The sequence below is a fragment of the Paroedura picta genome, chromosome 15, assembly GCF_049243985.1.
Source record: "Paroedura picta isolate Pp20150507F chromosome 15, Ppicta_v3.0, whole genome shotgun sequence".
NCBI lineage: Eukaryota > Metazoa > Chordata > Lepidosauria > Squamata > Gekkonidae > Paroedura > Paroedura picta.
In genome coordinates this window covers 13,984,537-14,126,701 of record NC_135383.1, presented here as the reverse complement: position 1 = coordinate 14,126,701, position 142,165 = coordinate 13,984,537, and the positions used below count along the sequence as shown (strand labels likewise).

At 48.8% G+C, this 142,165-nt stretch overlaps 2 protein-coding genes across 3 annotated transcripts in view; one reads left to right on the top strand and one right to left on the bottom strand.

Moving 5' to 3' along the window:
* MYBBP1A (MYB binding protein 1a) overlaps positions 1 to 37,522 on the top strand; it is a 42,286-nt gene extending 4,764 nt beyond the window's left edge. The window contains exons 7-27 of the mRNA XM_077311606.1: positions 320 to 487; positions 693 to 810; positions 1,046 to 1,335; positions 3,250 to 3,366; positions 4,588 to 4,713; positions 5,386 to 5,592; positions 6,808 to 6,916; positions 6,996 to 7,089; positions 7,183 to 7,337; positions 8,267 to 8,353; positions 9,268 to 9,453; positions 10,149 to 10,313; positions 12,594 to 12,751; positions 14,581 to 14,715; positions 15,601 to 15,718; positions 16,478 to 16,609; positions 17,183 to 17,251; positions 28,601 to 28,714; positions 35,341 to 35,442; positions 36,343 to 36,467; positions 37,005 to 37,522. Of these exons, the coding sequence (XP_077167721.1) occupies positions 320 to 487; positions 693 to 810; positions 1,046 to 1,335; positions 3,250 to 3,366; positions 4,588 to 4,713; positions 5,386 to 5,592; positions 6,808 to 6,916; positions 6,996 to 7,089; positions 7,183 to 7,337; positions 8,267 to 8,353; positions 9,268 to 9,453; positions 10,149 to 10,313; positions 12,594 to 12,751; positions 14,581 to 14,715; positions 15,601 to 15,718; positions 16,478 to 16,609; positions 17,183 to 17,251; positions 28,601 to 28,714; positions 35,341 to 35,442; positions 36,343 to 36,467; positions 37,005 to 37,413 (3,184 nt within the window). The 3' untranslated portion in view covers positions 37,414 to 37,522. The remainder of the gene's footprint in view (positions 1 to 319; positions 488 to 692; positions 811 to 1,045; positions 1,336 to 3,249; positions 3,367 to 4,587; positions 4,714 to 5,385; positions 5,593 to 6,807; positions 6,917 to 6,995; positions 7,090 to 7,182; positions 7,338 to 8,266; positions 8,354 to 9,267; positions 9,454 to 10,148; positions 10,314 to 12,593; positions 12,752 to 14,580; positions 14,716 to 15,600; positions 15,719 to 16,477; positions 16,610 to 17,182; positions 17,252 to 28,600; positions 28,715 to 35,340; positions 35,443 to 36,342; positions 36,468 to 37,004) is intronic.
* Positions 37,523 to 48,077: 10,555 nt separating this feature from the next.
* Positions 48,078 to 141,823, bottom strand: SPNS2 (SPNS lysolipid transporter 2, sphingosine-1-phosphate). 2 transcript variants are annotated; one of them, XM_077311682.1, is made up of 13 exons: positions 141,040 to 141,823; positions 104,936 to 105,001; positions 90,202 to 90,338; positions 76,063 to 76,214; positions 73,789 to 73,855; positions 70,051 to 70,193; positions 68,154 to 68,306; positions 67,457 to 67,646; positions 66,572 to 66,637; positions 62,760 to 62,858; positions 61,450 to 61,613; positions 50,585 to 50,632; positions 48,078 to 48,188 (listed from the first exon to the last, which is right to left on the bottom strand). In XM_077311682.1, exons 1-12 carry the CDS (start codon positions 141,716 to 141,718, stop codon positions 50,590 to 50,592), a joined length of 1,959 nt encoding a protein of 652 aa, XP_077167797.1. In that variant the 5' UTR covers positions 141,719 to 141,823; the 3' UTR covers positions 48,078 to 48,188; positions 50,585 to 50,589. The 2 variants fall into 2 exon arrangements, with proteins under 2 accessions (XP_077167797.1, XP_077167798.1); XM_077311683.1 differs by having other exon boundaries at positions 50,589 to 50,632.
* Positions 141,824 to 142,165: the final 342 nt, after the last annotated feature.

The following is a 142,165-nucleotide window of genomic DNA, read 5'->3' as shown; positions in this document are numbered from 1 at the left end:
CTTCTCCCTGGTCCTCACAACAAGCCTGTGAGGTGGGTTAGGCTGGGAGTGGGTGGGTGTCCTCCGTACCAGTTTCAGATTCCAGCTGCTGCATGACTTTTATTCTCATAACCTATCCCAAGAGTCTTGAAAAGAAGAAGAAGAAGGGATGAATAGGATTCCTTGAATAAGTAATTTGGACATTGACATTTCTCACGCTTCACGGATGTTAGAATTCGGCATGACTTCCGAGTGTTACTTGACCTTGAGCACTTTTTCTCAGGGGGCCCTGGATTTTTGAAACGTATTGTCATTTCAACCTCCTCCTCTTCCTTTCCAGGCTGCTGGAGGTTTTGAAAATGGCTGTGAAGTCAGAAAAGAAGGACAGAACTCTGCCAAGTGTTGGGCTGGACTTGATGAAAGTTGCCCTGAAGGAAGGGTCCTTTGAGCTGTTCTGGAAGGAGGTCGTTGAGAACGGGCTCCTCAAGGACAACAGCGGACCCTGCAGGTGGGTGGCAAAACTTGCCCAGGTTTTCTCTCGGATTGGGGCTTGCCTTTCAGCCACTTCTTTATCTTTTCCTCTTCTCGGACCTCATTCCAGGGGAGGTTCTGGAGGACTCAGTTACTGGCTTGGGGCAGTGCACAACATTTTAGAATTCGTTTTGGCCCTGTGTTGGGCCGCTTTCTGAGTCATGCGTCTTATCCTCCGCCAGTTACATGTGCTATCGGCTGCTGGGCAGCGCTTTCCCCCTCCTGTCTCTCGGCCAGCTGAAGATGATTCTTCGCGGGGAGGTCATGCGCCAGTACGGGACTCACGTGGTGTGCACTCAGGTAAGGGAAGGCGACAGAATAGGGGCTGCGTTGTGGTGGTGGACAGCGGCTTGATCAAACCCTGATTGGTTATGACCTCTGCACGCAAACTGGGGTTTGAGACCAAGGTTTGCAGTTGGTTTGTTCAGCCACAATTGCTGTTCATTGTGAGATCGCCCAACGCGGAAGGGGCACACTGCACGGGGCCTGCCTTTTGCTGCCTTATCTATTTCCTTTGCTTGCCTGTTTATTTCAGCTGCCCGACAGGTTCAAGTTTGCCCCCGAGATGGAAGCCTATGTCAGCGCATTTCTGGAGGGTTGCCCCGATGCCGAGAAGCAGCTGGCAGTGATGGTTGGCTTCTCCACCCTCACTAACCAAGGGCATCCTGTCGTGCCAACTTTCTGGAAAGTGGTGAGGCACCTGCTTCCCGCGGCCTTGCTGAAATACATCTGCTGGCTGAAGGACATGTTCCTGGACCCGGATTTAGACGCCTGTGTCGATTTCGCCACCAAGCGGCAGAAACAGAACGAGAAGCAAAGTCACGTGTAAGTTATGGGCCAGAGTTTAGATTAGCAAAAGAGTAAGTGAGCGGCAAAGAGGAACAAAACGGTTTTATTAAGAAGAAGAAGAGTTGGTTCTTATATGTTGCTTTTCTCTACCCGAAGGAGGCTCAAAGCAGCTTATAGTCACCTTCCCTTGCCTCTCCCCACAACAGATGCCCTGTGAGGGAGGTGAGGCTACTACACTACACCAAACTGGCTCTTGCTATGCAAAGAAACAATTTTGCATAGCAAGAGAGAAGAGAGGGACCTAACTTTAGCTATTCCTTTGTTTTCAATCTGTTCTGGAGGAAAGCAGGGAGAAAGTATACTCAAAGGGGCAGGAAGTCCCCAGTGAGGCAATCAGGACACGGGAGGAGATAAATTGAAAACCTCCCGAAATTTCCTAATCCAACTATGCTAAATACACATCTGCTGCAATGCCCCCTGCAGGACATTCTTCATATGCTCCTGATCCATCGTGCATGCTCCAGGTCTTGCATATTCCAACATAAGTTTCGTTGTGATGAAGGACTGGAGGGAAAGGCAGCAGGGCCCTCATTCAGCTGCCACTAGCTTTGTTTATTGAATGGGTGGATGAGTGACCTTGTAGCCCATTTCTCAGCCAGATTGCTTACCAATGAGGCTTGCAGAGAAAATCAACAACAATAAATACATGGGATAGCAAACTGGGGTGGCGATGTTTACTGCCTACTAACTACACCCCACGGAGGTGGGGGGGGAGCTATTTATAGAATCTCTAGCTATTGCCATATATATATAGGAGGTCGCATTTAGACTGAGGCTGTAATGGCCTGGCCAGGTGCTGGTATCAGGTTGCAGCGACCTACTCAGTCCTTTCAGACAACCACAGCCAAGGGAGGCGATGAGATGCAAAGTCATTTCTAGTTCACGGTTTCCAGTGCTCAGGCAAGCATGATAGCCCAGTCCAAGAAGTCAAGGTTTTCAGGCAGGGAGATGTCAGCATTTTGTATAGCTTACAGTGCATCCACACTCTACAAAGTCCTTTGAGAGGTTTTATAGTTAAGTGCCAGCTGCTGAGACTCAGTCCTGCAACAACTCATCGTCGCTCTCAGCAGGTAGCTAACATCTAGCCATCGGGCAAGCCCTTCTCCTTTTATCCTGCAGCTCTGCTCTAAGCCTTGACCTCAGAAGGGGGGGGTTGTGTGACTCAGTACAAGCTCTTCGATGTAAGTCTTGGCATGGTTGCGCCACCTCCTCATGTGCCAGCTTCTGCTGCCTCTGGTCTGGCTATGCTGGCCCCTTCCTACTGCGAGGAATCCTCAACCTTGCTGAGTCCTGGCTGACTCACAACAGAGGCCGTACCTTCAAGACAGCTACTGGCTTCGTCTCCTGCTGCCCTCTGCATCACGCCTTTCCCTCCAGCCATGCCCCTGGTTAAGTGTCCTTCCCCATCCTGCCTCAGAGCAAGAAGGGGAGGGGTTTAGCGGCACCCTCAGACCCACCTTGCATCTTCTTCCTCAAATTTCTTATGCAGCCCCGAGGGAGTCACACTTTAGGTTAGAAACCTAGTGATCAAATCTTCACGCCGATATATATAAAGCCCATTTTCCACTGTTGCAAGACATAAAAAAAAACAAGCTCCAGCCAGGTGCAAGACGGGCCTCTGCTTTGATGAAGTAATTAACCCCATTTGTAGACTACCTCTTGGACAGAAAAGAAAAGATTCCCAAGGCTGCCGTCACTTAGAACCCGTCGGAAACCGCAAAATGCACCGGAATGCAACCGGGTGAACCCAAACGAGCCAGCAACGCACAGAAAAAGCCGTATCCAAAACAAACCCCTCGCATTGCACGCTCAAATGCAAAATTTATTTCTTTCGAAAAAGCTAACCGTGCCAGTTTTTTTGTCCCCCTCCCCACCCTCCTGTTGTGGCAGAGAAAAGAGCGAGCACAGCATCACACGACTGAGGAAATGGGTCGTCGGCCGGCTAGCTGGAATAATTGAAAACCCACAAATAAAGAGGGAAGAAGAGTTTGTGATGGATGTTACCAGGTAAGAAAAGCAAGGGGTCAGTGGATCCACTGGTGACAATCTTGATTTCGGTCCTTGTGTACCATAGCCAAAATGGCTGTCCCCAGGAGGTGGAGTATCTGTACTCATGATTGAGGGAACAGTCGTGGCTGCCTGGCAACCATGACCCAGCATCCTTCTGGGGATGCAAATATGGCTTCAACTGGTGGCTGTGCTTTTTCGGACCTCTCTTCCTTTCCTGTGGACCATTTGCTCAGGGACTGCACTGTTCCCTGGCTTGTATTGCAAGGAAGCCTAGGCCCAATTCCTTTGGTGACACACTCCCTTAGATGCTGATTTTAGAGTAGGCCACAATTAGGCCTTGATTCACAAGCCCGCTTTGGGGTCTTTTGTACATCTCTGCTAGAGCTGTGTTGTTTGTGCAGGTTTCAGACAAAATGTAGGTTTACGTTGAAAGCGGGCAAAATGGCACGCAACTATCCTCACTGGGGATCCTTAGTGATCTGTAATCTTCTGGTAAGTTGGGAAGAGAATTTGACTTAAGTCCATGCCCGGTTTTGTGATTCGATGTAGATGAGTTTCAGCGTTTTTTCTGCATTTCCAAAATGGTTTCATGCTGACAGTGTCTGGTTACATTTAACAGCCTCCGAATTCGAGCAGCTTTCAGGGTTTATCTAACTCGTAAGAAGTGGGTTTTCATACTTCCTTTATCTTTGCAGAAGCATTTTACCTAATCGTAATGCTTTTTCGTTGTATTGCTGCACCGGTTTGATTTATGGTCAAGTCATTTCTTGGCAGATGCTTTCAAATGTGGTCGCTTTAATGCAGTCTAGGGATCTCTGTCCACACTCACCTCAATCTTTTCTTTTATTATTATTATATTATTAAAATTTATTTCCCACGACTCCCGAGACTGGCTTGTGCAGGTTTGTGCAGGTTTCAAGTTGTCTGTGCTAAAACCCCAATAAACCCCCATTAAAACAATATACAAGAACAAAAGAAATCATACAACAACAACAAAACGAGACCAAACATGGCGGTATTACTCAACCTCCCATCCCCCCAGTAAAACATCTAATAAAGGGAGTGGAAACCTATATTATTTGGTTCAAACAATGAGGACCAGAAACTTATTTTCAAATGGGACTTAATATGCTTGGAATGGCGTTTGCCATCATTTTTGAAGAGGATGTTTGGATGGCGGCTCGTGTGAAGATGTTGTGGTCTTTCTGATCCTTCCAGGTTTTGCTTCTTCCATGCTTTTTTTGAGACCAAGAAGCCAACCTCTGAAATCCCAGAGACCGAAGCTGTTCCATCGGTGCCTCTGAAGGAACCTTCTCGTGCGGCAGCTGCAAGCTCATTTTTCAGGTAACCAAGTCTCCTTGGCTGATTTCCTGCAGCTGAATCAGACCACAGGTGGCCTTGAGTTCCACGTAATGACAGCGTAAATGAAATTAAAACCCCCAAGTTTTCTGGGTGCTGTATAAGACCAACATTTGGGATTGGTCTAAATCAGCCCTTTTCAACCTGTAGACAAGGGGTAGTCAAACTGTGGCCCTCCAGATGACCATGGACTACAATTCGCATGAGCTCCTGCCAGCGTTAGCTGGCAGGGGCTCATGGGAATTGTAGTCCATGGACATCTGGAGGGCCGCAGTTTGACTACCCATGATGTAGACCGTGTAGGAACCTGTGAAATATTTGTCAGGCTTCAAGGAGCCCTGGAACGGGGCCGGGAGTGATGTCAGCTGGCCATACGTCCCTGCCATGCTGAAAGAGGACTGGGGAGGGGGGGAAAGAAAGGCGGAGATTTAAGGCAAGAGTTTGGCATCCAGGCTCCGCCCCCTTTCCCAGAAATGGCAGCCACACAAGAATGCCACTCCCAGGTCAACAGAAGCATCCCCTTCCCTGCTTTCCCGGCAATGCCACGAATAACCTGCCCTTAGATCCCGGGGCTGGGGCTTACCTTGTGAACCGTTTCCGAAATCTCATGTCCTTTCTGAAGCCGGGTTCTTTCCGCTGATGGGGGTTTCTTTGCAGCCTGCTCCAGCACATGAGCTCGATGCCTGCCCTGGGGGAGTCTGCCAAAGCCGAGGCAATGAGGAAGAAGCACCTCCACGGCTTGACGGCTAGTGGGGAACCCTGGATCTACGTCCTGGTCCGGTACGCCGACGTCCTCCTCTCTCAGCCCAAACACGTCAAGGTGGTGACACCGTTCGGTAACGAAGCAAAGGCTGCTTGGGACAGGTAAGAGTCATCCTTGAGGCCTCAGCCATGAAACACAGAGCGTGAAGGGCTAAAAGCAAGGATGCTGGGCCTCATCCCGGGAAATCCAAACCTCTGCTTGGCTTCAAAGTTCACGGCCTCTCCTACCTTGCAAGGTTGTTGCTCAGCACCATAGGCTGTGGGTCAGCGGAAGAGCTGCTGCTTGGCATGGAGAAGGTCCCAGTTTCAATCCTCACGGCAGCTCCAGTTAGGCCAGGTGGTAGGTGATGTGGAAGACCTCCTGCTGAGACTTTAGAGAGCTGCTGCCAGTCTGAGCAGACAATACCTCCCTGGACAGGCCAAGGGTCGGATCAGTAGAAGGCAGCTTCATGTGTGTTCATGTAGGCCTCTCAAACCTTCCCCCCCAGGGCTGTTGCGAGGGAAAGTTGGGGAGACGTAGAAAATCATAGCATACAGAAAATCTGCTGAGGACAGCACTAGGCTACAACCCTCTTCTGTTGCTGGACTTGTTTTGTATGGAGGAGTGCTTAACTGCACAGATCTCTGTTTGTGGGCACAGGTTTGCTGTCTCAAGAACTTCAACCGTATTGCACGAGACTAGCTCTGCCTTCCCGATTCTCGGCCATTTCAGAAAATGGTGCCAGCTCTTGGTTGGGACGTACCTGGAGATTTTGGGGTGGAGTCGAGAGTGGGTGGGGAGGGATCTAAGTGGAGTATAATGCTATGGGGTCCCTGCTCAGCCATGTTCTCCAGGGGAATTGATCTATTGAGACCAGCTGTAATTCCAGGAGATCTGCAGGTCCCACCTGGAGGCTGGCATCCCTAGCTTGACCCTTTAATCATGGAAGTGCCCTCACTAGTGGTTCTTTGATGGACGCTGCAGTTGAAGCTACAGGCAGAATAGGGCAAGACCACGACTCTCCACTTCTGTCTTTCACAGGAGAGCAGGGGAAATGTATTTGTATCCTAGCGGATTTCATTGATGGCCTCCCCTGGGTGCCAGGTTTTGTGAATACCAAGAGTCAGGCTGCTTTAGCCCCTGCCTCTTTGTAGGAAATGGACAAAAACCGTTCTCCTGGTTCTTGTGAGGGGGACCTCTATTTGTGGCTTTTTCGATCTGGTTTGGGTTGTGTTGCTTGGTTTTGGTGGAATCGTCATTTTTAGCTTATCAACTGCTTTGAGTTCTGTCATTGGAGAGTTTATGGCTTGTAAGGTGTGCGCAATTTCCTGCTGCAGGATGTTGCAGACGGTGGAAGACCTGCGGAAGACAGAGAAAAAAAACCCTGCCCTGAAGACGTCCGCTTTCCAGCATCTCCTGCTATTGGTGGGCATCCACCTTTTCAAGGTAAGGGCCGACATAATGTTGAGTGAGTGACTGAGTCTTTCCTTGTCCTGTTTTAATCCTGCATCTCTCACCTCATCAGTCGCCGACAGAGTGCATGGATCTTCTGAACGACCTTCAGAGTTGCGCCAAGAGGGCCTTTGGGGAGAAGCCGAAGAAGAAGGCGGCCGCTGCTGGTGAGTTCCTATCCTGAGGTGACTTCTAGTCCAGGTTGGTCACGTGGAAGCACCAGGAGAATTCAGGTTGCCTGTTTTTTTTGTCTTGCATAGGTGCCAAAGAAGAGCCCTCATGGGTGGAGGTGACAGTGGAAGTCCTTCTCTCCCTTTTAGCCCAGTCCAGCGGGCTGATCCGGAAGGTCTGCAAAAGCGTGTTTGGGCTCATCGCTCAGCACATGACCAAGGGGGCCCTTCAGCTCGTCCTGGATGTGAGTCGGGGGTCCTGAGTGTTGCTTGTGCCACTGTGAGGCCTCTTGCATAGTTCTGGATTCCTTTTTGTTTATCTGAAACCCTGGAGTTTCTTAATGGCCCTGGAAAGGTTTTCCAAATGGGTGGGAGTTAATTTTAAAATATATTTTTAAATGGTGTTAAATGTTTATCAGATGATAAGGCCATATATGGTCATGTTGAACTGCCCCCCCCCCCCAAAATGGCCAATGACGGGCCTGGAAGGGGTGGGAAGGGGAGGGACCCCTGGGTGGGCATATCTACAGCTCTGCTTCTCAACCACATTCTGAACGATTGCGCCACTTCTGGGGTTTCTCAACACCTGAAGAAGGTCTCAGGGTTTTCTTAGTGGTGAAAAAAGTTGAAAAAGGCTGTCCCACACCCATCTCTGAGCACAAGCTATAAACACAAGGAAAACATAAGAAAAATTAAAACTAAAAATCCGTAACATCATCGATAGCTCTGGTGATCAGCAAATTATTGCTTTGCATGTGGTCACCACTGCTTAGGTTGGTTTGTCGCAGGCTTTGGGACAAAATTTATAGGCCTATATTATATTCGAGTGAAATTAGGGTGTCTGTTGTGGGGAGTTAAAGGGAAGGCAATTGTAAACCTCCTTCAGGTAGTGAAAAGTGGGTTAAAAAAAACCCTAGCTCTTCTTCCTCTTCCTTCTCTTCTTCTGAATACTACTGACAAGAAAAGCTCCTTGTTTCTGGTGATTCACATGTGTGCTGTGCCAGGTAGGAGAGAGTGTGGTTCTGCTGTATTCAGCCCTTGTCCTCCTGGCTGCCTTTTTCAAATATGTCCAGAATTACTCTGTGTTGAGGGTTATGTTGAGATTTTTCTGGAAGGAAATAACCAAGGGAAGCCCGAGGGATCATCAGATGATATTTATTGAATTCTCTCCTAGGTTTTTGACCCGCAGCAAGATCAGGATGAAGAAAGTGCCATTGTGGTAGTGGAAGAAACGCACAAAAAGAAAATGCAGAAAGACGTGGTTAGTCCGGTTGAGTTGTGAATATTTGTGCCCCAGATTTGGGTGCTCTTTCCAAAATGACGCAATGACCCTCTGTTTTGTTTCTCAACCATTTTATCATTTAACTTAGATTGTTATTATTTATCGTATGGTGTCTTGTAGCGTAGCCAGGAAATCTCAGGATTCTCTGGCGGCCAGGCAAGGGGTGTTAGGACACGGTTTGCTATTGCCTACCTCTACATTATGACCCCTAGTGTTCCTTGGAGGAATTGACATCCAAATCCTTGGAGGTCTCCCATCCAAATACCAGCCAGAGTAGGCCCTGCTTAGCTTCTGAGATCTGATCGGATCAGCCTTGCCTGGGCTATTCATACCAGGGCTTACTTAGGATAAGGATGCCATGGTTTGGTGTGTTGTCTGTACCGGCAAACTGCAGTTCCCCTGACTCTGTAGGCAGGCATGCTGGGCAAACTGAAAACCAAATGCCAGGTCTAAGCCATGATTTTTACATACGCCTTGAAAACTTTTACCATAATCTCTGATGGGCAGGATGTGTCAATCAAAGCATCATTTGACATAAGGCAGGAGTTGCAATCCACCTATGGCTTGATTGCCAGCTGGTCACAAACCATGGTTTGTTAAAGGATTGTTAGGTAATCTCACTTAACCTTGGTTTGGCATGTTTTCTCAGTAGGGCCTAGGTGTCCAGAAAGTTCAGTGCCTCAACACGCATGATGCCTCCATAGGAAATCTTTTAAAAATCAACTGTTTCTTGGGCTGGTGTGTCTTAGTGGGAGCTCACAGTAATAGGAGACTCTCAAGGAGCCCAACTTCCTCACCCCTTTCTGTGCTTTCTTAGTGTATACTCTTTGGGGTATAACACAAAAGAGCTCTGGGTTGTAGTTGGCTAAAAGAAATCTTTCTTCTGGGGGCAGAGAGGAGACGGGGCCGCTGGAGAGAGTTCTGAGTCCTCTTGCGAAGACGATTCGGAAGAGGATGATGACGAGAGCGACGATGAAGCAGAGAACGGGAAGACGGACAGCGAAGACGAGAAAGATGAAGAGATGGATGAGAACTTCCGCCATCAGCTGATGAACGTTCTGCAGGCTGGGAATGCGCTGGTAGGTGCTCATGGGAGTTGAGGGGTCTGAGGAAGACTCTGCGTTTTCCGTCGGCGGAAGAAAAGGTACCCTTGGATGGGTTCTCCTCCTGCTTAGACAAGGACTTCCAGGTCGTATGGGAGGTGGGCTTCCATGTGCAGCTTCATAGCAAGTTCATCCACCAGGCTGCGATTCTCTCTCCAATGCTATTCAACATCTCTGTGCCGTCTTGCACAGCTGGTCCAAAGATACCGGCTGGACTGTCATCAGTATGCTGAGGACACCCAGCTCTATCAGTTGGATGGCTAACTGGATAGTGCCCCTGTTGATGTATGCAAATGTATCCCTGGGGAGTAACTAGATTTTGTGGAGAGCGAAGTTGAGATGCAAGTCAGACATGACGGGCTGGTGTTTCAGACAAAGGAGTCAAACAACCAACCCCTCTCCCGCTCACTCCAATTGTGACCATTCTGGAAGAGTGTTTTTAATGTTCAGCCTGGAAGGCCTGTGAGGAGAGCATTTGCCGGGATTTGGCAGTAGCGAAGAATCTCTCCATCAGCTATCGGTCAGATTAGCATTGGGAGATGTGGGTGCTCAGAAGGAAAGTACCAGACGCGAAGTTTAGAATCTGGGCAGGCCGATGTGAGCGAAGGTAGTTTCTTTAGGCTAGATTCAGACTGTAACAGCATCTTCTCTGGGCCTTTTTAAAACGCCAGGGCGGAGACGACAGCGACGAGGACGTCGACGACGAGACCATGATGTCCCTGGACGAGAACCTGTCGGCTCTGTTTGCTGAGCAGCAGAAGCGCATTCAGGCCAAGAAAGATGAGCGGGAGAAGATGCGGAAGGAGAAGATTTTACGCAGGGATTTCAAGATTAAGGTGAGGGGGGCAGAGTGAACAGGGTTCTTACGTATGGAGCCACTGGAGGGGGCTGTCTTGAAAGTGCGATGAAGTACCAGTTGGCCCTGTTTTGAAAATGATAAATTAGCCTTTTAATGTTAAGATTTCTGTTTAATGAAAATTTGTTTTTGAATCAGGAGCATTTTTAAGGGGGGGCGGGAGGAGCTAGTGGCTGCTGGCACCTCCCGCATTGGTAGCCAGTTTGGGGTAGTGCAGGGGTAGTCAACCTGTGGTCCTCCAGAAGTTCATGGACTACAATTCCCATGAGCCCCTGCCAGCATTTGTGGGGGCTGATGGAAATTGTAGTCCATGAACTTCTGGAGGACCACAGGTTGACTACCCCTGGTGTAGTGGTTAAGAGAGGCGGACTCTAATCTAGAGAACTGGGTTTATCCCCTCCTTTTCCTCCCCATGAAGCCTGCTGGGTGGCCATAAAGAATGGGCGGGATAAAAATCCAAATAAATAAATAAATCTGCATTACAAGGTACCTGTTGTGTGGAAATGAAATGAAGGAGATGGTGAGACAGTGAAAAAGTTGAGAAAGGCTGGAAGGTCGTTTGGCCGAAACATGTATGGCCAGGGTCACAGCAGGTCTATATATATTTGACGTAATTGCATGCTTTTATTCTGTTTTGAGGTTATTACATTGGGCCTGTAAGTGCTTTTGATTCAACTGTAATCATTGCATGTATTTTCCTAGATTTGATAACACTGTTCTATATTAAGACCTAGCATGACTGGGCCCTTAGCTTTTGAATTCTTTAACCTTTTGGTTCTTAATTCAGTTTGTCTCTCCCTGTTTTCTTGGATTTTTGTTAAATCAGACCAACAGACCAATTGAAAGTTGGGGCTTGGGGGTTTAAATTATAATGCTCTGCCCCATAGGGGAATTGACCTAGGGAGCTGGTATGGGACAGGTTTTCTGCACAGACCTCTCTTGCTCCCAGCACGGTACTAAGGGCATTTTAATCTGAACGGTTCTGTTCTGAGTGGCCGGATCTCACTGGAGGACCAGACTCCGCACAAGATTATTTTAACTGCTGGCCTCTAGGGGTCAGTGAATGCTCATGCAATAGCGAGAGAAGCCTTGCTAACTATTTACTGGCAGGTAAGCTGTCATTTGCTGGATGAACTTGCCTTAACGCCCACTGCCCACCGGTAAACAGGATCATGGTTCTCTCACTTAAAAACAAAAACTGCATCACCACAGTTTCGGTGCATGAGAAGCTGTGAAGGGTCATTGAAGAGTAAAATGTGGACAGTAAGAATTTTCGTCACACCAGCTTGGTTTGGTGGTTAAGAGAGACGGCCTCGAATCTGGAGAACCGGGTTCGATTTCTCCACTCCTCCACATGCAGCTAGCTGGGTGACCTTGGGCCAGTTCGGTTCGGTCCTCTCAGGGCTCTCTCAGCCCCACCTACTTCACAGGGTGTCTGTTGCGGGGAGAGGAAAGGGAAGGCGATTATAAGAAGAGTTGGTTTTATACCCTGCTTTTTGCTGCACGAAGGAGTCTTAAAACAGCTGACAATAGCCTTCCCGTGAGAATTGTGCATCTCTATCCTTTGATTTCTATCTGTTCGCTTTTATCCAGGCAGTGTCCCCGCAAGGAGTGTTAGGCTTGTTGTTGTTAGTTGTGAAGTCGTGTCCGACCCATCGCGACCCCATGGACAATGATCCTCCAAGCCTTCCTGTCCTCTACCATTCCCCGGAGTCCATTTAAGTAAACAACGACTGCTTCAGTGACTCCATCCATCCACCTCATTCTCTGTCGCCCCCTTCTTCTTTTGCCCTCGATCGCTCCCAGCATTAGGCTCTTCTCCAGGGAGTCCTTCCTTCTCATGAGGTGGCCAAAGTATTTGAGCTTAATCTTCAGGATCTGTGCTTCTAAAGAGCAGTCAGGGCTGATCTCCTCTAGGACTGACCGGTTTGTTCGCCTTGCAGTCCAAGCGTTAGGCTAAGATGGAATAACTCGCTGTACAGTCAGTCAGTGAGTTTCAGTAGCCAAGCAAGGGAATTGAATCTGGATCTCCTCTCCCCTTTTCTTATATCCACCGGCTGCTTTCAGTTTTGTAACAAGCTGCGATCCAGGCCGTGCAGAAGCCCCATCCCTCCGGATATCTCCTGCAAGATTCCCCCTGGCCATGATTCATATGTGCATGCCCTTGTGAGGGGCACATGAGTAGCCCCTCTCCATTTCCCTCATGCCTGTCACTCACAGGCATGGGCTTGTATGTCTGCATTCCGTCTTCTTTTGGCAGGTTCTGGATCTCGTGGAGGTGTTTCTGACCAAGCAGGCAGAGAATCCCCTTGTTTTCCATATCATCGACCCGCTGCTCTTGGTGATTGAGCAGAGCATGAGCTCGGAGGCCAGCAAACAGGAGCAAGATTATCTCCGCAAGACGGCCGACATCTTCACGTGAGTTTCAGGGATGCTTCAAATTGTGGGTTTCTACCTGCTTTCTTCCTCACTGGGGACCCAAAACGGCTTGCGTGGTTCTCTCCATTTTATCTTCAGAGCAACCCTTTGAGTTGGGTTCGGCTGACAGAGCATGCAGGGAGAACTCCATCAGATAAACCAAGAAATAGAGGGCATGGGACGAGGAGTGGCGTTGGGGCCCCTTGTGGGGGTGACACATTTTCAAAAGTCTAATCTAGATCTCCTAAATAGCACTCGGTAATCGTTCACCCCTGCTTTGGGGCATTTCTGAAGTGACTCAGGCGCAAAGCACCTCATGATCAGCCATGCTTCTTTGGGCGCGCCAGAGATTTATTTTAAGGACTTGCGCTACATTTTTTTGCCAGAGGTGTAAAGGGAGCTGGGAGACGCACCACCTCGTGTTCACCTGCTCGCTGATGTGGTTTCTGTTAGCGCAGCGTTGGAAGGATTTCTCCTATGGATGGACCATACCAAGAAACAGAGAGCGCGCTGTGCTCCCTGATTTTGTTGCTGGAAGAAAGTGCCGGTGATCTGACCTGGATAGCCCAGGCTAGAATGATCCCGTCAGATCTCGAAAACTAAGCAGAGTCACTCCTGGCTAGCCTGTGGATGGGAGATCTCCCAGGAAAGCCTGGGTCTCGCTGCTGAAGATCTCTTGTCTTGAAAACCCTGTGGCAGGAGTAGCTGAACGGTGGCTACCCAGATGTCCATGGACTACAATTCCCATGAGCCCCTGCCAGAAGATCTCTTGCCTTGAAAACCCTGTGGCCGGAGTGGCCAAACGGTGGCTCCCCAGATGTCCATGGACTACAATTCCCATGAGCCCCTGCCAGCAATGGCAGGGGCTCATGGGAATTGTAGTCCATGGACATCTGGGGAGCCTCAGTTCGGCCACCCTTAACCCCTCCCTAAGTCAGCTGTGACCCGACTAACAAGCAAAAAAAGTTCACAAATCATTCATGCATTTCCGCTGCTTCTGCTAGCCGTGTGGAGGGTAAGAGTCATAATTCTTCCCCTCAAATTGCTCTTCGTACATTTCTCTGGCTTCTGAAAATTCACCGGACATTTGCACATACATACTTCCAGGTCACATGGCCTGGAAACTTGCTTTGCATTGTTTTTCCAGCTCTGCTCTATGAGTTGCTGCCACTGCTTACAAGCTGCGGTTTTCCCACAGAATCCAGGGCACAGGCTGGTTCTGGGACGCCCTCCGGATGAGTCTGAGCATCACCAAAGGCTTCAGCTGCTGGGGTGGTTTGGAGGGTGGAGACATGCAGTCCCCACTGAAGAAGAAGAGCTGGGTTTTACACCCTACTTTTCACTGCCCAAAGCGGCAGACCCCTGCCTTCCCTTCCTCTCCCAACAACAGATACCCTGTGAGGTAAAGAGGGCCAATAGAGCTCTGAGAGAACTGTGACTGGCCTAAGGCCCTCCCAACTGGCTGCATGTGGAGGAGGAGGAGCAGAGAATCAAACCAGGTCCTGTCATTCCCTGTCATGTAAGAAGATCATAGTCTGACGAAGGGTGCTTGCACTCGAAAGCTCACGCCTTGAATAAATCCTTGTTGGTCTTAAAGGTGCTACCGGACTCTGATTTTATTCAGGTTCTCCAGATTAGATGCCACCTCTCTGCCTTGACATCAGGCGGGCTCCCTGTGCCTTGTTGGGTCACGTGACCCAACGTTGGGGTGGCGGTGGGGAGCAGCCTGTTATTTTCAGCCTTTCGGGAAAGGTCTTCTGCACCCAGGTTTTGGCTGTTGTCGTTTTGTTTATTTGACAACCTTGTGGGGTGCTTGCTTCGCCTTTCAGGAATCACTTGTGCCGCTCCAAGCAGTACTGCAAAAACGTGGCCCCCATCCGTGAGGAGCTGCACACCCTTCTGGAGAGCCTGGTAAAGCGCGCTTGCCGGCAGAACGACTCCTCGGTGGCCCTCTACTGCTTCAGGTGGGTCATTACGGCAGCTGAGCCCAGGATTCTCTACACCAGGGGAGGTCAACCTGTGGTCCTCCAGATGTCCATGGACTACAATTCCCAGGAGCCCCTGCCAGCAAACGCTGGCAGGGGCTCGTGGGAATTGTAGTCCATGGACATCTGGAGGACCACAGGTTGACTATCCCTGCTCTAAACACCCTTTAATCACTTAGCACTGTGGCAAAAGACTCCTGCACTTGTGTGAACAAATCCTGTTGGTTGGCATCCCATGGTTTCCAGCTCCCTTTTAAGACCACCAGCCCTGGTTCCTAGTCCTCTTGATTTCAGAGGAAGTCTTCCGGCACCATGTGTTGTAGACTTTGGCTTGGTGTGGGCAACAGTGCCATGGGTGGGGAGGGAGAGGGGGCACAAGTTTGAGTTTTTAAATGAATTAAATGAAGTCCAAAGCCATCTCTTCCTAATAGCTAAATTATTGGGGGGGGGGCAGGTTTCTTCAAGATGGTCCTCTCTGTTTGGTTTCCAGATAGGGAGCCCAGCAGTTTGTGGATGTCAGCTGTAGGCCTGGCAGGATGGACGAGCTGTATTTTGGACTCCAGCTCCAGGGAGTTACTGGGAGACCTCACTCATTTCATTGAGGCTTATTTCCCAAGTCTGTATCCTTCAGGATTGCAGTTCCCTGTGGCCTAAGAACTCTCCCTCTTTCTCAACGACTTCAGAAAATTTCTCCAATCTCCTCCTAGGCACACAGTTTTCCCATCAGCACAACAAGAGAACTTGCAGTGGCTACGTTTTCTTTGCAGCCCGTATGATGAAGCACCTCACATCCGGAGTGAGGCATGCTTGACTCTGAGCTGCAACCCCTTTTGAGGCTTTGATGCCTTCTTGTCTCTTTTGCAGCGCATCTTTGTACATCTTCCGAGTGCTGAGGGGGAATCTAGCCGGCGAAGCGGCTGCTGAAAGCGAGGAGCAGGAGAAGCAGCCAAAAAACAGGAGGAAGAGCACGCAAACACCTCCGGTGAGAAGATCCCATTTTGATTAATTTGCTTAATTGATATGCCGTGAAAGTTGATAATATTTCTGGGTGCTGCTGAAGTGTGTCTGGCCCAAAGTCACCCAGGGAGCACCGTAGCTGAGCGGAGATGAGCTTGGACTTCCCAGGTCCAGCATGCTCAGATTGGATGTGATCAGTGCAAAGGTGGCCTGATCCAGCCATAAAATGTAATAAAAAAATAAAAAACAAAAAACAGTACTTAAGGTTGAAATTCTGGAGTTGCAAAATTCAGCGCTGTAGGCCACGTTGTGAGCTTGGTGTATTGGTTAAAAACGGCAGCCTCTAATTTGGAGAGCCGGGTTTGAGTCCCTGGTCCTCCACATGCAGCCAGTTGGGCGACCTTGGAATAGTCAGAGTTCTGTTAGAGCTGTTCTGGCAGAGCGGTTCTCTCAGAGCTCCCTCAGCCCCACCTCCCTCAGAGGGTGTGTGGAGAGGAAATGAAGGGAGTCGTAAGCGTTTTTGAGAATGTAATGAAAAGGGTTTAAAGGGTTTTTGAGAATGTAATGAAAAGGGTTTAAAGGGTTTAAAAAAACAACTCTTCTTCTTACGTTCACTGGTTTACATTGCAAGCTTTCCTGGGCGTGGACTATTTCTCTGCAGCATGGAGACCTCTCCTCCCCCCCCCCCCCCTCCATGGGCTGTTCTAAATAAATCTGCTGAGTCTTGAAAATGTCAACATGACTTGCCTAATATACGTATTCCCTTTATGCCTTCCTTTCGTAGGCCTCCGTTATAGGGAGCCTGGACCTAGAGCGCGTGACAACTGCCTACAGGGATGCTCTGAACTTGTTCCTGACCAAGCGCAACAGCCCGCTCACTGGATCCATGTTCCTCGATCTCTTCGAACGTCACCCGGTAGGTGGAAGTGAAGAGCCTTTCTTTGCAGGCATGACAAGGAAACGCCCCCCCCCCTTTGAGTGTTCATTTAAAGCAGCCTTTTTCAACCTTCCACACACAGAGGAAGCCCTGAAATATTGCCCAGGCTTCGAGGAACCCCAGAAGTGGCGCCATGCCCGCTTGAGAAGTGGGCGTGGAAGTAAGATGCGGGAGCCAGCCAATCAATCGATCCGATCATTTCCTGTTTCCATTGCAGAGAAATAGTCTGAGCCCGTAAAGCGTCAGGGGAAGGAGGCTCCGGGGACGTCTAGTTACGTCAGCGGCATCCAAATATCTGGGAAAGGCTGTGGAACCCCTGGGGAACTCCTGCTATATGCCAGGGCTCTCCGGAACAGTGGTTGGGAATCCCGGGCTTTAGATATTGTGTGGGGATTATAGTTTCCGTTTTGAAATGACTGCTTGGTGGACCAACACCTTGCATTAACGCCATTCAGGAGCTTCATACAGGCTGGGTCGGGTGAGAAGATGCAAAGACATTTTTGGATTTGGCGCAAGCTTCCAGTAACCATCGGCTTTGGCTTTGCTTTGTAGATCATGTGCAAGCAACTCATCCAGACTGTTGCGAAGTCCATCACTGCAGGGGCCAGGCAACACCAGCAGGTAAGCTGTGGGCGCCAGCTAGCTAAAGGATCACGTGTTTTACTTGTTGGATTGAAATTCTCCGCTTGGTGCTTCTGTGGGAGTGACACTGGTGGGTGGGAAGGGCTGTCCAGTCTCCGCCGACTTACAGTCTCCTCATAGGGTCTTCAAGGCAAGAGACGAACAGAGAGGGGGGTTGCCATTGCCTGCTTCTCCAGAGGAACCTTGGACTTCCCTGGTGGCCTCTCACCCAAAGACTAACCAGGGTCGAGCCTGCTTAGCTTCTGAGATCGGGTGAGGTCAGGGCTAGCCTGGGCCGCCCTAGGGGAGTGCTGTAGCCCACAAGGTCTCTTTTATTATCAGTAGAAGTGACGTGATGTTTTGCGTCGTTTTAGTAACATTAGTGGTAGAAGTAATTAAATTCCTTCCTTCCTTCCTTCCTTCCTTCCTTCCTTCCTTCCTTCCTTCCTTCCTTCCTTCCTTCCTTCCTTCCTTCCTTCCTTCCTTCCTTCCTTCCTTCCTTCCTTCCTTCCTTCCTTCCTTCCTTCCTTCCTCCTGAGTCCTATTCTCCTTCCTTCCTTCCTTCCTTCCTTCCTTCCTTCCTTCCTTCCTTCCTTCCTTCCTTCCTTCCTTCCTTCCTTCCTTCCTTCCTTCCTTCCTTCCTTCCTTCCTTCCTTCCTTCCTTCCTCCCTCCCTCCCTCCCTCCCTCCCTCCCTAAAAAATCTTCTCAGACGTCATTGCCTCCGAGCCTTCTCTCAGTTTCTGCCTCTTTTTTTGTGCCACAAATTGACGGCTTTCGGATTTGACCCCCCCACCCCACCCTTGCCTGCCTGTTAGCGGGACGGATGTTTTCCCCCACGCAGTATGTAATGACTAATTTCAAATAAATATCGGATGGCGAAGGGAAGTCCTTGACGGAGCTGCCAGCGGGTCATGTCAAAAGTTCTGGCGATTTCGGTGCTTAAGATATGAAGAGGAATGCACTTAGGGTATCAAGTGATCTTAAACAATGTGGAAAGATCTGTGACATGGCTCCTGTTTGGTTTGCGTTTTCCCCGAGGAGCTTCTGGCTTTCTGCCGGCATTAGCCTGACCTTGTCCTTAAGCATAGAACTCTGCTTTCCAGATTCCAGAAGGAAAACATACATGGTGGCGCTGAATTCCCCTCGTCCCCCACCAGCGTACTTTGATCTTATTGCTGTGGCAGGCACCTTGGGGAAGTTGACCTTCAAAATGGCTTCCTTGAGTCATCTTTCCTCCAGTAGAGGGAAATCATCATATTTTCTGAGCACATGCGAGGAGTTGGAGTTGTGGGGATGTATGGATGGGGTAGGGGTTTCCATCTGTGCTTTATTTATTTATTTATATTTAATTTAGACTTTTATTTCCCGCCACTCCTGAGACTGGCTTCTGGCGGGTTAAAATCATCCACAATTTAAAACCCCAGTAAAACCCCGTTAAAATTAAAACAGGACACAAATTTACAGCACATAAATAAGAGAACAGGGAGATAAAAATCCATTACATCCCCCCCTCCCAAACATCTTCCAATAGGAAAATGGCAAAAGGCGAGCCATAACCCCTGCATTAGATGACCCCGGCGTACCTCTGCTTTAGCACCAAGGGGTAGAATTTAATTTAACCTTTTGCATCTTTAGCTGCCTTCCAGAGTCTCTTGAGCTGTAGGTGAGATCACAGTTTAGTCATTTTATTTGTAATGTTCAGTAATAGGTCTGATGATCTTGGCAGTTCCTTTTCCCCTGTAATGGCTCGGGTTTCTCTCCCCCTCCTTTGTTAGGAAAACAACGGGCCATAGCCGATATGAGATATTGCCCATGATACCTCCTTGTGCAGATGTGTATTTGTCAGCTAATGAGCACTTGTGGTATGTGGGGGGCATGCTGGGGCATGATTCCAGCCGCAAGCCTGCTCTTTTCCATTCCATCTGCAAAGCTTTGAAAAGATACAGGAAAAAAATCTTTTTTTTTTGGGAGGGGGGGGAGGGCGTTTTGGAATTTCATGGCCCTCAAGGCTCCTCAGCCCATCAAGAAAAAATACATGTGGGGAGGTGCTCTTGGAAGGAAAAGATGTGAAAGCTGTTGCAGCACACTAGCAGTTAGACCTGTCTGCTGAGCAGTGGAGAAATACCCAGTTCAGATCTCATTGTATTCTACCTAAGAAGGGACCTGCTGAACTGGACCCCAAATTCCCACCTAGTCTAATGTCCTGTTAAGTAGAAGCTTTCAGGAAGTCCACCAACAGGGTGCAAAGTCAGCAGCTCCTCCCTTATCTCTGTGCCCTGAGCATCTGGCCCCTCAAGGTACATTGCTTCTGAACCTGGAGGTTCCATTTCACTGTCATTGATAGTTTTGGCTGTGCTTCTGCACGCTCTCTCTTGCTCGGTGCTTCTCGTCTGCCACGTAAAGGCTGCAGTGTTGGTGGCCTACCTCGCAGAGCCGTTGTAGGAATTTGCTGAAAGGACAAATGTGCCGCACAGGGATAAGGTGATGGAGGCCGGCGCATTGTGATTAATCGTTGGTTTCTCCCAAGCATCTTAACAACTCTGGGTGGGCGAGGTGCTATGAGGGTAAAAAGGATGTACTGTTGAGAAAGGTTCAGCCCTATGTCCCTACAGGACTCTTTATGGAGAGTTGGGAAATATATGAAATCAAACTCCCAATGGGGAAGGTTCGGCTCAACTCAATGCTTTGTGTGCTTCATCTCGCTGTCATCTTTACAAGAGACCTGCAAGGTAGGCCAGTGTTATCCTGTACTGCAGCCTGGGAAAAGGAGACCGTGGGCGAAAGAGATTTGCTTAAAGCCAGGCAGAATTTGCAACGAGGACTTGGTGATTCACAACTTGGTCTTCAGCGTAGCATCCCGTCCATATAATAGCTCTGCGAAGCAGTTGTTTTACACATGGAGAATTGAACCGGGGGGGGATGTGCATCCTGTCCGAGGCTGGGCATTGAACCCAAAGGCTTTGTGGAGACGTCAAAAAGCCAGAACATTTCCAAGGGGCAGAAATGAGATAAAGTTCAGCTGGTATTTTTAGACCGTTGGCGGGACTCTGTGACCCTGAGAGTCTTTGTGTGTGTGTGTGTATTTTTAAATAAGCTGAAAATTAATTACTTTCTCACATACACCTTTCCTATGGCTAAAAGGCAGCAGAGGTTTTTTTTAAAAGCAAAGCTTTCTCCCTCTCCTCCCAGTAAAATACAGGCTTCTGCTCACGTTGGCGATAAAAGTAAATGACTCATTTTTGCTCAAGGATCTGACGTTGAGCACCTCCTCCAAGTGTTTTCCAGCAGGTGGTAAAAGGAGAATTCATTATAAAACACTTACCATAGGGTTTGTTTTTGTTAATTCGCTGGGCGAATTTTTAAAATCCACATCCTTTGAATTGCTCTTGGAACAGTGTGAGATAGGGGGGTATGCATTCGGCTAATCCAAGCCTTAAAAATACACCCCCGGAAAAAAAACCTTATTGCCATTTTCCAGGTATTAATTCGGCAGGATATTTGTTTTGCTCTCTTTCGGCTCCCTGAAATGGCTGAGCTGGAAAAGTCCCGAAAATAGTCCGGATTTTTCTGGGACTACCAGATTTTCACAGTTGAAAATGCATTTAAAGGGCTCTCAGTCCCTTGATAGACCCGTTGCCTGATCTATCAGGTGGTTGAAGGCACCTTCAGAGGTTCATGGGATTTCAAATAATATAGAACAGGGGTAGTCAACCTGTGGTCCTCCAGATGTTCATGGACTACAATTCCCATGAGCCCCTGCCAGCAATGCTGGCAGGGGCTCATGGGAATTGTAGTCCATGAACATCTGGAGGACCACAGGTTGACTACCCCCGATATAGAAGACCCTTGGGATACACTGCGACTCCAGTGACTCCCTGGCCCCTGCCAAACCAAACATCATAGAATCATAGAGTTGGAAGGGGCCATCCAGGCCATCTAGTCCAACCCCCTGCTCAACGCAGGATCAGCCCTAACTGTAGACTCCCTAATTGTAGACTCATATTTTAGCCAGAACGGGCCTCTTGTGGCACAGAGTGGTAAGGCAGCCGACATGCAGTCTGAAGCTCTGCCCATGAGGCTGGGAGTTCGATCCCAGCAGCCGGCTCAAGTTTGACTCAGCCTTCCATCCTTCCGAGGTCGGTAAAATGAGTACCCAGCTTGCTGGGGGGTAAACGGTGATGACTGGGGAAGGCACTGGCAAACCACCCTGTACTGAGTCTGCCAAGAAAACGCTAGAGGGCGTCACCCCAAGGGTCAGACATGACCTGGTGCTTGCACAGGGGATACCTTTACCTTTACCTTTTTATTTTAGACAATTGATTTGCTTTCCATTTTTTTTAACCTTTTATTTTCTGAGATTTAAGCCAAATGGAGGAATGGGAAGGCGCTTCACCTTGCAAAATGGAGAATGCCCTGGCCTGTTGCCAGAAAAGCTCTTAAGACCTTTTTAACTGCAGAGCTGAGTGATCTCTCTTTGTTGATTCTCGGGCCAACGTGTTGCGTTTCAGCTATTTCCCTGGGCCCGCTTGTTCCTACCCTTTCACTCCGGCTATGTTGACGCACGAAAGCCAGCGTGGCATGGAGGTTGGGGGCGTCAAACGTACGGCCCCGCGGGTCGGAGCTGGCCTGTCCAGGGCTCCTATCCGGCCAACAAGCAACTGGTTGTTTCCTCTATTGTCAAACGACAGAGGCTCTGCCGTATGTCTCTGTGCTAATGAGTGGCAGAAAGGGGAGGGCAGGCATCAGGGAGAGACAGGAAATACTGTGCAGGTGACAAAGCTCTAAGCATGTTTGCACTGTGAATGAATGAATGAATGAATGAATGAATGAATGAATGAATGAATGAATGAATATTTACCCTGGGACTAGGATCTGGTTGACTCAGGTGTGGATCTCCGCTCTGAATGATAAAATGGAGGCAGGAAGAACAGTGTTGTAAGCTGCTCAGGGTCGTTTCCCTCCTTGCAGGGGCTCATGGGAATTGTAGTCAAGGGACATCTGGAGGGCCACAGTTCAGGCACCCCTGTTCCAGGGTACAGTATTTAGGAACGGGATCCGTGATCCCTCTTACTGCCCATTCAGGTGTTAGTGTCCTGATCTGTACACCCACGTTGCCCTTCAGACGCCCATCTGTCTTTTCCGTTCTTCTTGCCGATGCTTTAGAGAGATGAAAGGGATCCAGTCAGGGTGGCCCAATGTGGTTGTCGGGCAGTAGAGTCCGGACAGACAAAAGAAGGATTGATTTGCACGATACCTCTTTAACTTATTCTCTGTCTCAGGTGTCAGTGGTGGCCGCTGCCTTTAATAGCTTTGAAAATACATCAGATTCATGCCATGATAGACCCATCGTTGGTGAACTGGGTGCCAGATGGAGCCTCCGTGTTCAGAGGCAGCATACCTTAGAATCCTAGATGCCGAGGATAAAGGAGGGGAGGGCGCCTGCATTTGTGCCTTTCCCAAAGAGCAGTGCACTCCAGTCTGGAGAACTGAGTTTGATTCCCCTGTCCTTCTCTGCATGCAGCCCTACATGGGCTAGTCACCGTCCGCTTAGAGCTGTTCTTGCGGATCAGTTCTCTCAGAGCTCTCTCAGCCCCGCCTACCTATCTCACAGGACAGAAGAAGGGAAGGGAAAGGTGTTCGTAAGCTGTTTAATACCTTCAGGTATTAAAAAAGCCCAGCCGTTCTTCTGGCTTCCTGGAGACATCTGGCTGGCCGCTGTTGGCAGTGGGAGACAAACCTTTGCTTGGATCCTGCAGAGCTTAACATTTCTGACCAATGCTTTCCAATCAAGCTTTCAGTCTATTCTGTGGACCGTTGAGTGTACAGCATCATGTCCCTGGCACAGAACTTGCCATCAGGGAAGGAAGGGGTGGGCAGCAAGCAATTGGAACAAAACTGCTTTGGAACATCCAGGATGGCCACACTGCACCCTGCTGACAGATTTAAGGCCCATTTGCGGGAAATCCGAGCCTCTCCGGGTTTGTTAGGGATGAGGCCTGCGAGATCCTGCGTTTCCCTTCTTATCTCCATTGCCACAGGTTGCCGGGGATAACAAGGGCTCCCCGTCTGGAGCAAAATGGATGAATTGCTCACCAGGGCGTAGCTAACCTGTCTCTCAACAGCCGACTCTCTTAGTCGAAATGCACAGGGGCAGTCCGGGAGGACTTGTAAGGTTGAGTAATTTCCCTAACACGTTTGAATTATATTTGCCATTTGATGCGTAGAGAGCGGAGGCTTTTAAAGAGATACGTGCTCGACAGGAATCCCTACCCGGTGCGTTTTTGCATCCGTCAAGCGTAGCCCGAGGGGGAAGTGTATTTGCTCAGTTGCAAGGTCATCCGAAGGGTTGTAATTTTGATGTAGCGTTAAGGCCGGTTGCTAAGAGATCTCCTGGCATTCCTCTGTTTGCTCTCTGATTTATCACGTTTTGTGCCCGCTCTTTTAAGATCCGAGCTGCGAATTGTAGGGCTAACCCAATTTATCCTTGTGAAAAATCTTGTGAGGTAAGGTAGGCTGAGGGGAGCAGGAAACCTTAGAATCTTAGAGTTGGAAGGGACCTCCAGGGTCATCTAGTCCAACCCCCTGGAGAATGCAGGAAATTCACAGCAACCTGCCCAACACAGTGGCCCCAATTCCATGCCCAGATGATGCAGCAGCTTGGAGCATGGTTCCCTGTAGGGTGGAGAAGGATGACACATCGACTTCTCCGAAACTTTCATGGCAAAGCAGTGATTTGTTCACAGGTTATGAGTGTCTCCATCGATGGGCCATTGGGGACAGGGAGCTATGGCTGAGCGGTATAGCCCCTGCCAGCATGGTGTGAGGGTTAAGAGTGGTGGACTCTAGTCTGGAGAACTGGGTTTGATTTCTCCTCCTCCACATGCAGCCAGCTGGGTGACCTTGGACCAGGGGCAGTTCTCTCCGAGTTCTCTCAGTGTCACCTCCCTCACAGGGTGCCTGTTGTGGGGGGAGGAAGGGAAGGAGATTGTAAGCCACTTTGAGATTCCTTACAGCAGAGAGAAGTGGGGTATAACACCCTCCCACCACCACCTTCTCCTCTGCAAGTTAAAAGGACCTCAGGGAGCTCACGTCAGCGATGCCTCCTTTCTGCTTGAGAGATTGGGCAGCCGCTGCAGTCAGAGGAAAGAACGCTCAGCAGGTTGTTTAAACTCGGTAGAAGAAGAGGAAGAGTTGGTTCTTATATGCCGCTTTTTTCTACCCGAAGGAGTCTCAAAGCAGCTTACAGTCGCCTTCCCTTTCCTCTCCCCACAACAGGCACCCTGTGAGGTGGGTGAGGCTGAGAGAGCCCTGATATTACTACTCAGTCAGAACAGATTTATCAGTGCTATGCGAGCCCAAGGTCACCCAGCTGGCTGCATCTGGGGGAGCGGCAAATCAAACCCAGCTCACCAGATGACAAGTCTGCACTCCTAACCACGACACCAAGCTGGTAATCGGTAGCTCCTTTTGTCTCCCAAGCCCCACGAGGCCCTGCTTGGAAAAAAGAAACATTTTAAGGAAGAGTGGGGAGGGTTATTTAATGGAAGGTTTGGGCTTTGAGCAGCCAGCCCAAGAAATTCCTCTTAGAAAACCTCCTCAACTTCAACGGGGCAGTCAGGGACACCTTTCCCCGCGCAGAATATGTGTTGGGATTATTACCAAGGTGCTCCTAAACTGCTGTGCTTTAGCAGAAAGATCTTGAGGATGGGGAGCAGGCTCTGGGGTCTGCCAGCCTCTCCATTATTTTTATGATAAATCGTGGCTGTTGCCATCCGCTGACTTAAGGGTCACGCGCACCCTCCGAGGCATTGGTGGTGCCTGAGACCATGTCAGCCAGAGGAGTGTGTGTGTGTGTGTGTGTGTGTGTGTGCTGTGTGTGAAGGCGTTTCTCACAGTGTTTCTCACTTGTCAAAGGAGTGGTAAAATGTGAAGCTTTAAGTGGCTCTTAAGAGTGCCTCGTGTGGTGATTTAGCCCGCCGCCGTGTACGATCCCAACCCCTCCGCCTTCGTGTGTCTCGCTGACAGGTGCCTAAGCCAGCTTGGTGTGCAGCGGTTCAGAGCAGCGGCCTCTAATCTGGAGAACTGGGTTTGATTTCTCCTTCCTGCAGCCAGCTTGGGTGGCCTTGGGCCAGTCACAGTTCTCTCAGTGCTCTTTCAGCCCCATCTGCCTCACAGGGTGTCTGTCGTGGGGAGAAGGAGGGAAGGTGATTGTGAGCCGCTTTGAAACACCTGGTGACCTTGGGCCAGTCACAGTTCTCTCAGAGCTCTCTCAACCTCACCTGCCTCACAGGGTGCCTATGGTGGGGAGAGGAAGAGAAGGTGCTTGCAAGCTGTTTTGAGACTCCTCCCCTTGTTGGGAAGGGCTATTTGGGGGTTCAGAAAGAGGTTTGCCCAAGTCCAATTTAAGGACACTTTCCTTGGCGGAAACCCCATCAAATAACACAAAACACGAGACCTTCTTCTGAGTATCTCTGCTTAGGGGCTGCTCTCTTATTGAGTTCGGGGTGCGGATGAAATTTACCCAGGGGTCTTCTTCTGTTACACAATAGCAGTGGTACCCATCTCCACCCTCTGAGACGGATTACAGGCTCCATCATTCATTTCTGTTTTATTAATTACATTAGTATACTGCCCAACCCTAAGACACAGCATTGTTACCCATTGTCTTTGTACAGAGTGGAACGTAGGAAAAGGCGGAGGGCAAAGTTCAGCTAATTTCTCCTCCTTACGATTATTGTTTCTGCCTGTTTCCAGCCATACGGGAGACCCCCCTGCACTGTCAGCAGCTTGCACGTCCTGTAAATTGGCTCCTTTGTTGCCTGTCTATATAAAATGACTTGCCGCTGTCCTGCTCAGAAGGTGGACAGATTAATTGTCTGGTTTCTTGGTGCCAGGCTCTATAAACCACAAGGTAATGAGGCTCGCCTCTGGCTGTTGAAATAAATTTCCAGCACGGCCCAAGATGTCTTTTTTACTCAACTCCCCTCCCCACACACATAACATTGTACATTATGTGCATCGATACCTAGTAGGTATGCACAGAACATACAGAAGTATGTAAAATCTGCCTCCAGGAAGTCTGCAAGAAGGGAACGGATTGCGCTAATTGAGAATGCAGCGCAGAGAGGAAACGTTTAACGAATAAGCACCCTTTCCCAGCACCATTAACAACTGATGATGACAGACCAGGGAGAGGTGTAAGTGCAGTATAAGTTCGGTGGCAGAGCATCTCCTTGGCTCGCAAATGGTCCCAGGCTCAGTCGCCAGCATCTCCAGATAAAGGATCAGGTTGATGTGAAAGTCCCCGGAGAGCAGCTTGTCTTTAACAAGGACTAGAATACGGCAGATCATAAGACTCAGTGGCTACCAGCTGGGTTAGGAATGGAACTTCCATATTCCAGTGCAGTGTACTCTTGAATTCCAGTTGCTGGGGGGAGGGGGAATGACAGAAGGATTGCCTGTATACACTACTTGTGCACTTCTTGGAAGAGGAGGTTGAGAAGGGGACATTATTGCTGTCTTTAAGTATTTGAAAGGTTGTCACTTAGAGGAGGGCAGGGAAAGGCTCCAGTTAGTCCCACAGTAATGGGTTTTAATTATGTGTAGAACGGTACCGGCTAGATATCAGAAAAAAGATTTTCATAGAGTAGTTCAGCAGTGAAATGGGCTGCCTAAGGTGGTGGTGAGCTCCCCCTCCCTGACAGTCTTCAAGCATCAATTGGATGGATTCTTACCCTGGATGATTGAGGCTGATCCTGCATTGAGCAGGGGGTGGGACTCGACGGCCTGTCTGGCCCCTTCCAACTCTAAGATTCTATCATTTACTTGGCCACTGTGGGGAACCCTTGGCCTACACTGGGTGGACTCTTGTTATATTTTTATATCCGTATGTAAGTACAGTTTGGTATGGACTTGTTAAAGTCTTCTTTGGGACTGTTAGTCGAACAAGTCAATCGCTTGACTGTTTTGGGTTTTTTTTTTACTTGGTTACATGCTTCATTGGACTGATACCAATTTCTGTACCAAATTGGACTGATACCAATTTGGGGGGGGGGGGGATTCATTTGAAGTTAGTAGAAAATCAGAATATTGTTTGATATGGCTGTTAATGTGAATCTTAATCTTTGCCAAAAAAAAACTCCCTTAATTTAGAGAAGGGAGTTTCTTTTGGCAAAGATTAAGATTCACATTAACAGCCATATCAAACAATATTCTGAGTTTCTACTAACTTCAAATGAATCCCCCCTCCCTATTTTTCAGGTTTAGATTGTTGGCAGCAATTTCAGCATTCCCTTTTGCTCCCTCCTGCTTGGGATTGGGGAGAGGGGAGCAAAGGGACACCTGATCGATATTGCTGAATATGACCGAATAAAAGCCCAGAAAATTCGGCTTTTGTTCAGGCCAGCTATATTGGCATCTGAAACAGATTAGAGAATCTTTGTTCAGTTTAGAAATACTGAAAAAATACAGTAGTGGTATTTTGGGGGTACTTTTTCAATTCAGGTGCAGTGAATGCACATGCCTGTAGTAGAGGAAGCCTTCAATTCAGACCAAAGAAGGGTTAGATCTTCTAGTGAGAGGAGAATTTCCGTATTCAGTCAAACAGGGAGTCAGCTCTGAAGAGTGCAGAGAGTCTTAGTCTGGAGTGGTTAGAATCAGCTACAAACTCTTGATATTTCAAGAGAAATGGTTTGGGTACTGGAAAGAGTATACCAGCCTTCAGAAAACCAGTGAGAGAAAAAGAAAGCATACTAGAGAGTTTGGAAAAACACTGGGGGAAAAGCCTGTTGACATAAAGATTAAAATAACTGTAAATAGCTTAAGAAACTCTCATTACCCTGAAACATAAGAACTGATGTCTATGCTTGAACGGGTTTTGCCTCGCAGGTATCTATAATGAGTTGCCTCAGAAAATGTTCAACACCTGACCTTTCCTCACTACGTTAAATAAAACGTTTTATTATTTTTGAATTTCAAAACGCCTTGAGTGCCACTTAAGTTGTCAAGTTGAAGGGACTCCTGATCTATCCTGCAGGTTTCTGGGCTGAGCCAGCAGCCAAAATATCGTACTGTGACAGGGTGGGATGGCCGGAGCGCTTCAGCAAAGAAGAAAACTCATGATTGGGGTGGCTTAGTCAGTAAAAGGACAGAGAAATTGAGTCAAAATCTTGCCTTTGGAGGAGGGATTTCATAGCCCACTTCCTAGAAAAGGCATCAGCAAGCAACGTGGTGCTCGGTTGATTTATCCTTTCAGAATATTAAACTAACCTATTAACTTGTTGGCTGTTTTTTTATGTGTGTATGATCTCTCTGGTATTTCAGCGGTCTTTTTCCTTTTGCTCTTCCAGGCGCAGGCCTGCATGCTTCTGCAGAAAGCACTACAGACCCGGCAGTTCAGACTTTCAATTTCAGATGAGGAATGGGAGGAGCTGATTAGAGAGAGCACCAATCAAGTCACAGAGGTGAGCTCTTCCACTGAAGCAGATTTTTTCCAATCCGGGTACTTTTCTCCACTAAAGCCTGCCTGTGTTCTCAAGTTGTACGGAAATTTACGATCAGTCCCATCTCGTTTAGCGTCGATTTGCAGCAACACGAGGGTCCCAAAGAATCCTGGCTGGCCCCTAGGCCTGGGGCAGCCAGACTGTGGTTCCCCCAATGTCCACAGACTACAATAGCTACGAGCCCCTGCCAGCATGATGGGAAAAGGTGTTTGTAAGCCTCTTTGAGATTCCTTTGGATAGTGAAAAGCAGAGTATAAAAATCAGCTCCTTTTCTGGCAATTAGAAGCCTCAGTCTTCCCCATCATTAGTTCCTGCCAGGGTTGATGGGAATTGTAGTTCTCTTGGCTTCTTGGCCATCTTTCCCTTGTTGCCAGTCGCTTTCCAACCTTGGTAAGAGTTTTGGCTCCAAAGTGGGTTGAGGGGCGGGCAATGAGGGCTGATTCAAAGGGTCTCCACTCAAAAATGAAGTGAGGGTTTGTGTTGTTATTCCTCCCTTTCCCACAGCTGAGTAATCATCAGCTTTACTAAATTTCCATTAGGCCTCCCTCGGTATACAACTCATTGTGACAAAAGTGATACACTTCTTTGCGTGCATACAAGCGGCCCATGGCTTCAGGAGCAGATGTGCTGTGTCAGTCTGGTAACCCATTTTATACTGCATGGGTTTCTTGTGTGGCGAGGAGTCAACAGACTGGGAGAAATCTGACAATTCCCTGAAATAGCATCTCCAGCGTGCTGTAGGGCCCTGTGCGCTTATGTAAGGGCGCCTGACCTTGTTTGTATCCAGAGTTGCTACCGAAAGGGGTCGGATGTCTTACAAGCCCTTGGCCCTGCTCAGAATAGCAGATGATCTGAATGGGCCATGGGGTATCTCATCTGTCTTTGCATGCAGCTTGGCAAACATTATTCTGCCTCTGAGAACTTCAGCAGGGGGGGAAATATTTCTAGGTGTCCCTTTTCCTGATCGGGAGAGGTTTGAAGAGACATCAAGAGCAGGTGACGTTCCCGGGACAGGAAGACATGCTGAGAGCTCCCCCTATCACTGCTTCTCTTGGGTGCAGGAAGGGGTGTGGTAGAGGCTGTGGCTCAAAGGCAGTGCATCTACCTAGCATGCAGAAGGTCCTGGGTTCAATCCCCAGCATTTCCAGTACAAGACAGCCAGCAGTGTGGAAGACTTCCGCCTGTGAACCTTGGCCCTGGAGCAGTGGAACACTCCACCAGAGGAGATCAGGGACCTCTAGGATGTTAAACAATTCCGGAGGGCCTGCAAGATGGAGCTATTCCTCCAGGCTTTCTGGAGCTATTCCCGCTAGAAAAGACCATAATAGACAGCCCATCCACCAAAAAAAAAAAAAAAAATCCCTCCAAAGTTCTGGCCAACCCTTTGAAAGGCTCGAAATATCAAAAGGAGGAAGTTTTTCAAAATTTTAATGCCTGAATTGTACCGTTGTTTTTGTGTCTGTGTCTGTTGTCAGCTGCCCTGAGCCGATTAGAGAAGGGTGGGGCACAAATAAACATTTATGATGCAAGATGATGGTGCTTCATATGAAAGTGGGGAAGCCACAGTGGGCTACACTGCTGTCCAGCAAGGGAAGGAGGAGGGCAAGAAGATGCCAGGCGTTCTTCTGTCATGCTTCAGCTCAAGAAATTAACTCTGTGCATGAAAATTTGGTTCTGGCGAACCTGCAGAGGCTAGTTTTTGGCTGAAAAGAAGGACGAATCTGTAACACGCACATGCATTCAACAGGGCCAGGAATCCATCAGGGCAGCATCCATCCTGCCTGCTCCAGCCCTCGCCACTGTTGAGCTTGTGACTCCTTCCCGGTGAAATCTCACTCCTCTCAAACCTACTGGCCTCTTCTCTCGGGCACTTTGGGTTGTTTTGCTGCTTGGCTTCCACGGAACCCAGGAGCTTGAGGGGCATGTCCAGTTCAATCTGCCGCTGGTTCTGTTTTAAACAGAGCTGGCTGTCAGCAGCGTAGGAGGCGAGGAGGACTAGTTCCTGCGTTGTTATCCTGTTTTTTCAATCAAGAATAGCCTCCTTTCCACACACAGACACCTTTTCAAGGTCCCTGCAAATGCCAGTTGAAATGTAATAGAAACATGTGGGGTCAGAGAGTCTCAGCAAGGTCTGCATCTGCTTCTCCCTCTGGCTTGTCAGCTGGGAAGAGAGGGATTCTCTGATGGAGGTGAATCCAGGTGTAGAAGAAGAAGAAGAGTTGGTTCTTATATGCCACTTTTCCCTACCCGAAGGAGTCTCAAAGTGGCTTACAATCGCCTTCCCTTTCCTCTCCCCACAAGAGACACCCTCTGAGGGAGGTGAGGCTGAGAGAACCCTGATATTACTGCCCGGTCAGAACAGCTTTATCAGAGCTGTGGCGAGCCCAAGGTCCCCTAGCTGGCTGCATGTGGTGGGGATTGGGGAATCAAACCCGGCTCTCCAGATTAGAAGTCTGCACTCCTAACCACTACACCAAGCTGGCTGTGCTGAAGGGCATGCCTGGCTGCTTCTTGCCCTCCTGCTGATGCCCGTTGGAGCTTGGCAGGGGAGGACTCCAAGCCAGGGATGGCCTCAGCTGTAGTGAAGAGGTACCTGATTGCTGCCTTCCATCTATAGCTTAATACATCACAGTGTGATTTTCTAGCCGGGTGTGAAATAGCAAGCCCATTGTCCTGTTTTGGCCAGACTCTTTAGCCTAACCGAGGGCTTGAGTGCTCTGGGGGACAGCGTGGTAAGAGCGGCAGATTCTAATTGGTAGAGCCAGGTTTGATTCCCCCCTCTTCCTCTGCATCAAGTCCAGTGGGTGACCTTGGGCTTGTCACAGTTCTCTTAGAGCTCTCAACCTCACCTAACTCACTTGGTGTCTGTTGTGGGGAGAAGAAGGGAAGACGATTGTAAGCTGCTTTGGGACATATGGGCCCTGCTGGGTGCCCTTGGGCCAGTCTCAGTTCTTGCAAAACTCACTTAGCCCCGCCTCCCTCAGAAGTTGTGGGGAGAGGAACAGAAGCTGATTCTAAGCCGCTTTGAGACTCCTTAAAAGAAGAAAAAGCAGGGCATAAAAAACCCTACTTTTCTTCTGTTCTTAGAGCTTGATGGCTCCTCCCCTCATCCTGGCATTTGTTGTGGCTGTGCGATTGCGACTGTGTACTTGCTTGTGGACAGAGTGTAGTCACAATCATTGAGATATTGTGGTGAATTCTTGGGTGAAGGGCTTTTCTCCTCACTGCTTTTGGGCTGTTTTTCCTGGTAGGGATCCAGCTTTAAATCTTAGGAAGAATTTTTTTTTAGACAAACGTTCATGAACTCAGATGCAAGCTAGCCAGGATGCGAAAGTACATCTGGAGGCAGCTCCATGCATGGATATTTGTACGCTGCAGCTCCGTGTTGCCAAACCTGGGACTTACCCCGTCCGATAAAAGCATCCGTGTTTTATTAGATCTGATAAGCTGTCAGATTTCTTCTGGCAAATGAGACGAGGGGGTGCTGTCTTTATAAATAACAGCGTTTGTCGAAGAACAAGCCCACGCTGATGGATTTTACTATGACATTCCTGGAAGGCCTGCCAGTTCAGCATTGGAGACGGTACTGGGTACCACGCGTTGCTTGGCGAAGCTGTTTCCATGGCAACACTAGGGCACACCTGGAAACACACTAGGCAGTACAGAGAGGCGGGGCAGCCGAACCAGTTGCTGACATCTGGGAGAGGGATTCCCCCCATGAGTATCTGTGGTGGTTCTTTGGGGATGGGGAGAGGGGGAGGCAGACCGAAGGAATGCGGCTTGGCAGGGGTTCCTCTTGAACGCTGAGCAATCTCATGGGAGACAGGCTGAGCTTTAGCTATGCATGAGGTCGGATCTCTGGGAGAAAGGGGCCTCCTGAACAAGGCAGGCAGGCTGGGCAAGGAATGTCAAGTTTATCACTAGCGCAAGCCTGCTGGGAATTTCGGTTTCAGAGGAATTCTTTGCTTGCCCCAGATTAGTTTGCTGTTGGTTCTCGTCCTGACCTGGATAGCTCGATCCCATCAGTCCTCGGAAGCTAAGCAAGATCGGTCCTGGTTGGTATTTGAATGGGAGACCCCCAAGGATCACCAAGGTTGCAGGGCCAGGCCTCTGAACGGCTCTCGCCTTGGAAATCCTATGGGGTCGTCGTTAGTCAGTTGTGACTTGTTGGCAAAAAAAGATTCTAGTTGGGTAATGAGGATTTTCTTCTCATATCATGGAGTAATTAATTAATTATTTATTTGCTTGTTTGTTTATTACGGGGTAGTCAAACTGCGGCCCTCCAGATGTCCGTGGACTACAATTCTCATGAGCCCCTGCCAGCATATTTATATATGCTGCCCTCCCCTGAGGCTCAGGGTGGTTTACGTGGAACTGGAATAAAAACAGTACAGATAACATGAACAGTAGTGAAAGAGAGATGGAACAGTAGTGAAAGGCAGACAACAGGAGAACAGTAACATAATGGAACAAACGTGGTGAGAATGTAAATTATGGGGTGGTTTTTGCAAAGTTTTTAATACTTCAGCCCTGTGAAACGGGGGTGGGGTAGGATCACAGTACAGTCATTTATAGAATATGTCCTGATAATTGCTAATTTGGTCAGGGATTAGGGTAGGGTTACTTTGTCCATTGGCGGTAGAGCCAGGAAATAGAGGGCGCCCCAGTCTTTCACAGGGAGTTGATTCCCCAGAGAACAATCCTGCTATTTAAGAGCAGCCAAGACCCAGCTGGAGATGGTACGGCCGGTTCCATAGCTCGGGGGATGGCAGACTTGCAATGACGTGGCTGTCTTTTCCCTACTCACCTCATGCTTTATTTCCTCCCCATTTTGCCTGGAAAATAACCTGTCCCAGACCTCACTGCCAGAAGAGAGTTCCAAGAATGGTTTTGATCAGGAGGAATTATCCTCTTGAAGCAACTGGGATGGATACTGAACCCATGGATAAATATTTAATAATTTAAATGTTTTAATAATATATGTTTAATAATATTGTGAAGGAAGGAACGCACCCACCCACCCAGCCTGCACTGGGATGTGTCGGGCAGTGGGCAATTAACTTGCAAGAAAGTAGTTGTAAGTTCCTGCATTGTGCAGGGGGTTGGACTAGATGACCTTTGAGATCCCTTCCAATTCTATGAAAGAGAAGAGCTGGGTTTTTTTAATACCCTGCTTTTCACTATCCAAGGGAGTCCCAAAGCTGGTTACAAACACCGTTCCCCTCCTCTCCCCACAATACACACCCCGTAAGATAGGGGAATCTGAGAGAGTTCTAAGAGAATGGCGCTCTGAGAACAGCTCTAAGAGAACTGTGATTAGCCCAAGGTCACCCAGCTGGCTGCACATGGAGGAGTGGGGAATCATACCTGGTTCTCCAGATTAGAGGTCACTGTGCTTTAACCTCTTCACCATGTTTATACCCACAGAGAGGGGTGGGGTATAAGTTTAACAATAAATAAAGAATAAATAAAGATTTAGAGTTGGTGCTGAGAGATTCAATTATTCTGCCGTGGAGAGGCTCAAACTATGCTAGCTTTCTTCTCATCTCCCACTAAAGCTCTCTGCTGGATCAGACCAAAGACCTGTGCAGCGTCCTGTCTCACTCAGCAGAAAACTAGATGCTCCAGATAGGACATGATGTCCACAGACCTCTCTTGCCATTGACCCCATTCCCCTCAGCAATTAGCCTTCTGAGGTACACTGCCTCTATACATGGAGGTTCTTTACTTAGTATGGGCAGCAGAGGGCCCAGCTGGGTTAGAGGTTTGCAAAGCAATAATTTTTAAAGAGCCAAGAATGACTGAAAGGAATATCATAGCAAAACAGAACAAACCAACCCAAAAAAAAACTTTGAAAAGAAAATGGAAGGGAGACTTACCCGTCGCCACCCAGAGGAGAATGAGGAGAGGACCTGCCTGCAGTCTGAAGGTGGTACAGTCCAGGAAGAGTGGCATTTGTGCAATTCCATTTTGCTTAGCTTTGCATTCTGCTGGAGGTATAAACTACGCAAAAAGAACGTGTTTTCCACTGTGATCGGGTAATAACAGTCCTTAATGCTTTCTTTCACATGTGCAAATCAATAAGCAGTAGATGTGCCTGTGTGAACCAGCCTGTGACCCAGTAATTGTCCGAACACGATGCCTAGGCACCTTTGGGGAGGGCGAACCTCTTCTGCGCTGTGAAAAGCAGACTAAATAGTTAAAGGTTCTCAGAGGTTGTCCATCAGCAAGAGGACCAAGCAAGCCGTCCACCCTCGCCTTCTGGGATTCTGTGGTGTAAAAGTACAACCCTGTCTCCATGATTTTGTCATCTCTCACTTGAAAACTGGGTTTGTCCTTTCCTGGTTGTGATGGAGCTTTACTGAATGTGGAGCTGGACTTTCTGAGCCTGCTTTGTCCAAACTTGGGAGGCGCACTTGGGGCCCCTTCCTAGAAGAAGAAGAGTTGGTTTTTATATGCCGCTTTTCCCTACCCGAAGGAGGCTCAAAGCGCTTACAGTCGCCTTCCCATTCCTCTTCCCATTCCTCTTCCCATTCCTTATAGAGGAGAGAACCTCCTTGGACTTGACGTTTGCTCTCCTTTTGCAGACTTTGAAGATGGTGAGCGAATTCAAAGTCAAAGTAGACCAGGAGAAGGTTCTCAAAGGCCTGGAGCTCCTGAACTTTCTCCTGAGAACTGTGACTCAGCAGGTATGTGAATAACTCTTCCTCCCTGGCTCTTTGCCCTTCACATACACTTCTTGTGGCGGTACTTTTGAACAATAATGTCAGGCAATTCCAGATGGCTGTGGCAGTCCAGAAGTCTCTGAGTGGTGCATTTAATGCAGGTTATTTTGGAAAACGCCATATTTACCTGAAAGTTAGAGCATCAATGTAAGACAGTCCTTTTTTTAAAAAAGAGAGATTTTACCCAATTTCTTTTTGATACTGTTTGCAAATTAAAACAAGGTAGAAATACACACAGGGGGACATGAATGAACAAGGAAAAAGCTGTGTGGCTCAATAAATCCTGTATGTTTCTGAAAAATTTGTTTCAACTGTGGTAATATAGCATATTTCAACAGGAGATCAACATTAAACTGAGCAACAACAAAAAAAGTATCTTCTCTTCAGCATCTTTCTCACCATCAAACACAACCAAATCTAGTGTCCTAGGTATAATCTAGTTTCGTTCAACTTCCTCAGTTGAATGTTAGTTGCATGCAACCAATACTTTCAGGTAGAGCTCAGTCTCTTGAGTAACAGAAAAAAGACAGTTGAAACAGTCCTCAGATTTATTGGGCCACAATGCTCTCCCTCCTTGTTGGCAGATTAAAACAGCCTGCTCTTTTTCATCAAGGCACATTTGATGAAGGCAAAATTTTAGTCTTATAGGTAAGTAGGGCAACCCTGTTCAACTGAGGACCCTGTGCAGATATTCCTAGGCTGAACGTGTGTAGAGGTGAGCAGAATATTTATAATTCCATATAATTCCCTAAAACCCCCTAAACCAGCATCAACTCCCAAAGTACCAAGATGGCAAGGTCCCTCCTACCTCCCGTTCGTTCCCCCTTGGGTTACTGAATTCCGATTCCTCTGCCCCATTTCTAGAAGCTGAATGTGGACCTCACAGACTTGCGGGGTGTGCTGCAAGCGCTAAGTCAGCATGAGGGGTTTGGGAAATCCACACGACTCGGAAACATCTACTGGAACGTCATGGCGCTCCTGGGCTTCACGTGAGTGCTCCCGGTCTAGGATAATGCTCTCCAGCTTGCGTTATCAAGTGTGCCATTCTCCTCCCTCCTCCTCAGCGCTAATGGGGTTGGGGGCACGGTTGCCAGATCCAGGTTGGGAGACCCCTGGAGATTTAGGAACGGAGCTTGGGGAGGAGAGGGGAACTGCAATCTACCATAGAGTCCACCCTCCAAAGCATCCATTTACTCCTGGGGAACCGATCTCTGTAAACTGAAGACGGGCTGTAGTTCCCGAGGATCCCCAGGTCCCACCAGGAGGCTGGCATCCCTCTCTCCAACTCCTGTTTTCTGCCATAGCAGAAGGAGGATAGGGGAACATAGAACAATTATTCTCCTTGTTTGCTTCCAGACATCTAGCACTTGGCTCCTTATGGGAGCTGGCCTCATCAAGCAGAAGTTTTGTCCTGTCCATGAATGCCTGTTTTGCTTTATCATCCTTCCGTAGCTCGAAGGAAAGCTCTTCAGCTCGGCCTCTGTGTTGACATAGACCGTATGTACATTTCCCCCCTTGACTTACAGCCGGCCGGCCAAGGAGAAGGTGTCAGCCCAGCCGAAGAACCCAACCGAAGCAGAACCCGTGAAGCGGAAGAAAAAGGGCTTCCTGCCAGCGTCCAAGAAGCGGAGCAATCGCAAGAAGGTTCCTAAGCAGCCTGGGGAGAACGGTGCGGAAAGGAGCAAGGAGGCCGTCGCAGATGGCCCGGAGGCCGTTCCTGCCAAGAAGAGGAAGAAGAGAAAGAACAAAAGAAAGAGAGGAGGAGGAGGAGGAGAGAGCCAGAATCAAGCCCCCGAGCAGCAGGGCTCTGTGGCCAAAAAAACAAAGTTACCCCCAGGCACTGCCAAAGAGACTGGCTCCAAGCCTGGCGATTTGAAGAAGAAAAAGAAGAAAGCAAAAAAAGGCCAAAAGCTGGTTCACGTAGATGGAAACTGATTCATTTCCGGGGGAGGGATTGAGGGAGTGACTTTTATAAATGTATAGAGAGTTAACCTTTTGCATCCTTGTATTATTTTAATAAATCATCTGCATTGCTGAGAATGCACGCCCAAGCTGACCGAGTTTTGCCTTGACGCCCCACTTCCCAGTTATAACTGGGAGGTCACATCAAGCCTTCAGGGAATCAAAAAGTGTCCTGATCACTTATCACCGGGCCCCCCAATTATTCAGGAAGTGGGTTTCTCAGAAACGGTGCCTTGCTTTCTAAGCGTTACTTTGAAGTGCCTCTGATAAAGGTAAAGGTATCCCCTGTGCAAGCACTGGGTCATGCCTGACCCTTGGAGTGATGCCCTGCAGCATTTTCTTGGCAGACTCAATACGGGGTGGTTTGCCAGTGCCTTCCCCATTCATTACCGTTTACCCCCCAGCAAGCTGGGTACTCATTTTACCGACCTCGGAAGGATGGAAGGCTGAGTCAACCTTGAGCCGGCTGCTGGGATTGAACTCCCAGCCCCATTGTCAGAGCTTCGGACAGCATGTCAGCTGCTTTACCATTCTGTGCCACAGGAGGCCCTGTGCCTCTAATAGTGGCCACCATTTTAAAAGAGGCATTCTGCCTTTCTCCTTCATCACGGGAAGGAGCACATCTTCTAACAAAACAGTTCTAAAAACCATCTTTTGCTCATGTGCACATTTGAGAGACCCTCACATGATGTTAAATTTTCCTTCAGTGGAGTGGCAACTCAAGTTAGAACCATGAAAACCTTGCATTGAAAAAAAAAAAAAGACTTGTGTTACCTTCTACCTGCCCTTCTGGAGAGAAAAAAAAGGCTGACTTCCCTTTACAATGAATTGCAAATCAATTAGCATCCTGACCAAAAATGATTTGTGCACTATAAAAAAGCTGCCCATTAATCATATCTGAAGAGAATACAGGCATTTTTAAAATGTTTGCCCTTTTAACACGGTGGTATATTAATCTTGTTCATGTCACTCTTATCAGGCTGCAAGTAAACTAGACTAATTGCATCTTTTTCTGTGGTTTTAAATTCTTACAGGATTGAGCAGACCAATGCTTCAAATCCTCTCTCGGCCGTGCTACTCACTGGGTGACCTGGGTATTGTTTCATTTATTTATTTGTATCCCGCCTGATCTCCCCATGCAGCTAACAGTAGAGCAGCTAGCTTGTGAGATCACAAAACAGACCAGCCTAGTCAGGGAGATCAAAACACAGATTAAAATGTACAAATCACAAACTAAAATGCACTCAAGTTTTACAAAAATTTCCAGAACTGGGGGGGAAAACACATGAATTAAACGTATCTAAATTTGTGGAAGGAATTCATCTTCAGGCTTCCTCTCTGATAACTCATAGGGTGTTTGTGAGGACAAAATGGGGGAGAGGAGACCCGTAGATTGCTACTCTGAAGATAAAGTCTAGGAGAAAATGTAATAGACGTTTTTTAGGGGCTGTTTCCCTACAGATCATTGTTATAGTTTCTGTGTGGAACACACACACCTAAACATAAGAAGCCGTATAGCTAGATAAGGTTTTCTCTCTCTAAATAACAATTTAGGGTATGGAATAGCTCTTGTTGTGGTCCTTTTTTCTCCCTTCGGGAACTTTGATATTGGAAGAACCAAGCAAGTAGGCTATGTAAGCTGGTGGCATGCAGCCAGCTGGTTGACCTTGGGCCAGTCACAGTCCTGTTAGAGCTGTTTTCAGCCGTCCTGTCAGAGCTTTCTCAGCGTCCCTTACCCCCACAGGGTGCTTGTTGTGGGGAGAGGAAAGGAAGGCAGTTATATGCCATTTTGGGACCTCTTCAGACAGTGAAAAGTGGGGTACAAAACTCAGTTCTTTGTCTTCTTTCCAGAAAAACCTGGAACTTCTAAGTTTATCGAGCAGGGCTGGTTCTTAGTTCAAAGATGCTTCCCGGCTGCCAAACTGGTCTGTAAGGCAGCGGAATGTGCAGTTGGGAGAAACTTCCTAATGGTTTTTTTAAAAGGGCCAAATTCACACCTTTCCCCAGCCACAGAATTCACTGGGTCGCCTTGGGTTAGTCGCGCCCTCTCAGCCTAACCTGCTCATAAGGTTGTCATGAGGACAAAACGGGGAGAGCCACGCATGCCGCATCCTATGGAAAAACGGGATACAAACGAAACCTGGCTTGAAGCCACGACTCACGTTCCTCAAAGCCTTCCCTGATTGGTTGCCCAGGTGGCCTGCTTGGTTGCCTAGGTTACTGGCTGTTGTAGGGCTTCTGCTGTACAGTTTGCAGCCTTTTTGCTGCCGCTACGGAGATTGTCCTGCAAATGGATGCAATTACTGGGGGAGCCGGTAGTAGGATTGCTGGCTCTGGATTGGGGAATAGCCACCCTTAAACAAACAAACTAGTGGAAGGATACAACCAGGGAGGTTGGAGAGATACATAGACGTGAATAGTTTCCGTAGAGACCAACAAGCATTTTAGGGTCAGTTCTTCCTTTCTCAGACAGGAGAAATGGAGATCTCCAAGTCATTTTTGTCCTGTCCCGAAGGTGGGAGAGGTGCTGTAAAGAGTGCTTGAAAAGGATGCAGAGATATATATTGTAATCGGCTTGATTAGGGCAGGGGCGAAACGTTTGCGGGTAGAAAATGAGCTTCCATAGTGAGAGAAGAATCCTATGTCCCTATTCAGCCCTGGCGGAGGGGAGGGGGAGAGATTTCCATTGTTCTGAACTGGTGAATTATCTTGAGTGCAGCAATCTTGTTTTGCGATTAACCCCTGCCGTTTTTCTTGTTTGGAGACTGCCACTCTTAGGTCAGTGACGGAATGACCCGGAAGATTAACCTGTTCTCCTGCAAGCTTCTGAGTACTGCAGATTTTAAACGCTGGATTTATGTTCCCATTTATATCTTTTGTGTAGGGACTGACCTGTACGTCTGGGGTTGTTATGTCCAGTTATTGTGTTGCCGGAGTGGAAATGGGGCCAGAGCTGGCAGCTTGGTTTGTTGCAGACCCCCGGTCCCAGAGTCTTTGTCCATCTTTGGAAGGATCTTGTGGGTGAGAAATGGTCTAAGAACAGTAGAATGAATGCCTATGCAAATATTGGCTTGATTTATAATAATTATTACAAAGGCTGTTAATTGCTTGAAGTGTGTACGGGTGAATCAAGACGGTCATTTCTTCTCAATTGATAATTCTACAAGACACACAGAAACATTAAAATGATAGCCTAGTACCAGACCAAATTAACATGCATTGGAAACAGCTTTTACAACGAACAATTCGCCCTATAAAGTTTTACTTTAGTGAATTGAAGTAAAAGACTGAACAAAAACATTTGTAGTTTTATTATGTATCAAGCCATTATTTGCATAGGCATTCATTTGGGTGTTCGTAGATCTCTGCAAACCCTTATTCTAACGGAGAAAGGGTTTAAGGCCCACCCTCTGAGGCAGCCATTTCCTCCAAAGGAACTGAGGCCTGGAGATCTCCTGGCCTTGCCTCGAGTTTGCAGCCCTAGCTGGTGGGAGTGCTGCCAATGCATCACTTTTTACTCCAGAGAACATGTCAGCCATTGCACCTGTTCATAGTGCAGAGGACTGTGGGAAATTCTCTAGGGAATGGTCACAATATAATAGAGTGTAATATCTGACAGGCCTAGCTCGGCTCGTGCATCAACTTGAACGCACAGGGCTTTGTGGTCTTTCCCTCCCTGTCATGGCAGTGCCAGTATACCAGCTTGGGGAGTGGCTAAGAGCGGCAGCTTCTAATCTGGTGAGTCTGTTTGATTCCCCGCTCCTCCACATACAGCCTGCTAGGTGACCTTGGGCTCCTCACAGCCCTGATAGTGCTGTTCTCACAGAGCAATCTTGCCAGAGCTCACTCAGCCTCCCGTATCTGATACGGTGTCTGTTGCAGGGAGAGGAAGGGAAGGGGATTGGAAGCCGCTTTGAGACGCCTGCGGGCAGTGGAATGCATAGTATAAAAAAACCCAAATCATCTTCTTTTCCCGCCGCTTCTCTGTCTTTCAGCCTTTCTTGTCCTGGAAAGAGCGCAGCGAGGATGTTAGCTGTTCCCTGCCTTCCCCTCCTTTCCCCCTTTTCAAATTTGCTCTCTTAATTATTCTTTAATGATACCGTCAGAGCTCTTCCCCCCTCTGTGCGGGCCTTGAAGGAAACAGCTGCTCATCTATTGTGTGGTGTGGAGAAAGTCCCTGTCGGGGAGCATTCACAATACCGGTGGTGAAGTTTTTAGTTAAAGGAAGCCAATCTCTGTTTGGCACTGAAGGGCTGCCGAAGCACACATCCGTTAGCTCAAGCGGCCGGCCCCTGTTGAGGCACGGCGCGGTGATGGTGTCTTCATCTCTCTGGGGGCTTGGGCCAGAGGCCTTTTGACATGTCTCATATGCATCTCACTAACCTTTTTGGGCCTCCTTCAGGAACGAAAGCGTAATAATATAAAATGGTTGACGCCAAAAAGTCCATTGTCGGTATCCCGGAGATTTCATTCTAGGGAATTCTGGGTATTTGGGCCAGGCTAACCCATCTGGCTAGTTCATTTTGAAGGACCAAGCTAATCACCAGGTGTAGCATGCCTTCGTGTTGTGCCTAGCTCTCGTCTAAAGCTGCCTTGTACCAAATCAGGCCATTGGTCCATCTATTTCTGTTGAGAGTTTGAAACTGGACACAATTTCTTTCTTGACGTATCGGAAAGGTGTCAGTTTGAAGAGGGCAGGGACCTACTGCCAGCTAGGGTCAGGTCCCGCGCTAATGGGGTTAAACTACGTGTAAAACAGTGCCAGCTAGATAGCAGGGGGGAATTTTTTTACAGCTAGAGTAGTTCAGCAGTGGAACTGGCTGCCTAAGTTGATGGTGAGCTCCCCATCATTGGTGGTCTTTAAGCAGTGGCTGGACAGATACTTATCAGATCCTGAATTGAGCAGAGGTTTGGACAAGATGGCCTGTATGACCCCTTCCAACTCCAGAATTCTGTGATTTTCTACTCTGTGGGGAAGTGGCTGTCTGGGGTCTCGGGCAGTCAAAGATCCTTCGGATATAATTCCTAGACACTCCCACTTGTCAAACAGAGATAGTAGTTATGTGAGGGGGCGGCTCACTGCAAGATCTTTGGAAAGAAGTCAGTGGTGGCTGAAAGAAAGCCTGTGAATATGCTTAATGCTAGATCACTTGGAATGGGTGTAAATGTTTGCAGGGATGTATGTATGCGTGAGAGAACCTCTCCAACGAGGGGTGGTGTTCACACACTCAATTCTAAGTCAGTCTGGTATTGGTGGTCACAGGGGGAGGGTTCTCTCCATTCCATATTGGTCGCTTGGTTGGGCTGAATGTGTCATTAGACTCTAAAACAACCTTTCTTGACTTTTTTTACCACCGAGAACCCTCTGAAACAATCTTCAGGCTTCGGGAAGCCCTAGAAATGGCACGATCGTGCAGAATACGGTCGGGAAGCTCTGTACATGCCCACCCGGGGCTCCTCCCTTTCCCACCCCCCAAGTCTATCAGGGGCCTTTTTGGGAGGTGGGGGCAGGTCAACATGACCATATATGATCCTATCACCTGATAGATGTTTAATAGATTTAAAAAAAAATAGTATGTTAAAAAATTAACTCCCACCTATTCGGGAAACCCTTCCAAGGGCTGTCAGGAAACCCCAGGGTTTCACAAAACCTTGGTTGAGAAAGGTGGGTCTAAAACCACGTAGGTCTGCATTTGCATTTCTTCTCTTGAGGAATCCTTCCCTCCGCCCCACACCCAAGTGCACCAAGGCCGTCTTTTCTACGTTTTGCAGATGGGTTGCTGTCGCATGCCGAATTTGTGCTCGACATCAGGGCTTGCTTGGCTGGGGGATCTTGTCTACTAGACTGGCATAAAACTGACAAAGCCCGTGCCTTTGCAAGGAGATATTGCCATTCTGCACGTTTCAGCATCGTGGGACATGCAATGCATAGCCATTTCACAGTCCCCTTCTCCCGCATTGTATTCATTTATTCAGCAGCAGCCCGGTCAGGGCTGATTTAAAAGCTGATGTTCCTTTGATTGAAGTTACTCCAGCAGGCATTTCTTTCTTTCTCCTGTGGCATGTATGTAGTGCAGGCAGGAGAGCCTAAGAACGTGTGGCAGCCAGGAATGAGACGTTTGGAAGGGGTTTGCCATTGCTTGCCTCTGTATCATAGCCCTAGTGCTCCTTGGAGGTCTCCCAACCAAATACTAGTCAGGGTCAACCCTCCTTAGCTTCCAAGATCTGTGACAATGTACCTTGCTTCATCCCTACCCTCTACTTCTAAGCTAAGTTACATTCCACAAAAGCTTTCTTATTTTTATTGCTTCTGACACCCTTTAATTTAGCAATCATATATTATGCCACAAATTCCTTTTAGGGGGCCTCAGAGAAACCAGCTGTTCCAGGCGTTCTGTGGAGGACCGTTTATTTGGGTGAGGTGGTGAAGAATTACCTCCTCAGTTTGGTGCCGTGATTATGAGCAGCAGCCTCTAATGGGGGTTTGAGTCCCCATTCCTCCATGTGCTGCCAGCTGGGTGAACTTGGGTCACTCACAGTTCTCTCAGAGCTCTCTCATCCTACCTACCTCACAAAGGTAGTGCCTGAGCCACTGGGGAGGGTGGTATATAAGAAATAAAAATAATAGTGGGGAGACAAGGGCTAGGCAATTGTAAACTGCTTTGAGACCCCAGGTAGTAAAAAGCGGGATACAAAAACCAGCTCTTCTTTTTGCCACCTTTTGAGTCCAGACGCTCCTTTAAGACCAGCCAAGTTTTACTCAAGGTATAAGCTTTTGTGTCCATGCACATTTCTCCAGATGCGTTTTGTATACCTCTTAAAGATTTTGTATCTGGAGAAGCACGCATGGACACGAAACCTTATACCTTGAATATATCTCGGTTGGTCTTCAAGGTGCCACAGGACTCAGAGGTTGTTCTGCTGTTTCAGACCAACATAGCTACCTGCCTCAATCTTTCTTCCCACCTTGTACAATTTAATTGCGTCTCTATTACTGGCAGATTTAGTGGGTGGGTTGGAGGATTACGGCTGCAGCGACCTAACTCCGAACGGCGTCCCACCGTAATGGGAAACCTTTAATCTTCGTAACTCGCCAGTATCCGGCATTTTGTCCTGTCCTCCTAATGAGAAACTAGCACGATCGTGCCTTCTTCGGGTGTCTTCCTTCCTTCTCCAGAGACACAGCAGATGGGACTGTGCCATGAACGAAAACAAATCAACCCCGGGGAGTCTGATTGTTCAAAGAGGACTTGTTAGGGCACCAGGCGCATGCGACCAGGAACAGCGCAGCAGCTGGGACGCTCTGAAAAGCTAATCTCTCGAAAGGGATTTAAAGATCCTATTTTCTCACTTTAGGAAATAAGATAAACCGGATTGCTTAAGGTCTGTCGGGAGCCTAGCTTTGAGACGTATCAATTCTCAACAGGTTGGGATTGCCCTGCTCTGGGAATAGAGCAGGAACGAAAAACCTTGGACGGCTCTTAGCGTCAGCGTTACGGCCTGGTGAGACAGAGGCCTGTGGCTTGCATTTTGATGGTTCCAAGAGTGCTTGGCTAACAGGCTTCAGCCCTGTGTCCAAGTTGGACAGAGTGGGCATATCATGTTATGAAATACAGCAGCAGCTGGCCAAGGGATGTTAAATCATGCACTTTTGCAGGTGAAAAAACCAGTTTGTGGAAGGCTTACTTAGGGCAGCAGATGTGGAATAGAAGAAGCTTCATTGTTGTCCATGTCTGCAGCCCAACACACTGAAACCTTTTTGGCTGCTGCCAGTAGAAGAGTAGAGATGTAGTGAGCAGGAGCCGGTAGGATTTGTGCAGGTCAACTTCTGAGCAAGGGTGACGCTTAGCAAGTTGACTTTTGCTGGTGCATTGTCAGATTCTTCCACGCCGGACCCTAAAAGGCTGTCCTCCCATCACCCCGAAACTTGCCCTTTCAGACATACAGCTCTAACGCTCTTCCCCTCAGATTTAGAGACCAAAGAACAAAAGAATGGCCCATGTGTTGCAATTTTCGTCAGATTCCTTGTAGAACTTGCAGGAAGGGCCTGCAGAAAGGCAGCTCCAAAGTTTTATTTCCAAGCCAGCATCTCTCTCAAACGTGATGCCTCGTCTGTGTTTGCCAGTGATGTGACCGATAAAAAATACACTGGCCAGGTGAGAATTGTGTTTAAATACTTTTTTATTTCTTAATTTACATAAACATGTCTATGTTCTTAATATATATGCATATATTGGACTTATTTTTTTTTCTTATAGCTCTGAGGTTCACCATCTGTTTCATTGTTCTTAAAAAATAAAATAGCCATTTGAATATTTATATATATATTCTTCTGAAAGAAATCAGAAAACGATTTGAGTCCTGCCTTGTATAACAAGAAAACATACATTAACGCTCCCCCTTCCTTCACGTTGTCCAAGTGACTCCAGGCTCATGGAAACTGCAGAGCAAATGACAAATCCAGTAATTATGGGTGGGGGGAGATTAGGAAACTGGGGGGGGGGGTTATCTTCCCAAGTTGTGGAGATACCATTTGATATGCATGTTTATACTTATAATCATTCATTCTTCTGATGTTCTTTTTGGCTGAGGTTCAGATATGAACACCGATATTCTCCAATTCCTTACTGTGTTTCTGCCTGCAGGTGGGACCTGGGGATCCCCCAATTTTACAACTCTCCTCCAGGCAACAGAGACCAGTCCCCCTGGAGAAAACGGCTGCTTTGGAGGGTGGACTCCATAGCATTCTCCTCCCCTGAAGTCCCTCTGTGCCCCAAATCCCACCCACTCCTGACTCCACCCCCAAAGTCGCCAGGTCTTTCCCAACCCAGAGCTGGCAATCCTAGTTTCTGCCCAGTTTTTAAAGATGGCCCATCTGAATTTTTTTCCCTTTTTTGTCTCATAAAGCTCAGAGATGTACTAGCAACTTCCCATCCCCTCCAACATGGGACGGCTGACAAAATTATCCTACTTTAGATATAATTTTGCATTTCTGGGTGGCCGTTTCCCTTGCAACGGTAGCACCAACAAAAGTTGAACAGGAAGGACCTCCGAACGATGCTTCGGTTAACTTGGAGGAGTTTGGCACTGATCTCTATCTTTATTAGCCATGCTGGTCCAACCTGGTGTGTCTAGATCAGCAGTGATGCGGCCCAGGACTCGGTTCTCCGTGCCTCAGGGAGATTGGCCTGCTGTGCGATTCAGCCTACCAGTTGCTTGAGAATATCAGCAGGACCGGCTGCTCCCAGGAACAACTGAGCAAAGTTGAACAGACTAAGATGTCTTTTGTAAAGAGCCAGACCCTTGGTCTGTCTGCGTCAGGATGGCCAGCTCTCCTAAATCTCCAACAGATCTCCATGCCTGCTGTCTGAGATTTTCTCAGAAGTGACTGAACCCAGGCCCTTCTGCGTGCAAATCATGAGTCTGAAATCCACAGCCCCTCGTGCAGAGGAAGGCATAGGTAAGCGCATGAAACCTGAATGTGAGAGAGAGCAGGACTCTGTAAGGACCTGTCTCCCGAGGTGAATGAAACAAAATCCATCTGAACTCCCACTCAGTATAATTTGATACTGTTAGCCTTTGTAATCCTCATCACTTAGCTGAATGAACTGCTGGAGGTCAGGGGACAACCTACGGAGATTTTCCTTCAGGTGGAAGTTTGTGGCTTGTGGCCTTCCTCTCTTTGTGTGTGTCCTTCCAAGGAAAAGGAACTGCAGCAGGGAACCAAACGGTGAAAACTGAAAGACGGAAGGATTCCTAGTGGGTCTCAGACCAGCTGCCCCTCACCAAAATTTCCGAGTGCGTGGCTCACGCCTCGTGTTTGCAACCAGCAACCGGTAATCTTACTCCTGTACTGTCAGCTTTGTCAGCAAATTTCAAATGGAAATACAAAAAGGTTAAGGCCCCCGTTCCTCTCTGCTGGTAAAAACGTAGCAGCTTTTTTTTGTAATCCTTTGCATTGAGTAGAATAAGATGGAGGATGCTGCTTTTGGGAAATGGCCCCTCCAGCTAGAACTCTTCCTGTCTTGGAGGACCAATGGCACTTAGCATGGAGAATCGCCCATGCTGTTTGAGTGATTAGCGTTTCCCTTCAAGCCTTCCCACCCACCCCATCCCCAGTATAGCTGAATTTACTCCAGGATTTCCTACTGGAAATTTTACATTAAACTCCTGCTGGTCCAAGGTAGCTCCAGCAGTAGACAGTAAATGCAAATACACCCTTACTTGAACAAAGAAAAAGCCTATCGGGTCCCCTCTCTTTAACCTTCTGCAAAGAGAGATTATCGTATGAGATGGCTGAATAAGAAATATGGACTGGGGCTTGATCCTGGGCCAAGGCTTGTTTCTCCAGTTGGAAATGGGCTTGCTTCTCCAGTTGGCTGGAAATGGGGCTCCTAGCAAAGGCATCCGGGTTTTAAATGGGGTGGAGATTTGCCCCAATCACCAAGGCAAGGAATGCCATTGGCTGAAAGGCCAGCTGTACCACAATCTTCAAGGTGACCCCTGCTGGCGGGGGAGAGACCGTTCCGGCCAGAAGGATCCCTTTGGGCAGCGTGTAAGGACAATCCTTACAGATGCAGATTAGGTGTGTCCACATGCTCTTGCCGTAGCCGCAGCCATCGTGTTCTGCATCTGAATTTTCCTTTGGCTGGGGGGGGGGGGGGGATAGACTGCCATGCAGGTGGTCGTTTCGATGTTGCGGGCAGCTGGAGATCACAAAAGGTCTCCTTCATCGTCCGACACGGCAGCTGCAAGTAAGCAAATAAAGGAGGCGGTTAGCCTGGCAGGAGAGAAACAGAGCTATGCACAGAAAGAGGCTGGGCTCCATCAGCTTTTGTACTGAGACACGGGCTTGGACCATTTAAGGGGATGTGGCCAGGATCCAGTGGGCTAGGAAAGAGGTTCTTGTTCAAAGAAAAGGGTCACTTGGGTCTTGATGACTGACTGAATTGTGCCTCTAAGGTATGGGCTCAGGGATATGTTTAGATTGTGTTATTTGATAAGCCAAATCGCTCGTTGTTCGTAGTTAGCGTCGGCTGCTGCTGATGAAAGCATCTGTAGTGCCAGTTTTTGGCTTTTGGCTCTGTTCTTTTTAATCGGTTGATTGATGCAACGAAGTTGAAATGGAATATTCTTAGCCCCGAGAATACAGTATTGCCCTCTTTTTCAGACTCGAAGAAAAATGTAGAGATGCCTCCAGCTTAACAAGAAAATACTGTAATAGTTGCAGTGTAATGGATATTGTTGGGGAAATTTAATGAAGACAAGGGCCAGTATTAATAATAATAATAAGAGTTGGTTTTTATGTGTCGGTTTTCTCTACCAGAAGGAGTCTCAAAGCAGCTTACAATTGCCTTCCTTTTCCTCTTCCCACAACAGGCACCCTGTGTGGTAGGTGGGGCTGGGAGAGCCCTGATGTTACTGCTCTGTGAGAACAGTACTATCAGGGCTGTGACTAGCCCAAGGTCACCCAGCTGGCTTTATATGGAAGAGGAGCAGGGAATCAAACCTGGTTTGCCAGATTAGAAGCTGCCACTCGTAACCACTACACCAAGCTGGCTCTCAGGGCACATTGTAATCAAAGAGGCTGAGAGCATATTGATATTGTTGGGGAAATATCATCATAAAGCCATTCATAGGTCATTGGAAACACAATAAATGCTGAGTGAAAACAGAATCATCCATGGCTCATAGCCTCATTGATAAAAATGTGCCCTGATTCGAAATGGCTGCTCTTGATTAATCAACTTTTTGGTTATATGATCTACAAAGTCGAGCTTTCAATGCAGGTCGCTGTTCACTCACTGCTTAATTTTCAACTCTGTGCTATCGACGGATTTAGCGGCTCGAAAGTGCATGCTCAAAACAAAGCTTGATGCTTCTGCAAGCCCAAGTCTTCCGTAACCCTCTACCATCCCTCCCTAGTGGAAAAATATCGTTCAGGGAAAAAAGAAGGATCTGAAAATGCAACGTCTGAGAGCAAAAACGGGATCAACATTATTTTGATCCAGCTTCAGTGTCAAAGGGTGAGCTATGACCGCCTCATTTTTGGGTCTCCCACAAAGCCAGCTGTCAATTGTCTTGAAAGGTGGGTTTCCCCAGTCCATTGTGGTTGGTTTGCTGGAATCGAGCTCCAGTGCTGTTTCAGCCACGGCAAACGTGTGTTTGTATCAGTGGCTTTTAACCTCCCTGATGAAACGGGGACCACAGTCCCTGAATGCAGACTACAAATATTTGCAGAGGAAATTTAAAACACACACAATGGTTCGCTTGAAATCAGGGCTATCTAAACTTGAGACCTTTTGACACTACACACTGTAGAGAATTGTTTGGTTTGGCTTATCAGCTGCAAACATAACTGCCAGGGAACGTTTCCTTTATCTGGCCCCTTCTGCCCTGAGATGCGTTGCTCTTAACTGGATATTGCTCACTCAGGGCATGCTCACTCTGTGTGATCGTCCAGTGCCACATCAACTAAAATGGCACACTTTCCAGCAGAATGTAAATAGGATATGGCCTTAGACTAGCTTTTCTGAACTTATTTTACCATTGAGAAACCCCTGAAACATTCTTCAGGCTTTGAGAAGTGGTGCAATCATGCAGACTATAGTTGAGAAGCATAGATGTGTACATGTCCTCCCTTTCCTATTTCCTCCATGTCATCCCTTCATTGGCCATTTTGGGAGGGAGATGGGTGGGTCAGCATGACCCTTTATGGTCATATCACCTAATAAATGTTTGATGCATTTAAAAAAAATTAAAATTAATTAACTCCCACCCATTCGGGAAACCCTTCCAGGGCCATCAAGAAACCTTAGCTTTTCATGAAACCCTGGTTGAGGAAGCCTGCCTTAGACACAGTCAGACCTTTGTCTCATCTCAAGTGTGACTCATGGCAGCATTCAGGAGTCTTAAGCAGACAAGAAAAAGGTTATCAATGCTTGAGATTCTTTAGCTGGGGATGCCAGAGATTTCTAAGATATTTTCCCCTCTCTGCTATGCAGGCAGCCGGGACACTGCCCTCTACTTCCCATCAACACCTGCAAGGTATTTTTTGAACTGGAGGAAAGAGGATGAGGAAGGAAGAGAAGGTGGAGGAACAGATAGACCAATGGGAGTATCATAGACGCATAGGTTTACTCACTTGCCTTAGACTTTCACAGAAGCTGGAGGCATCATGAGTTGATTTACCCTAGGGAGGAAGGAAAAAAGGGAAATGTCAGTTGTAGAAATGCATTCCCCACCCCACAAGTTATACGAAGCATATATCCACATGTCCACCCTCCTGGAATGAGAACCATTGTTAGCATGCCTCTTGTGCCAACCAGTTTCTCTGGAGGGCCAACAACAGGGCAAAGAGGCTGAGGCCTTCATAAGAACATCAGAATAGCCCTGCTGCATCAGACCAGTGGTCCATCCAGTCCACTGCTCTGTCCAACACCAGTGCCTCTAGAAGTCCAACAACAGGGCACAGAGGCTGAAGCCTTCCCCTGATATTGCCTCCTGGCACTGAGATTCAGAGATGCAATGCTTCTGAATATGGAGGTTCCCCTCCGTCACCTTGGCTAGTAGCCATTGATCGATTTGTCCTCCATGGATCTATCTCCTCCTCTGTGCCTGATGGAACTCAAACAGTTCTGCAGGGCCTGCAAAAGGGAGCTCCTCTGCCAGGCATTTGGTTGAGGTCGATCCGAATGACCGGACCCCCCCAAGCCTCCCTCCGACTATCATTACAGACCCGCCCAAACCACTGGGCCTCAGTACGAGTTAAGCAAGGTATTCTCCTAGTATTCTCCTGTCCTACACTGTTTATTACTATCACTATGTTGTTGTCGTTGTTATTGTTGTTACCACATCACTGTAAACTGAGTTAATTGTATCGTTCCCATTTCATATAAACCGCCCTGAGCCATTGGGGAGGGCGGTCTATAAATAATTAAAATAAATAAATAAATAATAAAAATATTTTATGACAACGAATGTCAAGGCACCCCAGCTCTTGTTCCTCAGCTCACACAACTGAGATTCTTGCAAGTGAAGATACTGTTGTGTGCTCTCTGCTAAAGCCATTAAAATTCTGCCCCAAGGAAAAATGGGTTCTGGGACTTGCTGAAACTGTACGACGAGTACACATTTGCATTGCTCTTATTTTGCATGATTCATTCGTGGCTTTAGAAAAAATAGAAGAAGACGAAAGAGTTGTTTTTTATACCTGCTTTTCACTGCCTGGAGGAGTCTCAAAGCGGCTTACAATTGCCCTCCCTTCCTCTCCCCACAACAGACACCCTGTGAGGGAGGTCAGGCTGAGAGAGCCCTGATATTACTGAAGAAGAAGAGTTGGTTCTTATATGCTGCTTGTCTCTACCCGAAGGAGTCTCAAAGTGGCTTACAGTTGCCTTCCCTTTCCTCTCCCCACAATAGACACACTGCGAGGCAGGGGAAGCTGAGAGAACTCTGAGAGAACTGTGACTGATGCAAGATCACCCAGCTGGCTGCACGTGGAAGAAGAGTGAGGAATCAAAGAATTCTGCACATTAGATTCCATCTCTCTTTAACGCTGCACCGAATAGAAACTTGAGGAGGAGGAGAAAATCTTTCTTCAGCTTCCCAACAGAGAAAGGAACAGCTCTAATATTCTACCCTCCCTTTTTTTTAACAGGGATAATAAAATTAAAATGCCAGTTGCAGTAGCTTACAAATCTATTGCGTCATTTCTCTTTGTCCCGCACAGCATTTACTGCTTGCAAGGACGCTCGGCATTTCTCCCCAATTTGATGACCTGAAAGCCCTTCCATAAAGCCTTGGGAACTGCTGTAATTAAAGGCGATATGCAGCAGGGCTTATTTTATTCCTGCCTGCATGCTTCCCAATGAATCACTAAGCGTTTTATACGTATGTGAAAGATCTAATCGGCTGCTGTGCCAGCTCTCTCGGAGAAGGCGAAAGGTGTGCTGGCTCATAACCCCTCCGCCCCCAGCTTCTCTTCCTCCGGGAAACCTCTGGTTTCATCAGCGTGCTGCAATCTTGTCTCGTGTTGTAAAATGCTCCGCTTGAAATTAACATAGAATCATAGAATCAGAGTTGGAAGGGTCCACACAGGCCATCTAGTCCAACCCCCTGCTCAACGCAGGATCAGCCCAGAGCATCCTAAAGCATCCAAGAAAAGTGTGTATCCAGCCTTTGCTTGAAGACTGCCAGTGAGGGGGAGCTCACCACCTCCTTAGGCAGCCTATTCCACTGCTGAACTACTCTGACTGTGCTCTTTGATGGGGCCCCTGTGGCTGTTTCAGGGCCCAAATATGGCCCCTGCCTAGGAATGAACAAAGACCAGAATCTGTGCTGGCTCCGTGCTTTAAGCACAAATTAAAGTTCGTGCAAGGAAACTTGTGGAAAGTCTCATCTCTTATTCTGGTTAGACCTTGTAGAACAGCAGGGACAGAGTTTCCGGATTAAGGCTCTGTTTCGTGTTCTTCATCAGATAAGGTCTTGTACGGCTGGTTGTTCCACAAAAGGAATAATAATTCCCAATAATGCGCAGCCTAAGGAGTCTAACTTGCCACAGTGTCCTTTTTTGTGATGTCAGCACCTTGGAGAGCTCCTGGACCATGCTCCCAAATTCCCTGTCCGTAGTGCAGTCGTTTCTGGCAACCCTACCCCTGCCCCACAGAGAATCTGTCCTGTTGTTTGCTTGTTTTGAAAAGGCCTTTGGTAGCTGTGCTCGTGGCCCACATTTTCACGATCCGTTTCTTGGTGCCTCATGCTGCTGCATGCTCATGCTACTGAATCCACAAGCCTACAATTGCAAGCAGGAGCATGGGAGGGAAATGTAACCTTTCCCCATTCACTCCTATGGGGTAGATGGCAGAGATGTTAACAGATTCTTGGATTCTATGTAACAACCTTAAGAGAACTGTGACTAGCTCACCCAGCTGGCTGCATGTGGAAGAGCAGGGAATCAAAGAGAGCCAGCTTGGTGCAGTGGTTACGAGTGCCGACTTCTAATCTGGCTAGCTGGGTTTAATTCTGCACTCCCTCACATGCATCCAGCTGGGTGACCTTGGTCACAGCACTGATAAAGCTGTTCTGACTGAGCAGTGATATCAGGGCTCTCTCAGCCTCACCCACCTCACAGGGTGTCTGTTGTGGGGAGAGGAAAGGGAAGGCAAATGTAAGCCACTGAGTCTCCTTCAGGTAGAGAAAAGCAGCATATAAGAACCAACTCTCATTATTATTTTTGGATGCAAATCTTTCTCTTTTGTTTCGGCACGGGAGCTACCCCAAAAAAAGGTTTGCAGCACATCAGCTCTAGCAAAAGCTATAAAGCAGACATCTGCAACGTTCTGCGGTCAAAGAGGCCAGCTACATCAAATATTTGGAGGAAGAGATTGACGGAGCGTCAGTATGAGAAAAGCCCGTTGCCATAACGGAAACGATTTAACCTACAAGAGCAAGTCCCATCGCAAAATTTGTGGCAGGGGATGAGCTTTCACGAGTAATGGTAGGTGCTTTTGTGAGTCCCTGCTCACTTCTTCAGCTATAGCCCATCCGTCCTGCTGTTGTCATTCAGCCCCTGAAATCGCTCCACATTCTGAGTTCTAAAGACAACTGGACTCACCATCTAGCTGCGTCTCAAGAAGTGAGCAGGGATTCACAAAAACTCCTCCCCTGCCACAAATTTTGTTAGCCTTTAAGGTACTGGTGGCCTCTCGCAGTTTTCTGCTGCTACAGATAGACTAGCATGGCTCCCTATATTTAAACATTTACTGAGAGAGTTGACAGGTTGACTAATAAGTTTCTGCAGCGCGGACACTGGCAGGTTGTAAGTCTTTTATTAGAAAGCTGCACACTGTAAGTCATAGATATACCCAGGAGCACCCAGCGGGATTACTTTCCTGTAGTGGCAGAAATCTGTGCCTTGCTTGTACTTGGGCTATTGGCAGCTGTTCACTTCTTAATCATTTTGCTTCCTGTACAACATCTCCCAGAAGCCCGTTGGCCCCATAAACATGTTGTGACTGCCATTTCCTTAGCGCACTGGCAGTTCTAGCATCCTGCCTCAATGCTCCAAGGTGCTTTAAGGATTTCATTTTCTTTTTTCTGTTTTAAGAGCTCTCTTGGCTTCCCTAGGGAGCCACGTTCGGCTCCAGAGCTGTAGGTGGCAGACCCCTGCTCTAAAAAGTGAACGGGAGGTGAATGCAATGATTCCTTGAGGGGCCTGCAAACATACTGCATTGTCACGAGGGCCAGCACTTTGCTCTTTCCCAGCTGAGAAAGGAGAAACCCTGAAAACTCATCCCACATCTTGGGAGAAAGAGGAAGGATTTCACAGAAGAGCAAATATTTGTAAGGCTTGTTTTGAAAAGGCCCCCACCTAAAAGAGTGATTTGCACCCAATGTTGTTCTCTCTTGCCCCGGAGGGATGGACCAGAACCAATGGGATTAAATTAATTCAAAAGAAATTCCGTCTAAACATCAGGAAGAAGTTCCTGACAGTCAGAGCGGTTTCTCAGTGGAACAGGCTTCCTCGGGAGGTGGTGGGTTCTCCATCTTTGGAAATGTTTAAACAGAGGCTGGAGAGCCATCTGACGGAGAGGCTGATTCTGTGAAGGTTCAAGGGGGGGTGGCAGGTGACAGTGGATGAGCGATAGGGTTGTGAGTGTTCTGCATAGTGCAGGGGGTTGGACTAGATGACCCATGAGGTCCCTTCCAACTCTAGGATTCTGTATCCCATGCCACGTGTATTAACCATGCGTTCTCAGGCCTGTACCCTGCCTGTTTCTCATTATGAAAGACCTTCTTGACTTCACTGCTGTGAAAGCCCACTGAGCTCTCATGTAGATAAGGCCTTTGCTATAGTTGTGCTGTGACTAGCTTCTCTTCCCGGGTTATCAGTACCCCTGAGAACAATTGTCTCCTGTGAGGTGAATACTAACAGCTAGGCACCAGCCTCTTCCCCACCCTCTAATGCCTGTGCCCGGGCACAGGAGTCTAATCAGAATACAGAGCCTTCTGTCAATCATTCTCTTTCCCCATTTGAAGCACAGCAGATCCAGGTTTATCACATTGAAGGCAGCCGACAGATGGGCCCAAAAGAGTGCGTTGGGGGCCTGGGCGGGTTGCTTTATGATACGTTCCACCCCATAAATTTAAGATTAAACCCATTAATCCTAAGCAAGGCAGGGTCGCAAAGGGTCAGGGGTTGTGGGTATTGCTAGTGAATTAATCCGGGTGTGGTGTTATGTGACGTGTGTATAAACGGGGAATTGGAATCTTTCTTGTGGGTAAATTTCATAATTAGAAGAAGAGTTGGTTCTTATATGCCGCTTTGCTCTACCCGACGGAGTCTCAAAGCAGCTTACAGTCGCCTTCCCTTTCCTCTCCCCACAACAGAGACCCTGTGAGGGAGGTGTCTAGGAATATTAATCAAGCTGGCCCTCCGTGTGAGTGCAGACGGAGTGAGTGCAAAGAGGAAGGATGTCGGAAGAGACACAGAAATTAAAATAGACGGCTCTCTACAGAAGAGCATTTCACCGCCACCCTTTCTCTACCCTGCCCCACCCCTCCATTTCTGCATCTGCCCGAAAGATAAGGATAAATAAGGGAACTAAACTAATTTATAAGGGAGGGGGAGGATGAGAAAACTCTTTAAAGGCACGATAGAAAAAGGACAATTTTAAAAAATTAGCTCGATACGTTTTTACTTTTCCTGCCCTGTATCAGGGCTATTGTACCACCCTTTTCAAAAGAAGCAAATTGTCTGTGTGACAAAACGGAAGACAAAGATCTTGAAGGCAAGGTTCAAGCAGATACAGGAACATATTCCCCTGCATCACACCCTGGAGAGATGCTGTTCCTCAGAGTAAGCACTGCTGAACTAAGTGGTCCAGGAATCCGACTCTGTATAAGGCCACCTCCTACGCTTTTGGGTGCAGAGAAGGGCCATTTCGGATCCTTATTTCCACTCGTCTGCTGGCCCCTGCAGAGGTGCTCTCAGAAGGAGCCCCCCGCTGTGCCGGAACAGGTGGGAAGCGACTGCATCAGCCATCTGATTGCAGCGGCGAGAAACCAGCTCGGGGGAAAGGTCTGTTTGTTCCCAGGGCAAGCATCTGCACAGGAGTGATTGCGGCCGATTAATATTCCTAGACAAGTCAGACGGCGTGAGTGCAAAGGGGAAGGATGTCAGAAGGGAGACAGAAATAAAAATAGACAGGTCTCTGCTGAAAAGTCTTTCACCACCACCCCTTCTCTGCCCCGCCCCACCCCTCCATTTCTGCATCTGCCCGAAGGAAGCTAGCTGGGGGGAGGGGGGAGCAGTTACCGATGGTTCATAAGAAGCAAGTTATAATTGGGACAGAGTGCAAAATATTGGGGGAAATGCCAAGAGCCTTTGCTCAAAGACCTTTGTCCCTAATGCTGGTTTTGAAGGGGATGGCACATCTGTTGCCTCCCTGATGGATGCCATTTGGGGAAAGAGTAGCAAAGGTGGGGGCAGGTAAGGGAGGCTGGAGGCATGTGTATGTGTGTGTGGGGGGGGGGGATGTATTTCAGAGCTCTGTTGCCAAATGTGTAAGTTCCGTTTTGCTTTTGAAATCCTTCCTCGGCCCGTTAATTCGGTATGCTTCCGTACTTTCAGCATTTCCCCCTTTTCAAAAGCAGGTTGCTAGCCTTCGAGATTGAAGGGCTGTATTTGGGAAGGAGAAGTATCTGCCATTGTCGCTCCTGCTATAGTCCTATACCTGTTACTGTCGCTCCATTCTCCCAAGATATAAGGACAGGCTGACTCACATCGCTGCAATATCTGAAGAAGTGAGCGCAGTAACCCATGAAATCTGCCCTGCCACAAATTTTGTTAGTCTTTAAAGTGGCTCCGGATTGTTGCCCTTTACTATCCCTGCCCTCCAGTTCTCCTACTAGTACAGTCAAGGATCCATCCCTACAAAAACTAACACATTCAAGAAAAACCTTAAACTACATGTTAAGGGCTCAGAATCATCCATGCAGATGGAGTGGGTTTATAACTAAAGAAACTCTGGTTATTTACTCTGCTTGAGTGATTTGATCTGCTGCTGGACCTCTTTCCGGGCAGAGTCAGAAATGTCCCCCCACACACCAGGGACACACGTCACTTCTCCTCCCTGAAAACTGTTCTGCCAGGAATTCTATGAAGAAACCCTCCAAGTGGCACAATTCCTGATTGCGGAGGCTTTCGAGACGCAATCCAGCAACCACGTTCATGACTAACACCAAACCGGGCTTGGAATTGACAATTTTGGTGTCTGCAGAAATGGCACGTTGAGAAATCCATGCAGGACTTGGAAGGACAAGCCCAGAAGGATGAGTCTTCCAGGGCACCAAACCCCCCTGCCTGCTGCTTCCAGCCTCCCTAAACTGCTGCCTTAAATCATCTCCTCTCTTCATTCAGATGAGAGAGTCCAGAGTGTGTTAATGCAGGGGCTCGTCTCTTGCCTTGAAGACTCCCTGATCCTGGAGGCACCAGTTGTGTGTCTTCAGGGCACACAATTATTATTTAGCCAGCCAGCGTGGTGTAGTGGTGAAGAGCGGCAGCTTCTAATCTGGCGAGTCTCCACATGCAGCCAGCTGGGTGACCCTGGGCATGTCACAGTCCTGATAGTGCTGTTCTGACCGAGCAGTAATATCAGGGCTCTCTCAGCCTCACCTACTTCGCAGGGTGTCTGTTGTGTGGAGAGGAAGGGAAGATGATTGTAAGCTGCCTTGAGACACCTCCGGGCAGTGAAAAGCAGGGTATAAAAACCAACTCCTCTTCTTCTTCTTAAATGAGGAGGCCCTAAAAGCAGTTACAAGGGTCTAGCCGTGATATGAATTGAACTTGCAGTGCTGGGAATGATTCATTTTCTTTTTCTCTTTTAAAAATGCGACAGAAAAAGAAGAAAGAAGAAAGAAGAAGAACTGTTATTTTTGTGCCCCGCATTTCACTGCCCAAAGAAGTCTCAAAGTGGCTTACAATTGCCTTCCCTTCTTCTCCCTATAACAGGCACCCTGGGAGGGAGGTGGGGCTGAGAGAGCCCTGACTGGCCCGAGGTCACCCAGCTGGCTGCATGTGGAAGAGGAGTGGGGAATCAAACCATGTTCTCCAGATTACAGGCCACCACTCTTAACCCCAACACCCTGCTGACTGTCTTAGTAATAGTTGTGTGTCCTGAAGATGCCTCCGGGATCCTGGGGTTTTCAAGGCAGAGGTGACTTGTCATGGCCGTCCTCCACTCAGCAGCCCGGGCCTTCTTTGGTGGTCTCTTATGCAAGCACTGACAGTGCCTGACCCTGCTTAGGTTTCCAGCTCTGACAAGGGCAGGCTAGTCGGGGCTAATTAGCCTTCTCCGTGCTATTTTCCCAATCGGAAATGACTGTTCTAAGCCCCCGGAGAAAAGGATAAAAAGGCAGGCACAATCGGGCTGAAAGCAGCAGGGGGGAGGGGTCGTTTCTGATTGGGGAAATGGCACAGGGGCAAAGCCGCCGCCCCCACCCATCCGCACCATCCAAATCAGCCGCTGGCACGATTAACGGCAGAGCCAAATTACACTTCTGGGACTCACATTGCAGAATCTCAGCTCTGCATGGATGGGTGTTTTATTAGGTTCCTGCCCTCCTCCCTAAAAACAGCCTTGAAAAACCATCCTCTTTTGCAAGAAAAAAAGCGACTCGGGCATGCATCGGAGATCCTGTTCCGCCAGGCCTACCGTTGAGGCCAGGAAATAGCACCAACCAGACGCCGGCCTCCTAGCCCGAGACCCGATCCACTGGTGAATCCCTCCAGGCTCTGCCTAGCCCCTCAGAAAGGTTTACAGTATCAAGAAGAGGCCGTTTTTAAAGTGTTTCATTACTTAAATATTTGGATGATTGTTTTTTGTTTGTTTGTATGATTGTTTTAATTGTTGATTGTTGTTGTACGATTGTTGTTACCCGCTGTGAGCTGACCGGGGAAGGGTGGGACACGAATAAAAATTTATTATTATTGTTGTTGTTAATTATAAAGTTGAGCAAGTATGCACACCACGGGGCAAAGGTAAGAGGGATAAGATGTGGTGAGGAGCCCGCCTAATGCTAGCAAAACCCGAATAAATTGGGCAGATTGGCTTCATATTGCGCGATTTTTGCAGATCACAGAAGCCGGTTTTTATTGGCACAGAATCTGTCTGCTTTAAACATGGAATCTACACTCCTGGGTAAAGGAAGAGGCCTGGAAGTTGCCTTCCTGAATAACAGTTGGGACCGCGAGGATTAGAACCCTAAATTCGTAAATCCATTAAAAACAAAATTGTAGGGTATTGAAAAAAACGTATTGCATAATGTAAGGACGGTGCCACAAAAGAGCACGCGAGACCACATGTTTTGGAACAGCTGTCCGCAAAAATCTGCCGGCTTCAAAACTTTTTTTTCCTTTTGGATGGAAAGAATTCATATTTCCTCTTGGCGCTTGAAAATATTTATAAATATGGCAGACTCCTTCTCCATTCCCACCTCCTGGCCTGTGAGTAGAAAGGAGAAAACAAACGACCACAACCAAACCCTATAAATTTCTTGCGGCCACCATGCAACAATATCTTCTGAGTTATTGGCATTGCCACCAGGGAGGTGATCGAAATCAGTTCCGGAACTGAAAAGCACGTTGCCCATAGCTTTATTTTTATTCTCTTGATTTTGCCAAGTTTCAGAAAGAACTTTCTCCCATGGCGTGACTGTGCATCTATGTGCTATTATGCATGTTCCCAGGGAGACGTACTTCTAGATCAGTGCGAAAACTGGGAAAGGGGCATAATGTTGCACAAACATTTTCATCCTCCACAAAATAAGCTCAGCCTTGGGGGTAATTTTTTGTACCCCCTTTGTGAACGGCTATGGAGGAGGGGGCCCAGGAGATGAATGAGGCATCCCTAATGCAGAGACAACCAAACCTATGATCCCTGGTTTTAGGGTTTACATGTACCACTCGTCTCCAGACTACAGAGATCAGCTCCCCAGGAGAAAACGGATCCTTTGGTGCAGTGGTCCCCAACCTTTTTATCACCGGGGACCACTCAACGCCAGGGACCACTCACCGGGGACCACTCAATGCCTTTTACTGAGGCCCGGTGGGGGGGGGGGTAGTTTACTCCTCTACTCTCAACCACTGCCCTAGCGCTCTCTGATCGCTATGGTAATGTTTAAAGGTAAAAGGTAAAGGTATCCCCTGTGCAAGCACTGGGTCATGTCTGACCCTTAGGGTGATGCCCTCTAGCGTTTTCATGGCAGACTCAATACGGGGTAGTTTGCCAGTGCCTTCCCCAGTCATCACCGTTTACTCATTTTACCGACCTCGGAAGGATGGAAGGCTGAGTCAACCTTGAGCCGGCTGCTGGGATCAAACTCCCAGCCTCATGGGCAAAGCTTTCAGACGGCTGCCTTACCACTCTGCGCCACAAGAGGCTCTTGGTAATGTTTAAACATCCCTTCAAAATAAGATACAGACACGCCACAACAATGAAGTGTGTTGTAAAGGGCCGGGGGGGGGGGGGGAGAAGGCGTCCTTCGGGGCCCACCTCCAATTAGTCGAAGGACCACATGTGGTCCGCGGCCCACAGGTTGGGGATCGCTACTTTGGTGGATGGGCTCTCTGGGATTGGGCCCCACTGAGGACTCCGTCATCCTGAAGCTCCACCCCACATCTCCAGCAATTTTCCTGCCTATATCCGGGCACCTAACCCCCGCATCCTCCCCCAGCGGCCAAGGCAATCTATCTGAGACTAACGGTAGTTAACAAAGAGACCCGAGATCCTGGCTCGCTGGACCAAACTAAACCACAGTCAGCAGAGCAGGCTGCTTTCAGACGACTGCATCGACCCCTCACGAAACCATGGTTTCTGCCAACCAGACAGACACTTTCTCGCACAGAGAGCCTCGAACAGGATGTCTCGAGAGCACAGCCGTCAATCTCCCCCCCACACACACACACGCACACACCCGCCCTTTCATTACCCTGGCGCGGATACTCACTGTTGTTCGGCTTTGGCACGGTCGCTGAGGAAGAAGAGGGCCGTGGCGAGGAAAAACATCCCCCCCAGGACGACGACAAAAGGGCACAGCATGAGCGCGTAGCCTAAGCTGAGGAATTCCCAGAGCGGGGACTCTTTTGTGCTCTGGCGTATCAGGTCGGAGATCTGGAGAGGAAGCAGAGGGGGCGGGAGAGGGGTTAGTTTATTTCCAGGGGCTCCGGCTGCGGCGGGAGCGCAATTTATTCCGTGTGACAAGGTAAAAGCGATGACTTCCTGGCCGAGATGCCTGGGGAACTCTGCAGCAGAAAATAAACCTTATGAAGAAAAGAGATGCTCCAGATAACCCAGCTTCCCTTCTTATTTATTTATTTCATTCATACCCTGTCCTTCCCTGAAGGTTCAAGGTGCCTTACTGAAGGTTAAAACACATCAATAAAAATTAAATGCCAGGTTTTAACAATGTTAAAAGTTAATGAGATCAGCAGGGTGTAGTGGTTAAGAATAGCGGCTTCTAATCTGGTGAGCCGGGTTTGATTCCCTGCTCCTCCACATTCAGCCACCTGGGTGACCTTGGGCTTGTCACAGTCCTGATGGTGCTGTTCTCGCAGAGCAGTTCTCTCTGAGCTCTCTCAGCTTCACCGACCTCACAGGGTGTCTTGTTGTTGGGAGAGGAGGAGAAGGCGAATGTAAGCCACTTTGAGACTCCTTCGGGTAGAGAAAACCAGCTATAATAATAATGATGATGAAAAAGCCAACAATTAAATGGAAAATTACTCAGTTGGTATCTCACTACCTCCTTCCACAAATGAAAATGTGGGAGGGATAGTTGGACGGGTTGTAGACAGAGAGGCAAGCAACTATAAGGGTATTTTGTACTTTTTACTGGAGGAGTTTCAAAGTGACTGGCCCAAGGTCACCCAGCAGGCCTCCTGTGTCTCAAAGTGGCTTACGATCATTTTCCCTTCCTCTCCCCACAGCAGGCACCCAGTGAGAAAGGTGAGGCTGAGGGAGCTCTGAGAGAACTGTGACTGGCCCAAGGCCACCCATCTGGCTGCACACGGAGCAGTGGGGAATCAAATGTGGTTATCCAGCTTAGAGCCTGCCACTGTTTAACCATGATACCAGGCCGGCTCTCAAAAGACATTCAGGGGCGGTTGGCCATTGCCCTCCATGGGGAGCTACCTCGGTCTTCCCTGGTGGTTTCCCACCCAAATATGAACCGAGGCTGAGGCTGCTTCGTTCCAAAGCTCTGATGAGAACAAGGCAATAAACAACACCAACAACACGTTAAACAAAACAGCAGGTCCTTACAAAGCCAATCAGGTAGGGACTCCCGGCATCTCCCAGAAGGTGCGACGTGAAGCTCTGCAAGGCCACAGCCGTCGCCCGGCGTGTCGGGATGACCACATACTAAGGAGAAGAAAAAGGACTTTGAGATAAGAAGCTTAACTGTATTCCAGGATCTCTTAACCTGGGAGAAGAGGGGGCAATCTCCCCCCCCCCTCCGATAGTTAGCTGCGTTAAGAGGCAATTGCAAGCCCAGAATCCTATGGCTTCTCAAAATGTATGCAGGTCACAATCTATTTGGAGCAAATGCCTGGAGCAAATTTCACCAATTCTGCCCCCAAAGGGGCAACCACAGGTAGTTCCTGTGAGGGTGATCCAGCACATTCTGTGCCGCCTTAGCTTGATCCTTGGTACGTTTATGCTCCGAAAAACCTGTTAAGTTTCTAACGTACTGCTGGACTCGAAGCCAGGTCTCCTCCAAGAGTATTTTGGAGCCCTATTGCAGGAGTAGCTGGAGTTCCACACCCACTTCTGGGTCCTGGTCAGCCCCCCCCCCCCCCCCGATGCTGCTGCTGGGGGCTTTGGCTGGGGGGTTGCTTAGCAGGCTAATCTTCATGGGGATGGTCTCCTGAAGGCAAATCGTTGGACCGCTTTTGGAAGAGCAGTTTGGGAAATTCCAAATAACCATCAGCTCTGCTTTTGCGGGACCAGGATGGTCCAAAAGGTTTGTCACTCGCTCGGGGGGGGGGGATGTCACCCTGCACGATTTACGCAGTCGCTAGGAAGGAGCAGGGGGAGAAATTGATGACGGTTTGTTGAAAACCACCCCTTGCCTGTCCAATTAGGAACAGAGCCTCCGCCTACGGAACAGCACGGTTTTGGACGGCCGCACAAAGCCTCAGAAGTTAATTTCTCAAAGCATCCGTAATGACAGTGTAATGGTTGCCCGGCGAGATTTAGTACACTTGCTTCTCTTTGCTCATTCCAACGCTCTATTACGGAAGGGGAATAATCGTGGGCCCTGGCTGTTTCAAAAGCTTCTTTGTCCATTACCCTTATTCAAAAGTTGCTAATTGAAAGCCGATACAATTAAAGTAAGTGGTTCTCCTCTTTGCATCCCATTCTTTTATGAGGGTTTTTTCTCTCTCTCTGGTTAATAATGAAAGTTGAAAAGCACTGCCCCAGGGAAGGATAGTTAAAGGAAAAGGCTATGTGGGGTGCAGAAGTCCCTTTCCTTGATCATTCAAATCCTTGGCCTAAACTCTCTATGTATGGGCGAGGGTTGCCAACTTCCAGGTAGTGGCTGGAGAACCCCTCCTGGCAACACTGAACAGTTCGCTTGGAGAAAATGATAATTTTGCAAGATAAACATCCAGAGCATTACAGCCCTTTGAAGTGCCTCCTCCCCAAGCCCCACCGTCCTCAGGCTCGACCCCCGGGTAGTTCCCCACCCAAAGCTGTAAACCCTAGTTTGGGTTCTCAATATTCGCAATACCACATATTTTAAATGTTTTGGACACAACTTGAGCGTTAATTCTTTTTAAAGACACCTTCCGCCCCCAGGATTCCCAGAATCTTGTATAAATTATAAACCTGGAATCAGTAATTTAAAATAATGTATCCACAGTGTGAAAAGAGTGATTTTTTTCCTTTCCTTCCCCACAATCCTATAACTTGGATGGGAGCACCCACTGCAAACAACTGGCAATAGATTTAGAACATTCACTGTGTAACTTAACATATGGAATTTGCTGCCACATTTACGTAGATGGCCTTAAAGAAGAGCTGATACATTAATGATATTCTCATCAATGGCTACAAGTGCTCATCGGTTTAATGGAACCCCCATTGTCAGACACAGTATATCCTTGACTATTAGTTGCAGGAGAGGCTTTGGCTTTTGTGTTCTCCCTGAAGGCCAGGGATGGCCAAACTGTGCCTCTCCAGTTGTCCATGGACTACAATGCCCATGAGCCTCTGGAAGCACATGCTGGCTGGGGCTCATGGGAACTGTAGTCTATGGACATCCGGAGAGCCATAGTTTGGTCATCACTGGGACATCAGTTTAGTCACAGTTGGAACCAGGATGCACAACTCGTGGTTTGGTTTATGGGTTGGATCCATTTGGGTTTGGGGACATGTTCTTATTTTCTTAAGAAAAAAAATAGCCAAGATGAAAGAGGGAAATGATAGTTAACAGACGATACCACATTTTGTGCACCAGAGACCAAATTCCATACAGGTGTAGCAAGCCCTCAACTGTTTCTATGTAACTAATAGTAATACAAGAACAAGAACAAGGGATGGGAGACTCCCAACTCCGTTGCTTTTTTAAATACCAAGAAAATAGAAAGAACGCTTAGTAAAAACTACAGCTAATTTCCAACTTTGCAGACGAAGCCAAATTACAGGCCCTCGCTGGCATTTATAGTACTAAAATAGAACCCAAACAAAAAACCCATGCCCACAGGGCTGCCTTTAAATGTCCCCAGCCAGAGCTGGGAGTTGGTTGGCTAAGTCAGCCAGCTCTTGGAAACAGGAAAGGAGAAATTGCCTCCCTCGCTTCCTCCAGGTGGCAGGACACCACTGTCCTCTCTTCCCACCACGAAAATCCGGTGGAGCTATTCGTAGCATCACAAAGCAGTGTGGGTGGTTTAGTGTGCTGGACTAGGCAGAGTCCCATGACCAAAACTGCTGATCTGCTATGAAGCAGTTGCCAACTCTGAGGCACGCCTACCTCGCAGGGTGGTGGTGAGGATAAAATGGGAACTATCTGTGAACACTGAACCACCCTGAACCTTTTTGTCCAAAAGGGTAAGAGTAAAAATGGACATATTGATAGGAGGAACTCCCCTAAAACAGCACTGCAGGTTCCTGGCAGTGGCTAGAATCGCCAGGAGCACCACCATGGGCAAAAAAACAAAACAGCAGTTTTCTACCAGCGGTTACACGGACTCCTCCTTAACCCCCAACTTTTTGCTTGTTTATTTAGACCAGGGGTGGCCAAACTTTGGCTCCCCAGATGTCCATGAGTGCTGGCAGGCGCTCATGGGTAATGTAGTCCATGGACATCTGGAGAGCTAAAGTTTGGCCACCCTTGATTTGGACATTCTATCCCGCTTCTCTCCTTTCATTTTATCCCCAGGACAGCAACCTCGTGAGTAAGGATAGGCCTAGAGCAGGGGTAGTCAAACTGCGGCCCTCCAGATGTCCATGGACTACAATTCCCAGGAGCCCCTGCCAGCGAATGCTGGCAGGGGCTCCTGGGAATTGTAGTCCATGGACATCTGGATGGCCGCAGTTTGACTACCCCTGGCCTAGAGAGTCACTGGGCCAAGGACAATGCGCAAGCGTCCGTGGCAGATTGAGGGATTCAAAAACCCAGTTCTCTCGGATCCTAGTTTGACACAGGACCGGAGTCCCTAAGATGCTACTGGACTCAAATCCAGGGTCCGCAGACCACAAAGACACGCTGGCTCTCTTGATGACAGCTGTGGGACAGCAGCTAGAACGAGGCTCCTCCTCCCTTTCCAGTCCTTCACCTACCTCAATCCTGATTCTAAGGGGCAGCTGTGTTGCTCTGAAGCAACGGGACAATCTTTGAGTCCAGTGGCACCTTTAAGGCCAAGGAAGTTTTAATCCCGCATGCGCCTGAAAACTTGTATCCAGAATTAAACTTGGTTGGTCTTAAAGGTGCCACCGGACTCAAACTGGGTTCTACCTGAAACCTGTTAGCGGAATTCTCTTCGAATCACGGTTTCATACTGTGCCAGACCCAGTAGTGTGAGCAGGGAATACAGGTAGCTCTGAACTACAGCCGCCCTGATTCAACTCACCATCAGGATGTCGGCGGTAATGGCCCAGTTGGAGAACAGGAGGGTTTCACCGATGAAAATACAGACCTGTCAGGAAAGCAAACCAAAAAAAAATTCCTTATCAGCCATGCAATGCAAATGTTGATGTTTGGGTCAAACTGCAATCAACACTGAGGTTCAGCAACTGGAATCAACAAAGGGAAGAAGCTAGATTGGGCCGCAATATTCAGGAAGGGTTTTTTTGATGGAAGGGTTTACTGAATGGTTGGAAGTTAATAAATTTTTAATATTTTTAAAACTTGTTTATTGGGTCATATGACTAGATACGGTCATGTCAACCTGCCCTCCCCCCCCCCTATGGCCAAAGATGGGCTTGGAGGGGGTGAGAAGGGGAAGGGCCCTGCAAGGCAGGGCAGTATAGAAATGTAATAATAAACAAATAAATACATTAAAATGTTGTTGTTCTTGCTAGGCTTTGTGTTCCTTCTCGGGTACGTGCTAGGAGTTTGGAACTGGGAAAGCTAGATAAATTAGACAGGCTCGTTCAGTGAGATGAGCTGTATAAGTTAGGGAGCCTCTTGTGGCGCAGAGTGGTAAGGCAGCCGTCTGAAAGCTCTGCCCATGAAGCTGGGAGTTCAATCCCAGCAGCCGGCTCAAGGTTGACTCAGCCTTCCATCCTTCCGAGGTCGATAAAATGAGTACCCAGCTTGCTGGGGAGTAAACGGTAATGACTGGGGAAGGCACTGGCAAACCACCCCTATTGAGTCTGCCAAGAAAACGCTGGAGGGCGTCACCCCAAGAGTCAGACATGACTCGGTGCTTGCACAGGGGATACCTTTACCTTTACTTTTATAAGTTAGGATCCCATTGCAAAAATGCGCTTCAGTCTTTCCTGTCAATACATACGTAGGCTCCCACAATGCTGCTCTTGGCGGCGACAAAGATGAGACAGGTGAAGATCGCTGACCCCAGCATCCCCACGGCACACACCAAAGGGTCCGCTCGCTGTGTTTTCAGCCGACACCACTTGGTCGCCCCGGCCCCGGTGATGACCCCCAGGAAGCCGGTGAAGCAGGTGATGGCGCCGAAAATCAAACTGAGGACAGAAAACGTTCCAAAAAACATAATTGTATAGATGGATAGTAAGGTGGAAGACAGGTGAAAGTTTTAAGAGGCAATGGAAGGATGAGTCAAGGGTGCAAAATGTGGCGTTTACTGACAGAACCCTGAACATGCAATGGACAAAATAATTTCCAGGGCAATCGAGGGACCATTGGTGCACTTTGCAAGGAAATTGGACCCTCTTTCAAAATTAAGATAAATCATCATGCGCCTCGGGTTAAAAAAAAAAGAACCCACTGTAGAGCTGCCACAGTATGCAAATGCATTTAAATTTAATCAGCAGAGGTGACTTGACTGCATCTCAGGGAAGGTCCCTCCTCTGCCATTTACTTGTCTGTTTTTGACCAATGACTCAATGCCTTGTCGTTGACCATGAAAGCCGACTCCACTGAAAAGCATCCTTTTGGTTCACCTGTGCAGGGAGCTGCCGTACATTGCTACAAAACGGTGGGATGAATTCCAAACAACCAGCCAGGCTCACCTGTCCTTGGTGCCACAGGGCTGCGACGTGCAGGTCTCTGCTGTCTTCTGGACCACCTGTGCTCTGTGGAGGTAGAGGGGGATCCACATTCCCAGAGCCCCTGTGGCGAAGGAGACGGCGGAGGTAGCCAGCGAGGAGAACACGTAGCTGCGACTGGGGAGACAAAAGGGCTCGTGTGGGCCTGCGTGGGAGAAGAGGCTGCAAATCATCTCAAACGTGCCACTTCACCAAAGAATCCCGAGAATTCTCATTCTGTGCGGCTGCTCGGAATTCTTTGTCAGATTCCGTCACAGTTCCCAGAATTCCCTGGGAAGAAAGGCTACTAAGATAGCTGTAGTCTGTGGGTGCAGGTGATCCCAAAGTCACCTGTGTCAGGACTGCCACACTGCAGAGACAGGTACAGCACCTAGCACATGGCTAGTGTTGAGTCCATGCTGAATGGCAGCTTTCATCATGGCTACCATGGGAGACATGTGGGCAATCTAATGCGATAACCAAAGAGGATGGATTGGGGAGGGGGCACATGATAGCCCTTTGCTTGACTGTACATCACAGGAAAGACCAATGGTTCTAAGGAAGGAAAGAAAGTAACAGATTCCCAGAAAATGAGTAGGAGCAATACTTGAGGTAAAAAGGTAAAGGTATCCCCTGTGCAAGCATCGAGTCATGTCTGACCCTTGGGGTGACACCCTCTAGCATTTTCATGGCAGACTCAATACGGGGTGGTTAGCCAGTGCCTTCTCCAGTCATTACTGTTTACCCCCCCAGCAAGCTGGGTACTCATTTTACCGACCTCGGAAGGATGGAAGGCTGAGTCAACCTTGAGCCGGCTGCTGGGATTGAACTCCCAGCCTCATGGTCAGAGCTTCAGATAGCATGTTGCTGCCTTACCACTCTGCGCCACAAGAGGCACAATATTTGAGGATTCTTGTCTCAAATGCATTCCCCACTACTAGGACTACATTACAAAGGGCTAAGTTGTCATGAGCCTATGTGGCTTAGAACTTGAGCTAATGAACTAGATGCTAACACATGGAATTATATATATACACACACTTGAACATTTTCGTTCTCTGGAATTATACATGCCAGGGGTCCCCAATGTGGGGGCCGCCAACATTTTTTCGGTTGCTGGCCACGTGGTTTTAGGACTTGTGCAAGGCCATGTATGGCTTTTCCCAGCTGGGCTTCTGACTGACTACTGGCAATCTAATTGGCTCTGCAAGATTATGCTGTGAAACTAAAATTAAGCTACTGCCACTGTTGTGTAGCTGGCTCCGCCCCCTTTGGCAGCCATATTGTGGCAGCCATTTTGTTGCTGTGCCCACCATTCCGTCTCGGTATTCCAAAGGGGGCCACAGGCGCAAAAATATACACAAGGGAAGATCTTTGTTCTCTTTCCGCTTGCAGATGAGAGAAAGCTGTTTTGAAATGATACAGGGGTGGCGTATGAGAATCTCTGAAAATATATGACAGAATTGTAGGCAAGGCTTGGCATTGTCCAAAGCAAACAGGCTATGCTGAAAGGCTACGATGACGAAAAACACTGGGAATCCTGTCGGCTTCCGATATTCTGTTACACTGAGAAGGAGATGGTAGGCAGAATAGCCATCTTATGACTGGGGAAGGCACTGGCAAACCACCCCGTAGAGTCTGCCATGAAAACGCTAGAGGGCGTCACCCCAAGGGTCAGACATGACCCATTGCTTGCACAGGGGAGACCTTTACCTAATGTGTTTTAATGCATGGGGGATTTTAAGGGTTCTGTGTTTTTGCCATTTTATTATAAACCGCCGCGAGTCTTTGAGAGCAGCGGTATATAAATCAAGGAATAACTACATAAAAATAAATGTGCTACAGACGGAACTGTATATGAGCCCTGATGATGTTGCCTTACTTTCTTATCAGGGCCTTCATGTCTCTCAGCCAGGAGGTCCGTGCCTTCAGCTGCGCTCCCAGTTGTTCAGCATTGCCTCGCTTCGCGGCAGGAACAAATATCAAGATGAGAGTCCCCGTGATCATTCCCAAAAGCGGAGAGACCTGAACAAGAAACAAAAAGCTACCCGTGAGTACTGTTTAGCTATGCCTTTTTAAAAACACAGGATGTAATTAGGCTATGTCTTCCTAACAGCCCCCCCATGAAGCCTCCCTCCCTCCCAACAAAACTGAAAATAACAAAGGTGAATAAATTCACCCATTCGTTCACTATTTTCATTCTTCTATGACGACGGCTGCTCAGATTTCCTGTTCCTATTCAGGGCAACATAACCGGCTTATGGGAAGCTGAATCATGTAGCAGCCCACTTGGAAATTTAGCCCCCCCCCAGTCGCCTCTCTGCACCCATCCAAGCCCCTACCTAGCACCCAGTGCATTCCTGGACGCACCGGGCTTTACTTCTAGTTGTTTAATATTTGCCTTTCCCCCATTCTATGTGACAACATTACAGGGATTTATTTTTGCTATTTCGATTTGTTATACATTGCTGTGCTTCCTTCTAATTTGCTCCGGTCCCTCCACGCAGCAACATTTTATTTACCTTCATTTGATAAAAGATGGATTTAATGCAGATGGGGTGGCCAAACCGTGGACTAAATCCCCATGAGCCCCTAATAGAACGTGCTGGCAGGGGTTATGGGAATTGTAGTTTACGGACATCTGGAGAGCCAGTTTGGCCACCCCATGGAAATGCTTGCTCTTCATGCCTTCTTCAGCCTCTCTAATTCTATTTTTGGTTATCCTGTTCTGGAGATCATAGAATCATAGAATCATAGAGTTGGAAGGGGCCATACTGGCCATCTAGTCCAACCCCCTGCTCTACGCAGGATCAGCCCTAACCATCCTAAAGCATCCAAGAAAAGTGTGCATCCAACCTTTTCTTGAAGACTGCCAGTGACCATGAAGAGTAGAGTAACACATAGAAGAGTAACACATTTTTCTGAAAAAGTGTGTTTCCTGGAAACTCTATGCCATAGATTCAAGTCCAGGCTTGGACACAGATTCCCACTCATGCATATTTCCCGTGGCCTGGCTTACGACTGCAGTTCCCTACGACGAGTTTCAGTTCTGCCCCACTGATGAGACTTTAAAGTGAACTGTCAGCCGCGTGAAGCACTCAGGCTGATCAATCAGTTAGCAGGCAGATGGTTCACAGGCAAATTAATTCATTACATTTAATTAATTCACATATTATAAATTTGCATATTACACATTTGCTAATTAGGCACTTAAAAGACATTTTGCAATGCGCAGATGAAATAGATTTTCCTGTTGCTGATTTGCATGCGCAGAATATGGAGATCCTGAAAGAAGGGGAAGCTGATTTAAAAGATTATCGCTCATCGTCAGGTGCTGTCTTTTCCATTCCGTTTCGTGGGGAGCAGGCCAGAATCAACATTTCTCCCCAATACACTAACGCGTCCTTAACGCTGGCAACTGGCGCAGAGGTTACAGCATTGAACAAGGATCTCGGAGATCTAGGTTCAGGCCCCCATTTTGTCACCGAAGCTTGGCTAGATGGCCCTGGAACAGCCACACACTCCTAGCCGAACCTAAGACACTGGGTTGTGTAAGGGAAAAAAGGGAGGAAATGCAATTCCACCCCAGTTCATGAGAAGATGGTTATACAGAAACGTCATGGCCTGAATCTCTCATGGGCAGATGGAGGGAGGAGAAAGCCAATATATCACGGACGGTGTTTACCCAGCATTAATAACCGGGCCGCTTTGACAACCGCAAACGGCCTCGCCATAAGATCCTGAAAAGACAGCAATGGGGAAAGGACGGGGCATTGTTCTCTGCTGGCACAATTCCAGGCAGGGTCAAAGTTCAGGAAACAGTTCTGCTGGCCCGTTTCCTGTGGGCGACTTTGGCCAAGGGCATCTTTTTATCCATGTACTGTGTGCTATTCTTCCCTGCACATTCCTGTCCCCCCCCCCAAAATCCCCCAAGGAAATAGAACAGAAGGAAAAAAAATGTCTGGTTGCAGGGAAATAAGTGTTCAGGGAGACAAAGCATAATTCCATCCTACCGCCAAACCTCCTGAAAACAGGAAAGCAATTCCGGCTCTGTTTATTGACAGCCAACGAAACGAAGAGACAGCAGAGTTAATACTTGGCTGGAATCTTTGCCTTCCTGCCCTGACAATAATCGACTAGGAACTGGAAATGTCCTGAACTTCATACAGAGTGAGCGGTTCAGCGAGGTTATGCCGTGTGCTATTTTGCACAGAATCAGTGTTCCTGATTTACAGCTTATTATTATAAGTATCCGTCCGGCCGCTGGAACGCAATGCTGCACCGTTAAGAGTTTCTGCATGTCTTTCTTTTTGCAACTGGGAAAGTGCCTGCCATTAATCACTAACCTTAACATTTTTATTGCCCCAATGTTTTTGCAAATGACAACTGAGCCCATAGGACTGATTGGCTTTTCTAGCAAATATCATACTGCATATCTGGACTTAAGATGCTATTTACCAATTTGCTACTAATTTACTTTCTCCTTGTATCTGTACTTTAATGATCCCTGTCCCATTGTCTGAGGAAGACTGCATGCACTTGAAAGCCCACGCCTTGAATAAATCTTTGTTAAAGGGGCCACTGGACTCAAATTTTGTTACTCATGTCCTTTAGTGCTAGGAAACAGGTAGAACACTTGCCAGAGCATCCTCTGGTCCTATAACGCTTTCAGACAACCATTTCTTCAGTGACAAGTATTCCTCTTATAATAGCTCTCAAAAGGAGCTACCATCCCGGCACAGATTGTCTTTGAAACAAATGCCTAAAGCTTCAATGCCGGACAAAAATCTGGAAGGCCTTGAAGAAATGGTTGTCTGAAAGTGTTTACAGAACCCGGGGACACTCTGGCAAGTCTTCCAGCTGTTTACTAGCATGAAGACATTCTAATGGTGCCACCTTGTGTTCTGTTTTCTTTCCCATCGGCGTAACTCCCGCCTGTAGGCTGGCAACTAGATTGATGCAATGATTATATTCGTGTGCAACAGTCAAATGTAGGTGGGGATGGGGTTGGACATGTCAGTCCTGACGACGCAGGAGGAGATGGTGAAGCCTGGTGACATCACTTCCTTGGAGTGGCCTGGTTACGCCCAGTGGGAGAGTCCGGGTGGCATCACTTCCAGTGAGATGGCACTTCTGAGGGTGTAGCAAGGAGGCTTGGTCAGCTGACATCACCTCTGGGCTTCCTCGAAGCCGGAAAATTCTTTCAAGAGTTCCTCCACAGTCAGAAGGCTGAAAAAGGCTGCCCTAGAGCTCTGTAGCCAATATCAGTACTGCACTGGAGTGCTGATTCAGCAGGTATAGCTACTTTGCATGGGCTTAAATTGAGCTCCTGTACCAGCCCCACGTTTAACCATGCTTGCCTTGTTTCTATCATGTTTAAAATCGGGCCTTGGTCCTTATCCCTGGCATGCTAGCTTTCTACAAACAAGGTGGGCTTTTCACCTTTTTGCAAGGCAGCGTTCCAACGGGCGATCCCTTCCTCCTCCCCGCTCTGCGTTGCGAAGCGCTGAAGCCCGTAAAAGCTTTATCGCTTACGGAAAATATAAATCGGGCCTTAGTCAGAGATGCAGATCTTTAATAAGATGTTTAAACAGGCCTGTTAAAATTGGCTGCCTCTCACCCGCAACGCCCAGTGCCAGTCGCCAGCTACTTGCTTGACGCTTGATCCGGTGATATATCCTAAACCGCTGGAAAAAACAAAACAAAACAAAAACAAGCACGTTAGAGGAAGATAAAAGCATTATTCCATTAACTTATTCAATGTTCTTTGCCTGCCTGGTTCCCCGGTAGATCCAGAGAGAGTTAGCAGCACTTTCTAAAATGCATAAAGCAGAAAAAAAGATTAGAAGACTGGGGATTTAACTGCTCTGGAGCTGCAGAACCAGCCAGTGGCTTAAATTGTGCCTTCTGAAAAGCGCCTTCTGAAAACGTTCAGCTTTTGTGACCCTCATGAGGGAGGGAATGTGAAGAGATGCTGAACAGTGTGATTGTTGTGAGCCCATCGCCAGCTGCAAAAAACCACAGGAACACTGTGATCGATGTCAGATAAAGAGGCAAACATCCTAGAAATCTGTTCTCTTAATAATTAAAATCCAACACCCTTCGAGCTCAGAAGGTTAAGACGACATTCTGGCAGGCGTTCAACCGGGACTGTAGATGTTCTGCCAAGTTTAATGGTTATTCTTTCTCGCCACCGAATACTAGGAGCCATAGTTTTGTGCGGGAAGGGGTAGGGATCTCTTAACAGAGTATTCTCAGCACCTGCGTCTCCCAAGATCAGCTGAAATCCCCGCGCTCCTTGGCCAGGTTCGCCAGGTAACCTTGCGCCAGTCGCTCCGTCTCACCCTAGCCTACTCCACAAGGTGGTTGTGACAATAAAATGCAGGGGCAGGGAAACCGCAAGCCCAACTGAAGAGTTCCTTGGAGGAAGGGAGAGATTAAAAAGTGACGCAGGGTGGAAAGAGGGTCTGAAGGCTCAAGGGGCTATAATTTCAGGGAATTCTGCTTTTGTTTTGAAACACGCAGGAAACTGTTCAATTTCCCGGAGAATTCTTCAGGAAAAAGCTGCCTTTATCAGTATAAGCTCTGGGAGGCTTTTTTTTTTTCCCTGAAGAGCTAAAGGAATGCTTTCAACTCTTTGTTTCAAGGCTGGGCATGACTACTCTGGGATCGCGTGGCCGACCATCCCGTTGCACAGATGTTTTGTCACCCGGCTGATTACTGGAAGGGTTTCCCTCGGTGGAAAATGGAGACTCATAACACTGGCTTGCTCCGCAGGAAACAGCCCTGCCGCTTGGAATTTGGAGCTGAGCCTTGCGGTGCCCACCCCGTCTGCAACCTTACCCTGCTGGGGTCAAGCATTGTAAAGGCTGTGCATTCCTCCTGTCTACAGAATCAGAGCCTGCATCAAGCTGAGGAAGGAAACGTATCGAGCGGAAAGAAAACAGCAGTCCGGAAGTTCGGCGGAACACCTGCTTTGCAGGCAGAAAGCTCCAGAAAGCTGTATTCAGATCTCGTTGCCACTCCGCTGTCTGACCCACAGTTATCAAGATCTAAAAGATCTAAGGTGCTACTGGACACAAATCTAGCTGTACTACTGCAGACCAAACTGGCTGCCCTCTGTGACATCACAGCAGTTAAGCCAATAGCTGCAAGAGGAACACTGTGTCGACCCAACCCCAATATCATCCACTACCTATTGAATAAAGCAGGGGTAGTCAAACTGCGGCCCTCCAGATGTCCATGGACTACAATTCCCAGGAGCCCCTGCCAGCATTTGCTGGCAGGGGCTCCTGAGAATTGTAGTCCATGGACATCTGGAGGGCCACAGTTTGACTACCCCTGGAATAAAAGGACCATCCTGAATGCTGCAATTGTATTTCGAAGAATTCCCTATGCCTTGATTATGAGCAGAGTAACTAGTGTTTCCCTAGGCTCTTGATTTACACCAGCCTGAAAACAGTGCTGAAATTTCAACCATGTTCTAATCTGTCTTAAAGGCAGAGTGGGGTGGGCAGTTCAAGGCAGCAGATTTGGGAAATCATTAAGGGTGGCACAGTGGGACAGAGAAAGTTGACCTCCAGCCAGGATACCATCCAATGGGAACTTTCTCCAGTGCAACTTAAGGACGCAGTTCATCTTCATGGGGTTCGCATGGAAGACCTTGTGCTCCATGTCAATTGGTGGAAAATGCAGGCAACCTGCATTGTATAATGCCAAGCATTGCGCCATCCCAGATACCACAGGAGCAGACAAGCACATCATCCACTACAACCCCCAAGGAATCATGAATTCACGTCTGGGAACAGAAATCAATACTCCGGGGTATTTAGGCCTCTCCACTGTAGTCAGTAACTTCAGGGCACAGGAGGAAAGAGACAAAATACAAACCTACCTGCCAAGGGGGATTGCAAAATAGAAGACAGAGAGCATCAGCGTCCGGGTGTTTTTGTTGAAGAGATCTCCGATGATGGTGGGGGCGATGGTAGAGTAGCTGGCTTCGCCAATGCCGACCAAACCTCGCGAGAGGACAAAGAGCCAGAAATACTACGGGGAAGACAGAGGAAAGGGCAACAAAAGTTGGTAAAGTGGCACTGTTATCACCACAGGCATTTTGTCGAATTATCTTGGTCACCTTCCCTCGGAGCATTCAATTAAAGTGGGGTCGTAACGGTTAGGAGGCGGAACTATATTAATCAGGAAGTCTCAGTTTGAATCTCACCTGTGCCACAAAGTCCCTTAGTGGTTTCAGGTACTCCACAGCTCCCCCTCTGTGTCTAACACCAGGGTGATAACCTGCCTTACAGGGCTGTTGTAAGGATTGCAGCGAGATAACTTTCATAAGGCATGCTGGAGAGGGGAAATTATTTATTTTTCTTTCTGCAGTGTGGTAAGAGGCAGATGCAGGGGAGGAAGCGGATGCAAGGAAGGCTCAGTTGTCCTCCTGAGATAATGTGATTTATTAGGGGCTTGAGTGTTTGAACGGCCACATCCCCCCATGCACCCTCCTCTGTAGGCAAAACTACATGTTACAGTTTTTAAAGAGTTATGGTTAGACCCAGCTCAGGTTTCCCACAGCTTCAAGGCAATTCTTGAGAAACGCCTTATTTTTAAGAAAGAATGAATGAATGGCACCACAGGAGAAGGAAGGTCCCCTGCTTTCCCCCCCACAAGCAGGGTTTTTTTGGTGAAACCGAGAGGGGGGAGATATTATGCTAATTTTGTTGCTCTACAAGAAGCATCCGTGTAGGTGGAGTATAAAAATATGTAAAAGAAACCCCCTTGGTCATGGATATGAAGGAACGCCATAGAACAGGGGTAGTCAAACTGCGGCCCTCCAGATGTCCATGGACTACAATTCCCAGAAGCCCCTGCCAGCATTCGCTGGCAGGGGCTCCTGGGAATTGTAGTCCATGGACATCTGGAGGGCCGCAGTTTGATTACCCCTGCTCTAGCCCTATCCTTACTCACGAGGTTGCTGTCCTGGGGATAAAATGAGGGGAAAGGAGAGAAGCGGGGTAAAATGTCTAAATGCTGGCAGGGGCTCATGGGTATTGTAGTCCATGGACATCTGCAGGGCCGCAGTTGGACTACCCCTGCCATAGAATCATAGAATCATAGAGCTGAAAGGGACCTCATGGGTCATCTAGTCCAACCCAACCTTGCCTGTGGCTCTGTGAGTTTCACAGCTCTGGCATTCTTTGGGCCTATTTATATGCAACGCAGGTCAGCACGCTTGCGAAAGCTCCAGGTCCCCGCCCGTTCCCTTTAAAAGCCAGCCTCCAACCCGCCATTTTGCCAGGTACTTTCAAAGCAGAGCGGATGTGCCATCCCAGCACCTCTACTGTCACCTTTTCTCCGTTGAGTGCTAGAAACTCCACCTCGCTATCCACTTTGGGAACTGCAGCGTGCCCTACAATTACAGGTATAATTACCCTCTACCGCATTCCCTGTCCTATTGAAGACAGATGTGTGTGGGTCGAACCCTAAAGGGCAAACTCATGACTCAGGGCCATTTAATTAGTGTCCGTGGCCCAGCGCTAAACCACGCCGGGAATACTGCAGAGATCAGCTGAGGCCCGGGAAAGCCGCATTTTAGAGAAGCGGTAATTTTCACAAAAGGGCACGCATGCTGAATGAATTAGCTGGGCAGGGAAGAAATTGCCAAGGGGGATAAACAGGAGAGGCAAGTTTTTAATTTCCTACGACACAGCGATGCGCACGCTCAAGTGGGGGAAGCACAGTCCAATACGCGCAGGGTATGCGTCTTTGTTTATTTAGTTTGTATGTGGATTTATATCCTGCACGTCATGATGCTCCCGAGAGTGAGCTTGATCGCATCAGATCTCGGAAGCTAAGCAAGGTCGGCCCTGGTTATTATAGGCTCAGGAGACGTCCAAGGAATACTGGGGTCATGGCATGGAGGCGGGCAACGGCAAACCACCTCTGAACGTCTCTTGTCTTGAAAACCCCGCAGCAGCCTTTCTCAACTTTCTTTTTGCCATTGAGAACCCCCTGAAACACGCTTCAGGCTTCGAGACACCCCAGAAGTGGCGCAATCGTGCGGAATATGCATAGCTGTGGACACGCCCACCTGGGGCTCCTCCCCTTCCCGCCCCCTCCAGGCCCCTCATTGGCCATTTGCGGCGGGGACGGTGGGTCGATACGATCGTACATGACCGTATATGGTCATATCACCCGATAAATGTTTGATCAAATGTTAAAAAAATGAACTCCCACCCCTTTGGGAAACCCTTCCAGGGCCGTCAAGAAGCCCTGGTTGAAGAAGTCTGACCTACGGGGTCACCATGAGTCAGGCCCCGCGCCTTGACGGCACTTTTCAACACCACCGACATCTGAAATGCAAAGCCCGTTCATGCCGTGAGCGAAAAACCTGCAGCGTCTGCTTCCAACCTCTGTCTTCTGCTGAAAAGGAAGAAGCTTGGCTGGTGTGTGCGTATTCAGTGGGGAAAAAAAAGATTTGAAGAGTGACAAGGGCAGAAATGTCACCCCTTCCCCTCAAGCGTTGCATTTCCCAAGTTTAATTTTACATGAAAATAAGACCTGTCAACGGGCTGAAATGCGAGCTGAGGCTTCGGAGTCCCCTGGCAGAGAGAAGCGTTTTGTTCCAAGAAGGTGCAGCTTTCAGGAATGCTCTTAGGTGATGCTTATAAGAAGAAGGTTCCTCATGTCTAGAAATCCCGCTCCAGGGATAATTCAATTGAAACCTCTCCCCGCTTTTTAACACTTGAGGAGTGAAAGGCATAGAATCGTAGAATTGGAAGGGTCCTTCAGGGTCTGTCCACCCACACTGAGCCCCAATTCCATATCCAGATTGTTCTCTTTCCCCCAAAAAAAGTCCCAGAATCCCTGCCCGTCTGGCCCGGAGGAAATTTGCTTCATGATCCCAAAGTGGCGATTGGCGTTTCTCTGGGCGTGCAAGAAGGGGCCAGAAGAGCAAGCACCAACACAATCCCTTCTGCCCAACCACTCACAATCTCCCTGTGTTCACAGAATCAGCATTTCTGCCAGGTGGCTCTCTAGCCTCTACTTAAAAACTTCCAAAGAAGGAGAGGCCACCCCCTCCTGAAGAAGCCTGTTCTACTGAGGAACCGCTCTAACTGTCAGGAACTTCTTCCGGATTTTTAGCCGAAATTCTTTGGAATTAATCTCAAACTACTGGTCCTGTTCCGACCCTCTGGACCAACAGAAAGCAACTCTTCTCCATCCTCTATGGCAGGGGTAGTCAACCTGTGGTCCTCCAGATGTTCATGGACTACAATTCCCATGAGCCCCTGCCAGCGTTTGCTGGCAGGGGCTCATGGGAATTGTAGTTCATGAACATCTGGAGGACCACAGGTTGACTACCCCTGCTTTATGGGACAGCCCTTCAAGAACCTGAAGATGGCTATTCTATCACCTCTTAGTTGTCTTCTCTCCAAGCTAAACGGACCAAGCTCCCTCAACCTTTCCTCATATGTCTTAGTCTCCAAACCCCTCACTGTTTTGGTTGCCCCCTCTGGACACACTCCAGTTTGTTTACATCCGGTGCCCAAAACTGAACCCAGTACTCCAAGTGAGGTCTAACCTGAGCAAAGCGGCAACATCACCTTGCGCGCTCTGGACACTATATTTCTTTTGAGGGAGATGGTGGTGGGGTGGCTAGAGAACTGGACTTGGGTTCAGTGTAAACCGCCCAGAGCTGCAAAGAAATGGGCGGTATAGAAATCCAAATTAAAAAAAAAAGGATCTGGGTTCAAATCCAGGAAGCTCTCCCATGGAGGGCTTTGAATAGGTCACCTGCACCTAGCTTTATAGTTAAGAAGAAGAGATTATTTTTATACCCTGCTTTTCACTATCTGAAGGAGACTTTGAGATTCGTTCAGATAGTGAAAAGCAGGGTATAAAAACAACACTTCCTCAAAGTGACTTACAGTCACCTTCCCTTCCTCTCCCCACAACAGGCACCCTGTGAGGTAGACAGGGCTGAGAGAGCTCTGACAGCACTGCTCTGTGAGAACCGCTCTAACAGGACTGTAACGAGCCCAAGGTGACCCACCTGTCTGCAGGTGGAGGAGTGGGGAGTCAAGCCTACCTCTCCAGATTAGAGGCCAGCACTCTTGGTTTTCCCTCCATCGGTCAAGCGAGAGATTGGGATTCTTTCTACCTCAACATGTTAGAAGTTTGGCACTTATCGCTTATTTCTTTTCAAGAAGCCACAAGGTGTACATCTGAAAGATCAGCTTTTCAAAAGAAGCGTTCCATCCTCTTTGCACATTCATGTAGCCACACAACTGTGGGGCAGCTATACGACACAGAACACAAAACACGTCTGTTTTAAACAAAAGAAAAAGTCCAAAATGGGCAACTACCCCCTCAAAGTGCCTCTGCCCCGTTCGTTCTCCAATGCAGGCAGCTGGGCAAGTAATCCACACTGTAATAGGCCTAAAGCACGTTCTTGGGCTCTCCTCCTAAATTACTTCGCAAAAAGTGAATTACGCTACTGTTCCTGCACGGCCACTGATAAAACTAATCTGCTCAAGTATGCCCAAAGCCTATGGGCAGAAGCTTTGCCGTCTCCAAAGGCACATGATCCTTAAATCCCGGGTCACGGAGCATTCGAAAGTGCATGTGACACCCCAAGTGCTTTGGAAATCCCGGGCAAGCTTTATTACACACTCAAAATTGCTGGCTTGGAAGGGTGCTGCTGCTTTCTTGGAGACTTTTGTCCCAATGAAAACAGAACTAGGGACCCAGATGCCCCTCCAACCACCGGCCTGCACTCAGTGGAACCTGAAAACGCTCCAAGGGGCTGGAAAATTCCAGCTACCGTAGTGAATTGTGATGCAGACGCAGAACCTGTAACGTTACAACGCCTTTTCATGTTGCAACTTATATATGTGTTGTGGGTTCATGAGTGCTTGTGTATTGCATCAGGGACTTGCACTGCATCTCTGTTTTCTCAATTTCACTGTAAACCACCCTGAGCCAGAAGGGCGGGCAGTATATAAATAGAATAATAATAAAAATGAAAAATAAATAAATGAAACAAATAGCAAGTCTGATGTCGTGCACACAGCAGAGCTTGCACAGTCCAACAATCTCTTCCAGTGTGCAATTAGAACCAGGACTAATAGTTTTATCAGTGGCTACTAGCCATGGTGACTCAAGGCAACCTCCACAGTCTGAGGCAGTCAACCTTTGAATATTCAGGGGCAGTCTACTTCAGAAAATAATTGCTGTTTTGGCTGTTCGTGGTTCCTTCTTTTCATTACAAATGCCTTCGGCGTGCTCTCTTCGTTCTCTCCTGTTCTATGTACACCACATGAAGGCATCGTAGTGAGGAGCAGTATAGGAATTAAACGAATGAATAAATCAGACAGAGAGCTATCAGGGCCAGGAGGCAACATCGGCAGAAGGCCTTTTGAATTAATTTCAGAAGCCTCTCTGTGCTTGTCTGGCAGTAACCGGCTGGCCACTGTGTGAGAGAATGGACCGGATTGTATTTATTTATTTGATTCGTATACTGCCTTCCCAGCAGACTGCCTCAGGGCAATGTACAATATCTGTTCCACTGAATATTCCTAGCAAGGCCTTAGAGGAGGAGCGTGTCTCAAGGCTTAAGTGCCACTCAGCGCTTAACACCCACTCAGGGCGGCTGTCCCACCCCTGAGTGACTCCTTCTCCAATTGGCTTGCCTGTCTGACCAGTGGTCAGCCAATTGCCTTCCATCCCCCACCCCTGACCACCCCCTCCTCCTTCCACTTCCACCCCTAAAGCTCCAGGTATCTCCCAACCTAGAGCCGGCAATGGAGCTGGAAGGCCACCTTTAGCAGCCTGCTGATCTCAGAGGCTGGGTGGGACTGGGTGAATGAATCCCTCCTCCCCCCAGGACTAGTCAAAATCTTAATGCTCCGTTGGGAGAACAGAGTGCTTAGCAGGGCAATATACTGTGTGTTGTATTCTCATTGATGCGCCAAGAAGGAAGAATTAAATTCTGGGGAAAGGCTCCCCCCAGCTTTGTTAACCTTCCGAAAGTCAAGCAGAGCCCAGGTTTTTTTTTGGCAAACGTGGCGGAGCTGGCACAGGCCGATGACGGGTTTCCTTTTCAGGCTGCCAATGGTCCCGCTGTATAATTAGCTTTGTTTTTAATTGCTGTTTTTGTGCGATGGATAGACCCTTTCATCACTGATTCCGCCAAGGCTTTATTCCACAGATTTGCAAGTGGCCTTGAAAAGGGGAGAGGGAGGCCAAGAACGGCAAACCATTAAATAAATAAAAATCAAACCTGCGGCAAGTGGATGAGTTGCAGACTGGGGACTTTGACCAGCAAGGATTAGAGGTGGGGTAAACCCTGGTCCAAAAGGACTGTTTGTTTCAATTTGGCACACTTCGGAGTAGCTTTTAAAAAGGCACAAGTCCACTTAGATGGGAGCAATCTCTGAGAGTCTGGGAGATTTAGGAAAGGGGCTGGTTTGGGGAGGGAGGGGACCACATTGGGGCAGAATGCTAAAGAGTCCTCCCTCCAAATCAGTCATTTGCTCCGGGGGAACTGCTCTCTGCCATCCGGAACTGAGCTGTAATTCCAGGAGATTCTCCAGGCCCCACCGGGTGGTTGGCACCCTACTCACCGGCAAGACTTTACTTTAAGAGACATGTCAGATGAAATTAACCAACCTCCTGGGACTTGGGTTGCTCTAGCACTGCATTCTGCTGGTTTGTACAGGTGTAGGGGATCTGGATGCACAACCTGCTCTTTCACTGGGTCATCTTCCGTGACCTCAGATGGTTTTTCCACCTCCTACTTGAGACCCTGAGAAACTCCGAAGCCTGGGTTCCATCTGGAATTCAGTGAGTTAGAGGGGAGGAAATTTCAGTGGGAGTGGGGAAACAGTCCTCCCAGGACTATGCCCTCAACATTCAGTGACCTTATGGAGGGGAAGGGTATCAAAAGTCAGCATCGGATGGGGCATCAGAAGAAGAGAAGAATGGGGGCTTTATATCCCACTTTTCACTACCTGAGGGAGTCCCAAATCAGCTTACAAACACCTTTCCCTTCCTCTCCCCACGACAGACACCCTGAAGAAGAAGAAGAGTTGGTTCTTATATGCCGCTTTTCCCTATCCAAAGGAGGCTCAAAGCGGCTTACAGTCGCCTTCACATTCCTCTCCCCACAACAAACCCTGTGGGGTAAGACGGTGCTGAGAGAGCTCTGAGAGAACTTCTCGGTGATAACAGCTCTGAGAGAACTTAATTAGATGCATGTGGTGGAGTGGGGAATCAAACCTGGTTCTCCAGATTAGAGTCTGCTGCTCTTTACCCACGCCACCATGCTGGCTCTCTTCACACCAGTCTCCTTTCTCCAAAAGTATCTGATAGCAAAGGAGGAGGCAGAGCCTTAAAGGAAAACCAATTTTGATATCTGCCTCCAGGCACCCAGGCACTCCAGGGAATGTTGCAATCTCCCCCTTTCCTCAGAAAATGGGAGCGGAGAACTGAATTTTTGTGCTTCCCTTAGATGACCTCTAAGTTTCTCATTAAACTACTGAAGCGGTTCCAACTCCTGGTTCCCCCCTGAAATATGCCTACTGGAGGCGGATGGAAATCTATTTTTACACCATCTCAATTGAACGTATGAGCATAAAGACACTGAGCTATTTTGGGGATCCCTGCGCACTCTGTTCTGTATCCTCAGAGTACGGGAAAAACCTTTACTCGCGGCTAAAAATATCCCCAACCGAGGATGCCAGAAAGGAGGGAAAGGGACAAAAGTTATAATTTAACGTGCCGACACAGAGCGTGATGAAGCACACCGACTCTGCTAGATTCCCCGTTAATTGCCTGCATGCGGAGTCCTCCTGGGAAGACGCATCAGCCGATTCGGCAGGACAGAAGGGACAGAGAAGAAGTGCTAAATAACAAATTAACATTACAGAAAAATCTGGTCCCAAACGATAAAACGGCAAGGGCTGGTCGGGAGCAGAGAGACAGGAGGTTTGTTGGGAGCAAGAAACAAATTAAAGCAGCTAATTTAGTCACGTGCCAGCATGGATATAGCGTGTCGGAAAGGGGAACTACCCCTTGGAGAGGTGCAGTCCCCAGAAACTGGAGGTCTGTTCTGCCTGGTAGTGGCTCCCCGGGGCCTTCCCTGACACCTGCTAACTTAAAGCCAAACTAGTTTTGACAGCATCTTCGTGGCGGCCGTGACGACACCGCTGCCATTTAAAAGCCATTTTAAAACACCACAAAGCGTGGCACTCTTGTTTTCCCTCTGGCTGTGCCTTTGCAAGGCCAGAAAGAGCTGCACCCCACTCCCCACAGCTGTTTCAGCACCTGGAAATGGACCGGGACAGGGTGGGTTTTGTTTAAGATGCATAGTTTGGCTCTGACATCCAGCAGTGGAAGGTGAAAGAGACCGAAATGGGAACCTTATGCATGCAAAGCAGGTGGTCTGCCAATGAGTTCGCTATCTGTATGTAATCGGGCACGATTTTTAGTGTGCTCAAAATTTTGGGTGAGAAAGGAGTCCATTCAGCCCAAAGAGACATTCTCCCAACGAAACCTTTGTCCAGACTTCCACTCCAAACCTTAGATAAGCCTGCTAGCAGCATGCCACAGAATATGGTGGTACATGCACATCAAAGTTTTAATGCCTGTGCATTAAATTCTCGCCGCAAACAGTCAACTAGCCTCTCAGGGAAGAAAGGTTCTGGCCCAGTTCTCTGCTAGTTTTCCTCTTGCAAGGAATTGTTTATACAGAGGGCTTTTGAACCATGTGATTCTAGGGTTCCCACTCAGCGGGGTCTTTCTCCCCAGCAGACCCATCTGAGGCCAAGGAGAGCTTCAGAGAGGTCTGCTGGGAAGGGTCCTTCTCCATTCTTCTTCAGGCGTTTCCTCGAGGGGAACTGATCTTTGTCACCTGCAGATCAGTATTCATCCCAGGAGATCCCCAGCTGCCACCTGGAGTTTGGCAACCCTAAGCATGAAGAAAATGAGGCCATCAGAAAATGGGATCCAGAGAGATTTCTTGTTTGATGCAGCAGCTTTTTACAACCAGGGATTTTCTTGTTTTCCCCGTGGGCCAGAGTTCCCATAGGAACCCCCAAGTGCCCTAAAAGAACATCAGCTGATTTAGCTATAAGGGTAAAGTGGCCCTGAACTGAAGAGGACCAGCTCCAAAATTGAAGATGCTTTCCCCCCCGCAAAGCTTCCCAGCCAAGAAATGTCTTTTCCGAGGGTCTGGATTTAACGAGTGGCCCCACGAGATAAGAATTTGGTTTCTGTCAGCATCCTCGCGTAGAACTGCTTGCCGTCAGCAAGAGTTTCGCTGATTTGATGATAATTATGTCTCTGCGCAACGGGCAGACACGCTAACTTACGGAGACAGAAAGTGTGCGTCCAGCAGAGAACAGGAAAGGAGACTGCATGTCACACACATTTCGAGTCCTTCTCACAAGACCGGCAAATGCAGATTAGCAGGAGAAACATGAAAGCTGGGGATGGGATGGGATGGGATGGGGGGGCGGAGGAGAAACATTTGGAAAAGAAACCTTTTGCTTGCATCTCCCATCCCTGGTGTCTTTTTTCAAAAACCCATTCCCTAATATTAAAAAATCCACTAGAACGCTGGGGGAAAAAACCCTCCTTAAGAATGAGTGAAATCCTGTTTAAGACACTGCCTCTAAACAAACCGTCTTACATAAATATCGCCATGCGATCTGCAGCATTAAGAATTGATTCCTGCAGGCTGTGGATACGTACAACACGATTTCAAGCGTGTATCTGTTATTCAGATACGATCAATATTGTTCCCGATGGCTAGATGAATAGATCCGATGGAATTTTAAAGACCAACAGGGTTTTATTCCAGGTGTGGGCTTTCGTGTGCATGCACAGTGCCTCACACACTGCCTTTTTGCGCATGCACATGAAAGCTCACGCAGGGCCATCAAGAAACCCCGTGATTTGCTGTCAAAGCTTTACAGAATGGGTGCTGCTTCCAGATGCTTGGAACGATTCCCTTTCAGCCACACAACCAGGGACCTCAGCATGTAACCATTCAGATAATTAAACGTGTATTTTTATCCCCAAGGTATCTCTAAACACGGTATTTTTAAAAAAACGTTTAGACGGGCACAAACAAGTTTCACCCCAAGATAGCAAACTGTGGTAAGCCACAGTAGAAGGAACAACTCCCATTTCCTACCCTAAGGTTTTAAAAAAGGAAGAAATGAACTCATGGCTGCTAAATGTCAGGAGAAAGGTGGGGCTCCTTTCCTTCCAAGGCACCTCCCGTGAAGTGACCGCAGGAAGCAGGTTGTGTGGGCCCCAGCAGCCCTGTGGCAAGGTGTGGCCTCCCCATCTTACTGTCCTCGTGACATTCATAGAATCACAGAATCATAGAGTTGGAAGGGACCTCCTGGGTCATCTAGTCCAACCCCCTGCACTATGCAGGACACCCACAACCCTATTGCTCATCCACTGTCACCTGCCACCCCCTTGAGCCTTCACAGAATCAGCCTCTCTGTCAGGTGGCTCTCCAGCCTCTGTTAAAAAATTTCGTAAGAGGGAGAACCCACCACCTCCCGAGGAAGCCTGTTCCACTGAGAAACCACTCTGTCAGGAACTTCTTCCGAACGTTTAGATGAAATTTCTTTTGAATTAATTTCACTCCATTGGTTCTGGTCTGCCCCTCCGGGGCAAGAGAGAACAACTCTGCTCCATCCTCTACATGGCAGCCTTTTACATACTTGAAGATAGCTATCAGATCCCCTCTCAGTCATCTCTCCAGGCTAAACAGGCCAAGCTCCAGTGGATCTTCACAGTCTGGAGAAAACCTGTATTTTGGGGGGATCCCAGGTCCTATCTGGTGGTTGGTGTCTCTAATCCCTAAATATGTAATGTTTTATGCAAACACAGTTACCTTTCCAGGAATGCAGAGATATATTATTTTCTAGATTTGGGGGCTGGGTGGGGAATTTTTAAAAAGTACATCAGGGCTGAGCATGCTCATTGCCCCCATTGTGTCATTTTACAAGTGCGGCTTAGTTGTAGGGCTCCCTTTCTTCTTCTTTTTCTGCAACCGTGAATAACACAACCAAAGAATAGGTGCTGTCTGGGAAATACACCTGTATGACTGGCTGACTCGCCATTTCCGCACTCTCTGTGTCTTTCTCTCTCTCCGGGACGCAGCACCTGTGATTTAACAGAAACTCCTGCCTGTGGGACAGGGTGGGTGACCAGCTAGGTGTGATGGGACCCAGGCGATCTGTGGCTTGCTTCTGGAGTGAGAGAATGAGCAAAGCTTCCCTGTTTGCCCAGAGCGAAAAATCAGTCAGCGGAGCCAGAGCTGCTGACTGTCGCTTTGATCTCTCTCCCCAGGAATGCATTAATTAGTCCTCCTCCGTGGCGGGGTTTCAAAAGAGCGGTACCTTTGATTCCCGGGAGTCACCGTTTGTCACAGCACACGGGCGCCAACAACAACAACCGAGAGATCCACGTTGACACAGCTCAGAAGAGGAGGGGATATTGTGCAACTTGTTGAACGCTGTCCAAGGCTGCTAAATTTATCCAAATTAGGTGCAAACAGCACCTTAGCCTAGGTGCGTGCCAGATCACATCTCAGAGGCTAGTAGCTAGAACAGAGATGTGAAAACCTGGGAGACCTGCCTGCCTCTTCCCTTCCTTCTCGCTGTGGGGGGGGGGGGGAGGCAGGTGCGGCCTTCACGGCCCGGTACTGAGCCGCAGCCCGGGGGTTGATGACCCCCGATCTAGATAATGAGAGTGTGTACGACAGATATCTTTTCAAGGACTAGTTCAGCAGTGGAATAGGCTGCCTAAGGAGGTGGTGAGCTCCCCCTCACTGGCAGTCTTCAAGCAAAGGTTGGATGAACACTTTTCTTGGATGCTTTAGGATGCTTTGGGCTGATCCTGTGTTGAGCAGGGGGTTGGACTAGATGGCCTGTATGGCCCCTTCCAACTCTATGATTCTGTGATTTTATGATTCTATGAACATTATCAATGGAATTCATTCTGTGCACTATTCGTATGCTATAACATTTATGGTAATCCTCTGTTGGAAAGTTCGGTGCATGGCTAATTCCACATACATTGGCTCTCCCACTTTCAATGTGTTTTAGAAGTAGATTTTCCAGAAAACACCTGGACATTCTGGGCATTAACCCCAGCTCAGCTCGAGAAGACGGCGCTGCTCGAAATAGCAAGGATCCTGAGAAGATACTTCTGCAATTTCCAAGAACTTGGCTAGATCTCAGATCGCAGAACAACCCCTACCAATAAAATATTTATTTTTATATTCCACCCATCACTGAAAGCTCAGGGCTGATTACATCAGTTAAAAACACAGAATATATAAATACATAGTAGGGATTTAATTGATCTGAATTTAAATTTCAAAATTCTAAAAAATGGAGAGCTCATTTCCTTGGAACTGCCTTCTCCTCCCAGAAAGGGGGGGAGGGCATGTTCTATTCATTCATTCATACATTTATTCATGTATTCATTAATTACGTTTCTATATCGCCCTCCCCTGAGGCTCAGGGCGGTTTACAGTGAAATTCATTGCATAATACAAAGAACGTCATCATTATCATTAGAAAGTATAATAATTGAGAACATGTAATCCTCCAATGGATTAGTTAGGTGGATTTGGGGCAGGGAAAGCAGCAGATTTGGATGTGGTTTCAGGGACTGGTGGAACAGCTCTGTCCTGCAGGCCCTGCAGGACAGTTTAACATGCCGCAAGGCCCTGTTCGCATTCGGTAGAGCAATCCACCAGCTTGGGGCCCGGGCAGAAAAGGCCTTGGCCCTAGTTCAGGCTAGCTTAACTTCTTTTCCATTTGACCATCATCCTTATCTTGCATTTAAACATTCTCTGCAGTGTTGCATAGATTATCTTGTTGCTGTCTTAACAGCACTGTATACAAATATAATTCCCCACACGGGATGGGCTGTTCAGACCTGTGGTCCAACTAGAGTAGCATCCTGTTTGAAGCACTGGCCAACCAGTTGCTCCGGGAGAACCAACAAGCAGGGCACACTGGCCAGATGTTTCCACCTAGTTCTAGAACACCAGATGTGGAGGTTCCATTAAGTCACCACAGCCGGTAGCAACTGCTGGAGCACTCCTCCATGGATTTGTAATATAGATTGGGGGTAGTGAACCTGTGGTCCTCCCGATGTTCATGGACTACAATTCCCATGAGCCCCTGCCAGCAAATGCTGGCAGGGGCTCATGGGAATTGTAGTCCATGGACATCTGGAGGACCAAAGGTTGACTACCCCTAATATAGATATCCAAGGGTGGGGGGCAGGGCTGTATTGCTAAAACCGAAAAGGATTGGCTTGTCTAAAGTGAACTGGAGGAAGAGATAAAATTTGAACCAAGGTTACATCTCATTCAATTAGCCACTCTACGACATCAGGTGGTCTACCGAATCCAATTTCCTTTGGCAGAGAGAGTGCATGCTGGAGAGTTCAAATAAATCTATTTGTGCACAAAGAAACAGGTGCAGCCAGGCACAGAAGCAAGTGCTCAGGCAGGAATCAAAACGACAACCATCGGGTTTCATCTGCTTCCTGCCCCTGAGCATCCCGGCTCTCTCCCCAGGCTGGAAAATGGCCTCTTTCTAAAGTGATGATATATGATTTCTAGCAGACCTTTTAAAAAGGGAATTAACTTTCTTTCTCCACCCCCCAAAAGCTACTACTGCGAATGTGTGTTCTTTGCACAGGCTGTAGGATTAGATTATGTGAAAGCAAGACTGGATTTTATAATTCTGGTAAAAGATTTTGGATTTTTAATCCCCTTCCCCTGCACAAGTATTGAACAGTCCTGAGCAGGACTTAGTGGTCATTGTGAGCATTTCCCATTTTAGATGCTGAAAAACCTCTGGACCCTTCTTTGCCAGATGCTCTCTCTCTCTCTTTTCAGAACTACCTTTCCCCTGACCGCTCGACCAAGCTGGAAAACCTACCGAAGCGGTCCCATTCCAGTTGCGTCAAAAGGTCTTACCTGTTCAGTGATGAAGGAGCTGGAAAAAGTGATTGCTGACCAGAAAAAGATCCCACAGCTCAGGATAATCTTCCGGTTAAAACGGTCGCCAAGGTAACCGAAAATCGGCGCCGCCACCATGAAGCTACAGATGAAAACTGCAGGACAATGAAAGAAAGAGAGAGAGAGAGTGAAGAGATGGTTTAAACCAGAATGTATCACATTGTTGAGATCGGGGATAGTGTTCTCTTCTTAACCTTGGCTGCTTTCTGCTACCTTCCAAATCAACCATCTAGAACAGCCTTTTTCAGACTTTTGACCATGGAGGACTCCTTGAAATATTTTTCAATACTCCAAATCCAGTTGGGTCAACTGGACAGTAACAGTGAGGTCAACCACCCACCTATCACAAAACTATTAAAAGCCCATGGATAGGAGGCATTCAGCCTGCCCATAGGTAAAGGTATCCCCTGTGCAAGCACTGGGTCATGTCTGACCCTTGGGGTGACGCCCTCTAGCGTTTTCATGGCAGACTCAATACGGGGTGGTTTGCCAGTGCCTTCCCCAGTCATGACCGTTTACCCCCCAGCAAGCTGGGTACTCATTTTACCGACCTGGGAAGGATGGAAGGCTGAGTCAACCTTGAGCCAGCTGCTGGGATTGAACTCCCAGCCTCATGGGCAGAGCTTTCAGACTGCATGTCTGCTACCTTACCACTCTGTGCCACAAGAGGCTCTCAGTCTGCCTATATTTGCCCTTTTTTTAGAAAACTGTCCCTCCCACGAATGTTGCACCCCTCTCCAAGTTTCATTTGTTCCACAATAAGGAGCATGGGGAATATTAATTGCCAAAGAGTCCCAACACAATGTCACAGCATAATGTCTTCCCACAGTAAAATATTTATGAAGCAATATTACACTCTGCACAGAATGCACTCAGCCCTTGTTCTAGGAGACATAAAACTCAGAGCTGCCAGTGAGTCCACTGGACAACAACAGAAAGCACGAAGAACTGAAGACTAAATGAAGAATTTAGACGAGGAGCTCAAATTCCAAACTTAAAAACTCAAGTTTCTAAGCCTTATGGTTGCAAAGATCTAGGCTATGCCTGCCAAATAAGGTTTCTAATGGCAGGAGGTGGGGCGTCAATTGCCTTGTACCACTTCCTGTGCAAAAGGAAAATTCATTAGGGCTGATTCCACAAGGAGGGCGTAGTGGCGGGCTGCCCGTGGCGGGGCTTCCAGGGGAGGCCGCAGTGGCAGCCAGCCCTTTCTCCTTCCCCACCACCTTAAAGAGTCCTGGTGAGGGCCACGCAGGCCGCAGCTGGGCTTTCGTGGGCAGAGGGCTGCAGCAGTGGCGGCCAGTTCTTTCTTTCTCCCTCCCTGCCACCACCAAAAGCTCCGCCAACAGCTGCGCAGGCCGCGGCAGGCCTTTCGGGAGCAGGTGGTCAGGGCGGGACACGCATCCTGGTTGGCCAGTTGTTGGGCGGCTGGCCAATCAGGCTGCAAGAGGACACAGCCATGGGCGTTCATTGGCCCTTAAAGTATGAGGCCCAAGATACCTTTAGGACATTTATCATAGTTACAGATTGTTATTTTGCTGTAAACTATTACAGTGCAAGTGTAATCATCAAAAATCAGTGACATGCCTGTGCAAATCACCAACATTTAAAGCACGTCCTGGAAGCACATCAGGTCTAGAAACTTATGTATCAGAGGTGTTCAAACTGTGGCTCTCCAGATGTCCAGGTGTCCGTGGACTACATGAGTCCTTCGTGGTAATTGAAGTCCACAAACATCTGAAGAGCCACAGTTTGGCCACTCCTGTTCAACAGCAACCATGGCAGCATTTCACCCATTGCTGTAGCACAAAGTCAAAAGCCGCAAGAACTTTACTGAAATAAGAAAACAGGGAAGCTTTGTCCAAGAAAGGGGGGGGGGATAATAACTGGGTCCCAAAGGCACGTCTTGCTCGAGGTCTTTGCCAGTTAATTAATAGAATTGCAAAGGTTTCAGGGCCTTCTTTCCATGGCTCCGCTATTACCATCCATACGAAACAAAGCCTCTACCATTAGCTTAAATTTGATAATGGGATTCCAACTTCCTTGTTCCTGCAATTACCGGCTGGTGCCTGTTAAGTTCTCACAGGCCTGTTTCTGGCTGGAGATCTCTCTCAGGTCTCCTCTTTCTCTTTTCCCCACCTTTTCTCTCTCCCCCATCTCCTGTTCTCAAGAAGAACACAACTTTTTATGAGGGCTGAATGAAGAGGTGTCGGAAGGCGTGGTCTCTCAGAATTTCTGTACTGTATGGTTACATTTAATCCTCATGGCTACCTATAGCTAGCTTCTGGATATTCCCTACCAATATTGTCAACACGTAGCCTGTGGAAAATTTGGGCCCACCTTGGGTGGGAGACAAGCTTCACGACAGAAGTGAGTCTTGTGCCAATCTCCAGGTGGGGCCTGGAGGTCTCCCAGAAATTTTACAACGGATGTCAAAGCTGCTAATGTCAGTTCCCCTAGAGAAAATGGCCACTACCTCACCTTTCCTAGAGTCCACTGCCAGAGTTTCCCAACTAGGAGTTGTCAACCCTACTTGTGGAGGGCAAAGAAAGGAAGAAAACTGGATGTGTTGAGAAGATGCGACTTTATCAGCTACCATCTTGGATATTAGGGCAGCCATCTTGGATGCGAAACTTGTACAGGGATGCCAGCCTTCATGTGGGACCTGGAGATCCTTTGGGGATCCCCTGGAATTACAGCTTTATCTCCAGACTAGAGGGAGCAGTTTCTCCCGGAGAAAATGGACCCTTCGGAGTATGGACTCGATGGCATTATATCTAGGGTTCCTAGGTCCCTCAGAGCAGCTTGAGAGGGATGGGGGTACACTTGCCAGAAATGAAGGCAATGTGTCTATGTGACCCAAAAGTAATGTAGGTACTGGGGGGGGGTGCTCTGTATTTTGGGCAAAACTCTATGGTGGAATTAGCTTCTACCATAGATTTTTGCCCCTCCCCAAACCAGGGTGTCACCCCACCAATGTTCCCGACAGGTATACATCACTTCCAAGTCACACAGACATGTTGGGTCAATTTCCTTCCTTCAGTGGGGAATAATTCCACCCACCTACCAGCTGATTGTGCCCCACCTGACTGAGATATCTGTCCTCCCCAAGAGCCATTCCCAAATCTCCAGGAGTTTCCCAATCCGTATCTACCCCCTCGTCTCCTGAAACATCACTCATATAAGGTGACTGCATAGTTCAGAGAAGATTATTCAAATGTAGTCCATGTGCATGATATAGTCCTCTCTTGTGGGCTGGTCTTGAAACCTTCCTCCCTGTAAATGTGCTTTCCAGGGAGAAAGAGATTTTGACATGGGCTGCTTTCCCAACAAATAATCCATCCTCACCACCACCACCAGCACTACCCCCTACAGTTTGCATTTGAGCAGACTGGAGGCAGAAACCAATGGAACCAAAGGAGTCAACAGAGATGAACCTATGCAAATAACAAGACCCCGATGAAGCTCGCCGCAGCAATATATTTTCAGGGGCCTCCTCCTTTCGCGTGACATAGAAACACTGATTGACTTATAAACAAGAGTCACCAAATGACTGCTTAAGTCTGTCAGACAGATTGCAAGCCAGCTTGTCTCATTAGCCGCCAATCAATTCCTGGGCCTGCGGTCATGCATGATGGATGAGGCCCAGATGAGCTGCAGCAGGGACGGATCTGTGCTCACCTAGTTTATCTTCAGGTATAGCTGAAGCTATGCATGCGCACAGACTCCAGAGACAGCCAATGGACCAAATTTGACTCCATTGAGGAACAAGCTTTGGCCTCTGTTTGGTTGCCACTCCAATGACCCCACAGATGTGTGAGGAGTAAGGGCAGAACGTTGAGTACACTGCTGTGCCTAGGAACGGTCTGCAAAAATACTATTTGGAATTCCAAGGGGAAGGTCAGATTTGGAAGAAGAAACAGTCAAACACTGCAGCCTGTAAAATCCCTGCAGTCTGAATTCGCTGAAATCTATGAGCGTAGAATACAGGAGTTCTGCACAGGACTGCACTGAAAAACATTTATTTCCAGCTCAGTCTTTGGCTGTAGCTCACACCGAAGTCCTGGAAATAAAATGGCCACTGTCTCCTGGCAGAAAAGCTGCATCCTGCTTGATGAACTGCAACACTGCAAAACTGCTAAAAATTATTTGTTTCTTTGCACTTTGTTTTTCTCCCCCGGGGGGATCCAAAGCAGTTTACAGCATTGCTCTCCCCTCCTCGGCTCATTCTACACACATATGGGATAATACGTTTCAATGCACTTTATTAGATAATACAATTTCAATGCACTTTATAAGTAGAAGATAATACCGTTTCAATGCACTTTATAATACATTCCAATGCACTTTATTTCTTACTTTCAAATTAATTCTGTTTTTAACTAAAATTTGATTGCATTGTTATATGTTTTATATGATGCACACTGCCCTGAGCCGGCCTGCTGGGAGGGCGGCATAAAAACGAACCAACCAAATTAATTAATTAAGAAGAAGAAATAGATTTCCCTATTTCGCACAGAAAAATCCAGCTTCAAAAGCACACTGAAAGTGCATTATCCAGCATATACAGAATTAGTGTGATCTCAACAACAACTCTGTGCGGTGGATTAAGCCAGAAGAGAGTGACTGAGCCAAGGTCACACGGTGACCTTCCGTGGCAGAGTGGGAATTCAAACCCAGATCCCTCAGATCTTTTGTTTTCTAAACCAGGAAAAAGGCACAAACTCATCTGCCCTTCTTCATGAGATTGGTGATGAAAGAAGCTGTTAATTAAAACCCAGCCTTTGCTACAACAAAACAGTTGGGTAGCTCAAAAGTTAATTTTGAAGTGGAATGGATACGGTAGTCACACAGCTTGGCAGAAGAACATATCCTTTGCATCACAAAGGTCCCAGGTTCAATTCTTAGCATTTCCAGGATTGGGAAAGATGTTTCAGTGCCAGAGAGCTGCCGCCAGTCAGAGCAGACAAATCAGGGCAAGATGAATTAATTCAGTCTAGTGCAGCTTCTTATGCTGCTGATGGGGTGGGAGGGGGGGGCAGACAGAAGAGCATCTACTTTGTATGAAAGTCCCAGGTTCAGGTCCTCACACTTCCAGTTGAAATGAGGCTGGATAAGACCCCTTCCTTGGGCACCCATTATATATTGGTATCCTGCACGCATCAGCTCTTTCAGATCTTTCCTTAAAACGACAAATATCTGCCAATTTGATGTGGCCGCTTCATCAGACCTCATATTAATCAGACCCAGTTAAAAGCTGCATTTGAATGGCGTGAGCCAAAACTGCCACCACCTTTTTTTAGAAATGGCTATACAAAACCCATGTTTACTATTCCCTCCCCCCAAAAAACCACCTATAAAACTGTCATGTCTAAAACGGCCTTAAAGACTGCAAACAGCCTCTGGAGAACAGAATGTAGAACAGCTGAGCCGCCATTTTGTAAGCCACAAGGGCCGTGGCTTTCAGAGACAAGCCATGCAGGAGACATCACAAAATGGCGCCCACAGTCCTGTTTCTGGAACAGAACAGGGCATGTTTTGATGGAACCAAAATACCAACTGGGGGCCAGGTGAATAAAAACAAACGAAACCGATTGCAAAAACGCCCTTCCAGTCTAAGCTTGCTCCACCCAAAGAAAACAGGGGGTTGATATTTTGGAACAAGGATGAAAAGATCTATTTGTTTCTCAGTATCACCACAGTTACAGGGGAAACGCAGGAAAGGTTTAATTATCCTGACAGGATGGATGGCTCCAGTATCTATTTCTGCCTTCAGTGGCCTGACCCACCCTGCTGCAGGTGGGCTGGCACCCGTGTTTTTGCTCTCTCTTTTCTCTCTCCTTTTTTGTTTTTTACAAGCGGCTGGAATGTCCTCTTGCTTTTTAATTGTGTGAAGAGAGAAAAGGCAGTCCATCTTCTCCAAGCTCCATCGGCTGCCTTCACGCACCGCTGCCCACAAGTGCAGTCGCTGGGGACCCCATTCAACTGGGCACCTTTCCTCCCTCAGGAAATTTAAAGGTGCTACTGATTCACTTGACAGGAAAAGACAGCACAAAGCCCTGAAACAAACATCGGGCTAGGGGGGAGGGAGGAAGATTAGCAGGTTTGGACACTTTTTGAAGGCTTCTCTCACGATATTGAGGCTGGTCCTTTTCAGATGACATTCTAGGGCTACTGACAAAGGGGATGTCGCAAGCTCTACCTCACCCCATCCTTTGCACATTCACTTGAAGGTTTGCACAGATCTTGGACATAGACGAATGTATGACCTAAGAGAGAAGATCCAAGTGGGTAGCCGTGTTGGCCTTAAGCAGTAGAACATATGGTCTAAGATCGCTCCCCTCCCAGGGAAGACCTGCTTTTTTCCCAAACTGCTCACTAGCATGGAGGTATTTATAGCCTCGTAGGAATTAAGCATAGCAGCTAATGAATATTTATAGGACAGGGGCGCAGCTTGCTGCCACCATCTCATCCGCCCCTGCATTCGTGGCCTTCAAAATGTCATCTGAGAAGAGCTACTTTCTGAGAAAGATTCGGAATCCCGCTTTGAAAAGGGGAAGACTTACTTGGGATTTTAAAATGCTGCCTCAAAACTGCTCGTTTGTAGGAACTGGGCCTTATATTAGTCTTGCTTAGCAATGCCCAGCATGGGCGGAGGAAGGTGGGAGCACTGGGTATCAGCACAGATGGCTTTAAAAGGAGACATACATTCATGGAAGGGAGATCCATCAATGGCTGATAGTGATGATAACTAAAGAGAACCTCCATATTCAGCAGCAATGAATTGTTGAATTCCAGGGCTAAGAGGATACATCAGGGGGAAGGGGAGGGGCTGTGGCTCAGTGGGGAGGGGCTCAGGAGGTCCCATGTTCGATCCCTGTATGGCAGGCTTTCACAACCCTGGTTGTGAAAGCCTGCCATACAGGGATCGAACATGGAACATTTGTCAGGTTATATGATCGACCACTCCTCCCGAAATGGCCAATGGTGGGCTTGGAGGGGGTAAGAAGGGGAGGGCCCCAGGTGAGCGTGTCCACAGCACTGCTCCTAACCACATTCTGCACGATGGCACCACTTCTGGGGTTTCTTGAAGCCTGAACAATGTTTCAGGGGTTTCTCGATTGTAAAAAAGTCAAGGAAGGCTGCTGTAGGCAGAAGGTCCCATGTTCAGTCCGTGGCATCATCTGTTTATAAAGACCAGGCAGTAGGTGACACAGACTACTTCGGAGAGCCACGCCCAGTCAGAGTAGACCAGGGGTGGGCAAACTGTGGCCCTCCAGATGTCCATGGACTACAATTCCCAAATGCTGGCAGGGGCTCATGGGAATTGTAGTCCATGGACATCTGGAGGGCCAGTTTGCCCACCCCTGGAGTAGACCATTCTGAACTTGATGATGATTCCATCTGGAATTCTGAATCTGGTTTGAGTCTGTATGAGCCACTTTCTGCTCTCTGTGCATGAAGGCCTTGGTCTTTATGCCATATTTGTTGGCCAATGTATGACACATTATGTTGGATTAGCCAGGCCACCAGACTGATCCAATAGGGCTCTTCTTACGAGGAACAAACCTGGCCAGCAGCCCCCTACAGAAGAACTCTCCAACAAGTGGGACAGGATGAGGGTGAGCAGCTGGCGCCCTACATGCCAAATCTGGTCCTGTAGACAAATGGCATCTGGCATGACGACCGTCAAACCCAGAGGCAAGAGAAGGGAGCATGGAAGCCTGTCAAAGTGTAATTTGGCCATGAGGGAAAGGGCAGGACGGGGCCTCGCCTCCCTGCCTCCCCATCTTGCCAAAAGCAGAATTCATTGGCAAGCCAGACGGCAGAGGTCACTCACTAGCATTCCTAGCCAGGGCTCTCTGAAGACGGGAATTTTGGAGAGAAATAACTCCCGCTGGTTTTGCAGACAATGCTGCCTCGACACACAGGCTGAGAGGACCGTTGGGACCACGCTGTCTACCCTTCTGCACAGAGATGGCCAGCCGGCTTGGAACGGGACACGAGGGGGAAAGAACTGATTTCTCTTGTGTGCCTGACTCCAAGCATTTAGGGCTGCTGGGCTGCTGTCCTGCTGCACAAAAGGATGGGAAATGATGTGCAACCGACTCAAGAAATCATGCAACTGTGTGAGAGTTTCTAGCAGGGTTGGCCTTTGTCCACAGTATTTTCCTCTATATGTTATTCCTGCAGTTGCTAACTGGCCAGTGCCGACCCTAGATCTGTCACCGAGCCAGAATTTGAATCCCAGCCACCCTTTTCCAGACTGCAATAGGGGGGGGTGTCACACCTACCCACCCATCATTTGATGCCTTTCAACTTGCCAGAGCATTCGGAGAGAGAGACATTTCTATCATGATGCTGGTAACTTATATGCAGAAGGTCCAAGGTTTAATTCTGAGCGTTGCTGGGGAAAGGAACTTGAGTGAACAGCAAGACCAAGCCCTCTGCCCTCCTGCAAGAATAACCTCTACCAAGGAGGGACTATTTGCATTGTTAGAGCGCAACCTTTGCATTCAGAAAGCTCCAATGCCAATTCACTAAATTAACGGTTAAGAAGGTCTCTGATGGGGAACTGTGTTGATCTGCAGCAGAAGAGCAAGGTCTGTGCCCAGTAGCATCTTGAAGACCAGCAAGAGTCAGATCTCCCTTTGCCAGGTATCTAACAAAGGGAGCTTTGACTCCTGAAATCTCATACCCTGGAAACTTGGTCGGCCTTTAAATTGCTACTGGGCTCGAATCTTGCTCAATCAATTAAGAAGGACGGCAGATAGCAAGAAGGACACACGGGGGGAAGAAACCCCAAAGGTCTTTGAAAATTGCTAACAATCTAAGGAGATGATCTTGGACTAGATGTGTGGGAATCCTGCTATGGGCAGCTTTATATATCCCCTGGCATCTTCACAAAGGATCTCCCTCCAGTTCTGTGTTCCTCTTTAGCTAGTGTGATTAACTGTATCAAAGGGAACTGCTGGGAAATCCACTCCTTTAAGGGGTCAGGGAAACCAAAGTAGATAAAAAGAGAAAGTGAATCATCTTCTGTATTTCTTCCAAGCCAGGCTGGCCAGTAATTCTGGGTTTTTCAGCGGGCGGGCATCATTTGAGCCTGGGATTGGGGTCACTGTGGTGGGCAGGTCGTTGTGAATTTCCTGCATTCCACAGGGGGTCGGGCTAGATGACCCAAGGTCCCTTCCACTTCTATGATTCTATGATCCACTCAAACAACATATTTAACCCCAGGTCACCTCTGAGTTTCCAAACTGAAGAATGTAACAGATTACTGTTACTGCGTCACCTGAACCCAGCTGGCTCAAAGCTGCAGAACCCTCTCGGGGCCATGATGTAGCGCCAGCGCCATGTAGCATCAGGATGTACGCTTATTTGCGGTCCTAAGCAACGCAAAGTGTCCATCTGCGTTCCTATTTGAAATCCTCTTCCAACAGGAAAGCCCAAAACATTGCAGCCAGTCTTTTGCAATCCCCCCTGCCTCGGATAGGCCATAAATGCAAAAAGCTTTGCTCTACCGTTGGACGCAAAAATCATTCTCTTGATGTGCGCTCCTGCATTTGTTCAGACACATATTATTCTATGATTCTATGCTTCTACATCAGTCTCCAGCTAGCCCATGAGAAGAGAGACCAGAGGACATGCAAAGAAACAGCGAGTGTGGAGTCGTGGTTAAGAGTGGCAGACTGCAAACCGGAGAACCGGGTTTGATTCTCCGCACGCAGCCAGCTGGGTGACCCTGTGCTAGTCCCAGTTCTCTTAGAGCTGTTCTCGCAGAGCAGCTCTCTCAGCCCCATCTGCCTCATAGAGAGAAAGGAAGAAAAAGGTTTTGGAACTCCTTCGGGTAGTTAAAAAAAAAAAACACTCGTCTTCTCTTCTGCTTCACAAACTCCCTCCCCACTCCCCAGCCCCAGGATAATAACAATAATTAGAAAGCCCTGTCTTAACCAGGCCCCATGGGTCTTCCGTTTTCATTCAATTCCATCAACTCTGATAGCCTGCAAACAGGAGAAAAAGAAAGCAAACCCTCCTCTTTCAAATGCCAAATGCCTGTGTGCTTCCAAACCATTTGGCTGCAGAGTCCCCTTAATACTCCAGCCAGTCAGAAATTGAGTGTGTGTTCAAATCGAAAGGTCATGAGAAAAATAGGGGGGATTTTCGGAACACGCTGCGTCCTCCAGCATTTCCACTGGGGTGGTTTTGCATCGTTCAGTACCCTGTTTATAGGGCAGCAGCTCAGGACGGTAATGTTTCGGGCAGGGTCCGAACCAATGAGATGCCAGCGCAGGGGTGCAGTGAGAACCTAACGGTCCCCAGTTTCATTTTGTTAAGTGAACGTGCTGGGAGTCTCTCTTACAAACAGATGCATGCATGAAGGAGGTGCAAATACTCACAGCAACTCATCTACAGGGCTTTTACTTAATCACCCTGGCAGGGGCTTTCCAGGGTCTCAAGCAAGAGAGGCCTCTCTTAACACTGGCAATCTGAAACTCTTTGCCTACGGATGCCGGGAATTGAGGCAGTCAAGTTCCGCATGTTAAGCATTTGTTCTCTTGCCGAACTGCAGTCCTTCCTAAATATTAGCATAAGAGGATGTCTTATTCTGCATCGGACTGCTAATCAGTCTTGACTAGTCGCTATCTACACCATCCAGCAAGGTCTCTCCAAGGTGTCAGGCAGGCCTGTCTTCTCAGTGCTGTTTCCTGTGTGCTGTTGCTGCTCAAGATCATGAGCTGAAAATGTCACGATGCAGATGTTTCCCTCCTGTCCTTTCTTTCCTTATGATGCCAATTGTTAGCAAGGGGAGAAGGGCTTCTCACCCCCTAATCCTACCACTGTCAAGGGTGCAGAGGTTAAGACTAGCAGCCTCTCATTTGGAGAACTGGGTTCGTTTCCCCACTCTTCCACTTGCAGCCAGTTGGGTGACCTTGGGCCAGTCACCGTTCTCTCAGAGCTCTCTCAGCCCCACCTACCTCGCAGGGGGTTTGTTGTCGGGAGAGGAAGGGAAGGCGATTGTGAACTGCTTTCAGACTCCCTTGGGTAGTGAAAAGCGGGGGACAAAAAAACAGCTCCTTCTCTTCCTCCAAGTCCAAACAAGGAACATTCTGCTGCCTTTTAAGAACTGGTGCTTGTCATGATAATGTCCAGAACGGTAGTCATGTTAGTCTCTTGTGGCATTTTGGACCTGTAGGCCAACATCCACCCAGTCCCCACGTGCCCACTCCAGGGTAAGAGCTCAAGAGAACTATTCGTACACAGAAAATTTGCCCAATCGTAAGCGTGCAACAACATATTACAATAATTTAAAAGTTAATTTCACTGTTGCACCGCACTGGAGAATCCCAACCCTTTTGGTAATTAGCATAATTATCAAACCTGTTGATGAGCGACATATTTTTCCTGTAGTGCTAACAGAATGGATGCTTTAAATACATTAGCTCAGCATGGGATTAAACTGCATCTGACTAAATATCCAGCTTTACATTTCTCCTCCCCAGGGAGATCATTCTGCTTTCCTCAGTCATTGCCTTCTGCCAGCGGGGGAAGACTTTTTTTTGTCTTTCGTCTATTATGCATCGGTGTTTTCTCTCACTTACACCATGCACTCTGTCGGGTTTTCTGTGCTGTTTTGCATTGCTTTTCCTCCTGTCGGTAATTTCAGAGGACCCCCAGATCTAACCTGGAAGCTGGCATCCCTAAGATGCGCTTTGGAAGTAGATTATCTTGTTCCGCACAGGAAAATCCAGCTGCAAAAGCACTTTGAAAATGCATTATCCAGCGTGTGCGGAATCGGCCATCTCTGGTGGAAAAGCACTTTTTCCCTCTTGGGACTTTTTAGATAGTCCTGAGATCCGAAACTGCTCCTCCCAAAGCCAACAGCAACTATTTCACATCCCCCACTCTCTAAAACCAGATCAGGATCCTTTGATTGCTCTGATTTGGCTTCCAGATACATTTCTGACCTTTTCTATCAAGTAACAATCCGTACATTCACAGCCGAGAAATCCATTCAAGGGAATGAGGCTCATTTCCCCCTCTCTGTCTGAGGAAATCTATGAATATCATTAAAATGCAGATAACGTTGCTTTAAACAGTGCCAAGCGCTTGTCACCGAGGTTAACTCGAATCCTCCCCAAATGTCTACATGTGTTCGGTAAAGGCCAGGCTGGCTGCGGCCCCCTCTGATTCTCATTCTTCAAGAGGGACAAGACATTTGTCAGATGAAATTGCAATTTGAGAGAAGGGGAGGGGATGTGCTTTCGTGCATCGTGTAAGGCGAAGTTGCACACAGAATGTGGAAATAACCTAACTTGCCTCACTGCCCCAGCCAGATCTTGAGGGACAGCATCGGGTTCCACCAGCGCTTTGAGGCTTCATCTCCCTCTCCAAGGACGCACGGGCTTGGAGGCATCATGCAGAATGGAACTTCCACCTTCAGAGGCAGTATACCTCCAACATGGGAGCAGGAGCAAAAATTGGAAGAGGGCTTTTGTCTTCGCACTCAGCTTATGGCTTGCCAGAAACACTTGGTTTCCCACCGCGAGGAGCAAGAAGACTGACTTTTGGTCTGATTCAGCCTTTTTGATCATTGAGGGAACCCCTGAAATATCGTTCAGGCTTCGGGGAACCTCAGAAGTGGTACCATGCCCCTTCAGAGAAGGGGGCGTGGGAGTAAGATGCGGGAGCCAATATATCGATGGATCATTTAGCATTTCCATTGTGGAGAAAGAAACTGGGCCTGTAGAGCAACAGGGGAAGCGGGCGCCAGTGATGTCATCGGCCATCTGAACTTCCGGGAAAGGCCGCGTAGCCCACGGGGAGCTCTCCCAGACCCCTGGGGTTCCCTGGAACCCTGGTTGGGAATCCCTGGTCTGATTCACCAGGGTTTGTTTTAAGGTGTGTTTGTTTGTTTTTTAATTTCCGCAAAAAAGACCACTTCCTGTTTAACTTTGTTCTGCTGTTCATCTGTTCTCAATGGCAAACGCTGTGCTTACCACTGAGGTTCTGTTGGATTTTGAGGCGCTGTGAACTCTGCACAAGTGATTCTATACATTTTTTTTAAAGTATCGGTTGGATGTAGGTTGACTGCATCAATCCCACATCTTTGCAGGGCAACATTTGGGGGCAGGTAAGCTTCCCTCTTTCTTCCTACTGGTTCCAGGATCGGCCAAGCCATCCAACTGGCACAAGCAAATTAACAAGCAGAAAGAAAGGGAGGGGGTGACCATTTCAACAAATCCTGTGCGGAGGAAAGGCGATTTTTAAAATAAACAATTAAATTGTTTAGCATTCAGGGCGGTGCAGAGGGATCATTCCGGCACCGAACTGCTCCTTTTCTGATGCCAAACTTTAATCTAGACATCATTTCGAATGCAGAGCCCTGCCCCAAAATCATTATGCTTTATAAATTAGAATCACTCTGTTCTCCTTCTTTCTGAACGCCGCCATGGGTAACAAGATACGCACTGAGGAGGAAAGGGGAGGGGCACGAGAGAAGCAAACAAACAAACAAGCAAACAGTTCCGAAGGACAGAGCAAGGAGAGATGCTATTTGCAGAGTTCACTCTGGAACAAGCGGTTCTTCCTTCTGCACCATAAAGGTTTATGCAACAGCTATTAAGGTCCCCCTCACCCCAGTTCGTCCCGAGGCCATTAACAGCTCAGTTTGTGACTTCCTTTGAAAACCACTCAAAGCCATGGGGCTGCACACAAGGAAGAGTATAACAGGGCACCCTACAGCCATCTCATACTGTCAGGCTCGCGTAAACATGGCTGCCGCTTAGAAGAGTTTCTTAGGACCCGTTTTAACGGCTCCTTGGCAGCCCCACGGCGGCTGCAGTGAAACCTTTCCTAGTGCGAACGACGGGAGCGTGCAAAGGTTCCAGCCATTTAGCCCAGAAGGCAATCCGCATCGCGGATCCTCGTGTACATTACTGTTCATCGTGTGGAAGAAAAAGCACATGTTTGGCATGCCACCCCCAAGGTTCCATCTCCGGCATCTCCCATTAAAGGATTGTAGGAAGCAAACACCTGGAACCCTGGAGAGCCACTGCAAGCCAGAGGAAACGTTAAAAATCAAAGAATAATTCAAATAAATGAATAAATGACATTTTAAAAAATCCACCTATTTCCAAATTAAGGTGAACCCCTCCCCTCCTGACCCCAAGACTCTGCATACCTGTCAGGTGCTTGATGCCACTAGAACAGGGGTAGTCAACCTGTGGTCGTCCAGATGCTCATGGACTACAATTCCCATGAGCCCCTGCCAGCAAACGCTGGCAGGGGCTCATGGGAATTGTAGTCCATGAACATCTGGACGACCACAGGTTGACTACCCCTGCACTAGAACCTCCGTTCGCTCCCAGAGCTGCACAGACTCACTGGCCCGCCTGCTTTCTTATACTCTGGAGAGGTGCTGGCCCTGGGCAAAGGATGCAACAGGCACGGGGGGGAGGGGGGGGCGTTCCACTCCCCGCTCCGTTTTGGCGGCCGTTCAAACTCCAAAGAGCAAAAGCTGCAGCTAAGCCGCAGCCAAACAGAGGCAGAAACACGTTTTTGAATAACAAGCCAGATTTGCCAGCTCATTAACATTTAAAACAGAGCCAGTGCGCTCCATCGCAAGGACGCTGCGACCTTGTCTCGGGAAATCGTGCCGATCGCACAAGAGGAGCTCGCGGCGGCCTCTTACCTGTTTGCAACAAACCGGCACCGCTGTCCTTGACTCCAAAATGTTGCTGGATGTCCAACAAGACCCCTGGAGGAGAGAAAGGAGAACCTGGGTTATCCACCTGGGTTATATACACCCCCGCCATACAATGAATCCGCGCAAAAGCTTGTTAAAGCAGATGGACTCCAAGGAGCCTTGCTGGTGCCCAGAGGTTTATCAGGTCTTGCTCCAAATGGAGATCAGTAAACAGAGGTTGGACTTTCCTCAAAGGACAGCTGGACCAAGATCCCTCATCTTCCCTTGCAACAGGTAGTCAGTGGGGTGTCAGGTGCAAACTAGGCCTATAAAGGGGATGTTAGGACCCTCTCCCACTGGCCTGTATGAATTGAGTGGCATGTTTTATGCAGGGGTGGCCAAACTGTAGCTCTAAAGATGGCCACAGACTACAATTACCATGAGTCCCTGCCGGCCGTAATATGACCGGGCTCCGTGGTGCTTGAAGGATTACCATCCTTTTTTGTCGGCCCGAGCCTCCTCCTCCCCCCCCCTTGCCCAGATGCACGAAGTGTTCCTTTCCGGTGACAGATATAAATATACAGATTAGTATAACACGCTGTCGGCAGCCGGGAGAAATGTTATTGCTAAAGAAACAGGAAGACGCAATAATCTGACAGCAGATCGCTAAACTTACAGCTTTTACCGCCCTTCGAAAGCCAATGGGACAAGCTTAAAAAACTAAGCCTGCCAGTTGAATGTTAAAGGCAATAAAGAATCAACTTCCGGAATTCTTGCTTTTTCTAAAACCCCATAATCCAACTAGTAATCCCTATTGAGGGCATGGGGTGGGAGGGAAAAAGAAACCCAAAATCAAGATGTTGCTGCTAGAAGCGAATGCAAATGAGAAGCATTTCCGCCTTGAGGAGTTCACATTTTGGCTCTGACGCTACCTCTGCCATCAGTTGCTCTGGAGGCCAAGCCCTGTATCCATCGTGCTGCCTCAGTGGCCTTTTCCACGCTAGTCTATTCTTAGAGGCCCAGAAACCACGTTTTAAAGCCTTCTGAAGAAGCGGCAGGCGAGCCAAGCCACAAATGAAACACAAGACGGCAAGGGTGAGGATTTTCCACGGAGCATCCAAAACAATACCAGGAAAGCAATCGCTTTTTTTAAAAAAAAGATTACAGTAAATAAATAAAGCATGTTTAAAGAAAAGGAGAAAATAGATGTGGGTGCTCGGTTTTCCGGATCGGGCCCAAATGATTACGTTCTAAATCCGGCTGTGTTATTCTGCTGCTGCCAGACGTCCCGTGGGACCTTGGAGACTAATAAAATTTATTCCAGAGTAAGCTTTAGTCAATCGGAGCTTCCTTCATGCATAACCGTCCATCCCGGTGTTTATTATTTATTTATTCATTTATTTATTTATTCGGATCATTTGGAAAATGCGTAACTCCCAACGCATCTGTTGACGTGAGTCTTGACTCACAAAAGGTAGTACTGGAATAAATTGTGTTAGTCTTTCAGGTGCCGCTGGGCTTCTGCTTAGATAATTCAGATAATTCAGAGGTACACGGTTCGAATTGCTGCCAGTTTTCTTCTCCCCCGCCCCACGTCCCTGCCGCTTATTCAATGAGCTTTCTTATTAGCTTTATTCTGCTTGAGCAGCATATAAACTAATATGTGAGAGGCCAATAAAACCGACAGACCAGTTTTCAGGGGAGATAAAGGATCGATGGCACCAACATCATAGGTTCATTAACACAAGATGAAAAGCTGGCTTGAGCTGGCTTTATTTTTAAAAGCATTAGACAAACGGAGGGGTGGGACAGAAAGTGCCAAGAAATCACAGCTGGCTTGCGGCAACCCCATAGACCAGGTTTTCATGAAACCCTGGGGTCCCTTGATGACCCTGGAAGGGTTTCCCAAATGGGTGGGCGTTAATTTGTTTTGGATATAATTTTTAAATTTGTTAACCATTTATCGAGTGATATAATTAATTTTTTTATAGAATTCTTAAATTTATTGTATGTATGTATGTATGTATGTATGTATGTATGTTTCAATTTATAACCTGCCACTCCCACACAGTGGCTTGTGGCAGGTAACAATTTTTGTTGTTGATAGTTGCAAAGCCGTGTCCGACCCATCGCGACCCCATGGACAATGATCCTCCAGGCCTTCCTGTCCTCTACCATTCCCAGGTGTCCATTTAAGCTCACACCGACTGCTTCAGTGACTCCATCCAGCCACCTCATTCTCTGTCGTCCCCTTCTTCTTTGGCCCTCAATCGCTCCCAGCATTAGGTTCTTCTCCAGGGAAAACCCACATAAAATCCCCTAAAAACGGTGTAACCCCTATAACCCTCCCTGGTGGCAAGATCTTTTTGATACATTTGTCAAACATTTATCATGATATGGCCATTTATGGTCATGTTGACCCACCTACCCCTCCCAAAATGGCCAATGATGGGCCTGGAGGGGGTGGAGAGGGGAGGGACCCCAGGTGGCCGTGTCCACAGCTATGCTTCCCAACCCTGTTCTGCACAATTGTGACACTTCTGGGGTTTTTCGAAGACTGAAAAATGTTTGGTGGGGTTTCTTGGTGGTAAAAAAGTCAAGAAAAGCTGCCAGGGAGTTTGCAAGGCAAGTGACGTTCACAGACAATTTGCAATCACCTGCCTCTGCGGAGTGACCTTGGACTTCCCATCCAAGCACTAACCAGGACTGACCCCACTTAACTTCTGAGATATGATGAAGTTAGGCTAATCTGGGCCATCCAGGGTAGTGCAGGGATACATCTTAGGGACAGTTCTTTGCCTGGATTGCTCAGTAGAACCTCCATGTTCGGCTTCCACATGCAACCAGCTGGGTGACCTTGGTCTCGCCATGGCGCTGATAAAACTGTTCTGACCGAGCAGTGATCTCAGGGCTCTCTCAGCCTCACACACCCCACAGGGTGTCTGTTGTGGGGAGAGAAAAGGGAAGGCGACTGTAAGCCACTTTGAGCCTCCTTCAGGTAGAGAAAAGCGGCATATAAGAACCAACTCTTCTTCTTCTTCTTCTTCCTCAGCCTGGCCTCAACCAAACGCCTGTTGGAAGAGCTCCATCTTACAGGCCCTGTGGAAATGAAACAGCTCTGACAGGGCGCATAGCTCTTTTGGAAGCTCATTCCACCAGGTAGGAGCCAGGACCGAAAAGGCGATGTTCAATGCCAAGCATACTTCATGGGGTCCAAGGACCACCAGTCTGTTCAAACTCACAGAGTGAAGAGCCCAAGGAGGGGGGGGGGCATAGAGAGTTAGGTGGTCCCTCAGGTATGTATGTGTGGGAACAATGGACCATTCAAAGTAAACGTTAAAAAGAATATACGGACATACAGTGCACTGCAACATGAAAATGTAGATAAGTCATTACTACTAGCACATGTTCCCTTCTGGCTTCACTTTGTATGAGCAGTAGCCATGGAAGCTCACTGGGTAACCTTAGGCCAGCCACACCCTCAGCCTAAACAACCCCACCGGACTCTTGCGTGAGAAGATTAGAAGAGGGGGCGTGAGCTGTCCCCACCAGGGAGAACAGCAGAGTAGAAATTATCTTAAAACGAATTAAGGTAAAGGTAAAGGTATCCCCTGTGCAAGCACCGAGTCATGTCTGACCCTTGGGGTGACGCCCTCCAGCATTTTCATGGCAGACTCAATACGGGGTGGTTTGCCAGTGTCTTCCCCAGTCATTACGGTTTACCCCCCAGCAAGCTGGGTACTCATTTTACCGACCTAGGAAGGATGGAAGGCCGAGTCAACCTTGAGCCGGCTGCTGGTATCGAACTCCCAGCCTCATGGTAGAGCTTCAGACTGCATGTCTGCTGCCTTACCACCCTGCGCCACAAGAGGCTCAAAAAAAAAACAAAAACGAATTGGACACCTTCAAAGAAGCCCTCAGATCTGCTGGCATTGAACCTTCACCCTGCTGGCTTCGGAAGAAGCCCCCTGAAACCCCATTCCCAGTGGCAAAACCCAGCAGCTGTATTAGGTTGCATTGCGCAGAATTTAGGCAGGTCATAAACATCCACTATATGGTCTCCGTGGGACTGCCGTGTTTCGGCTGGTTTTCCAGGCCTCCGTGCCGCGTTTAAAGCCACCAGGGACGGAAGCCGGGCCACGCCATCCCAAGAAAGAAAGAAGCCCCTGGGGCTTTCGTGGAGACCCACCTTCCTAATTGGAACCAATTTCTTCTTCCACACATGAGCCCGCTTGCTCCCACGAGGCCTTCTGAACCGTTCCGTCTCCCACCCCATACAGTTCCCGAAGAATCACAACAAAGATACAGCAGAGAGACCAAACTCACCCAAACACACCCCTGATGCAACATACAACCAGGGGAGTGAACGGAGAGGCTCTGTGGTGTACAGGTGACTTTTTGCCCCCTGACTTTCCCGGAGGAATTGCTGTTTTTACTACCTTTCCTCAATTACATTTGTGGCTCTTCCGAGCATCTGCAAATTACCCAGGGGCATTTCTAAGGCTTCTATAGCTTAGGCTCTCTGAGCATAAGGGAGGCTCCCTCAGGAAGGCACAGGCCGTTGCTGAGGTAGATTCATAGAATCATAGAGTTGGAAGGGACCTCTTGGGTCATCTAGTCCAACCCCCTGCACTGTGCAGGACACTCACATCCCAATCGCTCATCCAATGTAACCTGCCACCCCCTTGAGCCTTCACAGAATCAGCCTCTCCGTCAGATGGCTACCCAGCCTCTGTTTTAAAATTTCCAAAGGTGGAGAACCCACCACCTCCCGAGGAAGCCTGACCCAAAACTCCTTCTCGAGGCGCTCCCCTCACAGACCACGGGTGTAGGAGTTACTGGCCTTAGGAGGGCCTATTGTTGGACACCAGAAGCAGGGGTCACTGTTAGCTGTGGGTCACCTGTGTGAGGAAAGGGGCTCACTTCATGCCATCTTGTCTGAGATCCCTCCAAACCCAGAAGCAGCCCTGGGGAGAAAGTTGCGACCTGCACATGGTTCAGGAAGACCAACCGCACTCTCATACACAACAAGAATGCCCATGTAGTTCCGTATCCTGTCCCACATGGTCGCCCACCAGTGACTCTGGAAGGCCAACGAACAGGACACTGAGGCAAGACTTTCTTCCGATGTTGCCTCCCTGCATTGGCATTCCCAGATTTACTGCCTCTTGGCATGGAGGTTCGCCTGAGCATTTGCTGGCAGGGGGCTCCTGGGAATTGTAGTCCATGGACATCTGGAGGGCCGCAGTCTGACTACCCCTGGTCCACAGAGCTTGTTCCAGGGCCCTGTGATGCAGATGACCAAGGGATACCGTAGGGCTGTGATCTTCCTCCGTAACCTTGTGCAGGGTGGCTCAGGGACAGAGGCACTGGATGACAGCCCGAAATGCCAGCCCAGACAGCTGTTACAAACACCTGAAAAATCATTTGCCGGTCTTGAGCGCTGCATTCCACCCCTCCCCACGGCGCTCCAGCACCTGACGCAACCAGCAAAACAGCTGCCGGGGGCAGACGGAGCTTGACCTAATCAGAGCCGTCAATCGCTGTGTCTCGGGAGAAGACGTGGGGCAACGCGGTAGCCGGCTGGCCACACCCTCGCCTGAGAACTTCAGCCCCGACGCTCCGCCAATCTGGTCGCTTGCGCCAATGGGATGCGGCTTGCGACACCATGCAGCGACTGCCAATGTCACGTAGGGATCCTGCATCTCGTTAGGCATGCCGTGCCTGCCGACGCTGGGTTGGGCCACCCGTCGGCCTCAGAACAAGCTCCGTCCTGCCCCCAGACATTCGAGAGACGGCAGCCTCAGCCGGTGCAGGCTGTGACAGACGGACGGATCGCTGACAGCCGAATCAGAGAGAGGCGCGGAGAGCACAGAAAGGAAAACCGCAAGGCGGGATGCGATGAGGGGGCGTTTGCTCTGGGCATCGTTTGCTTGCTTCCATTCCTCAGGTTGCGTGTGCGGGCATCTCTGGGTGCTGCACCTTATTCAGCGCTGTAGGATGAGGACCTTCAAGTCCTCGATGCTCTCTCTTTCAGGAGAGAGGGGGCAGCCCAGTTACCTGGCGCACGAGCGATTTAGGCCACCTGGCGTTTGGGGATAAAGGACAAGCAGAAGAAGCAGAAGAGTTGGTTCTACCCGAAGGAGTCTCAAAGCGGCTTACAGTCACCTTGCCTTTCCTCTCCCCACAACAGACACCCTGTAAGGCGGGTGAGGCTGAGAGAGCCCTGATATTACTGAAGAAGAAGAAGAGTTGGTTCTTATATGCCGCTTTTCTCTACCCAAAGGTGGCTCAAAGCAGCTTCCAGTCGCCTTGCCTTTCCTCTGCCCACAACAGACACCCTGTGAGGTGGGTGAGGCTGAGAGAGCCCCGATATCACTGCTCGGTCAGAACAGCTTTATCAGTGCTGTGGCGAGCCCAAGGTCACCCAGCTGGCTGCATGTGGGGGGAGCAGGGAATCAAACCCAGCTTGCCAGACTAGAAGTCCACACTCCTAACCACTACACCAAACTGGCTCCAAGCAGTGTCAAGTGCCAGAGAACTTATCCGTTCTTAAAAAATAAAGAAATCAAACACAAAACCAGTGGTTTCTATCAAACTACAGAATGTGGAAAACAGTCAAAAGAAGAACACCGGAATAGCTGATAGATTTAGTTCCTATGAGCCAGAGTGGTGTAGTGGTGAAAAGTGGGTTTGATTCTCCCCTGCGTCTACATGCAGCCAGCTGGTGACCTGGGCCTAGTCACAGTTCTTTCAGAGATGTTCTCATAGAGCAGTTCTCTTAGGGGTCTCTCAGTCCCACCAACCTCACAGGGTGTCTGTTGTGAGGAGAGAAAGGGAAAGGTATTTGTAAGCCATTTGGGGACACCTTCAAGTAGTGAAAAGCAGGGTATATAGAAAACCAGTTCTCCACAAGCCTGTTCAACCACAGAATTTGCTTGATAGACCGGGAAGGCGGGGGTGTGGCTTCACACGGTTACTGTCATCTATCACTTGCATTTTTATTCTTCCAGGAATACAGGGAAGCTTAGGCGGTTCGCAGTTCCACATGTTATCTGCACAACCGTTGTGAGGCAAAGCCGGCGTGGTGCAATGGACTGTCAGAGCAGTCTCTAGGAGACACAAGTGCAAATCCTCGGTCTGCCATGGAGGTGTGGTGAGTGGGCAACACTCTGTGAGCTTCCACGGCAGGGTGGGGTTTCGAACCTGGAACTTCCAGACCCTACTCTGACAGTCTAACTGTTACAACCATGTTGGCTCTAAACTACCTCACAGGGTGTCTGTTGTGGGGAGAGGAAAGGGAAGGCAATTGTAAGCCACTTTGAGACTCCTTCGGGTAGAAAAAAAGTGGCATCTAACAACCAACTCTTCTTCTTCTTCAGTAATATCAGGGCTCTTTCAGCCTCACCTACCTCACAGGGTGCCTGTTGTGGAGAGAGGAAAGGGAAGGCAATTGTAAGCCGCTTTGAGACTCCTTTGGGTAGAAAAAAGCGGCATCTAACAACCAACTCTTCTTCTTCAGTAATATCAGGGGTCTCTCACCCACCCTCACTGGGTGTCTGTTGTGGGGAGAGGAAAGGGAAGGCGACTGTAAGCCACTTTGAGACTCCTTCAGATAGAGAAAAGGGGCATATAAGAACCAACTTTTCTTCTTCAGTAATATCGGGGCTCTCTCAGCCTCCCCTCCCTCACAGGGTGCCTGTTGAGGGGAGGGGAAGGGAAAGCGACTGTAAGCCACTTTGAGACTCCTTCGGGTAGAGAAAAGCAGCATATAAGAACCAAATCGTCTTCTTCTTGTGGGGAGAGGAAAGGAAGGCAATTGTAAGCCTCTTTGAAACACATGTCGGCTGGCTGCCCTTGGGCCAGTCTCATTTCTCTCAGAGCTCTCTCAGCCTCACCCACCTCACAGGGTGCCTGTTGAGGGGAGAGGAAGGGAAGGCGATTGTCAGCCGCTTTGAGACGCCTTAAGGCAGAGGAAAGCGAGGCACAAAAAAACCACTCCTCTTCTGCGCTTCTAAATGAATAAACTAGAATTTAGCCTGAGAGGACACCGTATGCCCAAGGTCCTCCCCGGAGAGCATTGTGGTCCTGGGCTCTCCCCGGTCTAACCCTCCCAACCACTACACCGCACTGCCTCTCGCCGTGCCACATACGCCCGCTTGTTAGGATAACAGATACTGCGGTTGCTACGCATCCCGATCGGGTTGCTTCACTCAGAAGCCTTCCCAAAGGGTTGCGCTTCTGGAAAGCGTCCCACTCTCAGCAGGAGAGCGCCGGTTTCGCTGAGCTCCGCATCACCCTTCCCCACCCAGGAATATTCCTCTGGCCCAATCGGATTCGCCCTTCCTAGTTATCATCCCTGTGGGAAGATGATCTCTGCACCGCTCCTTCCTCCCCCAAAGGATCCTGGCTCGGCTCCAGCGCATGCAACAGGTAATTATAGACCTCAAGAGGAGAGGAAAACGAAATGCAATTAGCATGGAGAAGGGAGAGGAGAAAACAGATTTTAAAATAAAATGCCTTTCACTCTTGTAGGGGGGGAGGGAGGGGGAGATTAGCAGAGATTTGTTAAAAACCAATTACGTGCTGGCGTGAATCAACAACGTCTTGGTTATTAATCTGTTTTTTATTTATTTATTTTTTTAAATAATCCCACCCTTTTTCTTCTAAGGAGCTTCGTAAGGGAAACCTCCCACCCACCCACCCACCCCCCGCTGCCAATTTATCTTCACAAGGATCCTGAGAAGAAGGCTGAGGGGGAATTTGAACTCAGGTCTGATGCTCAAGTCCACGGTAACCACCGGCGGCTTTACCAGCTTTCGGAAAGAAGGCAAGTAATCTTTTTGCACATTAAAAGCGCACTGGGCTTTTTCAGTGTTATCTATACTCAAGCACACATTTCTCCCTTGAAGGAAGGCGTGTGCCCTTCATTTCCCTACAGATGGAAGTACAATATGCTATCACTGGACAAATGGACAAACCTTACTGTTTGCACATGCATACAATGCAACTGAGCAGGTGTCACGGGTGGGCACTTCCCTACGACCCAAGTTGTGTCATCCATAGCTGCATCCCCTGAGTTGCCAGGCTCCAGGTGGCGGCTGGAGATCTCCCAGAATTACAACGGTCTCCAGCTTACAGAGATCAGTTCCCCTGGAGAAAATGATGGGCTCTTGGCATTATATTATTGCCATTTCATCTGAAAACCAAGGCAAAGCACACATATTTCCGCTTTGGAATCCTTTTACTAGAAACTTGATTTTGCAAAATTCTGGTATACATATACCAAGGCTGACTATACCACTTTTAGAAGGTTTCCTTTGGGAAGAAAAGTGGCATATAAATGATATGTGGTGCCACTGAGTTCTGGGATTACGGGAAAGAAGAAATATTTCTCGCTCTCTCGCTCGCACTCTCTCTCTCTTTCCCAAACATGTATTGCCTGATTTGCATCATTTAACCATTGCTTGCCAACACTGGCTCAGGTGGAATTCTTGCAACATCCAAATTCTGTAGGAGAAGCAGCTATCAAGTGATCAGCCGGGTCTGCTGCTCATGGTACTGACGCAGCACAAAACACTGAGGCAATTCCTAGCCTGTTTTGCATCCTTCTCAGAGCATATTGTGGCTGGGCCTTTGCATAGCCACTTGGTCTGCAAGAACCTTTGAGTATTCCTCCTGAGACGGCATTCTCGAGGGGCGGATCTAAGCAAAGGCTGGGGAAGCAGACACCCTTTTTTACGACTCTGGAGCCGTTCATAAAGCGAGGGGGAAGCCAATTCGGTTCAAATCAAAACTGGCCACAAAGAACCCTGATGCAATTTACTTTACATTAGTCTACGTTAATCACTCCGTACCCACAAGAAAGGTGTGAGGCCGCCATGACAGCTTGCATGTGGAAGATTCCTGCACCAATCTGGCAGCGAGGCGGCACCCTAATCAAGACTTTGATCTGGGTAATTTTTAAAAAGCAACAACCAAAACCAAAACCAAAAAACGCTGGCCTGACTGTTCTCACGTCGTGAGGTCTGGGAAGCAGAGCTCTTTGCAGGTCGGGGAGAGGGCAAAGATCTAAAGGCTACGAAACAAGAAAGATGAAAGGGAGGGAAACACCTTGTGGACCTTTCTGTCCCCCGGGCGTCGGTTTTTATTTTTCTCATGCCTCCCCTGCCCCCACCCCGCATTTCGGGGCAAGTGAGAGCATCTGAGGTTCGCCACCTGCTCTTAGAGCCCCTGGCCAAGGGAAGATACTGGTGACTCATTTGCTTTCCCCCCTCTAGATTCAACCTGAGACGGCTCACATTTTGGGCGGCATCCCTGCTGCACACTCAGAAGTGTTCAAGAGGATACCTGTAATATGGGAGTCTGTATGTGTACTTCCACCCCAGCCCTTCCCCTTCCAAAGCCTGCACCTTCAGGAAGGCAATAATGTCCTGAAGAGGGCTTTTGACACTAGCTGGTCCTTATCTTGTTTTTCCGCTTTAAAAACTTTATACCTCACCGTTCTCCCTAACGGGTACCGAAAATGGCTTACATTGTTCTCCTCTATTTTTTTCTTCACAACAACCCTGCGAAGTAGGTTAGGTTGAGAGTAGGTCACTGGATCAAGGGCACCCAACAAGCTTCCATGACAGAGCAGGAAACTGAATCTGAGCTTCCCAGATCCTAGGACATCACTCTAGCCCAGCCTTTTTCAACCTTTTGACAATGGAGGAGCTCCGGAAGTGATGTCAGCTGGCCACGCCCCAGAGGTTACATGTCACCGGAAGTGACATCACCACCTGTGTTAACAGGCTGGCTCAAGGAGGATTGCCGGGGCAGACAGGATGGGGTTTAAGGTGGGGGTGGGGGTGCAGGCTCTGCCCCTTCCAGGCACTGAAACCATGAGAGAACTCTCTCACACACAGGAGAGGGGAAATGCCGCAGACCCTCTCCGGAGTTACCACAGACCCCTTGAAGGTCCAAAGGCTGTAACAGAAGTCTTTGAGACAAACCTATATTCTGTGTCCACTGCTAGTTTGTTTCTTCTCCAAGGATAACTTTCAGCCAGGGCTGATGGGAACTGTAGTTTTCTCTGCCTCCTGGCCAGGACGGCCCAGGCGGGACTGCAGGAGTGAGCTGTGACTCACAAAAGCCACACAATTTGTTGGTCTAAAGTTGCTACTGGAATCTTGCTCTTTTCTGGTGTCTGATCTTAGAAGGTGAGCAGGCTTGATCATAGGAGACCACCAAGGATGGGAGACCACCAAGGAATTATAGTCCATGGACATCTGGAAAGCCGGTTTGGCCACTTATGGGGTCGCCATAAGTCGTCTGTGACTACACAGTACTTTCCACATTACTGTGAGGGGAAAGGGGAAGTCGTGGTGCCAGATTTGGGCAGGGAGCTGCGGCTTTCCATTTGACTCGCCCCAAACGTGACCCGCACAGAAGGAATATGGTCTGTATAGAAAGAGCATGATCCGTGTGGAAAGAATGACCCAAGCCAGGTTTGGGAAACTGCAGAGCAAAGAATAACCAGGAAGATGGGCAAGCACAAAATAATGTACTGCTGAATACCCCCCCTCCCCCCCCAAAAAAAACACTTTATATATTTTGGGGAGGGGGAGAAAGGAGAAAGAACTCTAAGCAAGCAACCAACGGTAATACCCAGCAGGTTTATATTCCCTTTCGGATCACTGATGCGGAGATGTTAGTAACATGCACATCGACCTAATTGGCTGGCGAGCCAAAAATACAAAATAAGCCAGCCTAGCATTCATTAAAGAATTTAATTAAGAATTTAAAATAATACAATTGCCTCATGAATTAACAGATCAGCTCTCTTCTGACGGATTTCCTTGGATTGCACAAGCCTCAGAAGAGGCTGTCTGTCTGTCTGTTTGTTTGTTTCACAGGCCAACAAAACAGTAACTCAGAACAGAACAATCTGCCAAGTCAGACCATGGGTCTATGTGGCTGCGTATTGATTCCTCTGGCTGGCTGCAGCTCTCAAGGGTCTCTGGCAACAAAAGCTCTTCTCCAGCACCTGGGACCCTTTTAATGGAGATGCGGGGGGATTCGAACTGGGAAACCTCTGCAAATGCTAAGACACCAAACCACAGCCATCCCCTTCTAACTAACTTCTGGAAGGAAGAACCATCTTTAATCGTTTCATTACATTAGGGAAGAAAATCAGAGTCCAGTAGCAACTTTAAGACCAACCAAGATTTATTCAGGGCGTGAGCTTTCGAGTGCTTGCACTCGAAAGCTCACGCCCTGCATAAATCTTGGTTGGTCTTAAAGGTGGTACTGGACTCTGATTACATTAGGGAATGTGCTTCATAGAATAATCCTGGAGGCATCTTCGTCGGCATCTTTTGACTGGCAGTTTGGCATCGTGGTTAAGACTGTTCTCAACTTTTTTTTTGCCGTCGAGAACCCCCTGAAGCATCTTCATGCTTCAATAAACTCCAGAAGTGGGTGATTGTGCAGAATATGGTTGGGAAGCATACTTGTGTACATGCTCACCCAGGGCCCTGCCCTTTCCCACCCCCTCCAGGACCATCACTGGTCATTTTGGGAGTCAGGTTCCAGTACTGCATACACACAAACCAAAACAGTTTTTTTTTTTTTAAAGACAATCCATTATAACTTCCAACCTGCCCTTTCGAAAGCCTTTGGTGGTCAAAAGGAGAAACACAAGGCCAGGAGCTGTGCGTTTCTCCTTTAATGCCAGAGAATGTCAAGGAATACATTTCCTCCTTCCGCGAATTTCCGAATTCGAGAGACAATACCAAGAGGGCAAGTTTTCAGCCTCATTGTTTCCTAGATATGGCCTCTCCGTCTAGACTGTTGTGTTGTTGTTTTTTTTAAACCAAACCAAACAGAGCTCATAAATAATCAAGCAAGGAAAGATGCATGGAGACGGCCAGCGAAGGATGATTCACACACAGCCCCGTCTCCCGTATTTTACTGGAAAAATTAGGATGATCAAAGTGCTCCGAGTGATGGTGAGTCTGGGGAGAACTGACAGGAGCCGATGGCCTGTTACTATTCTGGGAGGCTTTGCTTCTTGATGGCACAAAGATCAGCCGCAGAAGGCTGATCAGCCACACGAAAGATCGCAGCCTCCCGGGACTGACCAGGATGGCCTTTTGCCTGCGTTTGTACGCCTCTATCACGCGCTTCTTATTGAATCGTCGTATCTATGATTTATTTTAAATGTTAAAATGTTTTACCGTTTGGCATTTGCCACCCTGGGGACACGCACTTGGGCGGAAAGGCCAGATGGAAAATTTCTGACTAAATGAACGTTTGCACATTTTAATTTGGCCAGTTTTATGAATCGTCTCTTAAGAAGGAGCGACAGTGCGGGGTATTATTACGCTGTTATTTCAATTTATGTACTGCCCCTCCCACCGACAAGGTGGGTCTCGGCGTAGGTCATGATGACATAAAAACGTTTATTTATCATGATTGTTATGAACCACTGTGAGCCCCACTTCGTGTGGGAGGAGCAATATCTTATAAAAGGTATTAAAAAAGCAAACAACAGAACAGGAAAAGAAACATCTCTTATTTATTATGCCTTGGTTCAGCTCTGCCAGTTTGTTACCTATGTTTTCTACTGCAGAAGGAGAAGTTTACAACTGGTTCACTGGAAGCTTTGCACCGGGCCTGAAGGCTGGAGTATGAGTAGGGGCAGGTTGCCCCGCCTCTTCCTGCTCTTGCATGAGAGTGTTTGGCCCTGTGCACTTCATCCGCCCTGGATTTGTGATCGCGCATAGGTGATCAAATCAGATGACTGAGAGGGGATTTGATAACCATCTTCAAGTATTTATAAGGCTGCCACATAGAGGATGGAGCAGAGTTGTTCTCTCTTGCCCCGGAGGGACGGACCAGAACCGATGAGATTAAATTAATTCAAAAGAAATTCCGTCTAAACCTCTGGAAGAAGTTCCTGGCAGAGCAGTTCCTCAGTGGAACAGGCTTCCTCAGGAGGTGGTGGGTTCTCCATCTTTGGACATTTTTAAACAGAGGCTGAAGAGCCATCTGACAGAGACGCTGATTCTGTGAAGGCTCAAGGGGGTGGCAGGTTACCGTGGATGAGCGATAGGGTTGTGAGTGTTCTGCACAGTGCAGGGGGTTGGACTAGATGACCCAGGAGGTCCCTTCCAACTCTATGATTCTATGAACCGGGGCAGCAACGGTCCTTGGCTGCTTCCACATGGAGCTCTGGCACTATACCTCTGTCGTCGTCCCCACCACCACCAATTTCTCTAGGCCACTGCACACTCATTGTAACATTTTTTTTTACTTTGACTTCCCCGCAATACCATCAAGGCTTTTGGGCAACCTTCCAGCTTTCCTTCCCAGTTCCAATTGTGAGTGGGAAGATCATCTCCAAAGCAAGTTTGGGGGAAGTGTGGACAGGACTTCCACACCTTCCCACTCACATCTGATGACAACCCCCTCCCGCTGTTGGCGCTCCTGACAGTTTTTTATCGTTACCAGCAGTCTGTAGGTGATGGCCACTGCCACCCCCAGAAGAAACAACACGTGAAGATCCATTGGCCAAGGAGTGGTGACATTCCTGGAGATTTGGGAATGGAGTCTGGGGAGTACAGAGGACTCTTTGGGGACAGGGGACCCACCCCCCAAAAGCATCCATTTTTTTCAGGGCAACTGATCTCTGTAGTTTGGGGATAATCTGTAAACCCAGAGGATTGTTAGGTCCCACCTGAAGGCCATTTCTCTTCTTTGAGAAGAGATCTTCTGGTGGGCCAAAGCAAGGAAAGTAGATCGGCCATAGCCCAGTATACAAAAATTCACTTTGTTCTGGCAGCTGGGATAACAGAGAGAAAAATCGCCCTTAGGAGTTTGGTTTATTCATGGCCCACTGACGAGCAAATTTCAACAACTGGATAAAATTACACCATCCACGTTGAAACAAAGCGCCTAAGTGTCCCGGATCAGAGCATATAAAAATTAAATCAGGGCGGCGTCGATACGTTAAAATTAATTAATAACGTGTGTCAATGATGAAAAATGAATAATTTAAAAAGGCTCCAATGAGAGATATGGTAATCGCAAAGAAGAGAGTTAATAAAATTCCCTTATTGAGAAAAGCTTTTGCATTTGCGAATCGCACCGAGACAAAACTTGGCAATCGTATCTGCGATTTGCTTGTGTCCATCATCCTGAAGATGTCCCCATATTAGGCCCTCAGCGTGTTTTTAAAATGTTTTCAAGAGGGTTAAACTGCGTAAGGAGGGGCATAATTAACAATTCCTTTCTACCCATAGTGCGCAAACCAACAACTTGGAGTCATCACAACCCTCCTTCCTCCCCCCTCTAAAGGTAGGGATGGATGGGGTGATATTCTGCCATGTTCTCTTTTCTAATGTGATTTTATGTCTCGGGATCTGTGTCCTTTTAATGGGGGTTTTAATGGGATTTTATCGGATGTCTGTAACCGGCCACGAGCCAGCTCCGGGAGTGGCGGGGAATAAATTAAATAATAAATAAATAAAATGTGGGAGTGAAATTGACAGGACCACCATCTGCTTCCAAATGGGGGCTAGTCAATTTCACAACTGAAGAGGGGAATTTGGAGGAGGAAGTCCTGGTCTAGCCATCAGGGCAATGGAGAAGACAGGCCAGCTCAGCAGACAGCAAGCCCTACATTTTTCAGAGAACCGCCATTTGTCATCCCGGCCCTGACAGGAAGGAGGCTGCCAGAAACAGAAACGAGGGCCAAGGACGGTTCCCTTTGGCTGCCCTTGCTCCGCAGAGCCTGCAAGACGGAGCTCTTCCGCCAGGCATTTGGTTGAAGCCAGGCCTGGAAGATCGGGTCCCTCCCTATATAGGCCGCATAGAGGCCTACAGAGACATTGCCCTTCTCAACTGGGCATGGATTCTTCTCCTGAGGACGACGGTGCCTATTGGGGACTGACAGGGGGAGATTGTTTTTCCGTCATCAAGATTTATTGTTGAGATTCACTGTTGTTTTATTATATCGTATATTGTATTCTTGTTCTTTTACTGTAAACCGCCATGAGCCGGACTGGCTTCGGGCGTGGCGGGGGGGGGGGAATCTAAATATAATAACAACTACAACTACAACACACAGCCTCAGCACCCGCCAGCCACAGGGGAAGGCGCCAGCCCTCCCTTTGCCATCTGACGGTTCCCTTTGTGCGGGCTTGGTTCCGCGAGCCCACCTGGCGAACGTTCGCAGAAGGGCGGGATGCAAATTGGATCGCTCGTCCTCGTCCTCGCCCCCGTCGCATACAGTTAATGCCACAAGCCTCCGCTCGCCCTGCCTCCCCTCCCACAAACATTCTCGCAGAACATGAAGGGGAAATGCTAATTAGCCACTGATGATTCTCATAGCAGATGACAGCTCATTTGTCCAGTTAACCAAAGGCTGCATCAAACTTGGAACGAGAAACAGAGAAGCAAGATGTGCCAATTCAGGGCACAAGCTTATTATATTTGCCAGATCGAGTTACACATCCCTTGCTTTTCCCCAAGCGGTGTGGAGTATCAGGGGCAGCGCTGAAGGCTGAGACTCCTTATGGTCTGGTTCCATGTGTGTATATCCTAGGGAGGGAGCATGCAGCAAAAGAATCAGGAAGCTGTTTTTTTATATCCGCTTTTCACAACCCGAAGGAGCCTCAAAGCGGCTTACAAATACCTTTCCCTTCCTCCCCCCACAAAAGACACCCTGTGAGGTAGGTGGGCCTGAGAGAGCTCTGAGAGAACCGCTCAGCGAGAACAGTTCTGAGAAAACTGTGACTAGCCCAAGGTCACCCAGCTGGCTGCATGTGGAGGAGTGGGGAATCAAACCCGGTTCTCCAGATTAGAAACCACCGCTCTTGAACCACTCCTCCATGCTGGCTCTCAGGAGTCCAGTGGCACCTGAAAAGATGGCCAAGATTGATTCCAACGTAGTCGGAGTTCACGTCATCACATACATAACCTTCGCTAGAATAAACCCGTCTTTCAAGCTTTAGGATGCTTTAGGATGATCCTGCGTTGAGCAGGGGGCTGGACTAGATGGCCTGTATGGCCCCTTCCAACTCTATGATTCTATGATTCTAAGTGCCACTGATCTGGGAGGGCTCAGGCAAGCTTTGTCTCAGCAGATCTTGGTAGCCAAGCAGGGCTGACCCCCAAGGAAGTCCAGGGTCATGACGTGGATCCAAGCAATGGCAACCCACCTCTGAATGTCTCTTCCCTTGAAAACCTTAAAAGGTTGCCGGAAGTCAGCTGTCACTTGATGGCACTGTCCACCACCACCAAGGTACCACTGGAGGGCCTGCATTATTTGGGTGCTACCAACTAAACCATCTAGAATTTAAACCATCTAGAAATCTGTCTGCAGAAAATTCCGTGTTCCAACTTCGGCATTCTTCCACGGGGGATTACAGTCGGCAAGCACTGCAAAGGGTCTCTGAGACCCCAAAGAAACAATCCCAGCAAGAATGGGCCAGACAGGGCTAGACTAATAAAGGATCTTGCAAACTTAAATGGACTCCGGGGAATGGTAGAGGACAGGAAGGCCTGGAGGATCATTGTCCATGGTGTCGCGATGGGTCAGACACGACTTCGCACATAACAACAACAAATAAAGGATCATGACTTGATAGATAAAGTGGCGCACGCTCATAAAGGACTGCCTTTCCCAAACATAATTACATCATTCCCCCCCCCCCACACACACACACAAACACAAAATTTAACTGATTAGAACTCAGGCTGGCCCTGCTTAGCTCCCAAGACCCATGAGATCAGGATACCACATTCCCCACACTAAGAGGGCCACGGGGTGTCACGGTAATGTTGCTCGGTGGTACAGAGGTTTCATTCATGCCTTCTTAATCACTAAAGCACACCTCCTGATCTAGTGCATCTTGTGTTTCCCGTCCTCATCTCTTTGGGTCTGCTGTCCATGGTTCTCGCTTTGACCCCACTAAGGTCATCCTTCTGTCATGCTCGGTGGGATCTGGTGAGGCTGACAACAGCTCGGCTGGACAGACTGGCTGTCGAATTTGCTAGCTTCTCTGGCAGGACCCCCAAGCTCTGGGGCGGAGCACCTGCCTTGCGCGCGGAAGGCCCCAGGGGCAATCCCTTCTGCTAAAAATAGGCAGCAGGTCCAGGGCGAGGCGTTCCCTGGCTTTTGGAGGGTGGCTTCCAGCCAGAGCAGATCGCTCAGGGTTAGGCAACACAGGAGAAGGCAACTGGATGCATTCCTATGATGGCAGAATTCCCAGCTCGTGTCCAGTTTCTGCCCTGTGTAGGTAAAATGCTGCAGACATTGCTCACGGCGCAGCTTTGAACCCCCTGCTGAGAACAGAGTGCGCCGTACATCTCCATTAGGAGGAACTTCACCGTTAAGAAAGACAGAAATGCACCAGTTCCATCTCCAGGAGTGAGCTATTTGCTCCCCCTGCCTTCTAGAAGTCCTTATCTCCTTTGCCTGTCAGGGCTCTTTGTAAGGGAAATGTAATTAAGGCCATCTCTGCTGAAACCAGTTTCTGCACAGGATCTCCCAGGAGACACCTGTCACGGCCAGAGCCTGCAGTTGTGAATATCTCCTCCCACCCTTGCATACAACAGCCACAGGTTCTACAGAGCTGCAACGAAGCTAAGAGTCACTGAGACAACAACAGCTGTTTCTGCAGCAGGGCCATGCTCAGAAAGGGTTCCATTCTAGCTCGCCTCCTCGTGGTGCACCCTGGATAATGCTAAAGAGCTAGAACTTCTGGCTGCTGGACAGAAAGAACGACTCCCGGCTGTGCTGCACAAATGTAATCGATCAAGACAAGGGTAACATGCAGGCTTTGGAAAATACTTCAGATTGCTAGAAGTTAGCGAGGCATTGTTTAGGAAGCAGTTCTAAGTATTCCCAGTGAATCATACGCAAACATTTTCATTTTCCTATAAAAGAAAATAATTTGGCTTTTCAAAACTAAAAACCAAGTTCTGCGCTCTGCGTTGCTTATAAAGCAGAGGCCCTGGCCCTGGTCAAGGCCAAATGAACTTCCCTGCGGCCAGAAATCACCAGCAAGTTACTACCCGCAGAGAGTAAAGCCCTGCGTGGGGCATAGGGTGATAGGGCATAGGGTGACAGGATACCCTCAGATATGTGGGTCCCAGACCGCGAAGGGCCTTAAAGTTTAAAACCAAAACCTTGAACCGGATCTGGACCACAACTGGCTACCAATGCAGCTGCCTTAGCACTGGCTGGATGTGGGCCCTCTGAGGTGTTCCGGTGAGGACCCTTGCAGCCGCATTCTGCACCAGCTGCAATTTCCAGATCAGGGACAAGGGCAGGCCCGCGTAGAGGGAGTTACAGAAGTCAAGTCTGTGTGGAATGTCCATAGTGTAACCAGGGAATTCAAAGACTGTCTGGCAGCCAGGCAAGGGGTGTTGAGAGCTGGTTTTGCCATTGCCTGCCTCTGCGTCATGCCCCCTGGTGTTCCTTGGAGGAACTACCACCCAAATCCTTAGAGGTCTCCCATCCAAATACTAGTCAGGGTTGGCCCTGTGTCAGGATTGTAGAATCTCTGTCATAAATCTTCGCTTCCCAGATTTGACAGAATTGGCCTTGCTGGGGCTACCTATGTCAGGGCAGTGGGCCAGTGGGAGAACATTTGCTTAGCATGCAGAAGCTTCCAGGTTTCATCTCTGGCACTTCCAGTTACAACCAGTTCTGGCAGAAGGTCCGGAGGGAGACCTTTCTTGACCTAATACCCAGAAGAGCTTCCGCCTGTCGGAGACATGGTGATCTGTCTCAACTTCACATTTTCCATGTTGTGCCACGGCCCGTGTCGGTCCCCTCTCCCCATCACTCCCGCCTGCAACGTACTTTTCTGACCCTCTATTTCGGGATTCATCAAAGCATGCGCTGCGCTCCAGAGCGGGCTGGTAGCGAGCGCGGCGCCAGTGCGCAAGGAGGCCGCTGCTGGCTTGCGAGTACGACAAAATTACAACGTTGAGGGAACCGTCGTTCCACAGGCCAACCTGTAATCTGCAAAGAATCCAAACTACCGGAGAGAAAAACAAATTAAGACCACAGGGAAAGAAAACACCGTTTTGAGCAACCCTTTCATTTTTTTTTTTAAAGCAGGGCTCTCTCTAGATAGTTGTGTGCGTCTGTGTTTTATTTTTGAGGTTGGAGATGAAGGAGAAAGGAGAGAGTTTTGTTTGTTGACGAGTTGTTCCAAGTCCCCGTGAAATTGGGCGGGCTGCAAACTGCTCTGGCCCCTAATTAGCTCTCCTGCTCGCAGGCGGGCCCAAATGAGTCCCACGTGCTACCAGGAGAAGCCTCTCTGGGCCTTTCAGGGGGCTCGGCAGGAGCAGCAGATTTGGTGCCCCGTGAAGCCGTCATGCTATGAGGAATCCGTCTGCTTATCGGCTGGGCTGCTGAAGAAGCCCTGCGCCTCTGCCTCAAAACAACTGAACCCCACAGAAGATTCTGGAGAACATGGCCGGTATCCTTAGGAGATGCCATGGGTTCTCTGCCCCCGGAGCAGGCCCACCTTCAATCACTGCCTTGGTAGGACTGCCAACGGAGAGTTCGGAAACACCAGGCGATTTGAGGGCGGAGCCTGTGAGAGTGAGGTTTAGGGAGGGGAGGGACCTTGGTAGGGGAGAGGAAGGAAAGGCAATTGTAAGCCACTTTGAAACTCCTTTGGGTAGAGAAAAGCAGCATATAAGAACCAACTCTTCTTCTTCTTCAGTGATATCAGGGCTCTCTCAGCCTCACCTCCCTCACAGGGGGTCTGTTGTGGGGAGAGGAAAGGGAAGGCGACTGTAAGCTGCTTTGAGACACCTTTGGGTAGAGAAAGCAGCTTATAAGAACCAACCCCCCCCCTCCTCCTCCTCCTCTTCCTTCTTCTTCTTCTTCTTATGGTTCAAGAAAAGATGCTTCACGCTGCTTGCTAAACTTTACAACTAAGCAAGCTGGAGTGATTAAAGAGCGGTTAAAGAGTTTCAGACTCTAACCTGAAGAACCGGGTTCGACACCCCACTCCTCCACATGCAGCTACTAGGGGGAGTTTGAGCCAGTCACAGTTTTCTTAGAACTGTTTTCACTGAGCAGTTCTTACAGAACTCTCTCTGAGCCCCACCTACCTCCCAGGCTGTCTGTTGTGGGGAGAGGAAGGGAAAAGTGTTTGCAGGTTGCTTTTGGGACTCCTTCAGGTCCTGAAAAGCAGGAATTAAAAAGCCAGCTATTCTTCTTCTTCCTCGACAACACCAAGCACTCTCCTGTGGTTGTGTATACTGAGAGACTTTCAGTAACGCTGGGGAAGCTGTATGTCCTCTAATTGGGGAAGGCTCCAGAGGAACCGGCATTTAAAAACCACCAGTCTGAAGTGCCTCGCTGAATGTGCCATCTTTTTCTTTTTTTAAGAAAAAGCAGAAGAACATGCCTTAAAAGGGTTATTGCTGAACTGAGAGTATTTAAGATTACCAGATGCCTTCTTTATAGACGACATGTCCGGTTTAGGGGTGTCCATCCTCTTTTGGGTCCTTTAAACAAAAAACTGGTGAAAATGTCCCACTTTTGGAGTTGGAAGGTTTGGAATATTCCTGGTTAGTAGGAATTCTCACAGTTTCAATCGTAAAGGTAAAGGTATCCCCTGTGCAAGCACCGAGTCATGTCTGACCCTTGGGGTGACGCCCTCTAGCGTTTTCATGGCAGACTCAATACGGGGTGGTTTGCCAGTGCCTTCCCCAGTCATTACCGTTTACCCCCCAGCAGCAAGCTGGGTACTCATTTTACCGACCTCGGAAGGATGGAAGGCTGAGTCAACCTTGAGCTGGCTGCTGGGATCGAACTCCCAGCCTCATGGGCAGAGCTTTCAGACTGCATGTCTGCTGCCTTACCACTCTGCGCCACAAGAGGCTCTTGTTTCAATCGTAGAGGCATTTTAAAAGAGATTTGTCAGAGTGGACACTTGTTTGCAGGAGTCAGCCAGGAAGTACGTTCTCTTTTTTTGCTCTTCTTTTTTTGCTCTACAGTATCCGTGGAATGTGCCATGTACAAAGGCAATGGTGGGGTTCATTACTGATACACTGGAGGGGTTCATTAAGGAAAAAGCCAACAGCATGTCACATGAGTCAGGGTGCTACATGGTGTTGTCAAAATGGCCAGGTTCCTGTGATCTCCTCTACCCGCTTTGACATCCTAATCGTGATTCCGGCCTCCTCGCTCACCACTGTTGGTGACCAATGATACACAGGAGGACGAGAGACACACAGAACCCTGTGGTGCCTTGCTAAAAGACAGCTAGATTCAGGTGGGTGGGCATCTTCGTCTGAAGCAACAAAGCAAACCTGGGGTCCAGGGGCATCCTGAAGGCCAGCAAAGTTCAATTCTGGGTGTGAGGATCGGTGTACATGCATGCTTCACCAGATATCTGAGGATGCACACAGGCACACAAAACGTTGCACCCAGAATTAAACCGTGTAAGTCTTAAAGGATCCCCTGGACTCCAACTTTGATCTACAAAACAGCTAGCTCAGTTTTGTAGAGGGAAATTCAGCTGCCCTTTTCAGTTGCAAAAATGCAGCTGGGGCAACCTGCATAAATTATGCAAAACCGGGCAAATATTATATAAGGCAGAACTGCATAAGACATTCCGAGCTCCTCGGAGGAAGGGTGGGATAAAAGTGTGGCAACTTGTTAAATTACATATATTATTTTTGCAAATTAGTCTGCATAATCTATTCTGCCCCAGGGAGCGATGGGAAAGAGCAAACCAGCCTATGCAGCGAAACTTGACCTGTTTCAGCCACTTGTCCCACTGGTGTTCCAGGACATCCCCTAACCATGAGGGCTAGAAACTTGGTGGGGTTGGGGTTTTCTTTTCTTTTCTTTTTGTATTTTATTTTTAAGAGAGAGCCAAGAATTTCACAGAGCTGAATTTTTCATCCAGTATCAAATCCTGCATTTCTGTAGACCGTAGAGTCAAGTCAGAGAAGTGTGAAGCATGACAGCAAAGGGACTTGTAAGGATTTACTTCCATCTAACATTTTATCATCACAAACACCACCCCTGCGAAGTAGGTCAAGCTGAGGAAAAGGTACTGGCCCAAAGTCACTCAGCGGAGCCTGGCCTTGACCACTCTGACATTCTAACTGCAATCCCACGCTGGTTCCTATGCATATGAAGTAGTAGAAAACAGCTCTGTAGCTCTGGATTGTTCAAATCATGCCCAAGTATGGTTGCTAACCTCCAGGTGACGGAGGGAGATCTCCCAGTATTAGAACTGATTTCCAGTTGACAGAGGTCAGTTCCCCTAGAAGAAACTGGCTACTTCGGGGGGCGGACTCTATGGCACTAGACCCCACTGAGACTCCTCCCCTCTCCAAATCCTGCCCTCTCCAGGCTCCACCCTAATGATCTCCAGGTATTCCCCAACCCAGAGCTGGCAACCCTATAACCCAAGCCTTTAGCAAATGCACGAACACCCTGGTTCCCCATGGCTACACCCTGTAGGATATCATTTTTAAAAGGGAATTCTTTTCACTAGGCAGGGCCCTCCCCCCTGTTAAAAACTGTGACAACACTGCAGCAGAATCTAAATTATATATTCCAAATTATATACATTAATATGCTCAGGATGTCATTGGAGAGGATGTGTGCAATTACAGCATACTCTTATAACCACAGCTCCTCACACAAAGGCCATTTTATTGCTCCTCTCCCTCTCCAACCCTCCCCGTTCAAAAATAGAAGCAACGTTCGGCCTCCCCTTTCAGGCCTGTTGCTGCTGCCTCTTTTGACATCGGAGGCAAAAGGAGCTACGTGAAGCTGGCTTCCGAGATTTTAGATACGTGTGGCACAATCGGCTCTCCTTTGATTCTTCTGGAGAGTAACATGGTCTTCATTCTTATGTTTTCTGCCCCCTGCACAGTCAAATGCATCACACCCAAACGCGGACCTGAACTCAAGGGCCCCTTGGTTTCCTCAAGTGAAACAGGGGTCTCCCATTCTGCACACATAGGATAATGCACTTTCAATGTGCTTTGGCAGCTGGATTTTCCTGTGCGGAACAGGAAAATCAACTTCGAAAGTGCATTCAAAGTGCATTATCTATTGTGTGCAGAATAGACCCTGGTTAGCCACACAAGGAAAATAAGGAACAGTAAGATGAACAGAGGGACCAAGTGTAGGCTTTCAGAGAGCAATCCTAACGTGCCTGTTCAGAATCTGGACTATGACCCTGACTACAAGTAGATGACCTGGAGAGTTCTGATATAGGCCAATCAGGGATGCCAGTCTTCAGGTGGAACCTGGGGATCCCACGGAATTCTAGCTCCTCTCCAGAGCAACTACCGAGGGCTTGTCAAAGTTGTTTGTTGAGATGCTGTTCTAGCTGAGATGTTGTTGTTATTTGTTATATTGATATCTGTTATATCTTTATCGTTATATTGATATTGTTCCATGTAAATGTTCTATATGTTTTATGTAAGCCACCCAGAGCCGTAGGGAAGGGCGGTATGTAAATCTGGATGAGGAATGGATGGATGGATGGATGGATGGATGGATGGATGGATGGATGGATGGATGAATGGATGGATGGATGGATAGATGGATAGATGGATCTGTTCTCCCAGAGAAAATGGCTGCTCTGGAGGGTGGTCACTGAGGTCCCTCCCTGCTGCTAATCCTGCCCACTCTCAGCTCCACCCCCAAAATCTTCAGGTATTTCGCAACCCAGAGCTGCCAACCCTGCGGCCAATATCCAGCACTGTACTCAACGGAGCAGGCCAAATTAGGTGGCAGAAACTTCCTTTTCGAGCAACACCCGCAGAACGCTGGGCACAGAATCCGGAATCTTATGATTCTCCTTCCAGCAGGTCTTTCTCTCCCGCCTCCCGCAAGGCCTCCCCGCCGTTTGCGATCTTATGCAAGCACCCTAAAAAAAGAAAGGGGGTGGGAGAAGCTCCTTTAACTTTCCTAATGCAAAATCAGCACTTTCCCGGGTTGCAAAACCCACAGGCAAACCCGCTTGTTCAGCCTTTCGTAGAATACAGTTAACAATGTAAGCCCTACATCTGCAGGAAAGAAGCCGAGCGGCAGATGCTTCGAAAAAAACATCACCCGGAAAGTTAGTCAGCAGTTTGGGCAGGCATTACAGCACGAGAATCCAAGTCACTGCTGCAGCATTCAGTCCCCGAATAAGGCCTAAAATGCGAGTATTTAAGGATTACCTGGTTAGGCTTTAGACGTCTTTTTTTTTTGGGGGGGGGGGTAATCAAAAACACTGCACAATTAAAGGCTAGCGCAAGCAAAGGCCAGGAGGGGGAAATAAAGTTTTCCCACAACAGAGCCTTTCCTACCTTGCAATCCGAGAACTCGTGGCCATTCAATAAATTTAATGAGCAATTGGGTTAAAACTGATAAAAGGAAGTACTGTTTGGCCATTGTGTGAGATAGGATGCTGGGCTAGATGGACTACTGATCTTCTCCAACAGGGCTCTTCTTACATCCTTACATGTATCAGGTACAAACTGATGGATTGCTGGTGATCAGGAGGTAGAAGATGGGTGCCTTCCAGAAACTCACTGTCGCCAGGCAATGAGCATGACGCGTTTCAGAGCACATCTTTCTAGACAGCACCACCGGATGCTTGACACAGGTGCCACTGACCAGGTGCCAGTCAAATGGCGCTGCTACAGGCCCGGCTCAATGCAGGCCTGCTGGATCACACCACAGGCTTATCTAGCTCAGCTTCCTGTTTTCTTCAGTAGCCAAGAAGATGCCGAAGAGACCAAAGCATCCTCCTGCCACGCCCCATCCCAAGCAACTGGTACACTGCCTCTGGACAAGCAGGTTCCTTGAAGCCCATCCTAGTTAATAGCCTCCACAAATTTACCTAATCCCCCTTTAAAACTACTTAGGCTAATGGCTATCTCTAGATCTTGGGGCAGCAAGTTCCCCAAACTGAATTATTCATTTGATGGGACCAGAAGTTAATGAGGTTCCTTTAATTAAAAAGGCGGTGGATTTGAAATGGATCTTGAGCCATTTGCCAACTCTTCACTGGCTGCCTAGGGGCCCACAGGATGCCTCGCCTCTGAGCATCCACCCAGTAGGAGAAGGAAGGAAATTCCACAACCTTCTGAAGAAGATTCCTCAAATTGAGCCTTAAAAGCTGCTATCTGCTTCTGCAAAGCCAAATTAAGCAGCAACCCTATAGCGAAGAAGTGATTTAATCGTTGCACGTGGCCATGCATTGCAGAGCAAAAGACCTAAGGATACTCTGAATCTGGTTTCAGCTCAGAGGTATACAAAAGGAGCCAGCATGGTGTAGTGGAAGGACAGGAGTGGCCAAACCATGGCTTTCCAGAGATTCATGGACTACTGTTACCATGAGCCCTTGTCAGTATGGCCAGCCAGCAGGGGCTCATGGGAATTGTAGTCCATGAACTTCTGGAGAGCCATTGGGCCCCCCTCTGGATTAGGATCTGGGAAACACAGGTTCGAATCATCACTTTGCCATGGAAACTCACTGGGTGAACTTGGGCCAGTCATGCTTTCTCAGCCTAACCTTCTTAGAGGACTGTTTTGAGGATAAAATCGAGGTGAGGGTGATATAAACCGCTTTGGGTCCCCAAGGAGGAGAAAGAAGAGTATAAATTAAGAAAACAAATCAAGCTTTAATCTAGTACCAAAGAAATGCAGGATCAAACCGCTTCTTGACATTCAGGGTGACCTTTGGGCATGTCCTTTACTCTTCGCCTAGCCTATATCATTGGGGCTGCCAGCGTCCAGGTGGTGGCTGGAGTTCTCTTTGGGCTGCTCTGGACAGTGGACTCAACGTCCATTTAAGCCCGTCTTCCTCAAACTCAATGGATTCAGAGCCAACAAAAGAAAGTGACCGGCGCTCATCCTATTGACTTCAAAACGAGCATTTCACAGAGGGACGTTCAGGAAGGACCTCCTCCAGTAGTTAATCCCCACGAAGAGCCTCCATGCCCAGAGGCAATATATCTTTGAGTACCTGTCACTGGGGAGAGCACCAGCGGGGGAACCTCCCCGAGCCTTTCGCCACTAGATTAGGAAACAGGTCCTGGTGGATTATACAAACTTTGGGCGTCAATCCAAAAGGGTCATCTTGCATTCCTGCAATACTATCCCAGATTCAAAACAGGAAACGTAGCCAGAACATGGCGATCGCCCTACAAAGAGAGAATCTCCAGCCGGCTGGCCTTTCTGTCGCAAGAGCACGTTTTAGAAACGGAAAGCTAGGCTCGAGAGGCGGTACGGTACACCGGTGAATTCAAACGCCCACTGCCACAAAGTTCAGCAGGTGATCTGGGGTCAGCCCTGTTCTCAGAGCCTAACCTGCCTCACACCGAGCGAGGACGAACCACGCACGCCACTCAGAGCTCCTTGAAGGCTGGGCGGGACGGCATTGTCCTCGACGGAGTCAACAACCCAGAGAAAAATGCAAGAGGAATCGCGAAAAGAGATACGCCGCACGTGAGTCAACAGCAACGTGTGTTGCAAAACAACATTCCAGAGCCCTGAAAGCAACGTGACTTCCCCGGAAACGTCATCCGTGAGAAGGGATTTTTTTATTTAAAAAAAAAAAACAACAAAGCACCGTGTCAAGAGGTTTCTCGAGGATGTCGCTGTGCCGTCAGTCCCTCACCTGGGCTTCTAATTGCCTGGGATGACAACCGGCTGTCTCACATCCTTCACAATTTCCTTCCTTAGCAATGCCACGCTCAGCCTGGCAGGAAAAGGGCAGGGGGTGGGCAGTGCCGCTTTGGCACAGACTCAAGACATGACAGCCTGGATATTCCAGGATAAGGTGTTTCCGTTCTCGGTAGGGGTGGCAGCTGAGGATCTCTGGCTTCCTTTGTCTGGCTCTCAGCTCTCGTGCCTCAAATGGACACCCGAGGAGGCGGTGGAGTTCTTTTTCGAGCGGTGAAAAAGGCTCACCAGCGGCGGGTCTCGCCACTATGGGCCCAAGAGCAGCGTCAACGCCGGACAGCTGGCAACCCAGAGGGAGCACGGCTCCTGTCGAAGCGCTGACAGAACAAAGCGTGAAGGGCCAAAAGCAAAAGACATTGCGGTGTAGGGGTTACGGCCAGCCTCTCTCCACCTTCCACCTCGTAGGTTGGTGGGGGGTAAGAATAGGCAAGGAACCCAATTTGGCAAACCGTTGCAGGTCCTCACTGGGCAGAACAAAGCAGGGTAGAAGAAGAAGGAGAGTTGGTTTTTATACCCTGCTTTTCTCTCCCGGAAGACGTCTCAAAGCGGTTTATAATCGCCTTCCCTTCCTCTCCGCACAACAGGCAACCTGAGAGCTGGTGTAACTGCTCTGTGAGAGCAGCACTATCAGGTCTGTGACTTGCCGGAAGTCACCCAGCTGGCTGCTTGTGGAAGAGGAGCGGGGAATCAAACTCAGTTTACCAGATTAGAGGCCACCACTCTCAACCAGGACACCCCACTGGCTCTCAGGAACTAACGATGGAACAAATATGACAGGTTGGTTCTCTTCTGGGCCCTAAACCCTGAAGTAATTTGGATTTCGCTTCCCTTCGGCCATCTGTCCAAAATGAACCGCCAATCCATTTTAGCTTCTAATTTGGTTTCCCAACTGTCCCCTTAAGGAACCTTGGTGGCCAGAGGGGTCGATTGCCCAAAGGAACAGTAGCTGCCCTGGGGAGCTGTGTCACTTTAAATCATCTTGATTGATTACCGTTCATGCAGATGAGGTATCGATGGGCCCTACACATCACAATCGGTGCTCACACAAGCTTCTGGAGAGGCTTTTCCTAGGGGTGGCACTTGGGGTTGGGAAACTCCCAGAGATCTAGAGCAGGGGTAGTCAAACTGCGGCCCTCCAGATGTCCATGGACTACAATTCCCAGGAGCCCCTGCCAGCGAACGCCCTGGAATTGTAGTCCATGGACATCTGGAGGGCCGCAGTTTGACTACCCCTGATCTAGGGGGTGAAACCTGGGAAGGACAGGGCTAGGGGAGGGGAGCGACCTCTGTGGGGCAGGCAGCCGTAGAGTCCACCTTCCATTTTCCCCAAGGGAACGGATCTCTGTGTCCAGACCAGAAGCAATTTGGGGGAAATTGCCAGCCACCACCTCGGCACAGAAGCCGAGGACACCGTCTGGCATCTTCAGAGTCCGCCCTGCAGCTATGAACTTTCATCCCCCGGAGGGCCAAATTTTATGTCTCAAAAGCCCCGGGGCTAAAAGGTATTATTTGAGTAAGCATTCGGTAGACAAGGATAAACACAGTTTAGGGATACTAACGAGCCCAGGAGTAAATACTAGCTTGCGTCCTTCAAGCAGAGAGAGTGAGACGCTGCTGGCTGCCACGGCAAAAAAACAAAATAATCCTGCCCCTCTCACTGCGGAGATCGCAAGAAGGAGTCGAAGGCCTTCCGGGATGGCTCGTTGCCAGGTTCTTCCCTCTGCATTCCTGGCTGCCACCATAACTGCCTCCCCTTGGCCCAATCAGAGATGGCGCTCAGCAGGATTCATGTTCCTGGCTCCCACGGCCTCAAGCAGGCGAAGAGGAGATCAGCTGTGGAATTGGCTGCCTAAGGAGGTGGTGAGCTCCCCCTCACTGGCAGTCTTCAAGCAGTGGCTGGGCAGAGACTTATCATGGATCTTGAGGCTGATCCTGTACTGAGCAGGGGGTGAGACTAGATGGCCTGTCTGGCCCCTTCCCACTCTAGGATTCCATTAGTCTAGTTCAGCAGTGGAATGAGCTGCTTAAAGAGGTGGGGAGCTCCCCCTCAATGGCAGTCTTCAAGCAGTGGCTGGGCAGAGACTTATCATGGATGCTTGAGGCTGATCCTGCACTGAGCAGGGGGTTGGACTAGATGGCCTCTATGGTCCCTTCCAACTCTATGATTCTGTAAGATATATTAATGTACTCTGAGCAATCAATTCTACTTTGTACTGCTTTAACCATCCCATCTGGGCTGGGAATAAATGCGTTAAAGTACCACAAGGCCTTTGATTAGAGAATGGCCTAGTTGCAGGACAATTGAGCATTCAGACTGTTTTTTGATCCACGCGTGGGTATTTTATTTATTTGCATATAGCTGTGTTGGAGAGGGGAGATCTAGGCCACATTCCTCGAAATCTCTTGGCTGTACCGCTCGAGTGGCATCCTTACAACGACAACTGGAATTCTCCCTTCGAGGGAAAACTTTGTGCTGCAGCTACCACAACTCTGTTAGCGACAACACGTACGCAACACACGCAAAGCATTACGGCCTAAAGAACAGACAGGGTGTTGCCCCCTAGAACACTGCTTACAGAGACATTGCACAAAGGGTAAAATCAGGCGGGGAGACCCCACAATTGGGTAGAAATACTGCTGTTCACGGCTCAAACCCATGGCCAGCCGATCCTCCCGTTCCCCCCATCCCAAGTGTAAATAAGTTCCCTCATGGTTTCTTTGCCTGGAAGGGGTTGGAGCCTGCCCACTTATTCCCACCCCAAACCACCTCCTTTTCTCCCCCCCTCATCCTCCTGAAGCCTGTCCATTAACGCAAGAGCTGATGCCACTTCTGGGGGCACGAAGGGAGGGAGCAGGGAAGCGTGGCCCGCTGGCATCACGTCCGGGGCTCCTCGAAATCTGAATGATTATTTCAGGGTCTCCTCCACGGCCAAAAGGTTGAAAAAGGCTAATCCAGGGGTAGTCAAACTGCGGCCCTCCAGATGTCCATGGACCACAATTCGCTGGCAGGGGCTTCTGGGAATTGTAGTCCATGGACATCTGGAGGGCTGCAGTTTGACTACCCCTGGGCTAATCTAACGTGTGCGGAATGGGCCCTTGCCTGACGTTCTGTCCCTTGTAGCCGAAAGTCAACAGGCAACACTGCAAACCAGGAATCAGGAAACAACGCACAAATGCCTGAATTGCACTGCCGAGACAACTTTAGCTATGACTTATCTGCTAAACACAAGGATGTGGCCAAGGCAGAAACTCATCTTGCTTCTGACACACGCTGTATCCGAGGCCTCGGCCGTGTCCCAACCGATGACTCCACTTCCTCCTCTCCAAGTGGGGCAGTGCCCGCGCATGGCAAATCTCTGGGGTTATTAACGAGCATAATGTGCTTTGAAGGTTTAAGAGAGCAGCATCTGCTAATTACCACCTGTTCGGAGCTACAAACCGGATTTTTCACCTGGTGACCTGATTCACACAAATACACACACACACACACATACCACACCCCTTGACACCTGTCTGGAGCTGGATGCCAGGTTAGTAAAAAAAAAAAAAAACACAACAACCCAAAAACATGCTGAATCACCGATTCCAAATTAGAAACTGGGGGGAGGGGGTAAACAGATTAACAAAAATATTACAGGCTCGGGAGGTAACCTTTAATTAACCTTTTCATTACCTCGGGGTGGCTGCCTTTCCATTTGCAGAGATAAAGCTAGCTGACCTTAAGTCACATTCCAATTATATTGGCCAATGGTCACGTTCCACAGCAGCTTCAAGGTTCTAATCCTCATGATTATTTTTTTAAAGGGAAACTCCGCAGCATACCTCTGCACTCTAATGATGGGCAGACACTGCTCGGACGCCATGTCAGATTCCTCCCCCACGGCAGCCACTGCAATATGGTAAGCTGCTCACCTAAGAGTGCAAGTCTACCGTCTGGGAGACCTGTATTCGAATCCCCACTCTGCTACAAAAGTTCACTGGGTGACTGTCTTTCTCACAGGGCTATTTTGTTGTTGTAGTTGCCGACTAGTCACGGCTGCCTTACGGCGACCCTGTAGGGCGGGGATTCCCAACCAGGGCTCCCTGAAAGCTCCCTGAGAGCTCCCCAGGGTCTCTCCAGCTTTTCCCCTACATCAGGGGTAGTCAACCTGTGGTCCTCCAGATGTTCATGGACTACAATTCCCATGCGCCCCTGCCAGCATTCGCTGGCAGGGGCTCATGGGAATTGTAGTCCATGAACATCTGGAGGACCACAGGTTGACTACCCCTGCCCTACATCCTACGTTAATGTCACGAGAGCAGGGAACCGCCCGCTTCCATTGATCTGGGGGTGGCATTCTTGTGTGGTTACCATGCCTGGGAAAGGGAATGGAGCACGGATGAGTTCTCCCACTTAAAACCACCTCCTCTACCCCCAGTCCTCCTCGGGCATGGCAGGGAGGCGTGGCCCAGTTCCGGGGCCCCTTCCAGCTCAGTTCTGGGGCTCCCCAAAGCCTGAGAAATATTTCAGGGGCTCCTCCACAGTCAAAACGTTGAAAAAGGCTGCCGTAAGGTTTTTGAGGCAAGAGAAGTTCAGAGGTTAAACTGAAATCTTTGGCTACAATAACACATCTCAGGGAGGCCTACTTGTTGAAATCAAAACATTGGGACAAGTCAAGAGGATAGCGGCCTGGAAAACAAGTCCATCGCCTTGAAAGCAGCAGGTGTTGTATCCATGCCTTAGGAACCGACAAAATAATAAAAGCAACCATATTTTGGAAATGGACATAAAATCGGATATAAAAATACAGCGGACGAGAAGTTTCCTGCTCCACTTTTCTGAGAAAGAGGGGGAAGCAAGATCAGAACCATGGGGCACCTGCCCACATGAACACATGAAACCACCTTATACTGAACTAGGCCACTGGCCCATCAACGTCAGTTACTGTCTGAGGTCTTTCACATCACCTGCGACCTGATCCTTAACTGGAGCAGCCCGGGATTGAACCCGAGACCTTCTGCATGCCAAGCAGACGCCCTGCCATGGACACAAGGCCCCTCCGCCCCAAATCAAAGCCATTTCGGCTTTAAAGGCCTCCAGCAACAGAGGCCTGACTCGCAAAGAACAATACGAACAACACACTATGATCTCTGATGCCACTTATTCCACAGATCAGCCTGATACCCATCCAGTGTCTGTTTACACAGGCATTTCCTGACCATCCTGAAAAATGGCCGCTTCGTGTATCACAAGCGCCCCACACACAAACTCTCCATTTCCGCTAAGTTGCCTGCTCTCGTTTCTAACGGACAGGAGCAGCTAGGGAAGAGGGAAAAAGAAGAAGAGACAAAAATAATAATAGGAAGAAGAATGCCATGTGTGTTTCTCCTTGGAAACCCAAAGGAGGGGGGTGTCAGCATGGGAAGCAAAAAACAACAACTCCAAAATGGGTTTCCCCCTCCACCTGTCCCCAATCTTCTTTCTCTCTGTTTTTCAGTTCCTTGCAGGAAAATGCAAAACTTGAAAAATGCAAAAGCTTAATTAAAAATTAATTAAAAATGCAAAGCTTGAAAAACACAATTTCTTGGAAGTCTTCTCCCACGTTCCTCAAAAACACCCAAGCGGTGAGTTCACACGTTCATCAGTGACTGCATCCGGGGATGGCTTTTTAGCAAGTGTTAAGACAGGATGTGTATACGCCAGGATGGCCAACCCGGGACCCTGGAAGGCCTCTGCTCTGGGTGGCAAGGCCAAAACCTTGACCCTGTTGCTGCCCCCACAAGCAGCATTCTAAGGCACACCACCTCTGAACACGGAGCTAATTTATCTGTCATGGTTAATAATCACTACTGGACATCTCCCTCCAGGAATGGTCTTTTGGGGCAATCTAAGCAAGCGGGGCCTGGACTTGGATGGCCCCCTCCAATCCAATGTTGCTGAATCTCAGAAGCAAAGCAGAGCATGCCCAGGAGACCGCCGAAGAAATCCAGGATTGCTAGAAATCCAGGCAACAACAAACCATGTCCCTTTGCCACTTGCCTCAAAAATTGAGGGGTCACCGGACGTCACCTGCGACTTGACAGTGAGCATTTCTCCAGCTCGATGCGTATGTTAATGGCATTATGGATATTCTGTCTCCACCTTCAGCAGCACGTGGAGCAGGGCCTCTGAGAGCGGTTTGTTTTCGGGGAGGTTCTCCTGAGCCGCCCTGCCCGGCAGGGTACAGATCTTATAAATATTAACGACATTAAGTATGCGCATGCCTAATTGCTGGTTGGAAGCAACGGCCCCCTCTGCTCCTGACAGTGTGAGCAGCCCTGCCTCCACGGAGCAGCTGGATAAGAAACTGGCCCAGTTCCATTTGGCAACCACCGAAAACTCGGGGACGGGTGAATTTTTATCTGCACGCCCAATAAGCGAAGTGGGTTCAGCCCTGATCCCCCTCGGTGGTCTTAAGATAAACGCTGAGCATTGAAGAAGGTGCTGCCCAGTGTGCCTGACCGGCACGGGGGCACAAAGTGTCCAAATTTAGTTGTGAACTCGATATCGCTCCGGTTGAGCTAGCCCACAGCGTTGCTGGACAGGATTAAATGTCGCTGCAAGCTTCTTGGAAGCGGGGCAAAAACATACAGGCCGTTAGACTAGGAACGCCTGCAGCTATTGCCACGCGCGATCCAGCTAGGGGGGAAACACACACGTTTCTCTCATTCTGCTCTGCGACGGCCCTGCAAGGTAGGCCAAAGGCATTTTATCTGGCCAGTGAGGATGCCCCCACCCTGGTGAGCTGTCCACTCCACGATGCACTGCTCCAGGCAGACGGAGAAACATCGAACCATTACACTGCAAAGCGGGATACGCTATTGTCTCCATTTTTTGACGTCTGGAGGCTGTTTGGGAGGAGGGGGAAAGACAGACACAGACGGGCCCTCTTGTGCTGGCCCCTTTCATTCTTCCCATCCTCTTGCCTGTTTTCTTCCCTCTCTAGGTAAAAAAACAGAACCCTAAGTCGGAAGGAGCTCTGCTTCCAAGTTACCCCCTAGTGCTCAAAAAAGCCTTCCAGAGGCCGCTGCTGCCACACAGTTTTGGTTTCAGAGAACCAGCCAAGGGTGCGAGAGGAAGAGACAAGAAAAGGATCTTCCAGTGTAGGTGACACAAACCGTATTTCCCAGTAAATGGGAAAAGAGAAGGATGCCTCGCCCTGGATTTCCAAAGGGTCTCTTATCGCTAGAAGCAGCTGCACCGGTTACCTTTGGAACAGCCAGATAGCCTGCAGCCGCTCCGGCCTCTTCTCTTTTCCGCTGCACCCTTTCCAAGAATCTGAGATCTGCAAAACGCACCGGGACTTCTCAGTGGTCGCGGCAAAAGCAGCGGAAAGCTGTTCCCTAGGCAATTCTCTCCTCCCTCCCCCGGCAAAGTCTGATCCCCGTTCAAGGCCGTGTGGAAAACAATGTCTCCAAAGCTGGCTAATTATACGGCACCATTTTTACCTAAAGCACTGCAGTTCAATAATTGTCAAGGAGGGTGTGGGTGTAGAAAAAGAGGGGTCGTTCCTAGGACCTTTTCAACCTGCCTGCGGTTTCTAGACGGAGAAGCAGAGGGGCTATTCGGGCTCTGGAGCCAACCTCCAGCCAGCCTGCCTGGACTCAGACTCGTATCAATATTCAATGAAAATGCCAGCAAAAAAATAAAGGGGGTGGGGGAGTACAAGTCCATCATAAAAGATCCTGGATTTTTGAAGCATGCCCCCTTCTGTGGAAAGTACCAATCCTTCTCTACTCCAAGCATCCTTCCCAAAGCCCATCCTAAAACCCAGGAGGCTGCCAGGTTTCCAGGCTCCAAGCGATCTCATTCGCTCTTTCCCCAGCCAGGTGGCTTTTGTATGCAGGTCCCGGTTGTAGCCAAGGGAGCCGCTACGTTGAGCAGCTTGCGACAGAGGCTGAGCAGATGGGAGCAGGCAGACCGCTCGCAGGGGAGAGAGGGAGAGAAAAAGGGGCGGAAGCGCCCGGAGGAAACCATGCAGAGGGAAGGGGACCGAAATGGGGGGGGGGGGTTTGAAAAGGGGAGATGCGGTGTCTGTCTGGAGAGGGGGAATCAATAAGAGGGGAAATGGGAGGGATGGAGCAGAAAGGAGGGGATGGAATGGAGGAAGAGAAATGAATGGGGGGAACAGGCCTGGGGAATGAAAGAGCCAGCAGGATAAAAGAAAAGGAGACTCAAGGAGGACACGATTGGATAAAGGGATATGCAACTGGAAAGGAGAGAAAGAAGGGGGCGATGGGGGATGCGGGGGAACAGACCCGTGATAGTACTGGTTAAAATGCCACAGCAGCGATCCTGAAACAAGAGCAGGGAAGCCGGTTCCGAAGCCCTCGATGCAAAAGGGGCGGGGAGGGTCGCACTCACCTGCCACCGTGTACCTGTCCAGGTAGTTGAGCACGTTGCCCACGCTGAGGATGGCGGCCGCGGCGACGCGGGCTCTGCCCAAGCTGGGCGCCGCGCCTGCCTTGGAGCGCTCGGCGCCGCCGGCGCTCTTGGCCCCGCCGGGCGCATGGACGGCGCCGGAGAGGGTCTGCACCTCGCCGCTCCGCCCGCAGCAGCCGCCCCGATCCCCGCCGCCGCCTCCTCCGCCTCCACCGTCGTCCTCGTCCTCGTCGTCGCCGGCCGCCGGAACGCGGAGGCGCCCGCTGCAGCCGGGAGGGCCGCCGCCCGACGAACCGTCGCTCTCCAAGCACATCATGAGACGCGGCGGCGGCGGCGGCAGAAAGGCACCTGCTGCCCGGCCGGCGATCAGCGCCGCATCTTGGGCTGCCCGGCCTCGGCCGCCTGGTTGGCTGGCCTGGCGGAGCTGCTCCGCCAGGCAGAGCCGGCAGGGGGCGGCCCAGACTCCGCCCCCGCCGCCCCGGGGCGCGGCGGGGGGAGCCGGCCAAGGAGCGCGCAAAGGGCGCCCTGCCCAGGCCACGCGGGCCTCGGCGCACGACACCAACCGGCCGGGGGGCGCGGCGGCAGCGGCAGCGGCGGCGGCGGCCCAGTAGCTCCTTCCCGGCGCCGCCAGCCAAGCCGGGCCGTCAGCTGCGGGGAGCATGGTGGCGCCGGCTTGCGAGGAAACGCGCCCGGCTCATACTGCAGTGCTGCGCGCTTCGGCGCCCGCCTATGGAGGCACCAATCCCGCGCACTTTGGCTCCCCGGTGAACTTGGAGGCGCGCGCGCGCCGGCTGCGCTGCCAAGGAAACGGGATCGGGCGGGGGGGGGGGGAAAGGAGCCCCCCCATCGGCCGCCCGCCGGGTCAGGCTGCAGCTGGGGCGGGGGCGGAGACGCCGCGGAGGGCAGGGCTCGTTGCAGCGGAGAGCTGCGTCAGGGAGGGATGCCAGCCTCCAGGCGCGACCGGGCGAGCCTCCGCAGTTACAGCTCGTCTCCCGACTAGAGTGGCTCTGGAGAGGCAAAATAAAACGGGAGACTTCGGAGGATGGGCCCTAGGGCGCTGGACCCCACTGAGGTCCCTGTCCTTGCCCAGGTGCCACCCTCAAGTCTA

Excerpts from the sequence above, each read along its gene's own strand:
- SPNS2 (XM_077311682.1), bottom strand. The coding sequence starts at position 141,718 with ATGCTCCCCGCAGCTGACGGCCCGGCTTGGCTGGCGGCGCCGGGAAGG. Across the intron at positions 66,638-67,456 it reads GCAGCATTGTGGGAGCCTAC|GTCTGTATTTTCATCGGTGA; the intron begins GTATGTATTGAC and ends CTTTCCTGACAG. Across the intron at positions 62,859-66,571 it reads TTACCGCCGACATCCTGATG|TATGTGGTCATCCCGACACG; the intron begins GTGAGTTGAATC and ends TCTTCTCCTTAG.